Raw genomic sequence first — 144,179 nt, 5'->3', positions numbered from 1 at the left:
AGAGTCAGCCTGACAGGACACCTCAGCAACACATAAAGTCCATACCCAGTAGTTGACACTCCCAGCAGCAAGGGACCCAGTCCCAAGAGATCATGGGCCTAGAAACAAACATAAATTAGTCAACCGGGTGTCGGAAGAGGGCAGAGGGGATATGGATTGAAGCGTTAGACGCGAGAGGCCAAGGGCCTCAACCAAGCATAAACTCAAACTTAGGGTGGACCCTGACTGACTCCTAAAAATCTACAGAAGGGCAAGTGCAAAGGTCAACAGATTTGTACGAGGGTGATGAGACCGTGGGCCAGAGCAAAGTGGCAGTACATGGTGAAAAGGAATCTCCAGGCAGAGATCATTGAGCACCAGAGGGCATTTTGTCCCACTGTCCGATAAATCACAACCTAACCCTAACCCTAACCCTAACCCTAGCATAAACTCAAACTTAGGGTGGAACCTGACTGACTCCTAAAAATCGACAGAAGGGCCAGTGAAAAGGCGAACAGATTTGGACAAGGGTGATGAGACCGTGGGCCAGACTAAAGTGGCAGTATATGGCGAAAAGGAATCTCCAGGGGGAGATCATTAAGCGCCAGAGGGCATTTTGGCCTACTGTCCGACAAATCACAACCTAACGCAACCGAAGCACAAAATTAAAAACTGAGGCACGGCATTTGGAGACGCGAAATTGAAAACCGAGGCATGAAATTGAAAACCGAGACATGAAATTTAAAACTGAGATGCGAAATTGAAAAACGAGGTGCGAAATTTAGAACCGAAACATGAAATTGAAAACTGAGACACGAAAATTAAAACAGAGCCACAACATTTAAAACCGATGCGTGAAAATTAAAACCGAGGCGAGTAATTTAAAACTGAAATGCGAAATTTTGAAGTTGAGACACAAAATTGAAAACCGAGACACAAAATTGAAAAACAAGCTGTAAAATTTAAAAGTGAGGCACGAAATTTAAAACCGAGGTGTGAAATTGAAAACCGAGGCATGACATTTGGAGACACAAAATTAAAAACTGAAACATGACATTTTAAAAAGCGAGACACGAAATTGAAGACCGAGATGCAAAATTGAAAACCGATGCACAAAATTTAAAACCGAGATTCGAAATTTTAAAATTGAGACGCGACATTTAAAACCGAGATGCAACATTTTAAAAAGCGAGACGCGACATTTAAATCCGAGGCATGAAATTTAAAACCGAGATGCAAATTTTTTAAATTGAGACACGAAATAGAAAACCAAGACACGAAATTGAAAACCGAGCTGCGAAATTTAAAATCGAGGTGCGAAATTTAAAACCAAGATGCGAATTGTTAAAATTGAGATGCGACATTTAAAACCGATGCCCGAAATTTAAAACCGAGGCGCGAAATTTAAATCCGAGGCACGACATTTATAACAGAGACGCGACATTTAAAAAAGCGAGGCACGAAATTGAAAACTGAGACACAAAATTTAAAACCGAGGTGCGAAATTTAAAATCCAAAACTCGAAATTGAAAACTGAGACACGAAATTTAAAACCGAGCCACGACATTTAAAACTGAGGCTTGAAATTTCGTCATGAAATTTAAAACCGATGCACGAAATTTAAAACCGAGACACGAAATTGAAAACCGAGCTGCGAAATTTAAAACCGAGGTGCGCAATTTAAAACCGAGACGCGACATTTGGAGACACAAAATTTAAAACCGAGATAACGAAATCTAAATCTGAGACACGACATTTGGAGACACAAAATTTAAAACTGAGACACCAAATTTAAAACAGACGCAAAATTTAAAACCGAGGCGCGAAATTGAAAACCGAGGTGCAAATTTTTTTAAAGCGAGGGCAGAATTTGAAAACTGAGACACAAAATTTAAAACCGAGATGCGAAATTTTAAAATTGAGACGAGACATTTAAAACCAAGGCGCAAAATTTAAAACCGAGGCGCGAAATTTAAAAACGAGGCGCGACATTTGGAGACACAAAATTTAAAACCGAGACAAGACATTTAAAAAAGCGAGAGGTGACATTTAAATCCGAGACACGAAATTGAAAACAGAGCCATGAAATTGAAAACCGAGTCAAGAAATTTAAAACTGAGGCGCAACATTTAAAACCAAGACACGAAATTGAAAACCAAGACATAAAATTGAAAACCGAGAAGTGAAATTGAAAACTGAGACGCGACATTTAAAACCAAGGCGCGACATTGAAAACTGAGACATGACATTAAAAACAGAGATGCAAAATTTAAACATAGACGCGACATTTAAAAATGAGGTGCGACATTTAAAACCGAGGTGCAAATTTTTAAACCGCGGCGCTACATTTAAAACCGAGACACGAAATTGAAAACCGAGACACGAAATTTTAAAATTGAGACACGAAATTGAAAACCGATGCGCGAAATTTAAAACCGAGACACAAAATTTTAATCCGAGATGCGAAATTTTATACCGAGGTGCCACATTTAAAACAGAGATGTGACATTTGGAGACATGAAATTTAAAACTGAAGCACGACATTTAAAAAAGCGAGATGCGAAATTGAAAACTGAGACACGAAATTTAAAACCGGGACACATTTAAAAGCGAGCCACAACATTTAAAAGCAAGACGCAAAATTGAAAACCGAGACACGAAATTGAAAACCGAGACACGACATTTAAAATGGAGCAGCGATATTTAAAAGCAAGGTGCGACATTTAAAAGCGAGATGTGACATTTAGACACAAAATTGAAAACTGAGACACGGCATTTAGAGACACAACATTTAAAAGCGAGACATGCCATTTAGACACGAAATTGAAAACCGAGACATGATAATTAAAATCGATACACGACATTGAAAAAAGCGAGACGCGAAATTGAAAACCGAGACACGAGATTGAAAACAGAAACAGGAAATTTAAAACTGAGACACATTTTAAAGTGAGCCATGACATTTAAAACCGAGACATGAAAGTGAAAAGCGAGACACGACATTTGGAGACACGAAATTTAAAACCCAGACACAACATTTAAAAAAGCAAGACGCAAAATTGAAAACCGAGACACAAAATTTTAAATGGAGACTCATTTAAAAGTGAGCCGCAACATTTAAAACCGATGCACGAAATTTAAAACCTAGCCGCAAAATTGAAAACAAAGACGTGACATTTAGAGACACGAAATTTAAAACCGAGATGCAAAATTTAAAACCGAGGCACGACATTTAAAAAATCGAGATGCAAAATTGAAAACCGAGACATGAGATTGAAAAACGAGACAGGAAATTTAAAACTGAGACACAGTTAAAAGTGAGCCGCGACATTTAAAACTGAGACGACATTTAAAACTGAGACACGAAAGTGAAAAGCGAGACACGACATTTATAACCGAAATGCGAAATTTAAAACCGTGAAAAGAATTTTAAAACCAAGACATGAAATTGGAAACAGAGACATGAAAATGAAAAGTGAGACAGGAAATTGAAAACCGAGACATAAAAATCGAAAAGTGAGACGCGACATTTAAAACAGAGACACAAAATTGAAAATCGAGACACAACATTGAAAAACGTGACGCGACATTTGGAGACATGAAATTTAAAACTGAGACACAAAATTTAAAACAGAGACGCGTCATTTTAAAAAGCGAGACGCGAAATTGAAAACCGAGACACGAAATTTAAAACCGAGACACCTTTAAAACCGAGACGAAATTTAAAACAAAGACACGAAATTGAAAACCGAGACGCAAAATTTAAAATAGAGAAGCAAAATTTAAAACAGACACAAAATTTAAAACCGAGATGCAAAATTTAAAACCGAGATGCAAAATTTTAAAATTAAGACGCAACATTTAAAACCGAGGCACGTAATTTAAAAACGAGGCATGAAATTTAAAACCGAGGCGCGACATTTAAAACAGAGACGTGACATTTGGAGACACGAAATTTAAAACTGAAACACGACATTTAAAAAAGCGAGATGCGAAATTGAAAACCGAGACACGAAATTGAAAACTGGGACACATTTAAAAGCGAGTCACGACATTTAAAAGTGAAGCATGCGCGAAATTTAAAAGCGAGGCGCGAAATTTAAAACCCAGATGTGCGAAATTTTAAAATTGAGATGCGACATTTAAAGCCAAGGCGCGAAATTTAAAACCAAGGCGCAAAATTTAAAAACGAAGCGTGAAATTTAAAACCGATGCGCGACATTTGGAAACACAAAATTTAAAACTGAGACGCGACATTTAAAAAAGCGAGACACAAAATTGAAAACTGAGACACGAAATTGAAAACCGAGGTGCCACATCTGGAGACACAAAATTTAAAACCCAGACATGGCATTTTAAAACTGAGACACATTTAAAAGCAAGCCACGACATTTAAAACAGAGGTGCGAAATTGAAAACAGAGATGCGACATTTAAAACCGAGATGCGAAATTTAAAACCGAGGCGCAACATTTAAAACCGAGACACGAAATTTAAAACCGAGATGCGACTTGTGGAGGCGCAGAAATTTTAAAACGAGACAAGATATTTTAAAAAGCGAGACGCGAAATTGAAAACCGAGACACAAAATTGAAAACCGAGACGTAAAATTGAAAACCGAGTCGCAACATTTAAAAACGAGGCGCGACATTTAAAACCGAGGCGTGAAATTAAAAACCGAGACACGAAAGTGAAAAGCGAGATGCGACATTTGGAGACATGAAATTTAAAACCGAGACACAAAATTTAAAACTGGGACACATTTAAAAGCGAGCCGCAACATTTAAAACCGAGGCACGAAATTTAAAACCGAGAACCGACATTTAGAGACATGAAATTTAAAACTGAGACGCAAAATTTAAAACCAAGGCGCGACATATCGACATTTAAAACCGAGACACAAAATTGAAAACCGAGACAAGAGATTGAAAACCGAGACCGGCAATTTAAAACTGAGACACATTTAAAAGCGAGCCGCGACATTTAAAACTGAGACGCAACATTTAAAACCATGACGACATTTAAAACCGAGACATTTAAAACCAAGACGCGACATTTAAAACCGAGACGCGACATTTAAAACCGAGACGCGACATTTAAAACCGAGACGCGACATTTAAAACCGAGATGCGACATTTAAAACCGAGGCCCGACATTTAAAACCGAGGCACGACATTTAAAATCGAGGCACAACATTTAAAACCGAGGCACGACATTTAAAACGGAGCAGCGACATTTAAAACGGAGCAGCGACATTTGAAAGCGAGACTCGACATTTAAAAGCCAGACGCGGCATTTAGAGACTCGACATTTAAAACCAAGACACGATATTTAAAACCGAGACACGACATTGAAAACCAAGGCGCAATATTTAAAACCAAGACACGTCATTTAAAACCGAGGCACAACATTTAAAACCGAGATGCGATATTTAAAACCGATACACGACATTTGAAGATACGATATTTAAAACCAAGACACGATATTTAAAACCGAGGGACGACATTTGGAGATACAACATTTGGTACGTCAAATCACTAATAATTTAAAACATCCCAACATTCTTTATCCACAAACCAACATACTTGGATAACCAAGTTGACAGCCCATCTATCAGTCAATGGAGGAGATTGGTGATATTTTGGATGGGCACCACAGGTTCTTGATAATCGACCACATTTAGAGACCCATACTAGGGTAATGAGAAAATTATACCTTCTCCAAAATGAACACCCAGAAACGTGGACAGTGCCTGGAGAAATTTCTCCGGGAAGGCCCATTCATAGAAACATAGAAAAAGGTGCAGGAGGAGGCCATTCAGCCCTTCGAGCCAGCACAGGCATTCATATAACAATATAACATATAACAACTACAGCATGGAAACAGGCCTGTCCGGCCCTACCAGTCCACGCCGACCATTCTCCCTGACCTAGTCTCATCTACCTGCACTCAGACCATAACCCTCTAATCCCCTCTTATCCATATACCTATCCAATTTACTCTTAAATAATAAAATCGAGCCAGCCTCCACCACTTCCACCGGAAGCCCATTCCATACAGCCACCACCCTCTGAGTAAAGAAGTTCCCCCTCATGTTACCCCTAAACCTTTGTCCCTCAATTCTGAAGCTATGTCCCCTTGTTGGAATCTTCCCCACTCTCAAAGGGAAAAGCCTACCCACGTCAACTCTGTCCGTCCCTCTCAAAATTTTAAAAACCTCTATCAAGTCCCTCCTCAACCTTCGACGCTCCAAAGAATAAAGACCCCATGGCTGATCGTCCCCAATCAGTAACCCGTGCCTGCCTTCTCCCCATATCCCTTGATTCCACTAGCCCCCTACAGCTCTATCTAACTCTCTCTTAAATCCATCCAGTGATTTGGCTTCCACTGCCCTCTGTGGCAGAGAATTCCACAAATTCACAACTCTCTGGGTGAAAAAGTTTTTTTTCACCTCAGTTTTAAATGGCCTCCCATTTATTCTAAGACTGTGGCCCTTGGTTCTGGACTCACCCAACATTGGGAACATTTTTCCTGCATCGAACTTGTCCAGTTCTTTTATAATTTTATGTTTCTATAAGATCCCCTCTCATCCTTCTAAACTCCAGTGAATACAAGCCTCGTCTTTTCAATCTTTCCTCATATGACAGTCCCGCCATCCCAGGAATCAATCTTGTGAACATACGCTGCACTGCCTCAATCACAAGGATGTCCTTCCTGAAATTAGGAGACCAAAACTGTACACAATACTCCAGATGTGGTCTTACCAGGGCCCTATACAACTGCAGAGGAACCTCTTTACTCCTCTACTGAAATCCTCTTGTTATGAAGGCCAACATTCCATTAGCCTTCTTAAATTCGGTGTGACTACAGCAGTGAATCCTACAGGTTAGCAGAATACATTGACATGATCAACTGGCACAGCAACACCCCAGCTAAACCAAACACTTCACACAAACGTTGTCCTGTGACTGTGCCACCTGCTGGTGTATACCGTGGGCATCAAAGCCTGTACACCAACAGGAGCATCCATGGTGTTCAGAATATCTGGTGAAAACACACCCATGACACAGACACTACTTTAAACGAATTGAATTAAACCATCCACAAACCATAACAACAATGATAGGGAAGAAGTTTGCACCAGCACATGCCGACATTGGCAAACTGGGAAGAGACTGTCTAATCTTAGCAGATATTTCTAGCAGCACCTCACCCAGTCTTTGGAGACACTGGATGGAAACTAACCGGAATTGGTCAATCCTTCAGAGGAAAAGGGGTTAGGAAATTGTGGCAATGCAGATATATCCAAATCTGAGATTTAAACCAACTGCAAAAACTACAGTACTTGGAAGGGCAGGATTTATAACGTAGTGAGACTTAGCCACAATATTAAACTCTACTTTCCCCGTAACTGGGGCCAACTACAATTACTTTAACCAGGGAACATGGCTATGTCTAAAGACAAAGTGCTGGAGGTATTCAGCAGTTCAGGCACAACCTGCCTGACCGCAAGTGGAATGGACAGATGACATCTCAGATCAGGAACTTCCCTCAGACTGATCAAAGAGAGTGAAAAGAGGCAGAGGCACGCAGGACAAAGCCAGCAAGTAAATGGGTGGATAGGTGTGAGGGGTGATGAGCATACGGATGGAGTGAGTGCCAAAGGCTCAAGGTGAAAGGGACAAAATGCCAAATAAGGAGAGCACTGAGCATACATCAGAAAGGAAAGGACCAGGGTTAATGAGGTTAGCCTGGTTAGTGGGGTGGTGGAGAATGTGCACACCAGGGTGGGGAGTGAAGGGGAAGAGGGGCTTTCCCCCATCAGTACGCTCACCGCCCACCTCCTTGTCCCATATTTCCCCTTTACCTTCCCACCCCACCTCCCTCTGGCTTTACTTTTCACAGCTCTAGTAATTATCGGACATGTTTTATCACTTTCACCTTCAGTCTTTATCACTTACTCCACCCATCTGCCCATCACCCATTCACCTGTATCCACCCATCACCTGTCAGGCAGTGCCCCACCCCCACCTAATTTCCAGCTTTCTCCCGTATTCCAGTCTGAAGGCTCCTGACCCGTTAAGTCACCTGTCCATTTCTTCAGAGGTTGCCGAACCCCCCCAAGTTCCTCCAGCACTTATTTACTCATCTACTAGTTTACTTGAATCGTGAGTTACTTACTCACGATTCAGGCATGGGGTGGCATGGTGGCGCAGCTGTAGAGTTGCTGCCTTCCATCATAATCATATTTTATTAGCCAAGTATGTTTTGCAACATACAAGGAATTTCATTTGTCTTACAGTCACACCAATAAAAAGCAACAGAACACACAAAATACATTTTAACATGAACATCCACCCAGTGACTCCTCCACATTCATCATTGTGATGGAAGTGGGAAAAAAACGTCACTTCCCTTCTTTATCCTCCCACGGTCGGGGGCCGCGAGCCTCCCGTTGACGGGGCGATCTTGGCTGCCATAGCTGGCAGTCGGGCCCTCCGCATCGGGGCGATCAAGCTCCCCGCGCCGTGCTATCGGACCCCGGGTCGGGGCTAGTCGTTCTTTGGAGCTTCCCGACATCGGTCTCTACCCGACACTGCGAGCTCCTGGATGTTAAAGTCCGCTGGCCAAGGTTGGAGCGTCGATCCCCGGCGAGGGATCGCAGACTGCGATGGTCAGTCCATGTCCCAGCTGTGGGTCTCAAAGTCAGTCTCCAGCAAGGCCGCCAGCTCCATGATGTTAGACCGCAGAGCGACTGGAGATACGATCTGGAAAACAAGGTAAGATATTGATAAAAGTTCCCCCACATAAAACAAACCAGAGAACATGAAAACATACTTTTAAAACACGAGGCACAACATTTGGCACATTCGGTGTGACTGCGGCAGTGAATCCCACAGGTTAGCAGAATACATTGACTTGATCAACTGGCACAGCAACACCCCAGCTAAACCAAACACTTCACACAAACAGTGTTCTGTGACTGTGCCACCTGCCGGTGTATACCGTGGGCATCAAAGCCTGTACACCAACAGGAGCATCCAGGGTGTTCAGAATATCTGGTGAAAACACACTTATGACACAGACAATACTTTAAATGAAAACATCCTTTGAATTAAACCATCCACAAACCATAATAACAATGAAGGGGAAGAGGTCTGCCTCAGCACATGCTGACATTGGCAAACTGGGAAGAGACTGTCTAACCCTAGCAGATATTTCTAGCAGCACCTGACCTAGTCTTTGGAGACACTGGGTGGAAAATAACAGGAATTGGTCAATCCTTCAGAGGAAGAGGGGCGAGGAAATTGTGGCAATGCAGATGTATCCAAATCTGAGATTTAACCAAACTGCAAAAACTACAGTACTTGGAAGGGCAGGATTAATGACCTAGTGAGACTTAGCAACAATATTAAACTCTACTTTCTCAGTAACAGGGGCCAACTACAATTACTTTAACCGGGAAACATGGCTATGTCTAAAGACAAAGTGCTGGAGGCATTCAGCAGTTCAGGCACAATCTGCCTGACCGCAAGTGGAATGGACAGATGACATGTCAGATCAGGAACTTCCCTCAGACTGATGAAAGAGAGTGAAAAGAGGCAGAGGCACGCAGGACAAAGCCAGCAAGTAAATGGGTGGATAGGTGCGAGGGGTGATGAGCATACGGATGGAGTCAGTGCCAAAGGCTCAAGGTGAAAGGGACAAAATGCCAAATAAAGAGAGCACTGAGCGTACATCAGAAAGGAAAGGACCAAGGTTAATGTGGTTAGCCTGGTTAGTGGGGTGGTGGAGAATGTGCACACCAGGGTGGGGAGTGAAGGGGAAGAGGGGCTTTCCCCCATCAGTACGCTCACCGCCCATCTCCTTGTCCCATATTTCCCTTCCCACCCCACCTCCCTCTGGCTTTACATTTCACACCTCTAGTAATTATTGGTCATGTTTTATCACATTCACCTTCAGCCTTTGTCACTTACTCCACCCATCTGCCTATCATCCACTCTCCGGTATCCACCCATCACCTGTCAGGCAGTGCCCCACCCCCACCTCATTTCCAGCTTTCTCCCGTATTCCAGTCTGAAAGCTCCTGACCCAATAAGTCATCTGTCCATTTCTTCAGAGGTTGCCGAACCCCCCCAAGTTCCTCCAGCACTTATTTACTCATCTACTTGAATCGTGAGTTATTTACTCACGATTCAGGCATGGGGTGGCATGGTGGCGCAGCTGTAGAGTTGCTGCCTTCCATCATAATCATATTTTATTAGCCAAATATGTTTTGCAACATACAAGGAATTTCATTTGTCTTACAGTCACACCAATAAAAAGCAACAGAACTCACAAAATACATTTTAACATGAACATCCACCCAGTGACTCCTCCACATTCCTCACTGTGATGGAAGTGAAAAATAAACGTCACTCTTCCCTTCTTTATCCTCCCACGGTCGGGGGCCTTGAGCCTCCCGTTGACGGGGAGATCTTGGCTCCCATAGCCGACGATCGGGCCTTCCGCATCGGGGCGATCAAGCTCCCCGCGCCGAGCGATCGGACCCCGGGTCGGGGCTAGTCGAACCTTTGTCGTTCTTTGGAGCTTCCCAACATCGGTCTCTACCCGAGACTGCGAGCTCCTGGATGTTAAAGTCCGCTGGCCAAGGTTGGAGCGTCGATTGCCGGCGAGGGATCGCAGACTGCGATGGTCAGTCCATGTCCCAGCTGTGGGTCTCAAAGTCAGTCTCGAGCAAGGCCGCCAGCTCCATGATGTTAGGCCGCAGAGCGACTGGAGATACGATCTGGAAAACAAGGTAAGATATTGATAAAAGTTTCCCCACATAAAACAAACCAGAGAACATGAAAACATACTTTTAAAACACGAGGCACAACATTTGGTACATTCGGTGTGACTACGGCAGTGAATCCTACAGGTTAGCAGAATACATTGACTTGATCAACTGGCACAGCAACACCCCAGCTAAACCAAACACTTCACACAAACGTTGTCCTGTGACTGTGCCACCTGCTGGTGTATACCGTGGGCATCAAAGCCTGTACACCAACAGGAGCATCCATGGTGTTCAGAATATCTGGTGAAAACACACCCATGACACAGACACTACTTTAAATGAATTGAATTAAACCATCCACAAACCATAACAACAATGATGGGGAAGAAGTTTGCACCAGCACATGCCGACATTGGCAAACTGGGAAGAGACTGTCTAACCTTAGCAGATATTTCTAGCAGCACCTGACCCAGTCTTTGGAGACACTGGATGGAAACTAACCGGAATTGGTCAATCCTTCAGAGGAAAAGGGGTTAGGAAATTGTGGCAATGCAGATATATCCAAATCTGAGATTTAAACCAACTGCAAAAACTACAGTACTTGGAAGGGCAGGATTAATGACCTAGTGAGACCTAGCCACAATATTAAACTCTACTTCCCCGTAACTGGGGCCAACTACAATTACTTTAACCAGGGAACATGGCTATGTCTAAAGACAAAGTGCTGGAGGTATTCAGCAGTTCAGGCACAACCTGCCTGACTGCAAGTGGAATGGACAGATGACATCTCAGATCAGGAACTTCCCTCAGACTGATCAAAGAGAGTGAAAAGAGGCAGAGGCACGCAGGACAAAGCCAGCAAGTAAATGGGTGGATATGTGTGAGGGGTGATGAGCATACGGATGGAGTCAGTGCCAAAGGCTCAAGGTGAAAGGGACAAAATGCCAAATAAGGAGAGCACTGAGCGTACATCAGAAAGGAAATGACCAGGGTTAATGAGGTTAGCCTGGTTAGTGGGGTGATGGAGAATGTGCACACCAGGGTGGGGAGTGAAGGGGAAGAGGGGCTTTCCCCCATCAGTACGCTCACCGCCCACCTCCTTGTCCCATATTTCCCCTTTACCTTCCCACCCCACCTCCCTCTGGCTTTACTTTTCACAGCTCTAGTAATTATCGGACATGTTTTATCACTTTCACCTTCAGTCTTTATCACTTACTCCACCCATCTGCCCATCACCCATTCACCTGTATCCACCCATCACCTGCCAGGCAGTGCCCCACCCCCACCTAATTTCCAGCTTTCTCCCGTATTCCAGTCTGAAGGCTCCTGACCCGTTAAGTCATCTGTCCATTTCTTCAGAGGTTGCCGAACCCCCCAAGTTCCTCCAGCACTTATTTACTCATCTACTAGTTTACTTGAATCGTGAGTTACTTACTCACGATTCAGGCATGGGGTGGCATGGTGGCGCAGCTGTAGAGTTGCTGCCTTCCATCATAATCATATTTTATTAGCCAAGTATGTTTTGCAACATACAAGGAATTTCATTTGTCTTACAGTCACACCAATAAAAAGCAACAGAACACACAAAATACATTTTAACATGAACATCCACCCAGTGACTCCTCCACATTCATCATTGTGATGGAAGTGGGGAAAAAACGTCACTCTTCCCTTCTTTATCCTCCCACGGTCGGGGGCCTCGAGCCTCCCGTTGACGGGGCGATCTTGGCTCCCAAAGCCGGCAGTCGGGCCATCCGCATCGGGGCGATCAAGCTCCCCGCGCCGTGCTATCGTACCCCGGGTCGGGGCTAGTCGTTCTTTGGAGCTTCCCAACATCGGTCTCTACCCGACACTGCGAGCTCCTGGATGTTAAAGTCCGCTGGCCAAGGTTGGAGCGTCGATCCCCGGCGAGGGATCGCAGACTGCGATGGTCAGTCCATGTCCCAGCTGTGGGTCTCAAAGTCAGTCTCGAGCAAGGCCGCCAGCTCCATGATGTTAGGCCGCAGAGCGACTGGAGATACGATCTGGAAAACAAGGTAAGATATTGATAAAAGTTCCCCCACATAAAACAAACCAGAGAACATGAAAACATACTTTTAAAACACGAGGCACAACATTTGGTACATTCGGTGTGACTGCGGCAGTGAATCCCACAGGTTAGCAGAATACATTGACTTGATCAACTGGCACAGCAACACCCCAGCTAAACCAAACACTTCACACAAACAGTGTTCTGTGACTGTGCCACCTGCCGGTGTATACCGTGGGCATCAAAGCCTGTACACCAACAGGAGCATCCAGGGTGTTCAGAATATCTGGTGAAAACACACTCATGACACAGACAATACTTTAAATGAAAACATCCTTTGAATTAAACCATCCACAAACCATAATAACAATGAAGGGGAAGAAGTCTGCCTCAGCACATGCTGACATTGGCAAACTGGGAAGAGACTGTCTAACCCTAGCAGATATTTCTAGCAGCACCTGACCTAGTCTTTGGAGACACTGGGTGGAAAATAACAGGAATTGGTCAATCCTTCAGAGGAAGAGGGGCGAGGAAATTGTGGCAATGCACTCCAGTCTGAAGGATTCCAACCAGATACATCTATCCATTTGCTCCACAGATGCTGCCTGACCCACCAAGTTCCTCCAGCACTGTTGTTTTTGTTCAAGATTCCAGCGCCCTGAATTGAAAGAACCTTGAATAAAAAAATTATTCATTTAGTTTAGAGACAGTGTGGAAACAGGCCCTCTGGCCCACTGAGTCCACACAATCCAGCGATCACCCCATACACTAGCACTACCTACACACGAAGGACAGTTTACTAAAACCAAGTAACCTACCAATCTGAATATCTTTGGCGTGTTGAAAAAACCAGAACACCTGGAGAAAACCCACGTGGTCACAGGGAGAACGTACAAACTGTGCAGACAACACATGTCGTCAGGATTGAACCCAGTTCTCTGGCGCTGTGAAGCAGCAACTCTATCACTGTGCTGCCCAATCTTTCCCCAAACACTGAAACCCAAGTGATGGTTTGAAACAGGGGCCTTACCTTAATGCCATCTCCATAAAGACCAGGTCCACATAGAGTTGACAAAGATGTACAAAACAGTCAAATTAATACACCACAAATATTAAACTCTACTTTCCCTGTAACAGGAGCCAACTACAATTACTTTAACCAGGGAACATGGCTGGAGGTATTCAGCAGTTCAGGCACCAACTACCCGGCTGCAAGGTGAATGGACAGATGACATTGAGATGGGACCTTTCAGACTGTTGGGTTTGGATGAAGTAGAAGAGGTGGGAGTGAGTCAAAGTCTTGTACCTGATCGGTAGATATGGTGGAGGGAGGTTATTGGGAGAGGGGTGCAGTCGGTGACAAAGGCTCGATGGGGGTGGAGGGGTGGGGGTGGAGGGGTGTGGGTGGGGGTGGAGCGGTATTGGAGATTATCGGGAGAGGGGTGCAGTCCGTGACAAAGGCTGGATGTGAAAAGTAGACAAAAAGGGGTCGGATAAGGGGAGGAGGATTGAAATGTGAAGCCGGAGGGGTAGGGGTGGAAGGGGAAAGAGGGAAGTATGGGACTTGGGGATGGGAGATGTGTGGGTGGAGGGGTGGGGGTGGAAGGGGAACGAGGGAAGTGTGGGACTTGGGGATGGGAGAGGAGCAGAGTGACTGGGGTGGTGGGAGAGGAGGGCACCCCAGGGTGGGGATGCAGGGAAAGAGGGAGGTTTCCCTTCCTCAGTACGCTCATCTCCCATCTGTGTGTCACATGTCTTTCATCCCTCTTTCCCCTCCCCTGGACCATTACACCCACACACCTCCCTCTGGACTACATTTCACTCCTCTACTTATCCAACACATTGTCACCTTTTCATCTCTAGTCTTCACGTACTCCACCCATCTACCACTCACCCCCTCACCTGTATCTGCCCATCACTTGCCAGGCTTTGCCCGCCCCACCTTACATTTCCAGCTTTCTTCCCCCACTCCAGTCTGAAGGCACCTGACCCAACACATCTGTCTATTTCCTACAGATGTTGCCTGACCCATTGAGTTCCTCCAGCACTGCTTTTATTGCTAAAGATCCAGCATCCTGAATTGTAAAAACCTTGACCAAACGTAGGGAACCCATTGTTCATCTTTCAAAGACTTATCCCACTGAAACCAAAAGAGGGGTTGAAATAGGAGCCTTACCTTCACATCATCTCCATGAAGATCAAATTCAGATAGACGGGATAAGGTTGCAGGAACATTACAGGGCGTGCAACAGTTCACAATATCAGAAGAAACCCGACCGCAACAGACCAGACACTTTAACCGACAAAAACACTGAATTAAATGAGCCTTGGGTATCAGGAGAACAGCAATGGGGAAGACATTTATTCCATCTTACGCCAGCATTTGGCAGAATGGGAAAAACAGTCTAACCCCTGCAGACACTTCCAGCAGCACAGGTCCAGTCCTTGGAGATCCTGGGTGAAAATAAACACAAATTATTCAGAGGATGAAAGCAGAAAGTAAACAGATTGTAGCAACGCAGATTCACCCAAACCAAATATACATTTTCTCCACAGATGCTGCCTGACCCTCAGAGTTCCTCCAGCACTTCTGCTCAACTGCACAAATTCTTCACCAAGATTTTCTCCCAGATCTTCCGGATATGATTTGATAAGATTTGATGACCTCTTTACAATCTCTTCAGGTTTAAACGACTGTAACTGATGAAGGAATCCAAATACACCATGCACCTTTTGATAAGCTTTCTGGTGTTTTGACAGGGCAGAAAGCAAGCTATCGATAATGGCAAGAAATGTTCGGCTTTTAAACTTCTGAGAAGGAGTTTGAGATTCAACAAGTGGATCAAGAGTGCTGGAACCACTGAAATCATCATACGCGGGATTTCGCTTGTGTTCTCTTCGAGTTTGTTGTTCATAATCTTCACACTCAGTCAGATCCTTGGCTTTTTGCTCAATATCTGAAAAAGTAGACTGCATAGCTTGAATATACCCATGCAAGGATTCATAGAGTGCACAAGCTGTGTTCAAGTCTTGGCCAGAAGATTGCAAAGAAGCACTGGTCATTTGAAAACGCTGTAATACTTGATCCCACAATATGACCATTATTCCTGTTTCCAACTTCATCATGGTTGAAAGTAGTCCACTAGCCTGTTGTTGACACTCTGCCTTCTGATCATTGTTATTTGAAATGTTATCCAAGACTTGTTTTATTGCAGAAAAGCTGTGTAAAAATGCTTTTGTTGTATCTGCACGAGCTGACCACCTGGTATCTGACATTCTTTCCACAATGGGTGAATGAGCACCACCCTCAGATAATGCAGCAGAAAGGAGATCCCACCGATAAGTAGTAGCAGAAAAAAATGTTTACAGGCTTTCTACAAAGTCAAAATTAATACTTCTTGAAACATTCAGCAGCACATTTTCCAACCAAATTTAGTGAATGTGCAAAACATGGAATGTAATCCGCAAACTCATTCAGCTCTTTAATTCGTGCTTGTAAGCCACTGTACCTGCCACTCATGTCGCTGGCATTGTCATAACTTTGACCACGGCAGTCTTTTATATCAATGTCATTTTCCTTTAAAAAACCAAGTAAACTTTGAGTGAACTGTTCAGCACTATGACCTTCCATATCCAAAAACTACAAACTTTTCAACTGGTCCTGACGGCAAAACATAGCGCACAGTCAAAGTCAGCTGGTCCACATTAGATATATCTGGAGTAGAATCCAATGAAACAGAATAATACTTGTATTTCTTCACTTCACCGATAATGTGATCTAGTATGCTGGATCCAATCAGATTGATGAATTCCTCACATGTTAGCTCACACCCTCTAATCCTGGCAACATCCTCGTAAATCTTTTCTGAATTCTTTCAAGCTTGACAATATCTTTCCTACAACATGGTGCCCAGAACTGAACACAATATTCCAAATGCGGCCTCACCAACATCTTATACAACTGCAACATGACCTCCCAACTTCAATACTCAATTCTCTGACTGATGAAGGCCAAAGTGCCTAAAGCTTTTTTGACCACCTTATCTACCTGTGACTCGACATTCAAGGAACCATGCACCTGTACTCCTAGATTCCTCTGCTCTACAACACTACCCAGAGGCCTAACATTTACTGTGTGGGTCCTGCCCTTCTTAGACATCCCAAAATGCAACGCCTTACACTTCTCTGTATTAAATTTCATCGACTATTCCTCCGCCCACCTGGCCAATCGATCCAGGTCCTGCTGCAATCTTTCATGACCATCGTCACTATCTGCAAAACCACTAACTTTTGTGTCATCTGCAAACTTGCTAATCTTGCCGTGTATTTTTTCATCCAAATCATTGATGTAGTTGACAAACAGTAACGGGCTCAGCACCGAACTCGAGGCACACCACTAGTCACAGGCCTCCAGTATGAGAAGCAACCTTCCACCATCACCCTCTGCTTCCTTCCATGGAGCCAATTTGCTATCCATTCAGTTATCTCTCCTTGGATCCCATGCGATCTAACCTTCCAGAGCAGCTTACCATGTGGAACCTTGTCGAACGCCTTGCCGAAGTCCATGTACACAAGATCTACAGCTCTGCCCTCATTAACCTTTTTGGTCACATTTTCAAAAAAATCAGATTTGTGCGACACGACTCCCCACGTACAAAACCATGCTGTCTAACCCTTGGCCCTTGCCCATCCAAGTGCCTGTATATCCTATTCCTCAGAATACTCTCCAGTAACTTACCAACTACAGGTGTACTGGGCTCACTGGACTATAGTTCCCAGCATTTTCCCTGCAGCCCTTCTTGAAAAGAGGCACAACATACAAGAGAAACAGTGGTGAAGTTTGGCCCAGTTTATGCAACATTTGGCAGAATGGAAAGAGAGTATAACCCTGGCAGACTCTTCCAGCATCAGAGAGCCAGTCTTTGGAGATCCTGGGTGGAAACTAACACTACTTGGTCACACCTTCAGAAAGGAGCAGAGAGGGGAGAAAATGGATTCTGGCAAATGGATCCGACACAAACATACTAAATATAGATTTAGGCCAATTCCAAAACTACAGTAGGGTGAATGGAATTAAACTACTTTCCCTACAACAGGAGGCAACTAGGATTACTTCCTAATTTCTTGATGCAACTGCATGTTGGCTTTTAGCAATTTGTCTACAAAAACAGCACTTGTCCCTTTTAACGTTAACACTGTCATAACTCTCACAATTTAATAAAATGGTCTGTATTACCGTAACTTGAACCAAATCACCCCCGAGCTACATTGTATTGCATCTGAAAGGTCCAAGCGCACTCTCTCAGCTTGACCAAATATCAATCAATCAATCAATCAAGTTTATTTATAAAGCACATTTAAAAACAACCCACTTGACCAAAGTGCTGCACATCACATCAGAGCAGATACTAAAAACACAACAGAAACAGACATCACAGCACACAGGCACAAAAAAAACAGTTCAGCACAAAACAAAAATCAGCCCCATCAGAAGGCTTCAAAATGCTAAAGAATAGAAGTATGTTTTGAGCCTGGACTTAAAAGAGCCGATGGAGGGGGGAGATCTGATAGGGAGGGGGATGCTGTTCCACAGTCTAGGAGCTGCAACTGCAAAAGCGCGGTCACCCCTGAGCTTAAGCCTAGACCGCGGGACAGCCAGTGGCCCCAGGTCATCTGACCTGAGGGAGCTTGAGGTAGAGTAAGGGGTGAGAAGGTTTTTGATATAGGGGGGGCAAGCCCATTTAGGGCTTATAGACAAACAAGAGAATCTTGAAATCGATTCTGAACCGTAGTGGCAGCCAGTGGAGAGAGGCCAGAATCGGGATAATATGGTCCCTCTTTGGGGTACCTGTAAGGAGCCTTGCTGTGGCATTGCTGTGGACAGGGATAACTGACTGATCCCAGTATACAGAAGTTGCAGTAGTCCAAGCGAGAGGATATAAAGGCGTGGATGACTTTCTCCAGATCTTTGAATGAGAGGAACGGCTTGATTTTAGATATGGTGCGAAGCTGGAAGAAACTGGCTTTTACCACTGAATTTACTTGCTTGTCAAACTTAAAGGCGGAATCAAATATCATACCAAGGTTTTTGACATGAGGTTTAACGAGGGTGGATAGGTTACCAAGGTTGTTGGTTATCACTTTGATGGAGTCAGGGAGGCCAAATAGGATGACTTCAGACTTGCTCTCATTCAGCTGTAGGAAGTTCTGTGCCATTCAACATTTTAAGTCCTCAAGGCAGTTCATGAGACTGATTAGATTGGACCGGTTGTTTGGTTTCAGGGGGAGATAAAGCTGTGTGTCATCAGCATAGCAGTGGAAGGAAATGCCATGCCTTTGAATGATTTGGCCGAGGGGAAGCATGTACATCGAGAAGAGAATGGGGCCTAGGATGGAGCCTTGTGGAACCCCACAGGAGAGGCTAGCTGGGGAAGAGGACAAGTTGCCTATGTTGATGGAGCAGCTCCTATTTTTTAGTTTGGATGTGAACTAGTTCAAGGCAATGCCATCTACACCAACCCCGTACCAGACACGGTCAATTAAGATGTTATGATCCACTGTATCGAACGCCGTGCTGAGGTCAAGATGAAGCCGGATGGCACAGACACCGGATAGATTCGATAGAGAGGAGCAGGTGATTGTGCACTTTCAACAAGGCAGACTCTGCTATGGTGAGCCTAAAACCTGACTGGAAACTTTCCAAGATGTTATTTTGGTGTAGGTAGGGCAGTAATTGAATGAGAATTACCTTTTTGAGAACCTTTGACAGGAATGGAAGTTTAGAAATTGGTCTGTAGTTGCTAGGCAAGGTGGGGTCTAAGTTAGGTTTTTTCAGGAGGGGCTGGACCACCGCGTGCTTGAAGCAGGTTGGAACAGTGCCAGTGGCCAGAGAACTGTTGATGATAGAGAGGATGCTGGGACCGGCTATGTCAAAGACATCCTTCAGAAGGGCAGTGGGGACAATGTCAAGGGGGCAGGTTGCAGGTTTCATGATGGAAACAAGCTTTGCAAGGGAGGATAGCGTGATGGGTTGGAAACAATCTAATTTAGATGAACAGACCAGTGAGACAACTAGGTCAGGGGTGGGAGGGGAAATGTTCATTCTAATGTCCTCGACTTTGCTAGTGAAAAATCGTAAGAATTCTTCGCACTTAGCAGGGGACCCAACTAAGCTGGTACTGGGGGCGGAACAGAAGTAATGGTACTGAATAAGACCTTGGGATTATGAGAGTTTGGGGAAATAAGGTCAGAGAAGTATTGTGCTCTCGCAGACTTTACTGCTTCCTGGTATTTGTGAAGATTGTTTCTCAAAATTTCAAGGGAAATTTTGAAGCTTATCACATTTCCACCTCCGTTCTGATTTTCTGCACTCCCTCCTTAGGACTCTCGTGGTGTCATTAAGCCAAGGCAAACCTTTAGGCTTAGGCTTTTTCACTTTAAGGGGAGCAACAGAATTCAGAATGGAAGAGCAAGTGGTGTTAAATAAAGAAGTAAGATCCTCAGTGCAGGGGGTCTTCTGGTGGCGAGGCGAGCAGATGGCTACTTAATCTCCAGCTCCCGATAGCACGTTAAAACTAGCCTCCATTAATTCACTAATTGCCACATAAATCGCAGTATTCTGTATTGGAATGAGGCAATGAGTGGGGGAACGACAACAAGAAGTCAAAAGAAACATGACGGACGAGAAAGAAAGAATTCACCGGAGATGGACAAAGCTCAAAGTTCAGACGATGACTCGGCAGAAGCCATGCGCTCAATGCTCCACAATATCGATCAGGGCTGAATATAAAGTGGACTTACATAAACTTAAAGAAGGACGAAGGACTCAAAGAAGACATGAAAACCGAGCTCAAAGATCTGAAGCAGGAAATTTACCAAAAACTTTCTGCTAACTCCACATAAATCCACACCCATGAAATTAGACTAAACGAAGCAGAAGCACGAATCGATGAGGTTGAGACAATTGACATGGCTATGAAAGATGTGCTGATTAAATCTATGAAAAGTCATGCAAGAAAAACTGACTGATTTGGAAGGACGGTCTAGACGAAATAGCATTTGCATCTACGGCGTACCTGAAGAGAAAGAAGGCAACGCCATGTCTGAATTTGTGGAACAACTTTTGAAAACTGAACTTGCAATAACAACGGACACCAACATGCGGATCCAGCTTTGGCTCGCAAACTGGAACGCAGGTCCATAGTGGTAAATGTCCTGGAGTTTAATACCAAAGAAATGGTGGTGAAAAAAGCCTGGGGAAAGAAGATAACGATTGACGGGCGACGTCTATCATTCGACCACGACTACGCAACGGAGGTGTCCAGAAGCGCAAGGCATACAAGGGAATAAAGGGGGCCCTGAAGGAGAGAGGTGTGGGACTCAGGAACACGCACATCCGACAGTGGACAAGACGCAGCGCATGGAGGGGGCGCTAGTGTGCATATGATGTAATATGATGTATATGGTGCATATGATGTAATAGACGTGTTTTGCTAGAGCTCCCCTCCGATAAATCGAGATTAAGGAATAAAAGACTATTTATAGTACAACTCCCACTTTAAGTTGTGTCTACTGCTGTAATAACAGACCGACATAAAATGACAACGCAGAAGTCGTCCAGAAAGCAGCCAGCCGTCAGGAAATTTAATGAAAACCCAGCATCGTCACTGGATGAGGAGCGGCCTAGTGGTGGAGAGCCGGAGCTAATCACACTATCGGCAGAAGGAACTCCTGAAACAGCCATCATTCTTACAGCTATAAATGAAATGAGCAAGAAGATGGATGACCGATTTAATACCCTGGAGGTGTCCCTCCAAGTTACCCAAGCCACTCTGACTGAACATGGAGCACGGATATCTATGGTAGAAGATGCGAGCAGTGACCATGACACTCGACTAATTCAGTTGGAGCAGCAGTGGCTAAGGCTAGAATATGCTAACAAGGCCCTCCAGGATAAAGTTATTGATCTGGAGGCGCGCTCCAGACGCCAGAACATAAAAGTGGTCGGACTACCAGAAAAGATTGAAGGCGGCCGCCCCATGGAGTTCATTGGTAACTTTATTCGGGACTTGTTGGGGGCAGAACATTTCTCGATGCCCATAGAAGTTGATAGGGCGTATAGGCTGGGAGGACAACCGGCTAACGATCTCGCGCGCCCCAGAGTCATGATAGTTAAGATCCACAGCAGCCATCAGAAAGAGCGGATAATGCGACTGTCACAACAACAATACCCGCTGAACTACAATCGGAAGCAAATTCACATTTTTCCTGATCTCCCGGCAGAGATAATGAAACAACGTCGTCTTTTCGAGGTCACGAGGAAGAAGCTCAAAGAGGCAGGCCTGCGAACCGGATATATCTACCCTGCTCGCCTCCGGGTTACCCAGGGTATCGACACGTCGATATTTAGCACCCCGGAGGAGGCCAAACTATTCGCGGATAACCTGCCGCCCAGCCCGGTGACAACGGTGGGCTAATGTCGGCTAACAGACTAACACTGACTAGCTGGTCTCCAGACCAGCTGTTTCAGCCAATCTCAACGTGGGGGCATGGTCACCCTCTTGTCGAGTAAGCTTAAATCCTGAGGATACAAGCTTTTGTCCAAGTGCACTGACTCTCCCATGTCTATCCATGTTTAAGCCGCTGGCCCGGAGTGGACGGCGGGCGTCGGCTAACATGCGAACGAGTTAACTCTGAGCCATGGACATGGTCATTCACACGAAAGGTAGACGTTGGACTCAATAGATTTAACTTTAACTTTGTTTAATGTGCTTAATTCGTTTCAGGAATAGGATGATTTTACAGGATGGGTTCCTGCTAATTTATTAAAGGGAAACGTTATTTTTGTTGAACAGATCCGTAATTTTGTTTGTTCATCGGAGGGGATGCCGACTGAATTTGTAGTTAACTAGCTAGCGGTTTCACAATTTAGCCTTTAGCTAGCCTTTGGGCTTAACAGGCTAGATAGTTGAAGTAACCCCCGTTTACAGTATGTTAGGATATTTTCTCTCACTTTGTTTGGGAGAGTGGGGATGGGGGGAGGGAAAGTCCGAGTTTTGTGTGTGTTTTTGTGTTGGTGGTCTTCCTGTTTTTTTGTTTGAGGCAAATTATTATGTCGCTGCTTATGTAATACAATTTACACCTTCTGATGGTACCTGGGGATGATGATGTGCATGGGAGGGTTACCATGGTGAGCTGGAATGTCCGCGGCATGGGCCACCCAATTAAACGAGCTAAGGTGTTTTCACATCTTAGGTCTTTATCTGCCGACCTTGTGTTCCTCCAAGAAACTCACATTAGAACATTGGGGCAGAGACAGTTGCGCTGCAGATGGGCAGATCAGATATTTCAATCCACATTTTCTAGCAAAGCCCGCGGGGTGGCAATTATGGTTAAGAAAAACATAGATTTCAGACATATTTCTACAGTAAGTGACCCGAATGGTCGATTTCTCATAGTAACTGGGTACCTTTACTCTGTTCATGTAACACTGCTTAACATTTATGGTCCGAATATTGATGATGCAGCTTTCTTTCGCAAAATCTTTGATAAGCTACCTGACCTTTCTAATACGAATGTGATTGTTGCAGGGGACCATAACACAATCCTTGACTGGCACCTGGATAGGTCATCAAATAAAATGTGTAGCCCTTCGAATGCATCCACGGTTTTGAAAAATCTCATCTCCTCCACCAATTTAGTTGACATTTGGAGGATACAGCATCCCACAGACAGAGAATACTCTTTTTTTTCTAAAATGCACAATTCATACTCTCGTATCGATTATTTTTTATTAGACTCGAAACTCATACCTAATGTAATAAATACCAAATATCATAACATTTTGATCTCAGATCACGCTCCAACCTCAATTATCTTTGACTTTAAGCTGTCTAAACGATGTGCTAAATGGCGACTACGCCTTTCCTTGCTTAATGATGGAACTTTCTGTAAATACATGTCTGAAAAAATTACAGAATATTTGGAGACCAATGACACTTCTGATGTCTCGGACTCCACCTTGTGGGAAGCTTTCAAGGCAGTTATGAGGGGTCATATTATTTCGTATGAAGCGTCTTTAAAGAAATCCAGAGAGAGACGTCTACAAGAAATTGATTCGGAGCTTTCTCCAATGGAGACGTTGTATCGGAGCACAAACAACCCCCAAACGCTGCAAAATATGCTCAGTCTTAAATATGAGTATAACACGATTCTAACAAATCAAGTCAGTGACCAGCTACTGCGACTGAAACAGCGATATTTTGAATTAGGGGACAAACCGCATACATTGTTAGCCCGTCAGCTTAGAGGGCAACAAGCAAGTAGGGCCATACATATAATAAAATCAGGCAAGGGTGTTGCTTTAACCGATCCAAAATTAATAAATGAACGCTTTGAGGAGTATTATCAAGAGCTGTATAAATCCAAAGCTAACGGTGATATCAATGCATGGTTAAAAAAGTTGGACATACCAAAATTAGATAGTTCCTCTTGTGAGGCCTTAAACTCAGAACCCTCCTCTGTAGAAATCAAGGATGCAATTAGGTTGTTGCAAAACGGCAAGAGCCCTGGGCCAGACGGTTTTGGAGTCGAATTTTATAAGAAGTTTGCTGACCAGGTAACTCCGATTCTGCACAGGATGCTCTCTCACTCAATCGAGTTGAAAAAGCTCCCACCGTCATTGTACAATGCTAATATTTCTCTCTTATTGAAACAAGACAGGGATGAAACCAATCCCTCCTCATACCGACCAATTTCTATGCTTAATTTGGATTTCAAGATTTTTACTAAAATAATGGCGACTAGACTAAATAAGTGTATAGAATCCATTATCCATACGGATCAGACCGGGTTCATCCCCAATAGGTTCTCTTTCTTTAATGTTAGAAGAGTAATGAACATTATGTATCACAAATTCGATAGTTCTTCCAAACAAGCCATTCTGTGTTTAGACGCAGAAAAAGCTTTCGATCAGGTTGAGTGGGGATATTTACTCAGAGTGCTGGAAGAGTTTGGTCTTGGAGCCTCTTTTATTTCCTGGGTACGTCTTATATATGCTCATCCCACCGCTTCCATACTCACAAACCAGGATAGGTCACCCCCTTTTGCCCTTCAGAGGGGTACGCGACAGGGCTGCCCCCTCTCGCCGCTCCTCTTTGCGTTAGCCATTGAGCCGCTGGCAATCGGCATAAGAGGGCATGCGCTTATAAAACCGATAATACTGGGTGGGGTGGAACATAAGATTTCGCTTTATGCGGATGATATTGCCATCTTTGTATCTGACCCTGAACATTCTGTTCCTTACCTATTCCAGCTTATTAATTCCTTTGGCGAGGTCTCAGGTTACACTATAAACTGGCAGAAGAGTGAACTTATATCGATAACAGCAGAATTAGACCCTGTATTCTTAGCCAACATGCAGTTTAAAACAAATCCGGATAGTATAAAATATCTGGGCATTAAAATATCTAAAAACCCCAAGACCCTTTTTTAAATTAACTTTACCGAAAGGTTGAACAAGCTAAAGGAGAACATAGAGAAATGGAGAACGTTGCCTATTTCCTTGATTGGCCGCGTGAACGCAGTAAAGATGGTCTCCCTGCCGAGATTTCTGTATTTATTTCAGAATGTTCCTGTTTTTATCCCCAAATCCTACTTTAAGTTAATCGATTCTATCATTATGCCATTTATTTGGGGATATAAAGCACACAGGATCTCAAAAGCTTATCTTCAAAAAACGAGGGAACATGGGGGACTGGGGTTACCGTGCTTTTTATATTACTATTGGGCGGCCAATGTTAGAGTCATGGTATACTGGCAGTATGCATATGAACGGGGAGTTGGATATGACCTGCCACCTTGGCTGGCGATTGAAAAAAGCTTAACCCCAAAAACTTCTCTCCCTGCTCTCCTTTTTTCATTACCCAGATCTCTCACCTCTCTTAGAGAGGATCACTTCACTCGGTCCAATGCTCAGAGAATATGGCACCAAATTAGGAAAGCTTGTGAGCTTCCGAATACGTCAATGCACGCCCCAATCTGGCATAACCACGCTTTCCCCCCATCATTTACAGACACAGCATTCAAAGAATGGAGCTGTAAAGGGATAGTTACAATAAAAGATCTTTACATAAATAGACACTTTGCATCATTTGATCAGCTACAATCCAAGTTCTCATTGCCCAAAACTCAATTCTTCAGGTACTTACAGCTGAGAAATTATGTTCGACAAAACAATTCGCTTTTTGAGTCCCTGCCCGAAGACGACTTGTTGTCCAAAATTTTGCTGGGTCCCCCGGAAGCAAAGAACCTAATCTCATCGTTTGTAGGTATCTTTTTAAACAAACTAGATAAATCTACTTTAAAAATAAAACAAACCTGGGAAGAAGACCTTAACATTGAAATTGATGACGATGTCTGGAAGGAAGTACTGAAAAGTATAAAATCCTGTTCTATTAATTCTAGGCTACAACTGATTCAATTCAAGGTTATACACAGATTACACTACTCTAAGGTTAAGCTGCATAAAATCTTTCCTGATCTCTCACCTTTGTGTAATAGATGCAAGACCGCTGAGGGTACACTCGCTCACCACTTTTGGACTTGTCCAAAACTTCACAACTTTTGGTGTCTTTTATTTCAATGGTACTCCACTGTTTTAAACGTCACTTTAACTCCGGACCCTGAAACTGCTCTATTCGGGTATTCCACAACGCTTGAGAAGCTAGACCATAATGCTCGCACAATCTTGGTTTATGGTATGGTAATTGCCAACAGATGTATTTTGAAACTATGGAAATCAGACTCTGCTCCTCAGTTTGAGACTTGGTTAAGAGAATTAATGGGCATATTACACGTAGAGAGGTTGAGATATGAATTGTCTGGCAACCCTCAAAAGTTCTTCAACATATGGAACCCAGTGCTGCAGCATATTAAGGACAAGTAAAACTATCCCCTCAATGCCACAGGCTTTTGTACCTTCTTTGAATCCAGCAGTGAAAATACTGAAATATTTGACTTGTGAAAATTATCTTGCCTCATGTTTTTGTGCTTTTGTCTTTTTTTTGTTACATTGTAGTCATGTTTTTTTTAAATGTATTTTTATTTATTTATTTGTTTGTTTTTGTTTGTTTGTTTTCATGATTATGTAGGGAAGGGGAGGGATGGGGTTTACTGTTGTTGTTATATGCATTGTAATCAATTATAAAATTTAAAAAAATTAAGAAAGAAGCGCAAGGCATACAAGGGAATAAAGGGGGCCCTGAAGGAGAGAGGTGTGGGACTCAGGAACACGCACATCCGACAGTGGACAAGACGCAGCGCAGGAGCTGAGATGGAGCGGCACCTCCGTGGAGATACCAGACCACAGCGCCGAGGAGCCGGCGGACCCAGAGATGGAGCGTCTACTCCAGGCAATGACATGGCAGAGCGTTGGGAAGAGGAGCGAAGATGGGAGTGAGACTGCGCGTCGAGCAAGAGATCGACTACAGGAGTCTGTGCGGACCCCATCCAACTAGCTTTTATTGTGTCACGACTTCATTTGGACGACAAAATAAGTGCTATCGGATGACGTTGGACGATACTAGGATGCGTGAAATGGCGTGTTTCACCTCTAGGTTTCCCCCTCCACCTGCCAGCGGGGACTCGGGGTGGCAAGGGTTGAACCCAACTGTTGTCCAGATGTTCAGGCCTGCACAGTTCCAAGTTGTCTGGAGATTTATGAATGCAATACAGGATTAGGTCAATTAAATGCCACATAATACTATAAAATTGGTGTCACTCAATGTAAATGGGATGAATAATCCAGTTAAAAGGAGCAAGGTCCTGGCTAAACTGAAAAAAGAAAAGGCTCAAGTACTATTTTTACAAGAAACCCACCTGCCTCAACAAGAACATGAGAAATTAAAATGCTTTGGCTTTAGAAACACATTTTATAGTTCCTACAAAACTAGCCAAAAGAGGGAAATGGCTATCCTTATATATATAATATATATTCCTTTATTTGTCCCACTCCGGGGAAATTTACAGTGTTACAGCAGCAAAGTGGAGAGCAAGAGATCATTCATTATAAATCAAAGTAAAGACAAGGATAAATTGTCATCAGTTTTCTGTGTGTTCTTAGATGTTATTGTTGACTCGTCTGCTGGGAGCAGTGCTGGTTGTGCAGTCTCACAGCAGCGGGAAGGAAGGACCTCCTATATCTCTCCTTCACGTACTTGGGGTGAAGGAGTCTGTCACTGAAGGAGCTACTCAGTGCAGTGACAGTGTCCTGCATGGCGTGGGAGTCGTTGTCCAGCAGCGATGTTAGGTTTGCCATCATCCTCCTCTCTCCCACCACCTGCACTGAGTCGAGGGGGCAACCCAGGACAGAGCTGGCCTTCCTGACCAGCTTGTCGAGTCTTTTCCCTTCCGCCGCTGAGATGCTGCTGCTCCAGCAGACCACTCCATAGAAAATGGCCGATGCAACCACCGTGTTGTAGAAGGTCCTTAGGGGTGCCCCCTGAACTCCAAAGGACCTGAGTCTCCTCAGCAGATAAAGTCTGCTCTGGCCCTTTCTGTATAGCACATCGGTGTTTTCGGTCCAGTCCAATTTATTGTTGAGGTAGACACCCAGGTACTTATAAGAGTCCACCCTCCCTTATCACAAATGCAGTCCAATTTGAATGCCATAAAGAAGTCAGGGACAAAGAGGGAAGGTATGTATTTGTTAAAGGAAAGCTGGAAAACAAAGTGGTGACACTGATCAATGTATATGTCCCCACCAGAGAGTACCAAGTGTTTTTTCAAAACTCTGTTTGACATTATTGCCGAAGAGACTGAAGGTATTTTGATTTGTGGAGGGGGCTTTAATGTGGTTATGAATCATAATTTGGATAAACCAAGCCTAAAAACCCCCCAAGATGCATCTGACCAAGTTTATTAACACATTAGTGCAGGAAATGGGCCTAATTGATGTTTGGAGAGAACTTCACCCTTTAGAAAGGGACTATACACACTATTCCGTACCTCATTCAGTCCACTCCAGGATTGACTACTTTTTAATGAATATGGATGAAAGCCACAGGATCATAGAGTGTAAAATCGGGGTGGCAGATGTATCTGATCACAGTGAATAGTAGAAAAAGAAATACTGTTTCGAGGATCAATGTGGGTATTTTGAATAATAAGGCAAATGTGGAACAGATAAGGGAAGAGATTAAAAAGGTACATAGAAGAGAATGATAATGGGGATGTGGACCCTGTAATACTGTGGGATGCTATGAAGGCAGTTATACGTGGAAAACTGATCGCCCTGACATCATCACAATAAAAGGCCCGGCTAGCTACATATGAACATAAAATAGAAAAATTGAAAGAACTGGAGAAAAAACATAAAAACACACAGGAGCAGTTGGTACTAAAAATGATTAAGGAAATAAGGGGGGAGATAGATGAGATCCTCAGGGGAGATATGGGAAAAAGGGCAAGATTTGTAAAGCAGACCTATTATGAAGCAGGTCCAAAAGCAACTAGACTCCTGGCCAGATGCCTGCGGAAACAGCAGGCCTCGAATACAATTCATAAAATAAGAGATCCTCAAACCAATCAATTATCACATGAGCCAGTTGAGATAGAAAGAATATTTGAAGAGTACTATAAGAAACTCAATTCCAACCACCATCAGCTGACGAAAGGACAATGAGAAGTTTTCTTAACTCACTCGACTTGCCATCTATTGGTGAGATACAAAATAATACCATTACGTCACAATTTACTGTTAAGGAGCTGGAAGCTGCAATCAGTAGACATAAGGCTAGTAAATCACCAGGCAGCGATGGGTTTCCACCAGAATGGTGCAAGGCCTTTAAGAAGGAGCTAACACCTCTGCTCCTGTCTTGCTTTAACTGGACCCTTAAAGAGGGCAGGGCTCCCCCATCATGGAAGGGAGCAATTACTGCCGTTTTACCTAAGGAAGGCAAAGACACAGAGCAAAGTAAACATTTCAGGCCAATCTCAATTTCAAATGTAGACTATAAACTATTTACCTCAATCATTTGCAAAAGACTAGAGACTTTTGTACCAGATCTGATTAATGAAAACCAAACTGGATTTATTAGAGGGCGCCAAACAGAACACAATATTAGAAGAACCCTCCACATTCTGGATAATGCTCAAAAACAGGATACGAATATGGTCCTGGTTACTTTAGATGCAGAAAAAGCGTTTGATAGTGTTAGTTGGGTATTTTTATATGAAGTACTAAGGAGATTTGGTTTAAATGAAAATGTAATTTGGTGTATTAAAACAGTATATCAGGAGCCTTCAGCTAGGATTAAGGTAAATGGAAACCTGTCAAAAGGATCCAGTTAGAGAGGGGCACAAGACAAGGATGCTGTCTTTCTCATACTCTCTTTGTTTTCCATGTTGAACCCTTTAGCGCAAGTAATAAGGCAGAGAGAAGACCTGCAGGGGTCAAAATAAGGGGGAAAGAACATATCATTGGACTTTTCGCTGATGATGTCATTATTTTTCTTGAACGACCAAATATATGTTTCCCAAATCTAATGAACCTACTTGAAATATATGGATACTACTCAGGGTATAAACTGAATATGGGGGGCACGCAATGGAGTAGACGCAACATCAGACATCTCCGCATGTAAGCGATTTATAACACAGTTTTGTTTTCACTTTCCGACCTAAATTTGTTACACAATGCCTCCTAAATCTACAACCAAAAAGACTGAGAAAACTGCACCGAAAGGGACAACAGCAGACTCCTGTTTGAACGAAGAAAGGTTTGGTGAGCTAGCTACAACCTCCGCTTTGAAATCCGCTCCGAAATATTCCTTTCCCAAAACAGTGGGTATCAGCTCCGTGATGAACTCGGTAGGTCATCCTCTCTCGTGCCGAGAGCTGGTGCCCCTCGGTAATCCCGACGATTCTGATGTTTTGACGTCTGGACCTGGATTCCAGGTCTTCCAGCTTTGCTTTCATATAAAAACATAGCACAAAAAGTAAGGAAATTTGTGTTTGGTAGATTATTTCTTTGTTGTAACAATGCTTCTTGGCAATAAATCTTATACCGTTGGAAAGCCTGTTTATTTCCCTTTTAAATGGTGCCACATTTGTAAGGAACATGCATTTGTGGGATGAGCAGCAGAGCTGAGTATGTGGGTTGCGCCCATGAAAAATCTGCCAAATCTTCTCTGCCAATGCCAAACAGCTTATTTTGCTGTTGCTATTGACTCTTGTTTTGAGCTTCTGGTACCCCCAGGTGCTGACAATCAGGTGCCTGATTGGCACCTGATTGGCAGCATCTGTGAGCATGGGCCCTGCTACAGTGGTCAGTAGGTGTCTGCTCCAAGAATCGGCATGCCACGTTTGACTGATCTGGATAGGGCCCGTGCGATAGGGCAACTTCAAGCTGGTGTTCCGCAAAACCAAGTTGCGGCATTATTTGGAGTGAGCCCTGGTACCATCTCCAAAGTGATGGCCAAGTTCCATATAACGGGGGATGTCAGAGACAGGCCGCGAAGTGGGGGTCCCAAGAAGACGACACCCGAAGAAGACCGTTTCCTCACCCTGTCAGCACTTAGGAACCGCAGGCTGTCTTCTACAGATTTGCAGTCAAGGTTTGCAGGATGATATGGCCGATGGCTCTCTGCCCAGACAATTCGGAACAGACTGCACGCAGCCAATCTCCGGTCTCATAGGGCTGCCAGGAGGCCTGGCATGACTGCCCTTCACCGTCAGGCCCGTTTGCGCTGGTGTCGGCAACACGTGCACTGGAACCTGAACATGTGGAGGAACGTTATGTTCAGCGATGAGTCCAGATTCTGCCTACGGCAGTTGGATCATAGGGTGAAAGTGTGGAGAAGTCGCGGAGAACGCTATGCTGATTGCTGCACCGATAGAGTAACATCTTTTGGTGGAGGCAGTGTGATGGTGTGGGGCGGCATCTCCCTCACTGGAAAAACGAGGCTTGTCATCATTGGAGGCAATCTCAATGCAGAGAGATATTGAGATGAGATTCTGCAACCAGTGGCAATCCCATATCTCCACAGTCTGGGACCGAACTCTATCCTCCAAGATGACAATGCTCGCCCCCACAGAGCAGGGTTTCTCAGAGACTACCTCCAGAATTTGGGAGTGGAGAGGATGGAATGGCCTGCCAGCAGTCCTGACCTCAACCCCATTGAACACTTGTGGGATCAGCTTGGGCGTGCTGTTCGTGCCAGAGTGACCAACACAACCACGTTGGCTGACTTGCGACAAATGCTGGTTGAAGAATGGGATGCCATCCCACAACAGTGTGTGACCAGGCTGGTGACCAGCATGAGGAGGAGGTGCCAGGCTGTTGTGGCTGTGTAAGGTTCTTCCACACGCTACTGAGGCACCTGTTTATTAAATGAATAAATTGTTAAATTGCCAATATGTCTTGTTTCTTCAGACTTCAATCATCCAATCCACCAAACAACACCGAACAAGAGTCAATGGCACAATAAGCTGTTTGGCATTGGCAGAGAAGATTTGGCAGATTTTTCATGGGCGCAACCCACATACTCAGCTCTGCTGCTCATCCCACAAATGCATGTTCCTTACAAATGTGGCACCATTTAAAAGGGAAATAAACAGGCTTTCCAACGGTATAAGATTTTTTGCCAAGAAGCATTGTTACAACAAAGAAATAATCTACCAAACACAAATTTCCTTACTTTTTGTGCTATGTTTTTATATGAAAGCAAAGCTGGAAGACCTGGAATCCAGGTCCAGACGTCAAAACATCAGAATCGTCGGGATTACCGAGGGGCACCAGCTCTCGGCACGAGAGAGGATGACCTACCGAGTTCATCACGGAGCTGATACCCACTGTTTTGGGAAAGGAATATTTCGGAGCGGATTTCAAAGTCGACCAGCTTCACCGTTCCCTCGCTGCCAGGCCCGGTGAGGGTGCTCCCCCGAGACCATTCATCACCAGACTACATTATCCACAATCCAGGGACCTCATCTTGAGACTGGCCAGAGAGAACCACCATCTATCATGACATCAAACGGATCTCCTTATTTCCAGACCTGACTCAAGAGACTAGGCGCCTACGTAAACTATTCGACTTCTTTCGAGAGAAATGTAAAGCTGCTAATATCCGCTACGGATTTTTTCCTTCCAGCTCGCTTCAGGATGACGGTGGACAGCTTGACCCGCACATTCACCGACCCTACTGAGGCCGATCGTTTCCTTGCCTCCCAGCATGAGTTTCCACACCAGTAATAGACTGCGCCTATTTGCTTTCCGTCAGATAGAACGATTTACATTCTATGTCCTTCCCATGTGAGGGAAGTCTAAGTATTAATAAGTTAGCGGTCGTGAAAGTTAGAAATACAATCAATTATCATTTCCTGGGAACAATATAACACATATTTGGCTATATTTAAGAGGGAGTTAGATGTGGCCCTCGTGGCTAAAGGGATCAGGGGGTATGGAGAGAAGGCAGGTACGGGATACTGAGTTGGATGATCAGCCATGATCATATTGAATGGCGGTGCAGGCTCGAAGGGCCGAATGGCCTACTCCTGCACCTATTTTCTATGTTTCTATATTTGTTGTTATACCTACCAAAATACTTACTGGGACTGAAAATTAAGTGTGTAGCCACCTAATGTTATACTGTTATGCGGAGCTGACTAACAGAGCTGGTCTCTCTAGATTACCAGTGTATTAGTCACCCTAAGATTGTTAGTGTGGTAATGTACTACTTCTGGGGTAGTTACTTAGTCATGTTGGGGCTGTTATGTTTTGTTCGTTTTTTGCTTGGTTTCTTTTTCGTTTTCTTTGGCGACCTGTTTTTTTCTATACAACATGCTTTGTGATGTCACATAAGATACCAGTAAGTCAAACACATTGGGAGGGGTATAAAGTGGTGAGCTGGAACGTGAGAGGTCTAGGCCATATAATGAAAGTGCCAAAGTTTTTTCACATTTAAAAATATTGTCAGCAGACATACTGTTTCTACAAGAAACACATGTGAAACATAAATTTAAGGATAAATTAAAGGTCAGCTGGATAGAGCAGATTTCCCTCTCTGAAATAATGTCCACCTCTCCCTTCGTTGACCTCCACAGCCCCTCTGACCTCACTGACTACTACAACCGCACTCTCTCCTCCTGCCTCGACCAGCTTGCACCTATAAAAACCAAAACAGTTTCCTTCACCCACTCTGCTCCCTGGTTTACCCCTGAACTCCGCGTGATGAAAACTCATGCCCGCCAACTTGAAAGACTCCGCAACAAAACAGGTCTCACAATTCACTCCCAAGCCTACAAAGACCACCTGCAGCACTACAAAGATGCCCTCTCCCGCGCCCACTCCACCTACTACTCTCAAATAATTCACTCTGGCTCCGGAAACCCAAAAACACTCTTCTCTACAATAAACAAACTCCTCAGCCCCCTGGACACCATCTCCCAATCATTCACAGTTGACAAATGCACCACTTTCCTTTCATTCTTCCAAAGCAAAATAGACAACATCTACAGCACCTTAACCACCAACGCACCTGCTCCCCCTCAAACCACCTGCCCCCCCTTATCCTGTCAGCCCCTGCCTCAATTCTCCCCAATCTCCACCACCGACCTCTCTGACCTCTTCACAGGAATAAAAACTGCCACCTGCTCCCTGGACCCCATCCCCTCCAGCTTTGTCAAGGCCTGCCTTCCTGCTCTCTCTCCACTTATCACTGCAACAATAAACTCCTCCCTGTCCACTGGCATCGTCCCGCCATCCCTCAAAATCGCTGCTGTCACCCCCATTCTGAAAAAACCTGGTCTAAACCCTGACACCCCAAACAACTTCAGACCAATCTCCAACCTACCCTTTCTGTCCAAAGTTTTGGAACGTGCTGTAGCTTCCCAACTCAAATACCACCTCTCTACCAATAACCTGTATGAAACTTTCCAATCCGGATTCCGCTCAAACCACTGTACTGAAACTGCGCTCCTCAAAATCACAAACGACATTCTCCTCTCCTCCGACGCTGGAAACCTCAACATCCTCATCCTACTTGACCTCAGCGCCGCCTTTGACACCATAAATCACTCCATTCTCCTCACCCGACTTGAAACCTCCCTTAACATCACCGGCACAGCCCTATCCTGGTTCAAATCTTACCTCTCTGACAGACACCAGTTCATCTCCATTAACAACTGTAAATCCCCCACCGCTCCCCTCCCCCAAGGTGTCCCCCAAGACTCAGTCCTTGGCCCCCTCCTCTTCATCCCTCTACCTGTTCCCCCTTGGTCAATTAATCCGCCGTCATGGTCTCAACTTCCACTGCTTCGCCGATGATATCCAGCTCCTCATCTCCACCAAGTCAATCTCCCCCACCACACACTCTACACTGACAAACTGCATCACTGAAATAAAATCTTGGCTTCAATCAAATTTCCTCAAACTCAATTGCAACAAATCTGAAATCATCATCATTGGTCCAAAAACGCTCACCAAATCGACCCAAAACTTCATCCTCAACATTGATGGTCTCCCAGTATCCACCTCACCTCACATCCGGAATCTTGGAATCATCTTTGATCAAGCCCTCTCCTTCGACAAACACATCAAACACATCACAAAGACAGCCTTCTTCCACCTCAAAAACATTGCCCGTCTCCGTCCATCCCTCTCCTCCACAGCTGCAGAAACCCTCATCCACGCCTTCATCACCTCCCGTCTGGACTACTGCAACAGCCTCCTCTATGGCGCACCCTCAAAAATCATCAGTAAACTTCAATACATTCAAAACTCCGCTGCCCGTCTACTCACCCACACCCCGATCCGTGACCATATCACCCCCGTCCTTTATAAACTCCACTGGCTCCCCATCCCCCAGGGAATCCAGTACAAAATCCTCCTCATAACCTACAAAGCCCTCCATAACCTGGCCCCATCCTACCTGACCGACCTCCTCCACAGGCACACTCCCACCTGCACCCTCCGCTCTGCTGCTGCCAATCTCCTATCCCCCCACATCCGGACCAAACTCAGATCCTGGGGGGACAGGGCTTTCTCCATCGCTGCTCCCACCCTATGGAACTCACTACCCCAAAACGTTAGAGACTCCTCCACACTCACCACATTCAAAACATCGCTGAAGTCTCACCTGTTCAGTACTGCCTTCAACCACTGAAGGTCACCTCACCTTCTGTCTCCTTTCTCTGTTCGTTTATTTATTTACTTATTTATCTATTTATTAATTTCCCTATGTTCTCTAAATCTCTGTAAAGCGTCTTTGAGTATATGAAAAGCGCTATATAAATAAAATACATTATTATTATTATTATTATTATTATTATATCAGTCTAACTTTAGTGCCAAGGCAAGGGTGGCAATATTGTTTTGGAAAAATATCCCTTTTGTTCATTCGTCCATGATTTCTGACCCTGAAGGGAGGTTTCGTATTGTATCTGGCTCTTTAAACTCTGTACCAATTACACTTTTGAATATATATGGCCCAAACTTTGACAGCCCAATCTTTTTTCAAAAGGTTTTCAATGCCATACCAAACTTTTCTGATAATATTGTGATTGGTGGAGATTTTAATTGTACAATGGATCCTCTCTTGGATAAACAATTTTCAAAAACGCTTCAACAATCAAATGCCAGCATTCGTCTAAATACACTGATGGAAAGTTTAAACATAGTAGACATATGGAGGCTCTCACATCCGACTGACAGAGATTATTCATTTTTCTCTCCAGTCCACAAAACATATTCCCGTATAGATTACTTTCTGCTAGATTCCAAGCTGATTTCAATAGTTGATAAAATAGTGTACCACCCAATTCTAAAATCAGACCATGCCCCATTATCCATGATGCTAAAGTTAGGTGAACAGAGACGTAAGAATAGTCAATGGCGGTTTGATGCAATGCTGTTAAAATATATGGAGTTTAAAATTTTCCTAGACAAACACATTTCCCATTTCTTTTCTGAGAATGACACTGGAGATGTTAATGATTCAATCCTATGGGAATCACTGAAGGTTGTTACGAGAAGTCATATAATATCATACACAGCTAATAAAAAGAAAGAAGAGAATAATCACCTTAAAGAAATAAACCTAGATCTAACAAATCTCGAAAACTCATATAAAGCAAACCCTGCTAATACAACTTTAGAGGCAATTACCAAATTGAAATTTGAATACAATACCATCTCGACAAAACATGTTGGCTCTATACTTCACAAGACACAACAAAAGTATTTTGAGTTTGGAGATAAGCCACACAATCTGTTAGCAAGACAAATAAGACACATACACAAGCCTCTCATGCCATCCACACAATTAGAGATAAGAATGGCAAGTCTACAATGTCCCCAGCTGAGATTAATGAATGCTTTGCTAAATTCTATCATTGAATTTCTAGCGAACAGTAAGCTTCCTACGCTGGATGCTGAGGCAGCACAGGCTCTAGATGCCGATAACCCTAGAAGAGATCAAGACTGCTGTGGTGTATTATGATAAGAATCGACGAGTGAGACAGGTTAGCATACAACATATGGCTGCTTTACTTCAACACCACCAGAGAGTGTTATCAGGTATCCCACAATGCTTTATACCCGGAACTACGGCAAGGCTCAGCTGCCAAAACACAAATACTCAAAATGGTAAATACACCACATTACCCCCTTTTTAAAATGAAGGTAATCTTAAATAACTGAAATTAGCAAGTGCCTTATTACTAACAATAACCATTCCCAAAATTACTACTATGCAAAGTTACTTGTTATCACTAGAGACCCTCTTGTAGTTTTAACAAGTCTCAGTCCATCTGTGTGTTCATATTAATGAAAACAACTTAAACAACTAAACAGTCCTTCATGCCGAACATTTCCCCTTTTAAAAAAAAAAAAAGAAGCTTAAGGGACATAGCGGTCTGGAGGCTTCCTGACCCTTGATGATCGGCGTGGACTCAGCGGCGCAGCAGCTGCAGCTGTACGGTCCACAGTCCCTGGCTCGCTGCATGATGACATGTCCTCCGGCTGTGCGGGTTGGCTCGGTGCAGAAGTGTCAGTGGTTGAGTTTTCAGTGTCCTGATCCAGTCCATCTCCCATGACTCTGAATCTCAGCTGATCTCCATGTCTCCTGTAGGTGATGTCGGTGTCTCCTCCTTGTACTTTGTAAGGCACCGGTCCTGTTTGATCCACTATGACTCCAGGAATCCATTTGCGTCCTCCCCCAGCCGTATTGTATAAATACACTGGGTCATCCACTGAGAAACACCTGTCTGCTGCACGGAGGTCATGGTGAAACTTCTGCTTGTACTGTTTTTTACGAACAGCGGCTGCTGTGTCCGGACGGATGAAATCCAGACGGGTGCGCACGTGTCTGTTCAGAAACAGGTCAGCAGGTGACTGACCAGTAGTGCAGTTTGGTGTGGTGCGATACTGCATCAAAAAGATGGAGACCCTGTCCTCCACATCCATTGCGGTGTGTGTCAGCTTTTTCATTCCACCCTTGAATGACTGAACGTACCGTTCTGCCAGGCCATTCGAGGCAGGGTGACCAGGAGCACTTGTAGAATGAAGGATTCCATTCTGCTGCATGAAGTTTTTAAACTCCTCTGACGTGAACTGCGTTCCATTATCCGTGACAATGTGCTCCGGCAATCCATAAGCTGCGAACAGTCTTCTCAGTCGTGTGATAGTGGCTTGTGATGTGATGCTAGACATTTTAAACACCTCCAACCACTTGGAGTAAGCATCCACCACCAACATGAAAGTGTGTCCCAAAAATGGACCAGCAAAGTCTATGTGTAGTCTTTTCCAGCTCTGGCCAGGAAATTCCCATGGATGCAAAGGCACCTGACGAGGCATCCTTTGCTCCAATTGACATGACTCACATGCTCTGCAAACTTGCTCCACCTCTGCATCAACTTTAGGCCACCATACGTACTTGCGTGTTAGTGCTTTCATTTTCACAATTCCTGGATGGCCAGAATGCAGCTCCTTTAAAACAGTTTTTCTCAACTTTTCAGGAATCACCACTCTGGTGCCCCACAGGACACATCCTCGCTCTATTGAAAGTTCACATCTACGCGTGTGGAAAGCTTTCAGAGTCTCATCCACTTCAGCAGGCCAGCCATCCATGACAAATTTCAGCACCTTTGACAACACGTTGTCTGTGTGTGTTGCACGTGCCACTTGGTCTGCGTTCAGTGGAGCCTGCTCAAGATGTTCAGTTAACAGTGTGTATACGCTGTCAGTGATGGCTGTGGTCCCTGCGTCGTTTGTGTCAGGCAGCGGAACTCTTGAGAGGCCATCTGCATTACCATGTTTCCCTGAGGCACAGTACTCAATGTGATAATCATAGGCAGAGAGAATTATTGCCCATCTTTGGATTCGAGCTGCAGCCATGGTGGGCAGGCTTTTGTGTTCTCCAAACAGTGTTAGCAGGGGTTTGTGATCAGTCACAAGTTTGAATTTCCTCCCCCACAGGTATTGGTGAAACTTCTTTACACCAAAAATGAGCGCCAGTCCCTCTTTCTCAATCTGAGAATATTTCTTCTCAGCAGGGGATAATGTGCGTGATGAGAAGGCGATGGGGCGCTCCTCCCCTGTAGGCATTTTGTGTTGTATGACAGCTCCAATGCCATACGCTGAGGAGTCACAGGCCAGAGTGAGAGGAAGCTTTTGGTCATAGTGCACCAGGATCTTGTCACTTGTGAGCAGCGATTTGCACTTGTCAAAAGCTTTCTGCTCTCGACTTTTCCACTCCCACGACACCTGGTCTTTCAGCAACCTGTACAGGGAAGCAAGCACGGTGCTTTGGTTGGGCATGAACCGTCCATAATAATTCACTAGTCCCAAGAAAGCTCTCAGCTCTTTCACACAGGTGGGGGCTGGTGCATCCTTTATTGCTCTGACTTTCTCCGGTGACGGCTGAATGCCCTGGCTGTTTAACACATGACCCAAGTATTCGATTTGTTTCTTTCCAAACTCACACTTTGAGTCCCTGACTCTCAGTCCGCTCTCCTGCAGTCTCTGTAGCACTTTATGCAGGTTTTGCAGATGCTCTCGTTCAGTTTTTCCTGTGATGAGGAGATCATCCAGATACACCACTACATTCAGATCTTTCATGAGGTTCTCCATGATTCTTTGGAAGATGGAGGGTGCTGCGCTCACACCAAAAGCCAGTCTGTTATAGACAAATAAGCCTCGGTGTGTGTTAATGGTCAACAGTTTTTTTGATTCATCCTCCAGAAGTACCTGCTGGTACGCTGAGGCGAGGTCAATCTTTGAAAACACCTTTCCTCCACTGAGGGTTGCCATCAACTCCTCTATCCGTGGCAATGGATAAGTCTCTGTAGTGGCAGCTTGGTTTACAGTGAGTTTGTAATCTCCACACAGACGAATGGTATGGTCCTTTTTTTCAACCGGAACAACGGGTGCTGCCCATTCACTATGTTTGACTGGAGTAATTATGTTGGCCTTTTCCAGTCGGTCCAATTCAGCCTCCACTCGTGCTTTCATGGCAAATGGCAGTGGGCGGCTTTTGCAAAACTTTGGGCGGGCCCCTGGTTCCACCAAAATTGTTGCTTTGACATCACGCAGAGTGCCAAGTTCATCTTTAAACACTTCAGCGTGTAACTCCAGTACATCCTGTATTGATGTCAGGTGAGGCATCTCCTTAATATGCTTTATGTCTTCCTGATGAGACTTGTCACTGGCATGTTTAATTTCTTTCCAGTTTAAGGTGAGCTTTTTTAACCAGTTCCTTCCACACAAAGCTGGTCCTGCTCCCTTTACCACAATCATTGGTAGCTGCTCACTCTGACTCTCATATTTGACAGTGGCTTCAAACTGTCCCAACACAGGAATAACCTCCCCTGTGTATGTCTTCAGTGTGACTTCAGCAAGCCCTAGTGGTTGCTTTAAAAAGGTGGTCTGAAACAACTCCTCTGAGATAATGCTCACGGCAGCTCCGGTGTCAATTTCTAGTTTGACTTCTTTGCCATTAACCACAAAACATGCCCGGTATGCTTGTTTACAGTTGTTGCCATTTACTAATGAAAACATTGGCAACACTATTTCCTCTGCCTCCACATACTTTGTGTTTTTATCAGTCTGTCGTTTATATCTGCTCTGTGTCGGTGCCGCCGCCACTTTTCCTCTGCATGCCCTTTTAATATGCCCGGTTTTACCACAGTTGTAACACTTTGCATCTTTAAAGCGACACACCTGTGGGCTGTGATTTTTGCCGTTACATCTATGGCAGTTCCTCCCCGTTTGCTTAACCGTGTGCGCATCCACTTTATGCACTTGGTTCGGACGTACCTCGTGTCCCCGCAGCTGCTGCGTGTCTCTCTCCGCAGTCTCCATGCTGAGGGCGATTTCAAATGCCCGTGCAAAAGTCAGGTTGGACTCCGACAACAGCCGTCGCTGGCTTGCCTCATTACAAATCCCACTGACAAAACGGTCCCGAAGCGTCTCGTTCAACATCGCTCCAAACTCACAGTTAACTGCACACTGTTTCAGCTCCGCAACGTAACTGGTCACAGATTCATCCGCCCGCTGGTTGCATCGGTTAAAGCGGAATCTCTCCGCAATAAGCAAAGGCTTGGGTTCAAAATGAGTCTTTAAAATGTTCACAATGTCATCGTAGGACTTATCTTTTGGCTTCAGCGGCTGCACCAGGTTCCTTAACAGACCATATGTAGATGCTCCCATCACACTTAACAGAGTAGCTACTTGCTTCTCCACTGCAATGTCGTTAGCCTCAAAAAACTGCTCTAAACGTTCCACATACGCCGACCAAGACTCTGTCTTCGGGGCGAACTCCCCTATGGAACCTATGATAGGCATTTTCTGCTTGTTTTATCCTCGTCGCCAACTTTAACTGTGGTGTATTATGATAAGAATCGACGAGTGAGACAGGTTAGCATACAACATATGGCTGCTTTACTTCAACACCACCAGAGAGTGTTATCAGGTATCCCACAATGCTTTATACCCGGAACTACGGCAAGGCTCAGCTGCCAAAACACAAATACTCAAAATGGTAAATACACCACAACTGCAATTATGCAATTCCCAAATAATAAAGCCCCAGGCCCAGACGGGTTTTGCATTGAAATTTATAAATCACTTGACCAAGTGGACCCGTTGGGCCCAAACCTCTCCTGCATTGGTGCAGCACCCTTGTCCTCCCCCCTCCCCTCTCTCCTCAACCCCCCTCCCCTCTCCCTTCTCCCCCATTCCCACCTTTCCCCCTCCCTCCCTCCTCTCCTCCGCCTACCCTCCTTTTAAACTTAAAAATGTGAATAACTTTAAATATATAACACCGATTTCAATAAAACCACTTGCATTATCACTAAAGCGACAATGGTGAGTAAGGTGGGCCTAAAATTGTCGCGCTATCTTCCAACAACTGTAACAATCCTATAGCCTACCATCAACACATTTTTCTAGATACCTCCAAATAAGGAATTATGTTAAGAATCACTTCCCACATTATGAAAATATGCCTGAACGCACCATACTTGACAGCCTTATTCGCCCTGATCCTAACAGTAAGGGGTCAATCTCTTTTCTCTATTCATTCTTGCAAGCCCATGTTGTACTGTCTGACGCCAAATTAAGGAACACGTGGGTAGAAGAGCTGGATACTGAAATCACTGACAATACATGGAAGGCAATTCTTATTAAGATATACAACAGTTCCATAAACATTAGACATAGACTTATACAATTCAAGATTGTACACAATACTATATATGTATAGTATGTATATACTATACATATATAGTATTGAGCCTCGACACAAAATCGAGGCTCAATACTATATGTCCTAATGTCTCTCCCCTCTGCGATAAGTGTAAACAGGACACGGGTATGCTCACCCATCAGCTGTGGCTTTGCCCCATGCTCCACTCCTTCTGGTCTCTTATATTTGATTATATATAAAAGGCCTATAGTACAACAATAACACCAGACCCCTTTCTCACGATATTTGGGTTACCTGTGAACTATCATATCATATCATATCATATATCTACAGCCGGAAACAGGCCTTTTCGGCCCTCCAAGTCCGTGCCGCCCAGTGATCCCCGTACATTAACACTATCCTACACCCACTAGGGACAATTTTTACATTTACCCAGCCAATTAACCTACATACCCGTACGTCTTTGGAGTGTGGGAGGAAACCGAAGATCTCGGAGAAAACCCACGCAGGTCACGGGGAGAACGTACAAACTCCTTACAGTGCAGCACCCGTAGTCAGGATCGAACCTGTGTCTCCGGCGCTGCATTCGCTGTAAAGCAGCAACTCTACCGCTGCGCTACCGTGCCGCCCGTCCTAGATAACCTTACTACTCAGGCCATGTTACCTGTGAACTGTGTCCTAGATAACCTTACTACTCAGGCCATGTTACCTGTGAACTGTGTCCTAGATAACCTTACTACTCAGGCCATCTCACTCTGCACTCTGCTCGACAAAAAGGCTCGTTTTACAACAATGGAAATCTGAGTCTAGCCCCACATTCCACCAGTGGCTGAGGGAGCGGGGAAATGTGATTCATATGGAAGGCCTCCGATATAAACTTGCCAACAGGGAGAATTACTTCCTGAAAATCTGGAAACCGTTTCTTGACAAATGGTCAATAACCCAGCAGAAATGAACTGACTCATACACCTCATGTGTTTGACAGGATGAGATAAGGTCCTATTCATGGTGTATCACATCCAGATATCTTTGGGCCCACACTTGTTGCCAATGTTAGTTTTTGTTTTGTTTTGTCTTTTGCTTATTTCCTTCATTTCCTGAATAATATTTAGTATTTTCTTTAAAAGGTAAATGGTTTTTTTTCTCTTCTTTATTTGCTGTTTGTTCTGCTATACGCTGTTTCAATCCTTATGCCTTACTTTAACCAGACATTACTTTATCTTGCCTCTATGTTTAACATCGAGTGCTGCCTGTCCTTACAAAATTCAATAAAAATCAGAGATGCATATAATCGGAAATGAAATTCTAAAACGGTGCAGTATCTTGATGTAACTATAACCAAAACACTTTCCAACATGTTTGAAACTAATTATAACAAAATTGAAGAAAACATCAAAAAGGATGTTGAAAGGTGGTCTACTCTTCCTCTAGACTTGAGTGCTAGAATACAAATGGTTAAAATGAATACCCTGCCTAGACTACTATATTTATTCCAATCTCTCTCAATTAATGTTCTCTGAGACAAATTCATAGCCTGGGATAAGATGATCTCTAGGTTCATTTGGAATTACACAAAAACAAAAATAAAACTAACAACACTTCAACTGCTGAAAAGCAAGGGGGGATGGCTTTTACAAATCTGAGGGAATATTTTGATGCAGCTCAACTCAGACCTCTGGCTTGTTGGTGTAGACCGGATTATGAGTCTCGATGGAAAGAAATGGAAAGGGAGATACAGGGTTACCAGACCCAGATTTTGGTGGGAGACAAATATCTGAGAGGGACTTTGAGACATGCTATGGATCCAATAGTAGCATTTACGTTAGAAATATGGAATGTTATAGTGGAAAAATACAAATTAAAAAGAGGGGTTCACGCATTGAAGTAGTTTGCATATGACTCAAAGTTTAAGCTATGGATGCATGATTCAAGATTCAAAGAATGGGCACAAAAAGGCATAACGACAATGTATACGGTTTCAGAAAATGGCAAGTTTATGAGCTTCCAAGATTTAAAGGCAAAGTATGGTCTCGAAAACATTTTTTTTAGATATTTGCAATTAAGAGGTTACTTTACAAAAGATATAAGGCCGGAACTAGATGAAACTTCAAAGAATGTGATTGAGGTGATTGTGGATGCATACAAGCAGAAGGGGCCTTGGGTAATCGCTGCTTTCTACCAAGCTCTGGTGGGCAGCAGGGGGGAATCAACGCTCTACATAAAAATAAAATGGGAAGCAGAGTTAAAGATTCAAATAACAGAAGAAGAATGGTATCAAATGTGTGAGACACAATGTACATCCACAAACCCACTAGTATGGAGAGAATTTTGCTGGAAGAATTTAACTCGCTTTTTTATAACACCCAAAATAAAAAGCAGGCAACTTACTGCACAACAACACTGTTAGAGGCTGTGCGGGAGTGTGGTGGCTAACAGCATATGGAACTGTGCAAAGATAAGGCCATACTGGGAAAATGTTAACGCAGTTGTTAAAAATATTTTGGGTTATAAAATCCCAAATACCTGTCCTGTGATATACCTGGGGGGCATTAAAGATATTATGAAGATAGAAGATACCTACTTGATTAAAGTTTTACTTGCAGCAAGTAAGAAGGCCATTACCAGGCAGTGGCTTAATGAAAAAAGTCCAAAACAGGAACAGTGGCTAGAAATTGTGCAAGACATCTTTACTGTGGAGAAACTGACATATCTCTTGAGAGTCAAGGAGAATTCATTTGAGAAGATCAGGGAAAAATGGATTGTTTATTTGAGCCATGACACCAAGTAGATAAATGCCCAGCTAGATTTTGGAAGATTGTGTTATATAGAACTAGATGGTATGTTTGTGCGAATATCGAAATATCTTCAGATAACCAATCATTGTTACTTTTTATTTTTTATTTGGTAAGTGTACCACACTGTCTTATTCTATATTTTATTTGTTTTTTTAGTTATTTTTATTTTGTTGTTGTTTTCCTTATTTTATTTTATTTATGTTGATGGTGTTGTACTGTTTTGTATATATATATCCCTGTGAAAAATCAATAAAAACAAGTGTAAAAAACAGTGCTGAGAGCTGAGGATATCCCTGGAGCCACGTTAATGTTCTTCCCTACAATTTTACCATGATAGCATGACAATGACATTACGTCCCCTCAGACAAATCGTGTTGGGGCCCAAACACTGAGGGCCATGGAAGCATGTAGTATAGGAAAATACATGCAGATGCTGGTACAAATCGAAGGTATCACAAAATGTTGGAGTCACTCAGCGGGTCAGGCAGCATCTCTGGAGAGAAGGAATGGGTGACGTTTCGGGTCGAGACCCTTCTTCAGACTGATGTCAGGGGGTCGGGACAAAGTAAGGATATAGGTGGGGACAGAAAGACTGTGGGACAACTGGGAAGGGGGAGGAGAAGGGAGGGACAGAGGAGTTATCCAAAGTTAGAGAAGTCAATGTTCATACTGCTGGGGAAGCATCGGCGACATGACAGATCCAGGTGTATAACAGTATAACAGGTATAACAGAGCTTTATTTGTCGTTCGGCACCGAAGTACCGAACGAAACTACATAGCAGTCATAGAAAAAAAAGAACACAAGACACATAACCCCAACACAAACTTCCATCACAGTGACTCCAAACACCCCCTCACTGTGATGGAGGCAACAAAACTTCTACTCTCTTCCCCACGCCCACGGACAGACAGCTCGTCCCCGACCGACCCGCACAGTCCCCGCACCGGGCGCTGAAACGTCCCGCGGCCGAACCGGGCGATGAAAGGCCCGCGACCAAGCCTTGCGCAGCTAAGTCCAGTGGCCGAGCCGCACCGGGCGATGTAAAGTCCCGTGGTCGAGCCGCACCAGCGATGTAAAGTCCCGTGGCCGAGCCGCACCGGGCGATGTTAAGTCCCGCAGTCGAGCCGCACCAACGATGAAAAGACCCGCAGCCGAGCCGCACCGGGCGATGTTAAGTCCCGCAGCCGAGCTGCACCGGGCGATGTTAAGTCCCGCAGTCGAGCCGCACCAGCGATGTAGAGTCCCGCGGCCGAGCTGCACCGGGCACTGTTAAGTCCAGCGGCCAAGCCGCACCGGGCGATGTAAAGTCCAGCGGCCAAGCCGCACCAGGCGATGTTAGGCCCCGCAGCCGAGCCGCACCCCGCGCCGTGAGGAAGAGAAAAGTCCCCCCCCCCCCACACCACCACCCCCTCCCACACATACACAACCAAAAAAATATATAAAAACCATCCCAACACCGACACACAACAAAAAAAAAAAGGAAAAAAGACGAACAGACTGCTAGTCAGCCGCTGCCGTTAGGCGCCGCCACTTCCGGGGCCCAAGCACTGAGGGGGCGAGGGAGGGGTGGTTGGCGGGGCTGGAGGGGGTGAGTGAGGGGGTGAGTGAGGGGGAGGAGTGAGGGGGAGGAGTGGTGGTGAGGGAGGGGGGTTTGGCGGGGAGGGAGGCGGTAAGAGAGGGGGGAGTGAGGGAGGTGTAAGGGAGGAGTGAGGGGGTAGGTGAGGGGGAGGAGTGAGGGGGTGAGTGAGGGGGAGGAGTGAGGGAGTGAGTGGGGGTTTGGTGGGGAGGGATGGGGTGAGTGAGGGTGGAGTGAGGGAGGTGTAAAGGAGGAGTGAGGGGGTAGGTGAGGGGGAGGAGTGAGGGGGTGAGTGAGGGGGGGAGTGAGGGAGGTGTAAGGGAGGAGTGAGGGGGTAAGTGGGGGGGTAAGTGAGGGGGAGGAGTGAGGGGGTGAGGGAGAGGGGTTGGCAGGGAGGGAGGGGGTGAGTGAGGGGTGAGTGAGGGAGGTGTTAGGGAGGAGTGAGGGGGAGTGAGGGGGGAGTGGGGGATGGTTGGCGGGTGAGGGGGTGAGGGAGGGGGAGTTGGCGGGGAGTGAGAGCAGGTGAGTGAGGGGGTGAGGGAGGGGGGAATTGGCGGGGAGTAAGTGGGTGAGGGAGGGGGGAGTTGGCGGGGAGTGAGTGGGGAGGTGTTAGGGAGGAGTGAGGGGGAGTGAGGGGGGAGTGGGGGGTGGTTGGCGGGTGAGGGGGTGAGGGAGGGGCAGTTGGTGGGGTGTGAGGGGGTGAGGGAGGGGGAGTGAGGGAGGTGTTAGGGAGGAGTGAGGGGCTGTGGTGACAAATGGGCGGGGCTGTAAGTGAGTGACGGTGGGGGCGGGGCTGTGATGGGTGGGGGCGGGACTGTGCCGAGTGGGGGCGGGGCTGTGCCAGTGGGGGCGGTGCTGTGATGGGTGGGGACAGGGCAGAGTGAGTGACGGGTGGCGTTGGGGGCGGGGCTATGTGGCGGCGGTGCACTGTGACGGTGGGGGCGGGGCTATGGCGGGTGAGGGTGGGGCTGTGCCGTGTGGGGGCGGGGCTGTGACGGTGGGGGCGGGGCTGTGACTGTGGGGGCAGGACTGTGACCGTGGGGCTGTGAAGGTGGGGGCGGGGTTGCGCCGGTGGGGAGCGGGGCTGTGACGGTGAGGGCGGGGTTGTGACGGTAGGGGCGGGACTGTGACGGTATAGGGCGGGGCTGTGATGGTGGGGGCGGGGTTGTGACGGTGGGGGCTGTTATGGTGGGGGCGGGGCAGCGACGGTGTGGGCGAGGCTGTGACGGTGGGGCGGGGTTGTGATCGTGGGGGTGGGGCTGTGCCGGTGGGGGCGGGACTGTGACGGTAGAGGCTGGGCTGAGAGTAAGTGACGGTGGGGTCGGGGCTGCGCCGGTAGGGGGCGGTGCTGTGCCTGTGGGGGCGGGGTTGTGACGGTCAAGTCAAGTCAAGTCAAATTTATTTGTCACATACACATACTCGATGTGCAGTGAAATGAAAGTGGCAATGCCTGCGGGTTGTGCACAAAAAGAATTACAGTTACAGCATATAAATAAAGTTAATAAGTTACTAAACATAGCACAAAAAGTGTCGACAAAAATTTAGTCTCTGGGGTTATCAAAGTTGACAGTCCTGATGGCCTGTGGGAAGAAGCTCCGTCTCATCCTCTCCGTTTTCACAGCGTGACAGCGGAGGCGTTTGCCTGATCGTAGCATCTGGAACAGTCCGTTACTGGGGTGGCAGGGGTCCCTCATGATCTTGCTTGCTCTGGATCTGCACCTCCTGATGTATAGGTCCTGCAGGGGGACGAGTGTAGTTCCCATGGTGCGTTCTGCCGAACGCACTACTCTCTGCAGGGCCATCCTGTCCTGGGCAGAGCTGTTCCCAAACCAGACTGTAATGTTGCCGGACAGGATGCTCTCTACAGCCCCAGAGTAGAAGCAATGAAGGATCCTCAGCGACACTCTGAATTTCCTCAGTTGTCTAAGGTGGTAAAGGCGCTGCTTAGCCTTACCCACCAGTGCGGCAATGTGCGTTGCCCACGTCAGATCCTCTGCAATGCGGACTCCCAAGTATTTGAAACTGCTCACCCTATCCACAATAGACCCAGTGGCGTGTATGTCCTTGGATGTTTAGCCCTTCTGAAGTCCACAATCAGCTCCTTTGTTTTAGTGACATTCAAGAGGAGGCTATTGTCCTGACACCAGAGTGCCAGATCAGCCACCTCCTCCCAGTAGGCCTTCTCATCGTTGTTGGAGATCCGGCCCACCACCACAGTGTCATCAGCAAACTTGATGATGGAGTTTGAGCTGAACCTGGCCCTACAGTCATGTGTATACAGGGAGTACAGTAGGGGGCTAAGGACGCAGCCCTGGGGGGATCCTATGTTCAGGGTGAGGGAGCTAGATGTGTGTTCCCCCATCCTGACCACTTGGGGTCTGGCAGTGAGAAAGTCCAGGACCCAGGCACACAGAGGGGTGCTAAGCCCCAGTTCCAGCAGCTTCTCAACCAGTCTGCTGGGGACTATTGTGTTGAATGCTGAACTAAAGTCAATAATAATACATTTTATTTATATAGCGCTTTTCATATACTCAAAGACGCTTTACAGAGATTTTGAGAACATAGGGGAAATGAATAAATAGATAAATAAGTAAATAAATAAATGAACAGAGAAAGGAGACAGAAGGTGAGGTGACCTTCAGTGGTTGAAGGCAGTACTGAACAGGTGAGACTTCAGCGATGTTTTGAATGTGGTGAGTGTGGGGGAGTCTCTAACGGTTTGGGGTATCAATGAACAGCATCCTCACATAGCCCCCCTGGCTGTCCAGATGAGAGAGAGCGGTGTGTAGAACCTGGGAGACCGCATCATCCGTGGACCTGTTCGGATGGTATGCGAACTGTAGTGGGTCCATGTTGCGAGGAAGGAGGGCGCAGATGTGCTTCTTGACTAGCCTCTCAAAACATTTCATGACAACCGAGGTGAGGGCCACCGGTCGGTAGTCATTTAAACACGCTGGAGAGGCATTCTTTGGCACCGGTACAATGATGGATCTTTTGAAGCATGCAGGGACCACGGACTTTGCCAAGGAGAGGTTGAATATTGTGGTGAGCACTGGAGCAAGCTGAGTAGCACAAGACTTTAGTACTCGCCCAGATATACCATCTGGGCCTCCAGCTTTCCTCGTGTTCATACGCGTCAGAGCCCACCTCACCTCATGCTCGGACACCGAGAATGTGTGCAGCGGGACTGTGACGGTGGGGGCAGGGCTATGATGGTGAGGGCGGGGCTGTGGCGGTGTGGGCAGGACTGTGACGGTAGGGGCGGGGCTTTGACCGCGAGGGCGGGGCTGTGACTGTGGGGGCGGAACTGTGACGGTAAAGGCGGGACTGTGACGGTGGGGGCGGGGCTGAGTGTAAGTGACGGTGGGGGCGGGTTTGCGCCGGTGGGGGGTGGGGCTGTGACGGTGGGGGCGGGGTTGTGACGGTGGGGGCGGGGTTGTGACGGTGGGGGCGGGACTGTGACGGTATAGGGCGGGGCTGTGATGGTGGGGGCGGGGTTGTGACGGTGGGGGCGGGTGTGATTGTGGGGGCGGGGCTGTTACCGTGGGGCGGGGCTGCGACCGTGGGGGCGGGACTGTGCCGGCGGGGGCGGGGTTGTGACGGTAGGGGCGGAGCTGTGACGGTAGGGGCGGGGCTGTGACCGTGGGGGCGGGGCTGTGACGGTAGGGGCGGGGTGGGACTGTGTGGGCGGGACTGTGAGTGAGTGAGTGACGGGCTGAGAGTGACGGTTAATGGCGGCTCCATCTTGTCGGAATGGTGTTTTCCTGTCGCCGGCTGGTAATGGCAGTGCGTCCGGGCCCGGGGGCTCGGTGTTGATGGCGATGTGTTGAGCCGTTCTCGGGGGCTCGGTGTTGATGGCGATGTGTTGAGCCGTTCCCGGGGGGGCGCCATGACCAGAAGGATGAAGACGGAGTACATGAGGATGTTTACGGGGCCGCGCTGGGACACGTACGGCAGCTGTTACCGCGACCTGGTGCAGTACCGCGGCCTGCGGCGGCTGCTGGAGCAGGCCCACCGGCCCTGGGTGTGGACGGGCTGGGACAGCGGCTCCGCCAGCGGCTCCGGCGCCTCCACCCCCCCGCCGGACCAGTGCTGCTCTGCGACCCGCCTGCTGGCGCCCGGGGCCCAGCCCGAGACCGCGGCCGAGCCGTGCCGGGCCCAGCCGCAGCCGCAGCCCCCGGACAGGCCCAGGACCCAGCCCGAGGTCCAGCCCGGGGCCCATCCCCAGCCGCAGCCCCTGGACAGGCCCAGGACTCAGGCCGGGGCCCAGCCCGAGGCCCAGGCCGGGTTCGGACAGCGGTCCGGTGCCGCGCGGTGTCCGGCCGCAGAATTTCATTGCTCGGGTAAATTTCAAAAGCGGCGCCGGGCGCTACTGAACAGCGATTGTCTCTGTTTTATGTTACTCATGTTTACACTTTTACGTTTGTTTACAGTCATGTTTACGTTTGTTTACAGTCATGTTTACGTTTGTTTACAGTCATGTTTACGTTTGTTTACAGTCATGTTTACGTTTGTTTACAGTCATGTTTACAGTAATGTTTACATTTGTTCTGGGCGATGCCGTGAGGTTGGTCGGATGGCAGAAGGCAGTGTGCCAATAAAAAAGAGAGTGACTAGCGGAGTTTTGCAGGGCTCGTCTATACATATTAATAATTTAGATGAGGGAATTGAAGGCTTTGTGGCCAAGTTTGCAAATGATAGATGGTGGGACAAGTAGTATAGAGAAAGCAAGGAATCCGCAGAAGGATATGGACAGGTTGCCTGGGAGAGTGAGCAGAGAAGTGGCAGTTGGATTATAGCGTAGCAAAGTGTGGAGTCATGCATTTTGGTAAAAGGGATAAAGGCGTAGACTATTTTCTAAATGGGGAGAGAATTTAGAAGTTGGAGGTACAAAGGGACTTGGGAGTGCTGGTGCAGGATTCCCAAAAAGTTATTTGTAAGTCGAATTGGTAGTAAGGAAGGCGAATGCATGTTAGCATTTATTTCTTGATGGCAAGAATACCAAAAGTGGGATGTAATGCCGGGGATTTATGAGTCATTGGTCAGACTGCATTTGGAATATTGTGAGCAATTTTGGGCCTCGTATCCATGGAAGGATGTGCAGGTGCATATTTCCTTGAAAGTGAGTAGGGTGGTCAAGAAGACGTCTTGTCCTTCATCAGTCAGAGTTGTGAGTATAGAAGGTAAACACAAAATACTGGAGTAGCTCAGTGGGTCAGGCAGAATCTCTGGAAAGAAGGAATAGGTGACTTTTCGGGTCGAGACCCTTCTTCAAACTGATGACACGGGAGTGGGCGGGACAGAGATAGAATGTAGTCGGAGACAGTAAGAGTGGTGGGAGAACTGGGAAGGGAAGGGGAGAGGTTGGAGAGAGAGGGAAAGCAAGGGCTATTTAAAGTTAGAGAAGTCAATGTTCATACTGCTGGGGTGTAAGCTATCCAAGCGAAATAAGAGGTGCTGTTCTTCCAATTTGTGCTGGGCCTCACTCTGACAATTGAGGCGGCCCAGGACAGAAAGTTCAAATAGGGAATGGAAGGGGGAGCTAAAGTGCTGAGCAACCGTATCAGATTGTGAATGGGAGGGGGACACCAACAGTATGAACATTGACTTCTCTAACTTCAAAAATAGCCCATTGCTTTTGCTCTCTCTCCATCCCCTCCCCCTTCCCAGTTCTCCCACCAGTCTTACTTTCTCCGACTACATTCTGTCTCTATGACGCCCACTCCTCTGACGTCAGTCTGAAAAAGGGTCTCGACCCGAAACGTCACCCATTCCTTTTCTCCAGAGATGCTGCCTGACCCACTGAGTTACTCCAGCATTTTGTGTCTACCTTCAATTTGAACCAGCATCTGCAGTTTTTTTTCCTACAGTTATGTAAGATATTGGTGAGGCCACATTTAGAGTGCTGTGTTTAGTTTTGGTCACCATGTTATAGGAACGATGTTGTCAAGCTCAAAAGTGTTTAGAGAAGATTTACCAGGATGTTGCCAGGACTGGAGGGACTAAGCTATAGGGAGCAGTTGAGCAAGCTAGGTCTGAACAGAGAGGTCTTGTAACAGATTAAATATATTGTGGGAAAAATTAGGTCAACATATTTGTTTAAAAAAGCAAAGATGAATCACTGAAGGTTAATGTGGGTACAGCAAGCAATCAAATGCTGGGTATGTTGGCCCTTTGTTGCAACAGGATTCAAGTATAAGAGTGCTCATTACATAGTTTCTGGAGAGACTACATCAAGATTATTGTGTACGGGTCTAGCCTCCCAAAATGAAGAAGATATCTATTAAGGGAGTGCAGTAATGAATCATTAAATTTAGTTTTGGGGTGGGGAGTTCTGAAGAGACTCAGTTGACTGGGCCCATACTTGGAAGAATGAGGACTTTAAACCTGCCTGCCTTGCTGGGTTTGATGTGGAATTCATTGCTGAACTAGAGTCTCAATATCAAAATAAGGGTCCAGGTATTCTTGAGCGATGTAATTTCTTCAAATGTTGCAAATCTTTATAATTCTCCATCCGCAGGGCCTGTGGAGGCGTAACTGCTATGTATTTAAAATGGAGATAATCTGTAGCTAATAGGGGAATTTGGGGATATAGATTGCAAGAAGGTACACTGAGCTAAAGGATTAACCATAATCTGAATTAATGGTAGAACTGGCACAAGAATGGCTTGTCCCTGTTGTTCGTTGATGAATATTTAGTTTAGTTTAGAGATACAGTGTGGAAACGTGCTCTTTGGCCCACCGAATCCGCACCAACCAGGGATCCCCACACAATAACACAATCCAACACACACTAGGGACAATTAATAATTAATCCAAGCCAATTAACCTACAAACCTGTAAGTCTTTGGAGTGTGGGAGGAAACCGGATATCCTGCAGAAAACCCATGCGATCACAGAAAGAACGTACACACTCCAAAGAGACAGTCCCCATAATCAGGATCAAACCCGGGTCTCTGGCGCTGTTAGGCAGCAACTCTACTGCTCAAGCTCAATGCTACTAACAATAAGGTGCAAACTTCATACATTAACTTGTTGCAACGATAATGTGCATCTAAATCCAAAACAAAGTGCTGGAGGAACTCAGCGGGTCAGGCAGCACCTAGGGAAGTAATGGTCAGATGACATCTCTGAGAGAAGAAGATACAAGAAACTACAGATGTTTATTACAAAAAAAAGACACATAGAGTGGAGTAACTTAATGAGTCAGGCAGCATCTCTGGAGAACGTTGAGAGGCACATTTTAGGTCAGGATCCTCATTCAATTGGGTATGGGGGGGTGGGGGAGAAATCTAGAAGAGATGAATAGGACAAAACCTGGCAAGTTATAGGCTGAGACAGGTGAAGGGGGAGGGAGTGGTCTGTACGGAAAGAAGAAAAGGGGTGGGGACGAGAGGATGCAACGTGGTAGGATCACGGAAATGTTGGATGCTGGTGGGGTGAAAGGTGAGAACCAGGGGAACTCTTATCCTTGTTCTGTTTTGGAGAGAGCAGAACTGTGGGACAGGAGACATGGATGAGTGCTCCATCCATAACAGCAGACAGGAAACTATGATTATTAATGAATTAATGAAAGAGGACATCTTGGATATCCTAGAATGGAAAGCTTTATCTTGGGAGCAGATACAGTGGAGATGGTGAAATTGAAAGTGTGTGGCATCCTTGCAAGAGGGAGGTTTGGAATCGGTGGGTTTGTAGTGGGCATCGGTACCTAGCCTGTCTCTTTTGATGAAGACAGACATATTGAGAAAGGGAAGATGTGTCAGGTGGTCCAAGTGAATTTGTGGGTTGGGTGGAGGTTAATTATAAAGTTGATGAAATCAACAAGTTCTGCATGATTGCAGGAGGCAGCCCTGTTGCAGTTGTCAATTTACTTGAGGAAGACTAGGGAATGATGCCAGCATACTTCTGGAACAAGGATTGTTCAATATAACCAACAAAAAGATAGGCATAGCAGGGGCCCGTTGTGTGTCCTTGGTCATACCTTTGACTTGAACTCAAGGAGAAAGTGGAGAGCCTTCTTCCTGGTGAAGAAGGACCCTGATCCAAAACATGTTTAATCTAGTCTAGTTTCGAGATACGGTGCGAAAACAAGCCCTTCGGCCCTTCGAGTCCGCACCGACCAGCAATCCCCGCACACTATCATTGCACACACTAGGGACAATTTTACATTTATTTCAACCCAATTAATCTACAAACCTGTACATCTTTGGAGTGAGGGAGGAAACTGAAGATCTTGGAGAAAGCCCACGCAGTTCATGAGGAGAACGTACAAACTGTACAGACAAACACCCATAGTCAGGATTGAACCCGGGTCTCTGGTGCTTTAAGGCAGTAGCTCGACTGCTTTGCCACCGTGCTGCCCATCATGTTTAATAATGAGGGTATTGCAAAAAGAGACTTTCTCCATCAGGCACATTTGCTGAAGATATCCAGTGTTTTAATTCAAATGAACGTAATTTCAGATTTGATGCTGTAAACAAAACTTTTAAAGTAAAAATGGGAATATTTAAAGAAATAGTCCTTGAACAGTAAGATAAAGAACGATATCGCTCAATATCAAGGCAAATAATGAAGTTGGGCACAAATGTATTGGGAGACGTTAAGTAGATTCTTTGCAAACGTAAAACTTTAGAAAGATCTCTAAATGGAATCGTTGGGAGTTTGCTGAATAAATTGGTTTCTCGGTTGAATTGAACCAGAGATCTCATCACACGGGGTCAATCCTCTTCTATTACTGATGGTGCAAGCACTCAACTGAAGGTGTTAACTCAATTTCAGACACCTATCATCTGTCCATTCCCTCTCCCGATGCTGTCTGATTTGCTGAGTTCCTCCAGGCCTTTGTGTTTTGCTGAAGCTTTCAGAATCTGTAGTTCCTTGTGTCTACAATGTGTATTTATATAATACGTTTAACGTGTAAAACAGTTTGTTCTTCAAAACACTATCGACTGATGGATCATTCATTTGTTCCTTGCTTCAACCAGCCAAGGAAATAATTGTTCAGGGGAATCAAAGGGATAAAAGGCATGACCAGGCCAAGGGTGACTTGTGCGGCTCTCGTCGTGTGAAAAGTGCAAGTCTGGAAAAATCTCTCAAACCGTCTCAAGCTTCACCAGCAGCTGTTGTCACAAAAGAAACCAAGGCTCCATTTGCAATGTATGGCTGGGCGGAGAAGGAAGTGGAAGTGGGCTGTAAAAAAACATACAATGTTGGTGCTTCTGCTTTGCGAGGACAAGTGAGTATTTGGAGAATCCTGACTTTTTCCTCACTTCCTGCCTGTTCTGAACAAGAGTGTTAATTTCTGGAGGGCCAAAATTTGAAAAGCAGATGTTAGCATGCTCTTGAAAATAATTTTGGTTATTTTACACATTAAGTACTGTTCATACTTCTGGATGCCATTTTATGAATTGAATAGTTTGATTATACAAATCATGTTCAAAAATGTATGTTCTCCAGTGATGCCAAGACAGTTTATCTATCAAATTTTAAGGTCTGGGGCTCTGTCTCATAAAGAAGGCCAAGCATAGCTGTGTTAAAGATTTTCATTTCAATGCTAGAATGTAAGGTGGTTGAGCTCGGGGTGTGTGTGAATGAATGAATGATACTTTGTTGTCATAATTGTGGATAGGTATGTGCCACTGGGATGTTATAGCCAATACTGAAACCTGTCTAAGGGAGTGACAAGGACTGGCAGCATTAGGGTACTCTGCAAGGGTGCAGGTACTACAGGCAAGATAGAGGTGGGGTAAAAGAGGAGGGTGTTGCTTTCTTGGTCAAGGATAATATCACGGTAGGAGTCCGAGATACTGAAGGATCGTCCAGTGAGGCCATATGGGTGGAGCTAACAATATAGATAGTGATAAAGAATATGATATGCTTGCCGTTGTTAGAACATTAAGTATAAGAGTCGGGAAATCATGATGCAGCTTTATCGGACTTTGGTAAGGCTATATTTGGAGAATTGCATGCATTCTGGTCTCCCTACAGGAAGGATTTGGAGGCTTTAGAAAGGGTGCCTAAGAAGTTTACCAGAATATTGCCGAGATTAGCGGGTATTAGCTACAGGGAGAGCTTGGATAGACTTGGATTATTTTCTCTGGAACATGGGAGGTTGTGGGGAGACCTGATAGAAATGTGTAAAATTAGGAGAGGCATAGATAGGGTAGACAGTCAGAACCTATTTCCAAGGATGGAAATATCAAATACTAGAATGCATAGAATGGTGAAAGGGCAAAGTTTAGGGATGCGTGGCTCCAACCTTTTTTAGACGGGGATGAAATACCTGAAACACGCTGCTGGGGATGGTGATGGGGGCAGATACAATAATGGAATTTAACACTCTTGGATAGGCGTTGGATTATGTGCAAGCAGATAAGGGTGGTCTTGGCATCATGTTCAGCAGAGACATGTTGGGCCAAAGAGTATGTTCCTGTGCTGTACTGTTCAATGTTTCATGAGATTTCCGGCAGCTGTAAGAATAATAGGGCTAACATTGGGGTGGCACGATGGTGCAGCGGTAGAGTTGTTGCCAAATAGTGCCAGAGATCCGGGTTCTGTCCTAACTACGGGTGCTGTCTGTACAGTGTTTGTACGTTCTCCCTCTGACCGTGTGGGTTTCCTCCCACGTGCCAAAGTTTTGTGGGTCAATTAGCATCTGTAAATTGTCCTAGGTGTGTAGGATAGAACTAGTATATGAGGTGATCGCTGACTGTCAGCTGAAGGTCCTGTTTCCACGATGTATATCTATAGTCTAATTGTTTGCAGCCTAAGAGATGTTTGTAAAAGTGTGATAGTGAGAGTTCAAGGCATGCGTGTTCCTGTTAGAGTGAAGGGCAAGGCAGATGGGAGTATAGAATCCTAATTTGAGAGAAATTAAGGTTCTCAGAATAAAGGAGGCGGCTTGGTCCAGGTGGAGGGAACTCTGATCAAGTACATCCCTGGAGGAGTGCGGAGGATCGTACTCGGTGGTCATGAAATGCTTAGAGGCTGATGAAGAACCACATCTGTGCCTCGAAATATGGACCCGCTGCAGTTCGCATACCGTCCGAACAGATCCATGGATGATGCGGTCTCCCAGGTTCTGCACACCGCTCTCTCGCATCTTGACAGCCAGAGGGAGGGGGGCTATGTGAGGATGCTGTTCATTGATTTTAGTTCAGCTTTCAATACAATAGTCCCCACCAGACTTGCTGAGAAGCTGCTGAAACCGGGGCTTAACACTCCCCTGTGTGCCTGGGTCCTGGACTTTCTCACTGCCAGGCCCCAAGTGGTCAAGATCGGGAGACATACATCTAACCCCCTCGCCCTGATCACAGGATCCCCCAGGGTTGTGTCCTTAGCCCCCTACTGTACTCCCTGTACACACATGACTGTGTGGCCAAGTTCAGCTCCCAACTCCATCATCAACTGTGGTGGTGGGCCGGATCTCCGATAACGATGAGAAGGCCTACCGGGAGGAAGTGGCTGATCTGGCACTCTGGTGTCAGGACAACAGCCTCCTCTTGAATGTCACAAAAACTAAGGAGCTGATTGTAGACTTTAGAAGGACTCAACATCTGAGGACATACACGCCACTGGAGATAAATGGGATTACTGTGGATAGGGTGAGCAGCTTTAAATACCTGGGAGTCCACATCACAGAGGAACTGACATGGATAACACACATTGCCGCACTGATGAGTAAGGCAAGGCAGCGCCTTTACCACCTCAGACAGCTGAGGAAATTCAGGGTCTCTCTGAGGATCCTTCAGTGCTTCTACTCTGGGGCTGTAGAAAGCATCTTTTCCGGGAACATCTCATGACATCCAAGGGCGGCACGGTAGCGCAGCGGTAGAGTTGCTGCTTTACAGCGAATGCAGCGCCGGAGACTCAGGTTCGATCCTGACTACGGGTGCTGTACTGTACGGAGTTTGTACGTACTCCCCGTGACCTGCGTGGGTTTTCTCCGGGATCTTCGGTTTCCTCCCACACTCCAAAGACGTATAGGTATGTAGGTTAATTGACTGGGTAAAATGTAAAAATTGTCCCTAGTGTGTGTAGGATAGTGTTAGTGTGCGGGGATCGCTGGGCAGGACTTGGTGGGCCGAAAAGGCCTGTTTCCGCGCTGTATCTGAAATATGAAAAAAATATTTAAAAATATAAGGAGAGATAGTTCTGCCCAGGACAGGAAGGCTCTGCGGAGAGTAGTGCGTTCGGCTGAACGCACTATGGGAACTACACTCGCCCCCCCTGCAGGACCTATACATCAGGAGGTGCAGATCCAGAGCCAGCAACATTATGGGGGACCCCCACCACCCCAGCAACGGACTGTTCCAGCTGCTACGGTCAGGCAAACACCTCCGCTGTCACGCTGTGAAAACAGAGAGGATGAGACGGAGTTTCTTCCCACAGGCCATCAGGACTGTTAACTCTTATATCACCAGGGACTAATTTACTGTATTAATCATTTTTTTTTGTGTTGTGTCTTTTAAAAAAACAAAACTATTCTGTTTTGTAGTTTTAGCACAATCCGCAGGTATTGCCACTTTCATTTCACTGCACATCTTGTATGTGTATGTGACAAATAAAGTAGACTTGACTTGACTACTTGATAAATAAATCTAAAGGGCAAAAAGTGGACGTAATATCTCTCGCAGATACTGTTCAGGAGAATCCAAATATATTTTATTATTAAAGAGAGGGTAACTGGAGGGAAAATAGACACTCTCAGTAATCAAAGTGATCATCTGGTGGAGAAACAGGAGAAGGACAAGTCCTCGATGAATATTGCTCCTCAGTTTTTACTGTGGAGAAAGATGTGAAGACTAGGGAACTTTTACAGTTAATATTGTGCCTCCATTTAAGAATGGGTGCAAAGAAAAATCTGGGAACTAAAGACCAATAATAATAATAATAATAATGCATTACATTTATATAGCGCTTTTCAAACACTCAAAGACGCTTTACAGGGATTACTAGAACATAGAGAAGAAAGTAAATAGATAAATAAGTAAACGAACAGAAAAAGGAGACAGAAGGTAAGGTGACGGTCAGTGGTTGAAGGCAGTGCTGAACAGGTGAGACTTGAATGTGGTGAGTGAGGAGGAGTCTCTGACGGTTTGGGGCAGTGAGTTCCAGAGGGTGGGAGCAGCGATGGAGAAAGCCCTGTCCCCCCAGGATCTGAGTTTGGTCCGGATGGGGGGGGACAGGAGGTTGGCAGCAGCAGAGCGGAGGGTGCAGGTGGGAGTGTGCCTGTGGAGGAGGTCAGTCAGGTAGGATGGGGCCATCTTATGGAGGGCTTTGTAGGTCATGAGGAGGATTTTGTACTGGATTCTCTGGGGGATGGGGAGCCAGTGGAGCTTGTAAAGGACGGGGGTGATATGGTCACGGATCGGGGAGTGGGTGAGTAGACGGGCAGCGGAGTTTTGAATGTATTGAAGTTTACTGATGATTTTTGAGGGTGAGCCATAGAGGAGGCTGTTGCAGTAGTCCAGACGGGAGGTGATGAAGGCGTGGATGAGGGTTTCTGCAGCTGTGGAGGAGAGGGATGGACGGAGACGGGCGATGTTTTTGAGGTGGAAGAAGGCTGTCTTTGTGATGTGTTTGTCGAAGGAGAGGGTTTGATCAAAGATGATTCCGGATGTGAGGGGAGGTGGATACTGGGAGACCATCAATATTGAGGATGATGTTTTGGGTAGATTTGGTGAGTGTTTTTGGACCAATGATGATGATTTCAGATTTGTTGCAGTTGAGTTTGAGGAAATTTGATTGAAGCCAATATTTTATTTCAGTGATGCAGTTTGTCAGTGTAGAGTGTGTGGTGGTGGAGATTGACTTGGTGGAGATGAGGAGCTGGATATCATCGGCGAAGCAGTGGAAGTTGAGACCATGACGGCGGATTAATTGACCAAGGGGGAACAGGTAGAGGATGAAGAGGAGGGGGCCAAGGACTGAGCCTTGGGGGACACCTAACTTCCAATAAGCTTAACTTCTGTGGTAGAAGGGTTACTGGATAGAATTCTGAGGCATAAGATATGTGCATTTGTGTAGACGGGTTGAATAGGGATATTCGGCAAGTTTGTTCATGGGACGTGATGCCTCACAAATTTGATAGCATGTTTTTGAGGAAGTAACCTAGAAGGTTGATGAGCTACCCTAGAAGGCTGTACATGAAGTAACCTAAAAAGCTGTACAAGTAGTCTTTCTGAACTTCAAGTCCTTTGATAAGATTCTGCATGGTAGGTTTCTCTGGAAGATTGGATCACATAGGATCCAGGAAGAATGAGGTAACTGGCTACAGAATTGGCTTCAGTTCAGTTTAGTTTATTGTCATGTGTTCCGAAGTGAACCATTCCTCAGCCCACCTGGCCAATCGATCCTACTGCAATCTTTCACAACCATCTTCACTATCTGCAAAACCACCCACTTTTGCATCATCAGCAAACTTGCTAATCTTGCCCTGTATGTTCTCATCCAAATCATTGATGTAGGTGACAAACGGTAACGTGCACAGCACCGAATCCTGAGGCACACCACTAGTCACAGGCCTCCAGTCCAAGAAACAACCTTCCACCATCACCCTCTGCTTCCTTCCAAGAAGCCAATTTGCTATCCATTCAGCTATCTCTCCTTGGATGTCATGCGATGTAACCTTCAGAGCAGCCTACCATGCGGAACCTTTTCGAATGCCATGCTGGAATCCATGTACACAGCATCTACAGCTCTACCCTCATCGACCTTTTTGTCATGTCTTCAAAAAACTCAATCAGATTTGTGAGGCACGACCTCCCACGTACAAAACCATGCTGACTATCCCTAATCAGCTCTTGCCCTTCCAAATGCCTGTACAACCTATTCATCAGATTACTCTCTAGTAACTTTCCAACTACAGATGTTAAGCTCACTGGCCTATAGTTCCCAGCATTTTCCCTGCAGCCCTTCTTGAAAAGAGGCACAATATTTCGGCACCTCTCCTGTATTTAAGGATGGCTCGTAGATTTCAATTAGGGCTCCCGAAATTTCCTCTCCAGTTTCCCACAATGTTCTCGGATATATCTGATCAGGCCCTGGAGATTTGTCTACCTTCATGCACGATGGTACCTTCAGCAACTCTTTGACGGTAACATTGACTGCCCCAAGTTTCTCTGTCCTACTGTCTTTCTCCTCGGTAAATACAGAGGAGAAATACTCATTGAGGACCTTGCCCATCTCCTGTGGCTCCACACAGAAGTAAGTGCTTTGATTCCTGAGAGGTCCCACGCTCTAGTTACCCATTTCCCCCTTATGTTGCTTTCCCCTCAAATAACCTGCTCCAGTCAACTTGAGCGAGACCTTCTCTCATACCTTCAAAGTTGGCCTTACCCCAGTTTTAACATGTGGGCCCTCTCTATCCCTATCCAATCAACAACGCAACACCCTCCCCCCCCCCCCCTTTTCCCTCACCCGTCTCTCCTGAAGCTTACCGTAATCCTGCCCCTCTCTTAAACATTTTTCAGTAATGGCTACAACTTCCCAGTTGCTCGTACCTTTCCATGCCCGAAGCTCATCTGCCTTACCCATCAGGCCCCTTGCATTAAAATACGTGCAGTTTCAATCAACTTCAATCTCCGCCTTTCACCTGCCTATTCTGTCCATTAACCTTTCCCACCAACCTCTCGCCTATCGCATGCCTCTGTCCTGTATGAGATCCCACCCCCCCTGCCAATCTAGTTTAAACCCACCCGTGTAGCATTAGCAAACCTGCCCATCAGGATGTTGGTACCCCTCCAGTTACGGTGCAACTCATTTGTACAGGTCACCCCTGCCCCAGAAGAGATCCCAATGGTCCAGGTATCTAAATCCCTGCCCCCTGCGCCAACTGCTCAGCCACACATTCATTTCCCCTGTCTTCCTGTTCTTACCTTCACAAGCACGAGGTACTGGAAGCAAACCAGAGATAACTATCCTAGAAATCCTGCTTTTCAGCCTTTTACTTAATTTCCTTAATCTGGCCGATGTATAAGAGTCCACATCTTGAGCGGATACAGTAGCCCCGGCATTTCTTTTCTCTTTATCCCTCCCCCACCCAAGTCGCACTATCTTCTCGTTTTCACCCTACAAACAGCTAACATGGCCTGTTTCCTTTATCATTGTTACTTTTTTGCATATCTTATATTCATTATTCTTTATCTCTCTACATCATTGTCTATATCTCTTGTTTCCCTTATCCCTAACCAGTCTGAAGAAGGGTCTCAATCCGAAACATTACCCATTCCTTCTCTCCAGAGATGTTGCCTGTCCCACTGTTACTCCAGCTTTTTGTGTTTATCTTTGGTTTAAACCAGCATCTGCAGTTCCTCCTACACAGGAGTTAATGGGATGTGTGACCAAAAGCAGTCACAGGGAGGTTTTGAAGAAAAAAAGAAATGGTAAAGTTTAAGGGAACTTCAAAAAGGCTGAAGGCATGGCTGTGAGCAGTGAAGTGATTTTAAATTTGAGGATAAGCAAGAGGTTAGAATTTGAATTGTGTGAATATCTAAGTACATGGTAGTACTGGGGGAAAAAAAATAGAGGTGGGGAAGAATGGCCCATGGATTGACTTGAAGGTCTGCCAAGGCCTACCAGAGCTCCTGGTTGCTAACCATTTTAACTCTCCTTCCCATTCCCATATCGACCTTTCTGCCCCAGACCTCTTCCATTGCCAGAGTGAAAATAGAGGAATTGCACCTTGCATTCCTCTTGGGTACCAAAGCTACATTGTATTCTCACGTTTTAGGTAACCTCTTGAACTCAATACAATACAACATATCTTTATTGTCATTGTACAGGGGTACAACGAGATTGGGAATGCGCCTCCCATACGATGCAATAAATTAATTAGCTAGTCAGTATTAATTTAAACAACCCAATGAAACAAATTAGAACAGTTTTAAAACAGAATAAAGTGCAAGTAGATCTGTGCCGGTTCACTGTGCGATGTGACCATCCGGCTCAGCAGGACAGGAACTCTTGAACTCTACCCCTCCATTCTTTCCCTTCAAGTCTCGTCAAAGGCATGGGTAGTTCCAGCACTGGGCAGAAAGTCAGACGTGCTGCGGAATGTGCTTTTGAGATAGTGAATGGATTTAATAATAATAAATTTTATTTGTCATATGTAGGTTGGCACAGGGTCAACAGTACAATGAAATGTATTTGACAAGACAACGGGTCACATCGGCAGTAATATTCTAAGGATAAATAAGATTTTTTAAAAAAACATTAGTAAGGTAAAAAGATTTGTTGGGGTAGGTGCAGAAAAGATTTGATTTTCTGTTAGGATGTTGCTTAAGCTAACCATATGTAGTCAGAAGGAAGAAGAGACACCCTTTCTATGGAACAACTTCTCTTTCTCTCAGATTTATGAATCTGCAGTCCGGGCACAGGATAGACGTCAAGTGCAGAGAGCGATGCGTGTATCTCGGACACGGGGCACAGAGCCACGCACCAATTGTGCAGCCGATCACCAGACTTTCCAAAATCATGAAACTACTTCTGAGCATTCGCCAGTTGGAGCGTTGCCATCTGTTGGAGTGGTGCCATCTGCTGGAGACGACGATCCCTGGCTTTCGGAGTATATGAGGTGTTTTTCAACACGGTCCCTCTGAGTCCCAGCAACATTCTGCAAATGGAGCTTGGGGAAATTATTTTGTTTAATTATTAGGGCCCGTGTTGATCGTAATCACTGTTTCAGTGCAGGACTTGATTGCAGTCTGTATTACTGGAGGTAATTTATATGTAAAACTCACAATCAGCAAAGTATTATTGACTTACAGGTTTGACCTTGGTGACTTTGGTCTTCTGTCTACCACTGACACATTGACAGAAAGACTTGATGTGTCCTTTAAGAAAAGCATTTTTTGTGGTGTATGAAATAGAATCTACTACTGTAACCTTTCTAACATCAAGTCCTGTGGGTAGAGATCAACTACAGTTGAATTTTACAAAACTCAACTTTATTTTGCACAGTGTATCCTTGTACTGGTATATTTTGTATCGCGTTGACACTTTCAAATCACACTGCACCTGCGAATATCACTGAACCCTTTTCTCTCATGGGGTTAGGTTTTTATCATGTCCTTGGGTGCTTGTCTTTTGTAATATTTGTAGAGTATTTGCCATTGCCAGATCACACTCTCATGGTGCACACATTAGCAGCTACAACGGTGACCACTTTGAAAATACTTTGTAAAGTGTTTGTGGATGTCCTTCTGTGGTCAAAGGCATGATTTAAATGTGAAATTTGTGCCTGATATAGACCTAGCTGTTTTAACTTTTTCTCCGTACATGTGGAGTGCAATAGAAAATTACTATTTTCTTCTGTTACCTTGGAATCTTGATGCAATACAATTTATTTTGAACAAAATCAGTGTTTGGAAAATATGGGCTTGATTTTTTTTTAGATTTAGAGATACAGTGCCCTTCGGCCCACCGAATCCGCACCGCCCAGCGATCCCCGCACATTAACACTATCCTACACCCACTAGGGACAATTTTTTACATTTACCCAGTCAATTAACCTACATACCTGTACGTCTTTGGAGTGTGGGAGGAATCCGAAGATCTCGGTGAAAACCCACGCAGGTCACGGGGAGAACGTACAAACTCCACGGCGCCCGTAGTCAGGATCAAACCTGAGTCTCTGGCGCTGCATTAGCTGTAAGGCAGCAACTCTACCGCTGCGCCACCGTGCCACCTGATGTTTGGTGACGGGGAAATGTTCTTGAGGGCATAGGGAAACAGTCACATTCTCGGCTTTCAACCTACATGAAGTTCAGTTCACCAAATAACAGCAGCATGAAATTATTAAAACAATTGATATCAATTCATTAAAACTTCCAGGTGCTGAAGAGTTTCTCATCCACTCCCTCCAGGTCAAAGCGTTATACAGCACGGAAACAGTTTGAGAGAGAATTACATTTAGCTCTTAGGGCTAAAGGAATCAAGGGATTATGGGGGAAAAACCAGGAACAGGGTACTGATTTTAGATGATCAGCCATGATCATACTGAACGGCGGTGCGGACTTGAAGGGCCAAATGAACTACTTACTGCACCTGTTTTTATGTTTCTAACAAGCCCTTCAGCCCAACCTGCCCTCGCCAACCAACATGTCCCATCTATACTGGTCCCACCTCCCTGTGTTTGGCCCATATCTCTCTAAATTCCCACTGGACGCCTGTCAAAGTGTCTTTTAAATGTTATGGTCCCTGCCTCAACTACTTTTTACAGCAGCTTGTTTTCCACACCCACCCCCCTCAGGTACCCCTCAGGTTCCTGTTAAATTTACCTCATACCCATGAACTCGGTTTCTTGATCCCCCTACTCTGGGTAAAAGGTTGTGTGGACTTACTCTTGCTATTCCCCTTATGTAGGAAAATAACTGCAGATGCTGGTACAAATCGAAGGTATCACAAAATGCTGGAGTAACTCAGCAGGTCAGGCAGCGTCTGTGGAGAACATGGATAGGTGACGTTTCACAGAGTGCTGGAGTAACTCAGCGGGTCAGGCAGCATCTGTGGAGAGGGAATGGGTGACGTTTCAGGTGGAGACCCTTCTTCAGACTGGTCCCCTTGGTCATCCCTCATCCTCCGTCGCTGGGCCAGCAGTGCCACCCGCCGCCCGCCCGCGGTACTGCAGCAACACGTGACTGCCGCGCGCGCGCGCCCCGATCACCACATTTTATGCGACGCCTCGAAGTGAGGCCGGAATGGCGGCGCCGGACCCGGACCCTCTGTCCTCGGGCCCCCTCTCCCTGGACCCGCTCTCCATGGACGACCCGGACCCTCTGTCCTCGGGCTCCCTCTCCCCGGAGATGTCCCCGGACTGCGGCGCGGTGGAGCTGGGCTTCGTGGAGCGGGCGGCGGCGGCGGCGGCGCGGCTGTTGGGCGCGCAGTTCCCCAGCAAAGTGGGCGGGCGGCCGGCGTGGCTCAGCCTGGAGCTCCCGGGCCCGGAGCGGCTGCGATGTGACGGGTGCGCGCGGCCGCTGATCTTTTTGCTGCAGGTTTACGCGCCGCTGGAGCGCGCCTTCCACCGCGCGCTGCTGCTCTTCTGCTGCGCGGCCCCGCGATGTGCGCGCCGCCGCTTCGTCGCCCTGCGGAACCAACTGGGCCGCGTGAACGACTTCTACCCGGCGGAGCCGCAGCCCGAGGCCCAGGCCTCGCTCGGGCCTCCCCCGGGGCTCCGGCTCTGCCGCGTGTGCGGCGCCTTGGGCCCCAACACCTGCTCCCGCTGCCGCCGCGCCCATTACTGCGGGGAGGAGCATCAGAGGGCCGACTGGAAGGCGGGACACCGAGCCCAGTGCGGCACAGCCGGTGAGTGAAGGGCCGAGCGGCCTCCCGCCCATTGCCCGACCCACCCTGACCATCTCACCTTGACCATCTCCCGGTGTCGGCTTTAGGTGCAGCGGGCGACGACGGCGCTTCCACCCTGAACGTGCTGTTTCCCGAGTTGGAGCTGGTGATGGAGCGGGAGGACGAGCAGGACGAGTGCGGGGAGACACTGGCGGCGGCGGGACAAGGTCAGTGACGGCCAGTAACGGTCAGTGACGGTCAGTAACGGGACGGTCAGTGACGGCCAGTGACGGTCAGTAACGGTCAGTGACGGCCAGTGACGGTCAGTGACGGTCAGTGACGGCCGGTGACGGTCGGTAACGGTCGGTGACGGCCGGTAACGGCCAGTGACGGTCGGTGACGGCCGGTAACGGCCAGGGACGGTCAGTAACGGGACGGTCAGTGACGGCCAGTAACGGGACGGTCAGTGACGGCCAGTGACGGCCAGTAACGGGACGGTCAGTGACGGCCAGTAACGGGACGGTCAGTGACGGCCAGTGACGGCCAGTAACGGCCAGTGACGGCCAGTAACGGGACGGTCAGTGACGGCCAGTGACGGTCAGTGACGGCCAGTGACGGCCAGTAACACACAACCTTCCCCCAGTCGCACATCGTCAACGTTCATTTAAGAATTCCTGATAAAACATGGCTCTTAAAGTTTGAAGCAGTTATAGAAATGCAGCAGTAAAGTTGGTGTCGTTGACTTCTGCTCCCGATAAATGCCGAATTATGTAAAACACTCGAGTTTACAATTTATTATCCGTGATGTGTTTCTATGATTGCAGCGTGAAACATTGGTTTAGGTTGGTTCCCTTTGCACATAAATCCTTGTTTGTTCTCCCGCCCGCGATGAGCTGGATCGCACCTGTGCTGCCCGTGGCACCTTGTTTGGGTGTTGGACGTTCGTCCTGAATGTAACTGGGCTGAAACACTGAGCCTCGGACGAGATTGGGTTGGGGGGGTGGGGGGGCTGCTGTTTTAGGTTTTGGTAACAGCTATTGTGTTCAGTTTGCATGTCCGAAGTGATGGAGGAGAAGGTGCTGGAAGCCATGGCAAAACATACAACAAATGAAGTTCAGATTTTTGCTAAATTTCAGAAGAGGATCGCGCTGGCTCCTGATCAGGTCAGTGCCCAACAAGTGCCCCTTGCAGGGAGATCGGGCTAGATTTCTATGAAATCAGATTTCACTGTTTTCTGTCTTTCTTAAGAGCACAAATGAAATGTATTGAAATTATTTACTACTCTAGTATCACTCTGAAACACTGAACAGTGGGATAGGATGTATTCCTATTTCAAAAAGAATGCATTAATTAAATGGCAGATCATGTCTTACTAACTTGACCAAGTTTTGTGATGAGATAAAGTAGAGCAGTGGATGTTGTTCACATAGATTATAGTAAGGCATTCATTTAGGTCAAAGCAAATCCTGTTAAAGGTACTTGCTACATCTGATTAATTCACAAAATGCTGGAGTAACTCAGCAGGTCAGGCAGCATCTCGGGAGAGAAGGAATGGGTGACGTTTCGGGTCGAGACCCTTCTTCAGACTGATGTTGGGGGTGGGACAAAGGAAGGATATAGGTGGAGACAGGAAGATAGAGGGAGCTCTGGGAAGGAGGAGGGGAAGGGAGGGACAGAGGAGCTATCTGAAGTTGGAGAAGTCGACGTTCATACCACCGGGCTGCAAACTGCCCAGGCGAAATATGAGGTGCTGCTCCTCCAATTTCCGGCGGGCCTCACTATGGCACTGGAGGAGGCCCATGACAGAGAGGTCAGACTGGGAATGGGAGGGGGAGTTAAAGTGCGGGGCCACCGGGAGATCAGTTGCGTTAATGCGGACCGAGCGCAGGTGTTCAGCGAAGCGATCGCCGAGCCTGCACTTGGTTTCGCCGATATAGATCAGTTAACATCTAGAGCAGCGGATGCAATAGATGAGGTTGGAGGAGGTGCAGGTGAACCTCTGTCTCACCTGGAAAGAATGTTTGGGTCCTTTGATGGAGTTGAGGGGGGAGGTAAAGGGACAGGTGTTGCATCTCGTGCGGTTGCAAGGGAAAGTGCCCGGGGTTAGGGTGGTTTGGGTAGGAAGGGACGAGTGGACCAGAGAGTTGCGGAGGGAACGGTCTCTGCGGAACGCAGAGAGGGGAGGGGATGGGAAGATATGGCCAGTGGTGGGGTCCTGTTGTAGGTGACGGAAATGTTGGTGGATGATATGTTGGATCCGCTGGCTGGTGGGGTGGAAGGTGAGAACGAGGGGGATCCTGTCCTTGTTGCGAGTGGGGGGATGGGGAGCGGAGCTGCGGGATGTAGAAGAGACCCTAGTGAGAGCCTCATCTATAATGGAGGAGGGGAAGCCCCGTTTTCTGAAAAACAAGGACATCTCGGAAGCCCTAGTCTGAAACACCTCATCCCGGGCGCAGATGCGGCGTAGACGGAGGAATTGGGAGTAGGGGATAGACTTTTTGCAGGGGACCGGGTGGGAAGAAGTGTAGTCCAGATAGCTGTGCGAGTCGGTGGGCTTGTAATAAATGTCCGTCACTAGTTTTTCTCCTGTGATGGAGATGGTGAGGTCCAGAAACGGGAGGGAGATGTCAGAGATAGTCCAGGTATATTTAAGGGCAGGATGGAAATTGGAGGTGAAGTGTATAAAGTCAGTGAGTTCTGCATGGTGCAGGGGACCGGGTGGGAAGAAGTGTAGTCCAGATAGCTTGCAGGGGACCGAGGACTAGGGCTTCCGAGATGTCCTCGTTTTTCAGAAAACGGGGCTTCCCCTCCTCCATTATAGATGAGGCTCTCACTAGGGTCTCTTCTACATCCCGCAGCTCCGCTCTTGCTCCCCATCCCCCCACTCGCAACAAGGACAGGATCCCCCTCGTTCTCACCTTCCACCCCACCAGCCAGCGGATCCAACATATCATCCACCAACATTTCCGTCACCTACAACAGGACCCCACCACTGGCCATATCTTCCCATCCCCTCCCCTCTCTGCGTTCCGCAGAGACCGTTCCCTCCGCAACTCCCTGGTCCACTCGTCCCTTCCTACCCAAACCACCCTAACCCCGGGCACTTTCCCTTGCAACCGCACGAGATGCAACACCTGTCCCTTTACCTCCCCCCTCAACTCCATCAAAGGACCCAAACATTCTTTCCAGGTGAGACAGAGGTTCACCTGCACCTCCTCCAACCTCATCTATTGCATCCGCTGCTCTAGATGTCAACTGATCTATATTGGCGAAACCAAGCGCAGGCTCGGCGATCGCTTCGCTGAACACCTGCGCTCGGTCCACATTAACACAACTGATCTCCCGGTGGCCCAGCACTTTAACTCCCATTCCCAGTCTGACCTCTCTGTCATGGGCCTCCTCCAGTGCCATAGTGAGGCCCGCCGGAAATTGGAGGAACAGCACCTCATATTTCGCCTGGGCAGTTTGCAGCCCGGTGGTATGAACGTCGACTTCCCCAACTTCAGATAGCTCCTCTGTCCCTCCCTTCCCCTCCTCCTTCCCAGAGCTCCCTCTATCCTCCTGTCTCCACCTATATCCTTCCTTTGTCCCACCCCCGACATCAGTCTGAAGAAGGGTCTCGACCCGAAACGTCACCCATTCCTTCTCTCCCGAGATGCTGCCTGACCTGCTGAGTTACTCCAGCATTTGCAGTTATTTTCTTATGCTACATCTGATTGCTGGCTTTCAATGATCTGTCTACGACAAAATAAGAAACAATGGGCAAGTGGAGCGGGCAAATCTTCACTCTGCTCTGCCACCTTTGAACATCAACATTTTCCAATTTGACACCATGTAAAGATACTCTGCGCTCTGTTTTGTGTACCAAAGGGAACAAGCTAGTACCGTACATTAGAGTCAGGGTTAACCCTAACCCACTCACTCAGCCAAAATGTAGCTTTAGATTGGGAATCATTAGAGCCTAAATACCAATCCTTGTGGTGACTCACCGATCCCAGAGTACCTGCAAGAGGGATATTTTATACTTAAGGATAAGTGGGGAGTCCAACCACACATCTACAGTACTCATTTTCCATTTGTTCAATGCTGCTTTTTCTATGGGCTCCATTGCCTCAAGACCTTCACATAGACCTTGCAGCACAAGAGGCTGTAGTCTGGTTCATCGCATACATTCTCTTTCAGCTAACATGACTAGAGTCATACAGCATAGAAACAGCGCCTTGGGCCCAACTTGCCCACACTGAACAAGATGCCCCATCTACACGGTCCTACCTGCCTGCATTTAGCCCATATCCTTCTAAACCTGTCCTGTCCATGTACATCCAAATGTCTTTTAAACATTGTGATAGTACCTGCCTCAACTACCTCCTCTGGCAGCTCATTCCTTATGCCCACCACCACCCTTAGTGTAAAAAAGAGTTGTCCCTCAGTTTTCTGTTAAATCTTTCCCCTCTCACCTTAAACCTATGTCTACTGTTTTTGATTCCCTGACTCTGGGTAAAAAACTAGCCCTGACCCTCTGATGAACTTATGCACCTCGATAAGATCATGAAATTTTATGGACCTTTGTTCCAGTGCCTAAATATTTCAGGAATACTGATTAAATCTGAAACTACACCAAGCTGAAGGGAGATTGTGTCTAAGCTTCATTTTAATGCGTTGTAGGTGCTGCGTTACTGTAGAGGAGGTAGTCCATTGTGGATATCTGGCGATAACATTCCCACAGACAGCGACATCCCAAATTGTGCATGTGGGGCAAAGCGTGAATTTGAATTTCAGGTAATAATTGTATAAGAAAACTCTAATGTGCTATCAGAAATTCGGATGGTTTGGTATCTGATTTACCAGATAATTAGCGTTTGCCATGCTGGTTCCCTTTAAACACACTATGTTTCCCATTTGTGCACACCTTCCCACCTTCCTGTACTCCCTTCTCTGGCTCCCAGATCATTATAATGATATTGTCTTGACGTGTTAAAAAATTAAATTAAGAGTGTTGCATTGTTAATAAAAAATAAGATCTAATAGTCCAGGAAGTTAACTATCAAATACCTGAACATGCTGGATTAATGTGAGCTTGATCTATCTGTTTAATTATTGCTCCATAACAGATTGTAAATTGATGATTAAATTAATGGAGCCAATTATTGGAGAGGCAGCTTCTTGGAATGCAAAAATTAAATATATCAACCCTTCATTGGAACTGAGAAAGTGAAAATATGTTTTTCTCACTTCCTCAGTTCAGATGCAAGATCATCAACTGAAAACTGTTTCTTTTCCAGACATGCAGCCTCATCTAAGTGTTTCCAGCATTTCCAGCAGCTGCAATTCTTTCTCAGGCAGAATGAGAAATGTACTCCAAAGAAGGGTTTACATGTTAGAACTGCTCTTGTGCTGAAGAGATTTGGATTAACATTGCCATCACTTGTACCAATTGGATAATGTGAAATAACCAGGCCAAAAAATGACAAACACAAACACACTGATTGAATTAAAAGAACATATAAATCAGCTGAAATAAACCATAGCCTCTACAAGCCAATTTGTCATTCAGTCCAATCATGGATGATCTAATTGAACTTTAACTCTGCTCCCACTGACTGAATAGCCTTTCACCCCTTCCTTAAAAAACATGGCCTTTGCTTGTTCCACCCTTTGAGAAACTAAGTTTCAAATACATTACCTCAGGAAAAATGTTATCTCATGGTATATGCACCATCCTCCACTTTTAAACAATGACCCCATGGTCTAGATTCTTCCAAGAGGAAATATGCAGTTGACATCCATCCTGTCACGACCATTCAGAGATTATATTTTTTTGTTGTCTTGAACATTGAAGAGTGTTTAACTACCACAATACAAATTAACAACTCATTTATCAGTATAACTAAATAGTTTGGGGGGGAACTGCAGATGCTGGTTTGAACCGAAGATAGAGTCATACAGCATAGAAACAGCGCCTTGGGCCCAACTTGCCCACACTGAACAAGATGCCCCATCTACACGGTCCTACCTGCCTGCATTTAACCCATAAAATAAAGAAGCGTGAGTTTTATAAATTTAATGAACTCAAAAAAGTTTAGACTAGCTTACGTTAGATTAGATTAGGAAAGGTTAAACTAGATTAGGTTAGTTTACATTAGGTTTATATGGCAACAAATAAATAATATTCAATTTTTAAAAAGAGCTTGAAATATTGAAATATATAACGTAGGTATACAATTATTTATAACAGAAAAAATACAGTGACCACCACTGGGGGAGAGAGAGAGAGGGGTGGGGGGGGGGAGAGAGTTGGGGAAAACGTGGGGGGGGGGTGGAGGCTGAGAGTCGGGGTGGAGGGAGCAGTAGGTGAGAGCGGGAGCACGCGGAGGGGAACGGTGTCAGATAAGAACAAACACAAGTGTAGTTGTTGTTCAGAAGCCCCGCATCCCCAGGGTGAGCGGCGGCGAGGAGGGAAGTTTCACTCGTGTTTGTTCTTATTTCGCTGCGTTAGAGGGAGACGGGGCCGGGGCCGGGGCCGGGGAAGAGAGTGGAGGAGTGGCGCAGATCTCGCTGGCGCTGGGAGAGAGAGAGGGAGCAGCACCCGCAAGTGGCGACGCTCCTTCACCGGACCCTCTGACACCCTCCCGCTCTCACCCGCTGCTCCCTCTACCCAGATTCTCTCTTTCCCCCCCCCCCCCCCCCCCTCTCCCCGGGGTGAGCGGCGGCGAGGAGGGAAGTTTCTTTGGGTTTGATGTTTGCAAGGGGGCGCTGCGATCTCTCGCCTTGTCCCGTCTCTGGGTCTGTGGCGAACCTTCGCCGGCAGCTTCTGCCTCCAGTTCCTGCCGCCTAAGAGCTTGCTGCGGGCCATAGTTTGGAGATCCCTGCTCTAAACCCTTCCTATTCATGAACCTGTCCAAATGTCTTTTAATTGTTGTACCTGCCTCTCTGGCAGCATATTCCATTTAGCTATCACCTGTGTGGAAAAAGTTGCCCCTTAAATTTCCTATTAAATCTTTCGCCTCTCCCCTTAAATCTATGTCTGCTGGCTCTTGATTCCCCCTACTGTGGGTAAAAGATCCTGAGTATCCCCCTCATCTTAAATACCTCTATAAGATCACCCCCTGATTCTCCTGCACTCCAAGGAATAAAGTCCTAGTCTGCTCAACCTATCCCTGTAGCTCGGGCCCTCGCATCCTGGCAACATCCTCGTAAAGTTTCTCTGCACCCTTTCCAGCTTAACAACATCTTTCCTAAAGAAAATAGTAATCTGCAATCCAGCAGAAAAGAAAATGAGATCAGAGCGTGTTGCTTTGTTTTGGATAGATTGTTAAACAAAATCCACCTTGTGCAAAGTTCCCAACTTAGGGTGCAAGGTTTATTTCACCAAGTGTGAACAAATGAGGCTTTCATTCCAAAAAACAATGGATAATTTACAAGTGCTTGTCATGGTGGACAGGGAATGAATTATTTGCATTGATCTTTCTCATAGGTAATGCCGCAATTACTGAACCATCTGAAAGTGGATCGCCTTGGAGAAAGTTTGGACTGGGGAACTCTTGTTGTTTACACGTGTGCACAAAGCTGTGACCCTGGAAATGCGTACATTCTCGAATTTATCTGGAAACAGGATTTCTCTGCAGAATAGGTCTAATCATTTATTGCACAAGGACAGAACCATCATTTCAGTTTAAGTATTTTCAAATGGAATATAATTTATTGCTTTTCCTCCACTAATTCCTCACCACCTCCCTCCTCCCAACCTTTTGTAGACAGTTACTTTAATGGGAAATGTCTGTTTAATCTTACTTCCAAAAATGTATGGAGAACATTTAGCAGAGAATTAGCTGACATTGCACCGTTTGTTTATTTAAAATTACTGAATAAACTGACAGTCCCATTTTGTAAAGGGTAGTTTTATGAACTGAGAAATATTGTTAAGAATGCAGAGAAATGCTGCAGTTGTCGTGATTTGATCATTTAAAATGGAGAGAACAATCCCATGCGTTTATAATGATTCACCTTTTGAATTAGAATATCTAATCGAGTGGCAGGGAAAACCTATTACAAAACTGGCAGAGGCCACCATGCTCCTCAAACTACTACTCTGAACCTGTTCTCTGCTCTACAGCACTCCCCAGGCACTGCCATTTACTATGAAGGACCTGCCTTCGTTTGACTTACCAAAACGCAACACTTTGAACATATCTACATTAAACTCCATTAACCATTCCATCGCCCACTTGTCGAACTGAACTTTAGTGTCATCAAAGATAGACACAAAAAGTTGGAGTAACTCAGTGGGTTAGACAGCATCTCTGGAGAAAAGGAACAGTAACGTTTTGGGTCGAGACCCTTCTTCAGACTGAGAGTCTGGGGAAAGGGAAACTAGAGATATACACAGTGATATAGAACAAATGAATGAAAGATAAGCAAAACAGTGACGATGATAACGGGAACATGCCATTGTTCGCTGTGGCCTAGGTGAAAGACGAGTTACAATGACAATAGACAATAGGTGCACGAGGAGGCCATTCGGCCCTTCGAGCCAGCACCGCCATTCAATGTGATCATGGCTGATCATTCTCAATCAGTACCCCGTTCCTGCCTTCTCCCCATACCCCCTGACTCCGCTATCCTTAAGAGCTCTATCTAGCTCTCTTGAATGTATTCAGAGACTTGGCCTCCACTGCTTTCTGAGACAGAGAATTCCACAGATTCACAACTCTGACTGAAAAAGTTTTTCCTCATCTCACTTCTAAATGGCCGACCCCTTATTCTTAAACTGTGACCCCTGGTTCTGGACTCCCCCAACATTGGGAACATGTTTCCTGCCTCTAACATGTCCAACCCCTTAATAATCTTATACGTTTCGATAAGATCCCCTCTCATCCTCCTAAATTCCAGTGTATACAAGCCTAGTCGCTCCAGTCTTTCAACATATGACAGTCCCGCCATTCCGGGAATTAACCTAGTAAACCCTACACTGCACGCCCTCAATAGCAAGAATGAGACACAACAAGACTGCTTTGAAGCTAGTACAATGACTTGGGTGGAAGAGGGACGGAGACAGGGGACACGAGAGAAATCAGTATCACTGGGAGATAAGGACATTGTTGCATCTCCTGTGGTTGCAGGGGAAGGTACCTGGGGAGGCGGTGGTTTGGGTGGAAAGGTACGAGCTAATCAGGGAGCTGCGGAGGGAACGTCCCTGTGGAAGATCCCTGAGGCAAACCACTAGTCACAGGTCTCCAGTCCAAAGATCGCCCGACAATACCAAATTGTTGATAAACCACCAACAGCAATGGGCTCAGCACTGAAACCCGAGGCACACCATTAGTCACAGGCCAATGGGCCCAGCACCAAACCCTGAGGCACACCACTAGTCAGAAAATACCTGGTTCTCAAGAAGATGAGAACCAAAGTTCAGAGAGGGCAGTTCACTAATCTTTGTGAAATTAAATGACTTTATTAGAAATGTAATAATTTGAGACATTTATTTTTACAATTGCAATGTGGCAGGCAGTTTATTCAAATTACCTGCTGAGTGAAACATGTTCAACAGTAGAGGTCAATTAAGATTGTGCTTTTATGTAATGTTCATAGTTTGCTTGCAAGAGGAATTCAAAATACGAGTTGGATCTCAGTGTCACAAGATGATCTGACAACAGCAAGTCCTTTATTTCTGGCAAGTAGTGTTTCAGCTCAACGTCTAAAATGAAACAAATGGTGAAAAATAATTAGTGGACAAGTCACATAGTAATGAGATCAAGTGCAGCAGATAGAGCAAGGAATAATCGTACGGACACAGAGTGCTGGTAGCATCCCTGGAGAACATGGATAGGTGACGTTTCACAGAGTGCTGGAGTAACTCAGCGGGTCAGGCAGCATCTGTGGAGAACATGAATAGGTGACGTTTCAGATTGAGACCCTCCTACAGTCTGATAAAGGTTCCTGGCCCGAAACGCTATCTGTCCATGTTCTCTGAGGATGCTATCTGATCCGCTAAATTACCCCAACGTTTTGTGTATTAACCAGCATCTACAGTTCTTTCTTTCTACATAAGGAATAACCCTTCCAGTGACCTGTCATTAAAGTACAATTATTTCCTTGTTTCACAAACTAGGTTACTTCCATCAGTATTCATGTAGACAATTGTCATGGTTCAAGCTTCATTCCAGACCTTTGCGGTTGACCAAGCTGATAATCCTCAGTAGAATGTGCCCAGAGTTTACAAAACTAGGTTGTAGATAGACTCTTTCGTGGAGCAGGGTGTCCAGATCGAGGGAGCACAGGTTTATGATGATCTGAGTGTTAAGTTCTTCAATGTTGTGAATATTTGGAATTATTCTGTTCAAAGGCATTTGGACAAGTATCTGAATAGGAAAGGCCTAATGTGGGCCAATAGGATAATGTTGGTTGATACGGACAAGATGGACTTCACAAGCCAGTTTCTGTGGTGTATCTATAATTTTAGGTCGATTCATTTAAATTAGAAATTAAATAATTGTACAGGATCACAAATAAACCAACTTGTTACTGCAAAGTGTAAGGTAGAAAAAGGGTGCAAGACCAGCATTTCACTGCAGATTGATTTAACGAAGGCAACACTCACCTTCATCCATGAGCTTTTCAATTACTTTTATCAGCATTGTCTCCTTGGCAGCTTCAACAGGATCATCCTTTGGACTGAAAGACCAACTGAAAAAGCAAAATGTCATTTGGTTACTTGTGGGAGTCTTCAGCCAATAGACAATAGGTGCAGGAGGAGACCATTTCGCCCTTCGAGCCAGCACCGCCATTCAATGTGATCATAGCTGATCATTCTCAATCAGTACCCCATTCCTGCCTTCTCCCCATACCCCCTGACTCCGCTAACCTTAAGAGCTCTATCTAGCTCTCTCTTGAATGCATTCAGAGAATTGGCCTCCACTGCGTTCTGAGGCAGAGAATTCCAGATTCACAACTCTCTGACTGAAAAGGTTTTTCCTCGTCTCAGTCTAAATGGCCTACCCCTTATTCTTAAACTGGCCCCTTGTTCTGGACTCCCCCAACATTGGGAACATGTTTCCTGCCTCTAACGTGTCCAACCCCTTAATAATCTTATATGTTTCAATAAGATCCCCTCTCATCCTTCTAAATTCCAGCGTATACAAGCCCAGTCGCTCCAGTCTTTCAACACATGACAGTCCCGCCATTCCGGGAATTAACCTAGTAAACCTACGCTGCACGCCCTTAATAGCAAGAATATCCTTCCTCAAATTTGGAGACCAAAACTGCACACAGTACTCCAGGTGCGGTCTCACTAGGGCCCTGTACAATTGCAGAAGGACCTCTTTGCTCCTATACTTGTTATGAAGGCCAACATTCCATTGGCTTTCTTCGCTGCCTGCTGTACCTGCATGCTTCCTTTCAGTGACTGATGCACAAGGACACCCAGATCTCGTTGTACGTCCCCTTTTCCTAACTTGACACTATTTAGATAATACTCTGCCTTCCTATTCTTACCACCAAAGTGGATAACCTCACACTTATCCACATTAAACTGCATCTGCCACGCATTCGCCCACTCACACAACCTGTCCATGTCACCCTGCAACCTCATAGCATCTACCTCACAGTTCACACTACGACCCAGCTTTGTATCATCTGCAAATTTGCTAATGGTACTTTTAGTCCCTTCATCCAAGTCATTAATATATATTGAAAATAGCTGCGGTCCCAGCACCGAGCCTTGCGGTACCCCACTAGTTACTGCCTGCCATTCTGGAAAGGGACCCATTCATCCCCACTCTCTGCTTTCTGTCTGTCAACCAATTTTCTATCCATGTCAGTACCCTACCTCCAATATCATGTGCTCCAATTTTGCCCACTAATCTCCTATGTGGAACCTTGTCGAAGGCTTTCTGAAAGTCAAGGTACACCACATCCACCGACTCCCCCCGTCAATTTTCCTCGTTACATCCTCAAAGAATTCCAGAAGATTAGTCAAGCATGATTTCCCCATCGTAAATCCATGCTGACTCGGAACGATCCTGATACTACTATCCAATTTTGTCTTTTATATTTGACTCCAGCATCTTACCCACCAGTGATGTAAGACTAACTGGTCTATAATTTCCCGTTTTCTCTCCCTCCTTTCTTAAATAGTGGGCCAACATTAGCTACCCTCCAATCCACAGGAACTGATCCTGAATCCATAGAACATTGGAAAATGATCACCAATGCGTCCACAATTTCTAGCGCCACCTCCTTAAGTACTCCAGGATGCAGACCATCAGGCCCTGGGGATTTATCAGTCTACCCAACACCATTTCCTGCCTAATGTGGATTTCCTTCAGTTCCTCCGCACCCTAGGATCTCTTGCCAATTGAATATCTGGGAGATTGCTTGTATCTTCCTTAGTGAAGACAGATCCAAAGTACCGGTTCAACTCGTCTGCCATTTCCTTGTTCCCCATAATAAATTCCCCTGCTTCTGTCTTCAAGGGACCCACATTTGCCGTGACTATTTTTTTCCTCTTTACATACCTAAAAAAGCTTTTACTATCCTCCTTTGTGTTATTGGCTAGTTTACCCTCGTACCTCATCTTTTCTCCCCGTATTGCCTTCTTAGTCATCTTCTGTTGCTCTTTAAAAGAGTCCCAATCCTCTGGCTTCCCACTCTTCTTTACTTTGTTGTACTTCTCTTTTATTTTTATGCTGTCCTTGACTTCCCTTGTCAGCCACGGGTGCCTCTTACTCCCCTTAGAACCTTTCTTCCTCTTTGGGATAAATTGATCCTGCAACTTCTGCATTATTCCCAGGAATACCTGCCATTGCTGTTCCACCGTCTTCCCTCCTAGGGCCTCCTTCCAGTCAATTCTGGCCAGCTCCTGCCTCATGCCTTTGTAATATAAGAAAATAACTGCAGATGCTGGTACAAATCGATTTATTCACAAAATGCTGGAGTAACTCAGCAGGTCAGGCAGCATCTCGGGAGAGAAGGAATGGGTGACGTTTCGGGTCAAGACCCTTCTTCAGACTGATGTCGGGGGTGGGACAAAGGAAGGATATAGGTGGAGACAGGAAGATAGAGGGAGATCTGGGAAGGAGGAGGGGAAGGGAGGGACAGAGGAGCTATCTGAAGTTGGAGAAGTCGACGTTCATACCACCGGGCTACAAACTGCCCAAGCGAAATATGAGGTGCTGCTCCTCCAATTTCCGGCGGGCCTCACTATGGCACTGGAGGAGGCCCATGACAGAGAGGCCAGACTGGGAATGGGAGGGGGAGTTAAAGTGCTGGGCCACCGGGAGATCAGTTGCGTTAATGCTGACCGAGCGCAGGTGTTCAGCGAAGCAATTGCCGAGCCTGCGCTTGGTTTCGCCGATATAAATAAGTTGACATCTAGAGCAGCGGATGCAATAGATGAGGTTGGAGGAGGTGCAGGTGAACCTCTGTCTCACCTGGAAAGACTGTTTGGGTCCTTTGATGGAGTTGAGGGGGGAGGTAAAGGGACAGGTGTTGCATCTCGTGCGGTTGCAAGGGAAAGTGCCCGGGGTTGGGGTGGTTTGGGTAGGAAGGGACTAGTGGACCAGGGAGTTACAGAGGGAATGGTCTCTGCAGAACGCAGAGAGGGGAGGGGATGGGAAGATATGGCCAATGGTGGGGTCACGTTGTAGGTGACGGAAATGTTGGATCCGCTGGCTGGTGGGGTGGAAGGTGAGAACGAGGGGGATTCTGTCCTTGTTGCGAGTGGGGGGAGGGGGAGCAAGAGCAGAGCTGCGGGATGTAGAAGAGACCCTAGTGAGAGCCTCATCTATAATGGAGGAGGGGAAGCCCCGTTTTCTGAAGAACGAGGACATCTTGGAAGCCCTAGTCTGAAACACCTCATCCCGGGCACAGATGCGGCATAGACGGAGGAATTGGGAGTAGGGGATAGACTTTTTGCAGGGGACCGGGTGGGAAGAAGTGTAGTCCAGATAGCTGTGCGAGTCGGTGGGCTTGTAGTAAATGTCCGTCACTAGTCTGTCTCCTGTGATGGAGATGGTGAGGTCCAGAAACGGGAGGGAGATGTCAGAGATAGTCCAGGTATATTTAAGGGCAAGATGGAAATTGGAGGTGAAGTGTATGAAGTCAGTGAGTTCTGCATGGGTGCAAGAGGTAGCACCAATGCAGTCGTCGATGTAGCGAAGGTAGAGTTCGGGGATGGGGCCAGTGTATGTCTGGAACAGGGATTGTTCGACGTACCCGACAAAGAGGCAGGCGTAGCTAGGGCCCATGCGAGTGCCCATAGCTACGCCTCTGGTTTGCGATCCCACTCGCAACAAGGACAGGATCCCCCTCGTTCTCACCTTCCACCCCACCAGCCAGCAGATCCAACATATCATCCACCAACATTTCCGTCACCTACAACGGGACCCCACCACTGGCCATATCTTCCCATCCCCTCCCCTCTCTGCGTTCCGCAGAGACCGTTCCCTCCGCAACTCCCTGGTCCACTCGTCCCTTCCTACCCAAACCACCCCAACCCCGGGCACTTTCCCTTGCAACCGCACGAGATGCAACACCTGTCCCTTTACCTCCCCCCTCAACTCCATCAAAGGACCCAAACAGTCTTTCCAGGTGAGACAGAGGTTCATCTGCACCTCCTCCAACCTCATCTATTGCATCCGCTGCTCTAGATGTCAACTTATTTATATCGGCGAAACCAAGCGCAGGCTCGGCGATCGCTTCGCTGAACACCTGCGCTCGGTCCGCATTAACGCAACTGATCTCCCGGTGGCCCAGCACTTTAACTCCCCCTCCCATTCCCAGTCTGACCTCTCTGTCATGGGCCTCCTCCAGTGCCATAGTGAGGCCCGCCGGAAATTGGAGGAGCAGCACCTCATATTTCGCCTGGGCAGTTTGCAGCCCGGTGGTATGAACGTCGACTTCTCCAACTTCAGATAGCTCCTCTGTCCCTCCCTTCCCCTCCTCCTTCCCATATCTTCCTGTCTCCACCTATATCCTTCCTTTGTCCCACCCCCGACATCAGTCTGAAGAAGGGTCTCGACCCGAAACGTCACCCATTCCTTCTCTCCCGAGATGCTGCCTGACCTGCTGGGTTACTCCAGCATTTTGTGAATAAATCATGCCTTTGTAATTCCCTTTGCTATACTGTAATACTGACACTTCCGATTTTCCCTTCTCCCTCTCAATTTGTAGAGTAAAACTTATCATATTGTGATCACTGCCTCCTAATGGCTCTTTTACCTCGAGTCCCCTTATCAGATCAGGTTCATTACACAACACTAAATCCAGAATTGCCTTCTCCCTAGTAGGCTCCAGTACAAGCTGTTCTAAGAATCCATCTCGGAGACACTCCACAAACTCTTTCCTGGGGTCCATTACCAACCTGATTTTCCCAGTCTACCTGCATGTTGAAATCTCCCATAACCACCGTAGCATTACATTTGCGACATGCCAATTTTAGCTCTTGATTCAACTTGCACCCTACGTCGAGACTACTGTTTGGGGGCCTGTAGATAACTCCCATTAGAGTCTTTTTACCCTTACAATTCCTCATTTCTACCCATACTGATTCTACATCTCCTGATTCTATGTCACCCCTTGCAAGGGAGTGAATATCATTCCTCACCAACAGAGCGACCCCACCCCCTCTGCCCACATGTCTGTCTTTTCTATATGTTGTGTACCCCTGAATAATCAGTTCCCAGCCCTGGTCCTCTTGTAGCCATGTCTCAGTGATTCCCACAACATCATACTTGCCAATGTCTAACTGAGCCTCAAGCTCATCCACTTTATTATTTATACTTCGCGCATTTAAATACAACACTTTAACTTCGGTATTCACCTCCCCTCTCACACCGGTCACAATTGGCCCTGACATTACTCTCTTATCCCTTCTAGAACTTCCCTTCCCATTCATTCGAGCGTCCTTTGCAATTTCTCCTCTATTTGCTTCCCCTTTAACTCCATCTTCATATTCCCAGTTTGTCAATCCCTCCCCCCCACTACTTAGTTTAAAGCCACACTTGTACCACTAGCAAACCTGCCTGCCAGAATGTTGGTCCCCCTGCTGTTAAGGTGTAACCCGTCCCTTTTGTACAGGTCATCCCTACCCCAGAAGATATCCCAGTGGTCTAGAAATCTAAATCCCTGCACCAGCCCCACAGCCATACACTCATATCCCTGATCTCGCTATTCCTGCCCTCACCAGCACGAGGTACAGGTAGCAGTCCAGAGATAACCACCTTCAACGTCCTACTTCGCAGTCTTCTTCCTAACTCTCTAAACTCACGTTGCAGTATCTCCTTCCTCTTCCTCCCGACGTCGTTCGTGCCCATGTGCACAACTACTTCTGGTTGATCGCCTTCCCTCGCTAGGATGTTCTGAAGCTGCTCCGTGATGTCTTGAACTCTGGCACCAGGGAGGCAACAGACCATCCTCGAGTCCCGCCTACCGCCACAGAATCTACTGTCCGTACCTCGGACAATGGAGTCACCCACTACTATGGCTCTTCTGACTTCGGTCTCCCCGGTCGAGCTTCCTTGCCTGGGTTAGATCTGCCAACATGTCTGCATTGCCCTTGCGTATTCACCGACTGTCAGAACAAGCAACCTCTTCATTGCAAGTGATCCCATTCAGCCCCTCAGATACAGTTGGAGTGGATACACTGTAGAACGCTTACAAAATTAAATATCTAAACTTGGGTTTGAAAATTTACGCTTGCACCGTCTTTCCCATCTCCCAAACATAGGTCCCAGGGCTGAGAAATAATCATGTTATTGGCCATTCAGTTTCATTGGGTGTTGACTTAGTCAAATCATTAGTTTGGAAATGAGCAAAAGAAACAACAGAATTGAAAATTGAGAAACTGACACAAAATGCTGGAGTGACTCAGCTGGTCAGGCAGCATCTCTGGAGAACATACATAGGTGATGTTTCTTGTTGGGACCCTTCTTCAGTCTGACCAACATCTACAGTTCCTTGTGTCTCAATTGGAAAAAGACGGACAATAATACAAGCAGAGAAGAAACTGATTCCAAGCCGCACATACTCATCTTTCTGGATAGCTCGACTGAAGATCTCCAGTTTCAGTGCATCAACACCAACATCAGCAGTAAGGTTGTCCTCCTTTACAAAGAAAAACATTGGCTCACTAATTTAATTGCATATTGTTACCCTTCCCAAAGAAACAACTTGTGGTTGCAACCTTTTTTTTGGATGTCCTGAGATGGTAGAAAAAAACATAAATATATCTCGCTTTTGAGGCTGCAATTAGAAAGCCAAATATCACTTAGAAAAATGATGTTGGCACTTAACGAATCTAAAAGTATAGCACAGAAAGGAATACATAAAGCAGCACTACTGCAGTGGCTGGGCAGTGTAGCACGTCCTGTAATGGCAGCGCACACTATGAGGCCATATTATCTTATCCTCTGAAATAGAAAACATGAAGCATAATTAGGAACAGAGGTACTGATTGCTTAAGACAATATTAAAGCTGCATGCACAAGTTTATAGCACTTCTGATTAGAAATTATCAGCAGCAACCTGTTTACACCAATCAAGATCCATTTCATCATTAATGCAATTTTAAATTCCCATCTCCTTTTTCCCCTCTGAAAGATTCATTTGTGCAAGTGTCAGTGCATGGATTGTCTCACCAGTCCCTCACGGAGCCCATCTCGAAGCATCTGCAGCCTGTTTTATAAGGAGCACCACAAATCGTTCTCTAACCCACACAATACAATTTGCAACATTGAGACCGAACTTTCTCAAAAATCAAGAATAGTTGTCACATGCTCCAGATTTGAACTAAAGGAGAACAATCTCTATTTACCAGAAGGTTAAAAAAAATTGGCATGTAATTGGTAATAATTCTGACTAATTTCTACCATGGACTTATTTTCTAATTGAGTTTTGCACTAATGCTTTTGTTTTTGCAGTCTTTGCTTCGTAGAACGTGCAATACATGTCTAATTTCCATTTGTGTGTGTGTTGGATTCTATGTGCCTGATGCTGCTGTGCTATTACATGTACCTTTACTGTGTCGTTGTACCTGTACCTCACCGTATTGTGCAAATGACAACAACCATGACTAGTCTTGAAAGCATCATATCCGGATGTATCACAGCTTGGTTTGGCTATTGTTCTGCCCAAGACTTCAAGACATTGCAGTCGTCAACACAGCCCAGTACATCAGACAGACCAATCATCCCCATGCTCCCATTGACTCCATCTGCACTTCACTCTGCATCAGGAAAGCAACTAACACAAACTAGGACCACCTTCTTCCATCTTCGTCATTCCATCTTCTCCCCACTCTCGTCAGGCAGAAGACATAAAAGCTTGAAAGCAGATTCCAATCTGACTGTCACCTTCACCTCTTCTAGTTTCCTTGAGCTACCCCTTTGATGTCTCATTTTCACACCTTGTACTTCCTTATCTCTTTCCCTCTCCCCTGACTCTGTGAAGGAGGGTCTGGACCCAAAACATCACCCATTCCTTCTATCCAGAGCTGCTGCCTGTTACTCCAGTATTTGTGACTTAGATTCAAGAACAGCTTTTTCCCCAGTTACTCTTGAAAGGATCTCTCACATGCTAGGGATAATCTTCCTAATCTTCTAATCTACCTCATTACAGCCCTTGCACTTTTTAAAATCGGTGTATCTTGGTACATCTGACAATAATAGCAAACCAAAAATAAACCAAATCAAATTCTTATTGTTACTCGCTGTGGGAATAGCACAGGAACAGGCCCTTTGATCCACAATGACCATGCTGAACATGACGCTATGCTAAACATATCCCATCAGCCTGCATGTGATCCATATCCGTCTGCTTATCTAGAAGTTTCCAAAACACTATCGTAGGTGCCTCCACTGGCAATATGTTCCAGATACCCACCACCCTCTGTATAAATAAAACTTGCCCTGCACATTCCCTTTACATTTTGCCCCTTTTACTTTTAAGCTATGCTTTTAACCATTGGCATTTCTACCCTTGGGAAAAAGTTCTGACTGTCTATCCGACCTATGCCACTCAAATTTATATACTTCGACAAGGTCTTCCCCCAACCTGTCGTTCGAATGTAAACAATCCACATCTGAGAACACGCTCCATATTTTTGAAAGTGTGTTTCATTTTCAGTTTCAATAAACTAAGAAGCAGATTTGGAAAACCAGACAATTGCAATAGGTGAGGTTGATTCTTGATAATGATCAGAAATCTAGGCTCTTGGAGCTAATTCAATCAACTCAGGGGAAGTTTAAATGGATGTTTCTTCATTGGACCAAACTTGTCTGTCCCTCTTCTGGGGGGCTGATGAAAGGGGTTTGAAGACATGTCGATTAAAGAGGGGTTTCATGTCCTGTCCTCGATGAATTACAAACTGGCTTGCACAAACTAGAAAGTGAAACAGTGGCAAGGAAGTAGAGAATGTTTTCAAAATCCATTCAATTAGGTTTTAATCAGCACAAAAGTAACAACTAACCATGTTAGGGAATTGACACGTTTTGAGATCAAGAAATTATTGAATTTTAACTACCTTCTCAACAAACTCCAATAGATCGAGTGCCTTCTTGAAATCATAGTCATTCGCTCTTACGTTGTCATCACTGATGTAAAGCTGGAAGAATTGAACATTAATCAGAATTAATGTTGAACAGAACAACAAGTACCTCCCATGGAAAATACAAGCGGGTGATTACGAGTGTAAAATATTTGGAGCAAGCATTTTTTGCTCAAACAAGTTCACACTTCATAACAACATGGGAGAAGTTGAAAGAGAAATAAAATCTGCACACAACTAGAATTAGTCATCTAATTAATAGCACATTCTATGTGGATTATTTTGTCAGCTCTGTGCCAAAGCTTTCCATGCAAGGCAGCATGATGTCTTGAAGTCGTTATTTCTGACCAGAGGAAATCAATCTTTTCCTATTTATGCAAGCAAACCTTCATATTTCTAAAATAAATCAGCTGACTTCTCTTTGGTGGGAATAGTCACGGTATAACCATCTCCCATAATGAGTTCGATGTCCCCAATCCTGCATGGCCACTGATTTTAAAGCCCTTTCTGTGGTGTTATCCAGTGCACTTACATGAATCAGTTGTGAAGCAGACAACACAGGCATGGTGTCCGTGTTGAGCTGTTTCCTTTCCATCAGCTCCATTGGGAGAGTATCCTGATGAAGCAGATACCGTTCTTGTGCATTCAAGTCTGTAACAAAATGAATGCAAATAACTCACTGCTGCAGATGGAAGAAGAACAAGGCTCATTGCTATAATCCATTCTTGCAACAAAAAAAAGCCCTCACTTTATTTTTGATTAAAATGTTTGTGTTGTGGAGAGGCATGTACTCAGATTTGGAGAATAAACCACTATATTCTTTGACTGCTATTATTGAACATACCCAAATCAGATGTAGCAGTAAATATAAACCTGAATTCAGTGCAGTCTCGTTAACTCATGTCCTCATATTGCTCAAATGAATCATTCTTTGACACATCCAGCAACTTCAACATGACCCTATCAAAGATACCTTTGCCGACAGGATCAGAAGGTGCCATGCTTGTTCTATTGCCTCACTATACATAGAAACATAGAAAATAGGTGCAGGAGTAGGCCATTCGGCCCTTCGAGCCTGCACCGCCATTCAATATGATCATGGCTGATCATCCAGCTCAGTAACCTGTACCTGCCTTCTCTCCATACCCCCTGATCCCTTTAGCAAAAAAGGGCCAAATCTAACTCCCTCTTAAATATAGCCAATGAACTGGCCTCAACTACCTTCTGTGGCAGAGAATTCCACAGACTCACCACTCTCTGTGAAGAAATGTTTTCTCATCTCGGTCCTAAAAGACTTCCCCCTTATCCTTAAGCTGTGACCCCTGGTTCTGGACTCCCCCAACATCGGGAACAATCTTCCCGCATCTAGCCTCTCCAACCCCTTAAACATCAGATTAAATATCACAAAGGAAATATTTTGAACTGCAGAGAGGCACAAAAAGCTGGAATAGTGGGACAGGCAGCACCTCTGGAAAGGAATGGATGACGTTTCAGGTTGAGACACTTCAGTCTTTCAAACTGTAAGCAGAGTGGTCAGCTCTACACTGGAGGCCAAACGCTAATTGGATGATTCCTTCAGAGAAAACCTGCTGCTGAATGGAGGCATTATTTACATATGTCATTTTGTGTATTTCCCCCCACACCATTATCCTCACTTTGCTGCACCATTCACATCATTCCAATGAAACCCCTCGCGGACTCAACATACAACCCTCATCAGCAAGGTACATTATACCGATGAACTCGTGTAATTCAATAATTTCAGGCAAGTATTGATCTCATTCACTTGCAACCTTTGTCACTTGTCCCTTAAACGTGTCTTTTGCCATTTAAGCTTCCCTGCCTGTCCAATGAGACTAAATTTTATTTTTTCACCTCCATGCAATCTATTTTTGCATCTTCATTTGTTTTATCTATAACTTTTGTCCATTTTACTGCACGGTAGCGCAGCGGTAGAGTTGCTGCTTTACAGCGAATGCAGCGCCGGAGACTCAGGTTCGATCCTGACTACGGGTGCTGCACTGTAAGGAGTTTGTACGTTCTCCCCGTGACCTGTGTGGGTTTTCTCCGAGATCTTCGGTTTCCTCCCACACTCCAAAGACGTACAGGTATGTAGGTTAATTGGCTGGGTAAATGTAAAAATTGTCCCTAGTGGGTGTAGGATAGTGTTAATGTACGGGGATCGCTGGGCGGCACGGACTTGGTGGGCTGAAAAAGGCCTGTTTCCGGCTGTATATATATGATATGATATGATATCATAAGTGATGAGCAGAATTAGGTCATTCGCTCCATCAAGTCTGCTCCGCCATTCAATCATGGCTGATCTATCTCTCCCTCCTAACCCCATTCTCCTGCCTTCTCCCCATAACCCCTGACACCCGTACTAATCAAGAATCTGTTGGGAGTAAATTTCGGAACCAGAGAGGATGTCTGGATACTTGACTATGTGGACACTGCTAAATGCTAACTGAACTTTAACTTTGCTGGCTAAATGCCCCAGTGGAGAATTAGATACAAGACAATAGACAATAGGTGCAGGAGTAGGCCATTCGGCCCTTCGAGCCAGCACCGCCATTCACCGTGATCATGGCTGATCATCCACAATCAGCACCCCAAATCCCTTGACTCCGCTATCATTAAGAGCTCTATCTAACCCTCTCTTGAAAGCATCCAGGGAATTGGCCTCCACTGCCTTCCGAGGCAGAGTGTTCCACAGCTTAACAACTCTGAGTGAAAAAGTTTTTCCTCATCTCCGTTCTAAAAGGCCTACCCCTTATTCTTAAACTGTGGCCCCTGGTTCGGGACTCCCCCAACATCGGGAACATGTTTCCTATCTCTAGCGGGTCCAATCCCTTAATAATCTTATATGTTTCAATAAGCTCCCCTCTCATCCTTCTAAACTACTGGGAATTAACCTCGTGAACCTATGCTGCACTCCCTCAATAGTAAGAATGTCCTTCCTCAAATTTGGAGACCAAAACTGCACGCAAATACTGCAGGTGCGGTCTCACTAGGGCCCTGTACAACTGCAGAAGGACCTCTTTGCTCCGATACTCAACTTCTCTTGTTATGAAGGCCAACATTCCATTAGCTTTCCTCACTGCCTGCTGTACCTGCATGCTTCCTTTCAGTGACTAATGAACTAGGACACCCAGATCTCGTTGTACTTCCCCTTTTCCTAACTTGACACCATTCAGATAATAATCTGCCTTCCTGTTCTTACCACCAAAGTGGATAGCCTCACATTTAACCACATTAAACTGCATCTGCCCACTCACACAACCTATCCAAGTCACCCTGCAACCTCATAGCACCTCCCATGCGATCTAACCTTCCAGAGCAGCCTACCATGCGGAACCCTGAGCTGGTATTTTCAGCATTTTCTGTATTTCATATTTCCAGCATCGGCAGCATCATGCTTTAATAGCAACGTTTAAGAGATTACTCAGAAATTACCCTCCATCTTCTCACGCAGACGGTCCTCAGGGAGATCAGAAGCAAATGCAGAGAGTTTACTGAGGCTCAAGAGAGTTTTCTTCTTTGCAAAGTATCGTAACTCCATGTTAGCAAGATTCAGTAATGTTTGATGAGCCTGTAACAATTGAAAATTAATTGCATGGGTATATAAATAAGCCCCTGCCCAATAACCTGGTATTGTTTTCTTCCCAGTTCCCCGTGGTTTCACTAACACAGTGCAAAACCTGGGGTTAAAGGTGAGTCCCAACAACTCAGTATACAGTGCCCTCCATGATGTTTGGGACAAAGACCCATCATTTATTTATTTGCCTCTGTACTCCACAAGTTGAGATTTGTAATAGAAAAAAATCACATGTGGTTAAAGTGCACATTGTCGGATTTTTTTAAAGGCCATTTTTAAACATTTTGGTTTCACCATGTAGAAATTATAGCAATGTTTATACATAGTCTCCCCATTTCAGGGCACCATAATGTTTGGGACACATGGCTTCACAGGCGTATCTGGATAGCGGTAAAAGGATTGGTCCAAGTCAGTATGGATTTATGACGGGGAAATCATGCTTAACTAATCTTTGGGATTTTTTTTGAGGATGAGACAAGTAAAATGAATGAAGGAGAGCCAGTGGATGTAGTGTATCTAGACTTTCAGAAAGCCTTTGGTAAGGTACCACACGGGAGGTTGGTGAGCAAAATTAGAGCAAATGGTATTGGGGGGAGGGTTTTGACATGGATAGAGAATTGATTGGCAGACAGGAAGCAAAGAGTAGGAATAAACGGGTCCTTTTCAGAATGGCAGGCAGTGGAGAGTGGAGTGCCGCAAGGCTCGGTGCTGGGGCCGCAACTATTTACAATATATATTAATGATTTGGATGATGGAATTAGAAGTTGTGCCAATGAAAGTCAAAGAAGCCATTATGAGACTGATAAACAAGAATAAAACTGTTGGAGACATCAGCCAAACCTTATGCTGACCAAAATCAACTGTTTGGAACATCATTAAGAAGAAAGAGAGCACTGTCCAACAGATCAGAAACACTCTTCAGGAGTCAGATGTGGATTTGTCAATGAACACTGCAGAAGACTTCATGAACAGAAATACAGAGGCTGCACTGCAACATGCAAACCACTGCTTAGCTGCAAAAATAGGATGGCCAGGTTAGTTTGCCAAGAAGTACTTAAAAGAGCAACCACAGTTTTGGAAAAAGGTCTTGTGGACAGATGAGACGAAGATAAACTTATATCAGAGTGATGGCAAGAGCAAAGTATGGAGGAGAGGTGGAACTGCCCAAGATCCAAAGCATACCACCTCATCTGTGAAACATGGTGGTGGGGGTGTTATGGCCTGGGCATGTATGGCTGCTGAAGGTACTGGCTCACTTATCTTCATTGATGATACAAATGCTGATGGTAGTAGCATCAAATGTAAATTTCCCCGGTGTGCGACGAATAAAGGAATATATTATTATTATTATTTATAATGAATTCTGAAGTGAATAGACACATCCTATCTGCTCAAGTTCAAACAAATGCCTCAAAACTCATTGGCCGGCGGTTCATTCTACAGCAAGACAATGATCCCAAACACTGCTAAAGCAACAAAGGAGTTTTTCAAAGCTAAAAAATGGTCAATTCTTGAGTGGCCAAGTCAATCACCTGATCTGAACCCAATTGAGCATGCCTTTTATATGCTGAAGAGAAAACTGAAGGGGACTAGCCCCCAAGACAAACATAAGCTAAAGATGGCTGCAATACAGGCCTGGCAGAGCATCACCAGAGAAGACACCCAGCAACTGGGGATGTCCATGAATCGCAGACTTCAAGCAGTCATTGCATGGAAATGATGTGCAGCAAAACACTAAACATGGCTACTTTCATTTACATGTCATTGCTGTGTCGCTAACATTATGGAGGGCACTGTACATGCTTGGCAGTGGACACGGGATTTTACACCTGTTACACCTTGGATGTGAACCTCAACACTAGTAGTATCCGCCCCCATACTCCCCCAGTGGGTCTGTATGGTCCTCAAGGGCAAATTCTCCACTTGTCACAGGGCCCCTAAGGACCGTCTCAAGGCAAACTACACAGGTATTGAACGCTGACTTCCCCTACAACACATGGCTAAACATTAACCAGGTTAAAGACGAGGGCTTACAACTCAACATTAACGTTTCCATTCAGACTTTGATCTCCTTCCTCTCTGACCTTTTCTATTGCTTCAAGTCTACTCATCGAGCAGTGGGCAAGTCCAGAATCAGGGAGTTACCTTTTCAAAGTTGTGGATGTTGATCTCATGCAGCCAGCTGAGGTGTTGGTGGGACTGCAGGAAATGGGCCAGCTGGGCATGTTGGGCCGCAGGTGGACACAGCAGCTTCCCTCTCTTCCCCTTCTCCATGTACCAGCGGAACAGGAAGTCAGAAAAGTTCTATTCAATTAAAAGACCTTCATCAGCTACTCTCCTTCAAGTACTTGAAACAAAGTATTGTACTTGCTTGTGTCAAGACATAAACCATGAAGAACACGAAGTTGGCAGCCCAGGTGTCAGTGGCCTCACCTTGAAGCTCCAACACCGTCCAGCTGCTCTGCTGGTTGTTTTTTCAGAAAGTACCTTAAGCCAAAGGCGAGAGCATCCTCCCAAACACATTTAAAGATCTCATTTTTGTAATTTGGTATTTTTAAAGCGGAGATTGATAGGCTCTTAATTAGTAAGGGTGTCAAATGTGATGGGGATAAGTCAGGAGAATGGGGTTGAGAGGGAAATATAGGTGAGCCATGATCAAAGAGCAGAGCAAACATCGATGGGCTGAATGGCCTTATTATGCTCTTATGTCTTCTCATTTCATTTTCTAAAAATGTTCAATTTAAAGCAATAGATATATGGATTTGAAATCTATAGCAGAACAGGAAATTAGAAAGGTCTCACCTGGTCTGCAAACTGGTTCAGGTAGCGCTGTAGTCTTGCCTGGTTGTCAGTTTGTTCACAAAGTTGAATCAGAATGTCAAAGTCACAATATTTCTCTGCCAGAGAAGCGGTCAGCTGGTGTTGCCCAAGAGAAACTAAAAGCATAAACAATGAGTCTTTTCTCAGGCAAAAATTTCCCATCCACAATGATTTCAAAACTTTTACTGCAGGAAAGCAGTTACACATTAGGGGGAAGCACAGCAACCTGGCTTGCCAAGCACTGAGCGATCTGCTCTAGTTGGGGGGATGGGACTTGGCATCCTTCTATATCTGGGGCTGAAATAACAAGCACAGAGCCCCAATTTTTCATTTTGTCGGGAGAATATAAACAATTACAACTTTTAAAATATTTAGTGACTAGCATTCTCTCTTATGGAGGGTTATGGGCCAATTGCGGGCAGATGGGACTAGTGTAGATGGGGCATGTTGGTCGGTGTGGGCAGGTGGGACTAGTGTAGATGGGGCATGTTGGTTGGTGTGGGCAGGTGGGACTAATGTAGATGGGGCATGTTGGTCGGTGTGGGCAGGTGGGACTAGTGTAGATGGGGCATGTTGGTCGGTGTGGGAAGGTGGGACTAATGTAGATGGGGCATGTTGGTCGGTGTGGGCAGGTGGGACTAGTGTAGATGGGGCATGTTGGTCGGCATGGGCAAGTTGGGCCAAAGGGCACACTGTAGAGTGGATGTGGAGGGGATGTTTCCATTAGTGGGAAGAGTCTAGGACCAGAGGTCACAGCCTCAGAATTAAAGGATGTTCCTTTAGGAAGATGAGGGGAATATCTCTAGTCAGAATTGACCATGGAATTCATTGCCACAAAAGCCTGTGCAGGCTTCGTCAATGGATATTTTTCAGGCAGAGATAGATAAGATTCTTGATTAGTACAGGTGTCATCGGTTATGGGGGGAAGGTAGGAGAATTGGGTTGAAAGGGAAAGATAGATCAGTCATGATTGAATGGCAGAGTGGGCATGATGGGCCGAATGGCCTAATTCTTTTCCTATCACATAAACTATGACTGTGCTAATTTTTAACAGTAAGTATTCCTGAAAGGTTAAGGGAGTAAACCATTGATTTTTAAGCAAGAAAAACTAATGCCTATTTATCTTTCTACTAGCCAAGGAAATAATTTTAAGATAATAAAATGTTCTCTAACGGCAGCTTAAATACCAATTTCCAAGAGTTGAAGAATGTAGAGGAGTTTGCTGAAATCTCTTCTGTAAACTTTGATAGATAAAATTGTAAAATTGGATTGGTGTACATACGTAATTGTGCTAGAAGTTGTGAACGTTTCTGGGTGTATTCCAAGTCCAGGGTATTGTATCGTTCCTGCTGAGATGGTCTGTCCACTGACTTGAGTTGACAAACATAGCCATCCAGATAGAAGTCGAGCAGCGCCACCACTTGATCCAGGAGGGTGTTACGTAAGGAGCTGTCAACTTGTGGATATACATTATTCAGCACGATATCTGTCTGCCTTACAATCACATCCCTCACACCAGATGGACCACTAGAAGCTTTAAATAACAAATTGTGAACATTACAATGAGTGACAAGATGAAGCTCATTATTTCAATTGTTTCTGTCAATCTCTAAACATTAAAAAAATATTTACCCTTTGCAATGGCAGTGGAACCATGTCTGGAGGTGATTTATTCCCCGTGTCTGTGTTAGTTGGTCTCTGTGGAACCATGTCTGGGGTGATTTACTCCATCCCCATGCCTGTGCTAGTTGGGCACAGTGGAGCTTCATGTCTGGGGGTGATTTACCCCATCCCCGTGACTGTGTTAGTTTTTTGAGACACTTCCCTGCTCTTTCCACAAAAAACGGCAATTTTCTCCTCAATTCAAGACACGGCCAATTTCCTTTAGAAAGTTGTCATTATTGTTTCCACTATGTATTGCACAAAACAATTTGCTGAATAAATCCATTAACCTCAACTCTAATTAAGTTGGATTCTTCTAGCTAACAATCCTCCTGCCAATGCATCATTACCTCATCCTGAACAAGGACAGACGTACTCTGAATTTATCCTTGATGATCACAGTACGATGCTTACCCTAGACGCAAATAGAGGGAGGCCAATGTCACTGCACACTGACGGCACTTTTCCTGCAAGCCCTTTAAAAATGGATGCCCCTGGGAACTGAGTCAGGAGCTGCAAATGGACACCTTTCCCACAGGTGTGGTCCTCAGGAAAGGAATCGTGGTAACAGTAATAACATCCTAGTGTATTTGACTTTGTCCCTATGTGTTTTCATTCCACGTGCTTCATTTCACAGCCTATACATTCCTTTGTTCAGTCTTTCTATCTAACTGCTCCCATTAGCTTAATGACCTCATTAATCCATAAAGCAAATCTTTTCACCCGTCATTCCCTCTTATCCCCTCTTCCATCGGGCAGATTATACAAATGCTTGACAACACATACCACCAGATTCAGGAACAGCTTCTTCCCCACTGTTAGGCGAGTGAACCGTCCTCCCATAAATTAGGCTGTAGTCCCGATCTTCCAACCTACCTTATGGCGAATCTTGCACTTTTCCTCTGCAACTCTAACATTAAAATGCTGCAATACTACATTCAAGTCAAGTCAAGTCAATTTTATTTGTATAGCACATTTAAAAACAACCCACGTTGACCAAAGTGCTGTACATTTGATTAGGTTCCAATAGAAAAAAAAAAATGAAAACATACAGTAGCACGCAAACAGTTCACAGCGCCTCCTCAATGAGCCTCAAACGCTAGGGAGTAGAAATATGTTTTGAGCCTGGACTTAAAGGAGTCGATGGAGGGGGCAGTTCTGATCGGGAGAGGGATGCTGTTCCACAGTCTAGGAGCTGCAACCGCAAAAGCGCGGTCACCCCTGAGTTTAAGCCTAGACCGCGGGATAGTGAATAGCCCCAAGTCGGCCGATCTGAGGGACCTGGAGTTAGAGAGGGGGGTTAGAAGATTTTTGATGTAGGGGGGGGGGGGGAAGTGTCCATTTAGGGCTTTATACGTGAATAGGAGGAGCTTGAAGTTGATTCTGTACCGTACAGGGAGCCAGTGGAGAGAGGCCAGAATCGGGGTGATGTGGTCCCTTTTACGGGTACCCGTCAGGAGTCTCGCTGCGGCGTTTTGGACCAGTTGCAGGCAGGACAGGGAAGATTGGCTGATCCCAGTGTATAGGGAGTTGCAGTAGTCTAGGCGGGAGGAAATGAAAGCGTGAATGATTTTTTCTGTGTCGTCGAATTTGAGGAAAGGTTTGATTTTAGCTATGGTTCGAAGTTGGAAGAAGCTGGCTTTTACCACAGCGTTGACTTGCTTATCAAATTTTAATGCAGAGTCAAATATCATGCCGAGGTTTTTGACATGCGGTTTGACTAGGCAGGATAGGCTTCCAAGACTGCCTGTTATCAATTTGATGGAGTCGGGGGGGCCGAATAGGATGACCTCAGACTTGCTCTCATTTAATTGGAGGAAGTTCTGTGCCATCCAACATTTTATGTCCTCAAGGCAGTGTGAGAGGCTGTTTAAATTTGACTGGTTGTTGGGTTTCAGGGGGAGGTAAAGCTGAGTGTCATCGGCATAGCAGTGGAAAGAAATGCCGTGCCTTTGAATGATTTGGCCAAGGGGGAGCATGTATAGAGAGAAGAGAATGGGGCCTAGGATGGAGCCTTGTGGAACTCCGCAGGAGAGGCTAGCTGGAGCAGAGGAATAACTGCCTATGTTGATGGCGAAACTCCTATCTTTGAGGTACGAAGCGAACCAGCTCAGGGCAGTGCCATCAATGCCAACCGCGTACCGGAGACGGTCAATAAGGATGGTGTGGTCCACTGTATCGAATGCTGCGCTGAGGTCGAGAAGGAGCAGGATTGCACAGTCGCCGGTGTCGATGGCGAGAAGCAGGTCGTTGTGTACCTTCAACAAGGCAGACTCTGTGCTGTGGTGGGCTCTGAAACCTGACTGGAAACATTCCAGGATGGTGTTTTGGTGCAGGTAGGGCACTAATTGGTTAAGGATAGCCTTTTCAAGGACTTTTGACAGGAATGGCAGTTTGGAAATGGGTCTGTAGTTGCTAGGCAAGGTGGGGTCTAGGTTAGGTTTTTTCAGTAGGGGCTGGACCACCGCGTGCTTGAAACTGGTTGGAACAGTGCCAGTGGCCAGAGAACTGTTGATAATAGAGAGGATGCTGGGACCAGCTATTGCAATGACATCCTTCAGAAGGGCAGTGGGGGCAGGATCAAGGGGGCAGGTTGCAGGTTTCATAGTGGAGACAAGCTTTGCAAGGGAGGATAGAGTGACGGGTTGGAAGCAGTCCAAGGCACAGGTGCTCCGCGGCTTGCGATGGCGCAAACAGTAGCGACCCGTGGCGAGCCTCCACTCACTTCCGGCCACGTGATCACGTGTATCAAATGCATTTCGACATACAATATTTTCGGTTTGCGATGGGTTTCTCGGAACCGAACCCCATAAACAAAGCTTTTCACTTTATCTCAGTACACATGATAATAATAATCCAATACCAAACCTAGTTTCATCTTAACAGCAACATTCCTTTGTCTGATGTCCTTCAACAACTTGAAACCAGTTGACATTTTGTATTCCAGTTCTGACAGTCTTTAACTTGAAGCATTCGGATTCTCTTTCCACAGATGCTACCTGACCCAGTGAATGTTTCCAGCATTTCCTGTTTTTTTTTACATCAGAACATGGTATGTTCTGAACCCACTCGATCTTAAGCCTGCTCAATTATTCATTCAACAATACATTCCATCTCACCTGTCCAAGGAATGTACTCGGGCTGCCGTTCAGCATCCTCTTCCGACTTGTACAATGAACTCTTGTTGTGTCGATGCTGCACTGCTGCATGCAACATATCCTGCACATCAGATGAAGTTGTGTTACTCAAGTGCCCACCCAGGCTCAGTACGTCTCAGACATGAGGCAGCAGGAAGGATGCAATATATTTCCATTTTATTCATCTAGCACTTTTCCAATTTATTTAGTTGCTTCAATATAATATCCTAAACATTGGATGATCAGGGCCATTCCAGGGCACCGTACATAACAGCAAGAGGAGAGTTAGAGTGTGCATAGGGTTTTGCCCATTGATTCATGTCTCCAACTATGTTACGATTAGCATTCCATACACTGTCATCACAGTCTAGACTTACAGCTGACAAGCAGTGTGACAAATTCTTACACAGGTCACATATTAAATTTGTAGGAAGGAACTGCAGATGCTGATTTAAACTAAAGAGACACAAAAGGTTGAAGTAACTCAGCGAGTCTGGCAGCTTCTCTGGAGAAAAGGAATTTGTGACGTTTCGGGTCGAGACCTTCTTCAGAAGAAGGATCTTGACCCGAAACGTCACCTATTCCTTCTCTCCACAGATGCTGCCTGACCTGCTGAGTTACTCCAGCATTATGTGTTTATCTTTAAATATTAAATAGCTTGCTTAGGCAGATTATTTTCCTTGATTGCTTTTAGGTTATCTTGAATTAGTCCAACTAAAAGTTCCAGGCTATAAACGGAACTTTAAATATTTGTCCATCTTTTCTGGCTGGAGGCAGTAGCACAGCCATTCAATAAGCACACAGCTAATGCTGTGGTTACCTCTTAACAAGGTATAAACCACACCAAAAGCACGCTTCAGCTTTAGAAGGCTACGAAATAGGCACAGATCTGAACAAGCTGATGTGGAAATAAGACTATTTACAAGTGTACAGTGAGATAATCTAAACCGAAATGGGGTATTTAAGTTCTTGCTTCCCAATATAATTAATAACTTATAACTGCAAAATAAGCCATTTCAGTTGAAGCCTTCCCAGACAGGTCCTAACTTATGCTGGCACACCCACTGTGTACCAGATTGATAATACACCAGCGTACTGACCCCAATGTGCAGGCCTACCGATCATCTAAAACAAAAACATGTCAGTAGGGGAGAGGGAGGCACAGTGCCATGGGAAGAACGTTCAAGCAGAATTATATTATGTTCTTCTGCTGAACAGTTCATTGTCCAGCACAGATAACCTCCCCCAGTGGCACGAGTCGCCACAATAAATAGCGCGGTACCTGAGCAATCTCATACACATCCAATGCCCAGCTCCACACAAACCTGGGGTCGATTCTTGGCTGAAGATAGTATCTTTAAAACCAAGTATTCCTTCACAACCTTGTCTCCAATTACATCAGAAAACTGAATATCTTCCAACACAATATTGTTTAGGAAACTGGCTGTTTAAAACATTCAAGTTGTGAGAATGCTGTACCTTCAGGATATTGTTAACATTGACAGCCACTTGTGCCCAATCCAGGGAGACGGGGGTGTTCTCCTCCAAAAAGTTTTCTTCTTCCTCTAACAAAGATACAAATGCTGTATCGATCTGGGAGACCTGTGGAACAAAAGTACATTGTAGGACGTTTTGGTGCTGATTTGGAAAAGAACTATCAAAAGGCGAACCTGATGCATCCCGAATATCACACATCAGCCACACTACCTTCTGAGTTGCTAGTCATAGAGAGCTACAGTGTGGAAACAGGCCCTTCAGCCCAACTTCCCCACTCTGGCCAACTTGTTCCAGCTACACTAGTCCCACCTGCCTGCATTTGGTCTATATCCCTCCAAACCTGTCCTATCCATGTACCTGTCTAACTGTTTCTTAAACGTTGGAATAGTCCCAGCCTCAACTACCTCCTCTGGAAGCTTGCTCCATACACCCACCACCCTTTGTGTGAAAAAGTTACCCCTCAGATTCCTATTAAATCTTTTCCCCTTCACCTTGAACCTATATCCTCGATTCCCCTACTCTGGGCAAGAGATTCTGTGCATCTACCCGATCTATTCCACTCATGATCTTATACACCTCTATAAGATATGTAAATTTCCCCAGTGTGGGACGAATAAAGGAATATATTATCACCCCTCATCCTGCTGTGCTCCAAGGAACAGAGTCCCAGCCTACTCAACCTCTACCTACAGCTCAGACCCTCTAGTCCTGGCAACATCCTCGTAAATATTCTGTGAACCCATTCAAGCTTGATAATATCTTTCCTATAACATGATGCCCAGAATTGAACATAATACTCTAAATGCGGTCTTACAAAAGTCTTTTCCAAATATAACATGACCTCCCAACTTCTATACTCAATACTCTGACTGATGAAGGCCAATGTGCCAAGTCTTTATGACCACCTTATCTACCCGTGACTCGACCTTCAAGGAACCATGCACCTTTACTCCTAGATCCCTCTGCTCTACAACACTTCCCAGAGGCCTACCATTCAGTGTAGGTCCTGCCCTTGTTAGACATCCCAAAATGCAACACCTTATACTTCTCTGTATTAAATTCCATCAACCATTCCTCAGCCCACCTGGCCAGTCAATCAAGATCCTGCTGCAATCTTTCACTATCTGCAAAACCACCCACCTTTGTATCATCAGCAAACATGCTCATCTTGCCCTGTATGTTCTCACCAAAATGACAAACAGTAACAGGCCGTCACAGGCATCCAGTCCGAGAAGCAAGCTTCCACCATCAACCTCTGCTTCCTTCCATGAAGCCAATTTGCTTTCCATTCAGCTATTTCTCCTTGAATCCCATACGATCTAATCTTCCAGAGCCGCCAGCCTTGCCAAACCTTGTCGAATGCCTTACTGAAATCCATGTACACAACATCTACAGCTTTGCCCTCATCTACCTTTTTGGTCACGTCTTCAAAAAACTCAGATTTGTGAGACACGACCTCCAACATACAAAACCATGTTGCGGTGTTGGCTCGAAGGGTCGAATGGCCTACTCCTGCACCTATTGTCTATCCCTAATCAGCCCTTGGCCATCCAAATGCCTCTGTAACTGATCCCTCAGAATACTCTCTAGTAACTTTCCAACTACAGATGTTGAGCTCACCGGCCTATAGTTCCCAGCATTTTCCCTGCAGCCATTTTTGAAAAGAGGCACAATATTTGCCACCCTCCAGTCTTCAGGTGCCTCTCCTGTATTTAAGGACGGCTCGTAAACTTCAACTAGAGCTCCTGCAATTTCCTCTCTGGTTTCCCGCAATGTCCTCGGATATATCTGATCAGGCCCTGGAGATTTGTCTACCTTCATACACAATAGTACCTTCAGTACTTCTTTGACGATAACATTGACTGCTCTCAAGACACTTCCATTGAATGCCCCAAGTTCCGCCAGTCCCTGCCATTCAGTTGCTGTTTATGATTCATATTGGCTCAGCTTCAGTGGTGGCTGAGTAAAAAGGTCTGAATTTTTCAAGCCCAGTACAAGGCGGTCATTATTCTGGCAAGATCAATCTCAAGTTATAAAATAGAAATATTTAGAAATGCAAACCTGGGAGCAGAAAAGAGGAAATAAGCAATGGGCGCTGACTGGGTAAAATAGAGCCAAATCAAAATCTGAAAATGCCGGCATGAACCAAGTTATTAGCCTGAAGCCATGTTGCACTCCTTTCCATTTTTGCAGCATTTATAGAAATGAATGGTTGGACAAGTCTGTGCGGTGTCCCAGCAGTTGCAGCAATGCTGCCTTTTGCACTACATCCTCCTTCAGCTCAGCCTTTCCATTCAATATTAGAAATAAAACTGCATGATCTCAAAGTCAATTAGTACTTCTTGCACAGAAAATGAAGCTTGTACCTCTCTGAAGAAAACATCGGCTGCTGTCAGGTTCAGTGGAACACTCTTTTTCTGCCTACCCAGAGCAGAATTAATCGCTGCATTTACGATGGCAGGAAGCTTGGTGTGGTAGTTTTTTAGAACAAGGGCACCAGAGAGTTTCTCAGCATGTTCACAAAGTAAAAGGCGAGTTGTCGTGGGGAATCCTCGCACCAAAACAGTCTCAAGCCGATTCAGTAACTCCATCTATTATAAGAATGAAAATTATCAAAAGGGACGCAAGGTTTCCAAGTTCCAGTCATATCAAAGATTCAGTGGGGGGCATTCATGAGGCATTTGCTTCATTAGGTCTGTGACCCAGTGTCACTGCAATCACGTGAGGGATTTGAGTCCCTTTCCATGACACAAGCATGACAGTGTCTAGTATTGATATTGTCAATCGGTCAAAGTCAGCATGGATTTATGAATGGTCAATGTCAGCATGGATTTACGAATGGTCAATGTCAGTATAGATTAATAAAGGGGAAACCATATTGACTAATCTTCTGGAAATATTTGAAGATGCAACAAGTAGAATGGATAAGGGAGAGCCAGTGATGTGGTGTATCAAGACTTTCAAAAAACCTTTGACGGTCCCACACAAGAGATTAGTGTGCAAAATTAGAGCACATGGTACTAGGACAGGCAGCATCTCTGGAGAGAATGGGCGACGCTTCGGATCGAAACCCTTCTTCAGACGGATGTTAGGGGAGTGGGCAGGACAGAGATAGAATGCAGTCGGAGACAGTAAGACTGGTGGGAGAACTGGGAAGGGACGGAAAGAGAGGGAAAGCAAGGGCTATTTGAAGTTAGCGAAGTCAATGTTCATACTGCTGGGGTGTAAGCCACCCAAGCGAAATATGAGGTGCTGTTCCTCCAATTTGCGCTGAGCCCCACTCTGACAATGGAGGAGGCCCCGGACAGAAAGGTCAGATTGGGAATGGGAGGGGGAGTTAATGTGCTGAGCCACCGGGAGGTCAGGTTGGTTAAGACGGACTGAGCGGAGGTGTTCAGCGAAACGATCGCCGAGCCTGCGCTTGATCTCACCGATGTAGAGAAGTTCACACCTGGAACAGCGGATACAGTAGATGAGGTTGGAGGTGCAAGTGAACCTCTTCCTCACCTGAAAAGACTGTCAGAGTCAAGGGGGGAGGTAAAGGAACAGGTGTTGCATCTCTTGTGGTTGCAGGGGAAAGTACCTGAGGAGGGGGTGGTTTGGGAGGGAAGGGACGAGTTGACCAGGGAGTTGAGGAGGGTCTCTGCGGAAAGCAGAAAGGGGTGGAGATGGGAAGATGTGGCCAGTAGTGGGATCCCATTGGAGGTGGCGAAAATGCTGGAGGATTTAAGCTGTATGCGACAGCTGATGGGGTGGAAGGTGAGGACAAGAGGAACTCTATCCTTGTTGCGAATGGGGGGAGAGGGAGCAAAAGCGGAGCTGCGGGATATAGAGGAGACCCTAGTGAGAGCCTCATCTATAATGGAAGAGTGGAACCCCCATTTCCTAAAGAATGACGACATCTCCGCTGACCTGGTATGGAAAACCTCATCCGGGACGCAGTTGTGGGGGGAGACAGAGGAATTGGGAGTAGGGAATAGTCTTTACAGGAAGCAGGGTGGGAAGAAATATAGTCTAGATAGCTATGGGAATCAGTGGGTTTGTAGTAGATGTCGGAGATGGTCTTTGAGTGCTGGATGAAAATTAGTTGTGAAGTTGATGAAGTCAGTGAGTTCTGCATGGGTGCAGGAGGTAGCACTGATGTAGTCAATGTAGCGGAGTTCGGGTTTAGGGCCAGTGTACGCCTGGAACAGGGATTGTTCGACATGGATAGAGATCTGATTGGCAGACAGGAAGTAAAGAGTAGGAATTGATGGGTCTTTTTCAGAATGGCAGGCAGTGACTAGTGGGGTGCCGCAAGGCTCGGTGCTGGGACCCGTTATATACAATATATATTAACGATTCATATGAGGGAATTAAATGTGACTTCTCCAAGTTTGTGGATGACACAAAGCTGGGTGGCAGTGTGAGCTGCGATGAGGAGGCTATGAGGCTGCAAGGTGACTTGGATAGGTTGTGTGAGTTGGCAGATGCAGTATGTGGATAAATGCAAGGTTATTCACTTTGGTGGCAAGAACAGGAAGGCAGATTATCTGAATGGTGTCAGATTAGGAAAAGGGGAGGTGCAACGAGACCTGGGTGTGCTTGTACATCAGTCACTGAAAGTAAGCATGCAGGTACAGCAGGCAGTGAAGAAAGCTAATGGCATGCATGTTGGCCTTCATTGCAAGAGGATTTGAGTATAGGAGCAAGGAGATCCTACTGCAGTTGTAATTCCCGGGATGGTTGGACTGACATATAATGAAAGAATGGGTCGACTGAGCTTGTTTTCACTGGAATTTAGAAGGATGAGAGGGGATCTTATAGAAACATGTTAAATTCTTAAAGGATTGGACAGGCTAGATGCAGGGAAAATGTTCCCGATGTTGGGGGCGTCCAGAACTAGGGGTCACAGTTTAAGAATAAGGGGTAGGCCATTTAGGACTGAGATGAGGAAACCCTTTTCATCCAGAGAGTTGTGAATCTGTGGAATTCTCTGCCACAGAAGGCAGTGGAGGCCAATTCACTGGATGTTTTCAAGAGAGTTAGATTTAGCTCTTAGGGCTAACGGAATCAAGGGATATGGGGAAAAAACAGGAATGGGGTACTGATCTTAGATGATCAGGCATGATCATATTGAATGGCGGTGCTGGCTCGAAGGGCCTACACCTGCACCTTTTTTTCTATATCTAATGTCAGGTTTTATACTGCATTCGGGTTAATGTATTATTTGAAGAAGAAGGAGAGATTGCTGGTGTGAATTCCAAACCGTCAACAAAATTAGAACATTTGGCCATTTATCATTTATCTTTAGAGTCTCAACAGCATTGCACGGTATTAGCTTCAATATGCGATTTCAACAATAGAAGCACAGAGTGCTGGAGTAACTCAGCGGGTCAGGCAGCATCTGTGGAGAACATGGATAGGTGACGTTTCACAGAGTGCTGGAGTAACTCAGTGGGTCAGGCAGCATCTCACGAGAACATGGATAGGTGACGTTTCACAGAGTGCTGGAGCAACTCAGCGGGTCAGGCAGCATCTCAGGAGAACATGAATAGATGATGTTTCGGGTCAGGATCATACATAGACTGATTGAAGGGGCGGGGGAAAGAAAGCTGACAGGAGTATTCAACACCTGTGACATGACACCAAGGACATGAAAGGCACTGTATATCTAAGCAAAAACTTACATCTCGAAGAAATTCCATCAAACAGTAATGAGCCTTCATTTTATCTTCCAGCTGATGAAGCAATAGCAAAGAGGTGTTGCTGAATCTATGCCCATCTGTGAAGAGATGAGGGTGGCATTAATCTAATAAAATACACTCACTCAAATTAGGCACGCTGCAATCTTTAAAGCACATGATTTCAAAGTGCCATCTTATTAATTAATAGAGCAGTATTTCTCACCAGGTGCATGAACATGAGAAAAGTTAAGTGCCATTTCAAAAAACAGTAATTGCAACAAGTACCAAAGCCACAGGCAGAGGTTGTGCCGGGAAGCCAGCCTGGCCCAATGACTGGTGTTTCACTGGAAGAATATTTGGGGGATAGTGATCACAACTCCAAAAGTGTTTGAACAGTGTTGGGGCCTCTGTTGTTTTTTCTATGTATAAATGACTTGGACATTAACTTGGTTGGTAAGTTTGCGAATGACACCAAAATTGCTGCGGTCACAGACTGTGAGGAAGGCTTTCAAAGTACACAGTGGGATATGGATCAGCTACCAAAATGGCAGATGGAGTTTAATCCAAGCACGTTGCAGTTTGGGAGATCAGATGTAAAGGGAAAGTGTACCATTAACATCAAGTCCTTTAGCAGCATTGGAGCAGAGGGATCTTGGAGTCCGTTTCCATAATTCCCTGAAATCAGCATAAAACTATAAAGTCATAAAGGCATATGGTATGTTTGTTTTCTTTGGTCGGGACATTGACTATGAGAGTCAGAAAATCATTGTGCAGCGTTATAGGACTTCGGTTAGGCCACATTTCGAGTATTATGTGCAGTTCTGGTCGCCCCATTATAGGAAGGATAAAGAGGCTTTGGAAAGAGTGCAGAAGAGGTTTACCAGAACGCTGCCTGGATTAGAGGGGTTCAGATACAGGGAGAGGTTGGACAGACTCGGATTGTTTTCTTTGAAACGTCAGAGGCTGAGCAGAGACCTGATATAATTATATAAAACAGGACGTCCCGTGCACCTGTTGGGTTCTCGTTATTACTAAAGGTTCTTCAGGACTTGTCAGTTTCTTTAATTAAAGCGGATGTTCCAATCAAAAACGCTAGAACAATTGGTTGGGCAGAAAGCAGCCAAAACGGTACATGACAGCAACAATTGGGACAAAACACAACCCGTGGACCCATTGGGTTCCCGTTGTGACAGCGGTTAATGGGAAAAAATACACCATTTTAATACGGAAGTATTAGAACAAATTGGCGATGTTTATTTCTCATCCCCCAGAGTCAGTGAGACCCCCACATCCCCCTCCCCTGCAATGCACAGCAAGATCCCACTCAGATTATACTCGTATAACCCTTGCATTTGAACCTCAACCCCAATCGGCTCCAAACCTCTCCTGCATTGGTCTAGCACCATCCCCACCCCCACTCCAAAAGCACACAGCAAGATTGCAGGGTATATCTGAGGCTGTGATGGCCGGGGAATCTCCCCCCGGACCCGGGACGGGCGAGGGGGGAGAGGGAGCCACTCACCCATGGCCCGGGACGGGCGAGGGGGGAGAGGGAGCAACTCACCCATGGCCCGGGACGGGCGAGGGGGGAGAGGGAGCCACTCACCCATGGCCTGGGCGGCCAGCAGCAGGAGAGCGGCCTCAAGGCGCTGGCCCATGTCCGTCCTGCCGGCAGCTATCTTCTTTGACCTTCTCTCCGCCGCCGCGCTGCCGCACGGGAGGAAAGTCCAGCGCGGGTCTCGCCGGAACGGGAGTCGGTCCACCCGGCGCAGACGTGCCACCGCTGGGCCCGCCAACCCTCCCCCAACTACGCAGGCTCGGCCGCCACGTTGAAACGTGTCCCAGTCACAGTATAACATTTATAAAGTGAACTACTTTTAAAATATAACAAATCTTGATACTGCACACCGCAGGTGAATGGTGAGTAATGTGCCCCTAAAATTGTTGCACTCTCGTGTACCGGTTTGGCTGTATTTCTGGAACATGCATACATACACATGCTCGGGAAACGGAAAGGTCTGAAGGTGGATAAGTCACCTGGACCAGATCCACTACACCCCAGGGTTCTGAAAGTGGTGGCTTTAGAGATTTGTGGAGGCATTAGTGGTGATCTTTCAAGAATCACTGGAGTCAGGAATGGTTCCAGAGAATTGGGAAAATGTAAATGTTACTCCGCTGTTCAAGAAGCAAAAGGGGGGAGATTCTAGGCCAGTTAGTCTGACTTCAATTGTTGCTAAGATTTTAGAATCCATTATAAAGGATGAGGTATCCGAGCATTTAGAAGCACATTATCAAATAGGCCAAAGTCAGCATGGTATTATTAAAGGGGAGATCTTGCCTGATAAATCTGTTGGAATTCTTTTGAGGAAGTTAATAGCAGCATAAGCAAAGGAGAGTTAGTGGATGTTTTTTTTCTTGGATTTTCAAGCCTCTGATGAGGTGTCACGCGTGAGGCTGCTAAAGAAAATTAGAGCCCACAACCGCCAGTGACTAGCGATGTTCTGCAGGGGTCGGTGCTGGGGTCGCTACTCTTCACGTTGTATATCAATTATTTGGATGAAGGAATCATGCCAAGTTTGCAGATGATACGAAGATAGGTGGAATGGTAGGTCGTGTAGAGAGAGAAGGGACTCTGCAGAAGGACTTGGACAGGTTGAGAGAGTGGGCAGAGAAGTGGCAGATGGAATACAGTGTAGCAAAGTGTGGAGTCAAGCATTTTGGTAGTAGGAATAAAGCATAAAGTACTAAATGTGGAGAGGATACAGAAATCAGAGGTGCCAAGGGACTTGGGAGTGCTGGTGCAGGATTCCCAAAAGGTTAATCTGCAAGTTGAATCGGTAGTAAGGTAAATGCAATGTGAGCATTTATTTCAGGAGGATTAGAATATAAAAACAGGTGTAGTGGCCTGGCGGAGGCCAGAGAAAAGGCAAGACGCCAGGCAGTGTTTAGTTAGATTCTTTATTAGGCTGTGAGCTGGTGCCCACAGCGTAGTTCTCCAAGGGATGATCCACGCCTTCCCTTGGTCTGGCTTTTAACCCCTTTCACCTGTCCGTCACGTAACGTGGGGGCTGACCCGAGGAGTGGCCTGATCCGCCACAGGACCCCCCCCAAGAACCGGAGGTACAAAACGGACAGGAGGGCGCACGAGGCGACCAGCCCGGGTGCGCACCATGACCGGCGCAGGGACCGGCGACTGACCGACAGGTGGAGGGGTCGTAGCAGACACTGGAGGGGGTAGCTTGGACGGGGGGCGACCGCGCGGGCGGGGCTGTGCAACTGGCACCGGCCGATCAATGTCCACGTGTGCCGGCTTCAGCCGTGCGATCGAAACAGTCTCTCTGCGACCCCCCATGTCCAGAACGAATGTGGCCGAGCCGTGTTGTAGGACCCGGAAGGGGCCCTCGTACGGCCGCTGGAGAAGTGATCGGTGTGCGTCCCTGCGCAGGAACACAAACTGGCAGTCCTCCAGAGCGGCAGGGACGTGTGGCTGGAATGTCCCATGACGTGATGTGGGCACAGGTGCCAGCCTGCCCACCGTCTGCCGAAGACGTTGCAGGGCGTCAGAAGGCTGCTCCACTCGACCGTGCGCTGGTGGGATGAACTCCCCGGGAACCGTCAAGGGGGCCCCGTACACCAACTCGGCGGAGGAGGCCAAGTCCTCCTTGGGTGCGGTGCGGATCCCCAGCAAAACCCACGGCAGGGCGTCCACCCAGTCTGGGCCCGTGAGCCGAGCCTTCAGGGCAGCTTTCAGCTGGCGGTGAAAGCGTTCCACCAACCCGTTCGACTGTGGATGGTACGCCGTAGTGTGGTGTAGGCTGACACCCAAGAGTCTTGCCATGGCCGACCACAGTTCCGAAGTGAACTGTGGCCCCCGGTCGGATGTAATGTCCAGTGGCACCCCGAACCGGGCGATCCAGTGCGCCGCCAAGGCCCGCGCGCAGGTGGCCGTCGAGGTGTCTGCCAGCGGAATGGCCTCCGGCCACCGCGTGAAGCGATCTACCACAGTGAAGAGGTGGGTCATGCCCCGGGACGGCGGCAGCGGCCCCACGATGTCTACATGAATGTGGTCGAAGCGCTGCCGAGGGACACGAAACTCTTGCAGAGGCGCACGCACGTGTCGCTGGATTTTTGAAGTTTGGCACGGGATGCAGGTACGTGCCCAGTGTGCGACCTGCTTACGCAGCCCGTGCCACATGAAACGGGAGGATACAAGGGCCACCGTCGCCCGAATGGAGGGGTGAGACAGCTCGTGGAGCACCTCGAATACCCTGCGACGCCAGACGACAGGGACGATGGGCCGCGGCAGGCCAGTGGAGGTGTCGCACAACAGTGTTTTATCCCCGGGGCCACAGACAATGTCCTCCAGCTGCAGGCCGGACACGGCTGTACGATAGGCGGCCATCTCCTCGTCCCCCAGCTGTGCGGCTGCTAGGGCGGAATAGTCGATCCCCCCGGCCATTTGTAGGACGGCGTGGATCGCGGGTCTAGACAGGGCGTCGGCCACCCTGTTGTTTTTTCCCTCCACGAACCGAATTGAGGTGGTATATTCCGACACATAAGCCAATTGTCTCTGTTGCCGCGCAGACCACGGATCCGAAACCTTGGCGAACGCAAATGTGAGTGGCTTGTGGTCTGTGAACGCGGTAAAGGGTCTCCCTTCTAGGAAGTACCGAAAGTGGCGTACCGCGAGGTAGAGGGCGAGGAGCTCCCGGTCGAACGCGCTGTAATGCCTTTGGGCCCCGCTGAGGTGCCTGCTAAAGAAGGCGAGTGGCCGCCAACACCCGTCGATGTGCTGCTCTAGCACCGCGCCGACCGCCACCTCCGAAGCGTCCACGGTCAGGGCGGTTGGGGCATCCTCCTTAGGATGGACGAGCATCGTGGCCCTGGCCAGGGCCTCCTTAGCCTGCTCAAAGGCCGCTCCTGCTTCGTCGTCCCACTCGACCTCCTTGCGGCGACCAGCCATGAGGTGGAAGAGTGGGCGCATAGTTCGGGCTACCGACGGCAGGAAGCGGTGATAGAACGAGACCATCCCAGCGAATTCCTGCAGGCCCTTGACAGTGGTCGGTCGGAGGAAACGGCGGACAGCTTCGACCCTGTCCGGAAGAGGTACCACCCCTTGTGGGGTCACCCGATGGCCGAGGAAATCGATGGCCGTCACCCCAAAACGGCACTTGGAAGTGTTGATGGACAAACCGTACTCGCTGAGGCGTTTACACAGCTGGCGGAGGTGGGTGCAGTGCTCCTGCTTCGAGCGGCTGGCCACGAGTACGTCGTCCAAGTAGACAAAGACGAATTCTAGGCCACGGCACACACAGTCCATAAGCCGTTGGAAGGCCTGTGCGGCGTTCTTCAACCCGAACGGCATCCGTAGGAACTCGAATAGTCCGAACGGGGTGATGATGGCAGTCTTGGGGATGTCATCGGGGTGGACCGGGATTTGATTATATCCGCGCACAAGGTCCACCTTGGAGAACACGGATGCTCCGGCCAGGTGGGCATTAAAGTCCTGGATGTGCGGAACCGGGTACCTGTCGGGAACGGTCGCGTCATTTAAGCGCCGATAGTCCCCGCACGGTCGCCAACCCCCGTCCGCCTTGGGGACCAAGTGGAGTGGTGACGCCCACGGGCTATCGGAAGGGCGCACGATGCCCATTGACTCCATCTGATGAAACTCCTCTTGAGCTAGACGGAGCTTGTCTGGAGCGAGACGCCGCGCTCGGGCGTGCACGGGTGGCCCGGTGGTGGGGATGTGATGTTGCACCCCGTGCTTGGGAGTGGAGGAGGCGAAGTGGGTTTCCACAATGTCCGGGAAGTCCGCCAGGATGCGCGCGTACGTCGCATCCACGGACGACAGGTGTCCGACGTTGGGGGAGACCGGCCTCAGCGTGCTGGAGTGCACCAGGCGCTGCCGCCCGACATCCACGAGCATGGAATGCGCCCGCAGGAAGTCGGCGCCCAGCAGCGGCTGGGAAACATCGGCAATGATGAACTGCCACGTGAACCAGCTGTCGCCGAAGTTAAGGGCGAGCTGGCAGACCCCGTAAGTGTTGATGGGGCTACCGTTCGCCGCAGTGAGGAGGGGGCCGTGTTTGCCCGTATGGATATCGGCGGTGGAAGGAGGTAGGACGCTCACCTCTGCTCCAGTGTCGACGAGGAACCGACCCCCGGTGCGGCGATCCCGAGCGAACACGCGATGGATCTGGCCGGCCGCCGAAGGGATCACTGACGGCCGGCCCTCGCGTTTCCCGGAAAGGCACAGGGTAGGCGACATTGCTTGGCGTTCGGTCCCCAACGACGGTGATAATAGCACCAGCTTTTGCTGGTGTCCGGTGGTGGTGCAGACTGGGATGCCCACCAGCGACCTCCGGTGGTCTCCAGCGGTATTGGAGGTGGTGCTGCTTGGGCCGACCACCAGCGACCTCTGGTGGCGTCTGGCTGAATTGTCGGCGGGCCGTGCGAGAAGGACGTGCCGGCACCGGGGTTCCCGATGGCGGCCGGATTTCGCCGCGGGGGTCGTCCTGAAACGGGGTCGACGGCGGCCCCAGCTTGCTGTTGGCCTTCCGACGCCGCGGAAAAGACGGCTAGGGCTGCCAGGTCCTCCCGACGGGACATCCAAATTTGGTCAGCGCGCTCGCCCAGCCGCTGCGTGTCGGTGAAGGGGTCCTCTGCGAGCTGAGAACGGAGGTCGACGGGGAGCTGCCGCAGGTAGGCCTGCTTGAATAAAAAACAGGGCGGGTGGTTGCCCATAAGGGCGAGCATGTCCTCCAGAAGGGCCGACGGCCGTCGGTCCCCGAGCCCCCCCTGGCTCATAACGCGAGTTGCCCTCTCGGCGTCGCTGAGGCCGAACCTCCTGATAAGGAGTTCTTTCAGGCCCTTATATTTGTCATCCGCGGGGGGGTCATTAAGGTAGGGCTTTACTCGCCTTGCTGTCGCCTGGTCCAGGGCGCCGACGACGTAAAAGTACTTCGTCAAGTCGACGGTTACCCCTCGCACAGCAAACTGTGCCTCTGCCTGCTGAAACCAGACCTCAGGCTCTTCGGTCCACAGGGTCGGGAGTTTGAGGGAGACGGCCTCGAGGTCGGCAGGACCGGGTTGCGCGAGGGCGGCAGGACCGGGTTGCCCATTGTTCGACATCACTACGTGTGATGTCCGTCGAGGTCACCAATGTAGTGGCCTGGCGGAGGCCAGAGAAAAGGCAAGACGCCAGGCAGTGTTTAGTTAGATTCTTTATTAGGCTGTGAGCTGGTGCCCACAGCGTAGTTCTCCAAGGGATGATCCACGCCTTCCCTTGGTCTGGCTTTTAACCCCTTTCACCTGTCCGTCACGTAACGAGGGGGCTGACCCGAGGAGTGGCCTGATCCGCCACACAGGGATGTAATTCCAAGGCTTTATATGGCCCTGGTCAGACCACATTTGGAGTATTGTGATTAGTTTTGGTCCCCATATCTGAGGAAGGATGTGCTGGCCCTGGAGAGGATTCAGAGGTTTACAAGAATGATCCCAGGGTGACTGGGTTAACATATATTGAATGTTTGACGGCACTGGGGGAATCTCATTGAAACGTACCGAATAGTGAAAGGCTTGGATAGAGTGGATGTGGACAGGATGTTTCCACAAGTGGGAGAGTCTAGAACCAGAGGGCACAGCCTCAGAATAAAAAGACATCCCTTTAGAAAGGAGATGAGGACAAATTTCTTTAGTCTGAGGTTGGTGAATCTGTGGAATTCATTTCATTAGGTATTTCTAAGGTAGAGATTGATAGGTACGAGATTAGTATGGGTAAGCATGGGTTTTGGGGAGAAGGCAGGAGAATTGGGTTGGGGGGAAAGATAGATCAGCCATGATTGATTGGCAGAGTAGACGGTGGGCCAAAGGCCTACTTCTCTCCTATGCCAAATTAACTTATGAAAAGGGGAAAGTTTAAAGATGTGCAGGGAAAGATTTATTTGAACACAGCATTCAAGAAGCCTTACCGTTTGGTACTGACTCAGCCCAGCGGGGATCACACGCTGGATAGTCATTGATCAGATCTAAACTGATTTGTGCCACGGCACCATCAAGCTCAGAGTTTGACCCCAGATCTGCGTGGTCTGGGAAGCTGTCTGCCAACATCGCCTGGGCACCAACCATATCCTTTCTGGAAGTTTAAATCATCGAAATAAGAGATTAGTATGCAAACTTAAAGCACACTGTATTGTGGGTTCAGTATTGATGTGGATAGAGAACTGGCTGGCAGACAGGAAGCAAAGAGTAGGAATAAACGGGTCCTTTTCAGAATGGCAGGCAGTGACTAGTGGGGTACCGCAAGGCTCAGTGCTGGGACCCCAGCTATTTACAATATTTATTAATGATTTGGACGAGGGAATTGAATGCAACATCTCCAAGTTTGCGGATGACACGAAGCTGGGGGGCAGTGTTAGCTGTGAGGAGGATGCTAGGAGGCTGCAACGTGACTTGGATAGGTTAGGTGAGTGGGCAAAGGCATGGCAGATGCAGTATAATGTGGATAAATGTGAGGTTATCCACTTTGGTGGCAAAAACAAGAAAGCAGACTATTATCTGAATGGTGGCCGATTAGGAAAAGGGGAGATGCAACGAGACCTGGGTGTCGTGGTACACCAGTCATTGAAAGTAGGCATGCAGGTGCAGCAGGCAGTGAAGAAAGCGAATGGTATGTTTGGCATTCATAGCTAGGGGATTTGAGTATAGGAGCAGGGAGGTTCTGCTGCAGTTGTACATGGCATTGGTGAGACCACACCTGGAGTATTGCGTACAGTTTTGATCTCCTAATCTGAAGAAAGACATTCTTGCCATAGAGGGAGTACAGAGAAGGTTCACCAGATTGATTCCTGGCATGGCAGGACTTTCATATGAAGAAAGACTGGATAGACTCGGCTTGTACTCGTTGGAATTTTGAAGATTGAGGGGGGATCTTATAGAAACTTACAAAATTCTTAAGGGGTTGGACAGGTTAGATGCAGGAAGATTGTTCCCGATGTTGGGAAAGTCCAGAACAAGGGGTCACAGTTTAAGGATAAGGGGAAGTCTTTTAGGACTGAGATGAGAACGTTTTTTTTTCACACAGAGAGTGGTGAATCTGTGGAATTCTCTGCCACAGAAGGTAGTTGAGGCCAGTTCTTTGGCTATATTTAAGAGGGAGTTAGATGTGGCCCTTGTGGCTAAAGGGATCAGGGGGTATGGAGAGAAGGCACGTACAGGATACTGAGTTGGATGATCAGCCATGATCATATTGAATGGCGGTGCAGGCTCGAAGGGCCGAATGGCCTACTCCTGCACCTATTTTCTATGTTTCTGTGAAACATAACACAGATTGACCCAACAACTAAATAAAGTCATCTTGTGCCTTTGATTAACTCGTTGATTTAAAAATTAAAAATAACTTGTATTTTTACAAATCTGCTCCAGGTGAATTCACATTCTATTAAATATTTTCTTGAAGCAGACCAAACCAGCTTTGCATCAAGTTTCTGACTATTTTCTCCCTCAAATTCCTGACTGTGTGTACCTGACATCTATTGCTTAGAACTGAAAGCTCTTACTGTCCTGTAACATCCACACCTGCAGAGACAGCAGGTGGAAGAAGAGCTTCAACAATTCACTATGGACTGTGGTAAGAGCCTTAGCTCCAGGCTCAGAAATGACCTCAGGTTTGTCTCATTTCTGGATTTTCCAACTTGGGGACATAGTTTCCTCAAAACTTCCCTTTTTAAATAGGAAAAACTGCTCAGATCAGCTTCAAATAGAACACTTCACTGTCTCCATTTCCTCATCGGCTGATGTAGACGACACTGGTTAATATAACCGTCAAACCTAGACATCTACATTCCAGCTTCAACAACTGTTGTGCATAAAGAAACTCATGAAAGATTTAAATTAATTAAAACTAAGTTTATGCAAGCTGGCACAATTTAAACCTCTTAACCATGGTTTAATTCCAGTGAATCTTCGCTGTAACTACAATCTCTGTAACAATTATGCATTTCACACTCAGTCCTACCTGCAATACATCACAAAGGCAGTTTTCAGCATCTTAATTTTATCCTCTTGTGGTTCTGCGGCTGTTCTTTCAAATGGTTGCCCGACATCACCCTGGGGAAGAAATCTAAATTTGATTCGATACACGTGAAATCACAAAAAAATTAATTCACGCACAATTAAACATCAATTAAAACCAGAGAGATCAATGTGACCAGTACACAAGGAAAACAGCGGACAAGTAAGAATAGAAACATATGGAAACATAGAAAATAGGTGCAGGAGGCCATTTGGGTGACGTTTCAGATTGGAACCCTTCTTCAAACAAGTCCATCTGTATTTTGTGCATTTTTAAACTTTATAATCCACTATTTGAATCAGTTCAATGTTATGTCATCCACAAATTTGCTAATGTTACTTTTAATTTAGATGATGGAATTAAAAGTAACACTAGCAAATTTGCAGATGACACAAAGCTGGGTGGCAGTGTGAACTGCAAAAAGGATGCTCGTAGGTTGCAGAGTGACTTGGATAGTGAGTCAGGTTGAGTGAGTGGGCAGATGCATGGCAGATGAGTATAATGTAGCTAAATATGAGGTTATCCACTTTGGCGACAAGAACAAGGAGGCAGAGTATTATCTCAATGGTGTCGGATTAGGAAAAAGCGAAGTGCAACAAGACCCGGGCGTCCTTGTATGCCAGTCACTGAAAGTACACATGCAGGTACAGCAGGCAGTGAAGAAAGCTAATGGTATGTTGGCCTTCAAAACGAGAGGAGTTAAGTATTGGAGTAAAGAGGTCCTTCTGCAGTTGCAAATTCACAACTCTCTGGGTGAAAAAGTTGTGAAGTACCTGAAGTACTGTGTGCAGTTTTGGTCTCCTAATTTGAAGAAGGACATCCTTGCTATTGAGGGAGTGCAGCGTAGGTTCATGAGATTAATCCCCAGGATGGCAGGACTGTCATATGAGGAAAGATTGGAAAGACTGGGCTTGTATTCACTGGAATTTAGAAGGATGAGAGGGGATCTTATAGAAACATATAAAATTATAAAAGGACTGGACAAGCTCGATGCCAGGAAAAATGTTCCCAATGTTGGGAGAGTCCAGAACTAGGGGTCACAGTCTAAGAATATATAGGAGGCCATTTAAAACTGAGGTGAGAAAAAACTTTTTCACCCAGAGAGTTGTGAATTTGTGGAATTCTCTGCCACAGACGGCAGTGGAGGCCAATTCACTGGATGAATTTAAGAGGGTTAGATAGAGCTCTAGGGGCTAGTGGAATCAAGGGATATGGGGAGAAGCCAGGCACAGGTTACTGATTGTGGATGATCAGCCATGATCACAATGAATGGCGGTGCTGGCTCGAAGGGCCAAATGGCCTCCTCCTGCACCTATTTTCTATGTTTCTATGACAATGATACCAGAGAAGCAATGATATTGTGTTAAAAGATACACATGCGTACAATTTCCAATAGCTCAATGTAACATCATATGGGGTAAATGGCTACATTAGAAGACATAAAAACATAGAAAAATAGTTGCAGGAGGCCATTCGAGCCAGCACTGCCATTCAATAAGGCTGATCATCTAAAATCTGTACCCCATGCCTGCTTTTTCCCCATATCCCTTGATTCCTTTAGCCTTAAGAGCTAAATCTACCTCCCTCTTGAAAACATCCAGCAAATTGGCCTCCACTGCCTTCTGTGGCAGAGAATTCCACAGTTTCACAACTGTCTGGGTGAAAATGTTTTTCCTCATCTCAGTTCTAAATAGCCTACCCCTTATTCTTAAACTGGGACCCCTGGTTCTGGGCTCCCCCAACATTGGGAACATGTTTCCTGCATTGGAAGCCACACACTGATCATGTATTTTCCCTACAAGGAGTATGTAACCTCACCTGTGCTGCTGCTCCAGAGGTAGATGAGGCCAGAGAATCTTCAATGTTTTCAGGTAACATTGACACGCTTTCCTTTGGGCGAGCAGCAACCAAGCCACTGTTCCTGCAGAATAGGACAGGATACCCAGCAAAGCTTCCCCCACCGAGGATACCATCACCTGCAAATTCACAGATGGAACCCACAATTAAAACACAAGCTCTTGCACAAACCACAAGTTTTCAGTAGCGACTACAGAGTGGTACATTAATCCACTTGGTGCGAGTGCTACACATTGAACCAATACATTTACTCCTGATTCTGGCACAGATCCCTTCTGCGCCAACTCACAGCTCCAGACACAACCTCCGCGGCAGACAAATCTTCAACATCATCTCAGTTGGCATGACCATCATCTTTCAGTATCTTTCAACTCCACACTTAAATCACAGATATTCCCTTTGTTTTCTTGACCTTCCATCTCACTCAATCCATTTTCTACCCTGGAACTTACCACAAAGGGGTAACCCTAACCCTAACCACAAAGGGGTAACCCTAACCACAAAGGGGCAACCCTAACCTTTAATAACAAAGGGGTAACCCTAACCACAAAGGGGTAACCCTAACCACAAAGGGGTAACCCTAACCCTAACCACAAAGGGGTAACCCTAACCACAAAGGGGTAACCCTAACCCTAACCACAAAGGGGTAACCCTAACCCTAAAGGGCTAACCCTAACCCTAACCCAAAGGGTTTGGCTCCCAACTAAACTAAATGAAACTAAACAAGGCAAGTTTAGGGGAGTGGCGTGTGTGAGTACACATCATCTCCAACAGTTAGGCCAGTAGGGTATTTACATATAAGAGTGCTGAAATAACTCAGCAGCTCAATCAGCATCTCTGGAGAATGTGGATAAGTGACGTTTTGGGTCAGGACCTTTTTTCAAACGATTTGGCTATTGACTATTTACTTATTATTGAAATTGGCTGCACATGTGAAGCTTTTCCAGAAGCAGTCCCACAATATCAGACGCTAAACACTCTGAAATCTTACCAAGTACTGAAAGGCCTGGGTGGAGTGGATGCGTAAAGGATGTTTCCACTACTGGGAGAGTCTTGGACCAAAGGGCACAGCCTCAAAATAAAAGGAGGTACCTTTAGAAAGATGAGGAGGAATTTTCTTTGGTCAGAGGGTGGTGAATCTGTGGAATTCATTGCCATGGAAGGCTGTAGAGGCTAAGTCTTTTGGTATGTTTAAAGCAGAGATTTACAGATTCTTGATTAGTAAGTATGTCAAAGGTTATGGAGTTGAGAGGGAGAAAGATAGATCAGCCATGATTGACTGGCAGCGTAGACTCGATGGGGCGAGTGGCCTAATTCCGCTCCTATGACTAAAGAACTTGAAACAAAGATCTTCTCAATCTTCAGCCCACCCTTAAAAGTGAGAAGTTGTGCCTGTGTAAAATTGTGTAGGAAATTAATTGCAGATGCAGATACAAATCGAAGGTGTCACAAAATGCTGGAGTAACTCAGCGGGTCAGGCAGCATCTCTGGACGTTTCAGGTCGAGTCCCTTCCCCATCAGTCTGAAGAAGGGTCTCGACCCAAAACGCCACCCATTCCTTCTCTCCGGAGATGCTGCCTGACCCGCTGAGTTACTCCAGCATTTTGTGATACCTGTGTGAAATTGATCTTCTTTAACATAGAAAATAGGTGCAGGAGGCCATTCAGCCCTTCGAGCCAGCACCGCCATTCATTATGATCATGGCTGATCATCCACAATCAGTACCCCATTCCTGCTTTATTTCCATATCCCATGATTTCCTTAGCCCGAAGACCTAAATCTATCTCTCTCTTGAAATGACCAAATGACCCTATAGTTTAAGAACTTCCCAATTTAGAATTATTGTCTAAACAAACAATTATAGCAAAGAATTACTAAGTAAATGTTTTACAAAATGTACCTGGCATATTCAGGTTAATTTTTTCCTGAGGGAGACCAGCTCGTCCAGTCCCGGTGGAGCCTGCAAAGACCATGTCATATGTGTAGAGGTATGCAGTTTGGTTTGAGTATTCTGGTATCAAAAACCGCTGGCATGGAGGCATCTCCTCATCCGGCTGAAATGAAATTATTCCATGTTAATATGGAGTAGTGGAAGCAATAACCTTCCACTACTTCATCTCACTGCATCAGTAAATTCACTCATTTCTTCTCCCAGCATGCTGATCTAGGTTCTCTTTAAATATATCTGCACTGTTCACCTCGACTGCTCCCCACGAGTTCTAAACTCCACAATAAATGGAGGTAAAGAGCACTTACAACCATTACCTGGTATAAAGGATGATACTCAGTGACCTCCATTCTGATTTCATCAGTTATTCGATATCCATTATCTTGGACAGTGCCTAAAATGTAGTAGATTAAGCATGGAGAGTCTCCCTGGCTCCAAGCTGCCATCAAAACCACCAGACCCTCTCTGGAAAACAAAATTGAAGACTGAAACATTGCTGCCCTTGCATCTTGAAAATAAAAAAAGCTGAAGTCAGATTTCAACAACTTCTAACCAGTCCATCATAGGCAGTTAACATAGAAAATGTTAACTTGTGAGGTTATTCACTTTGGAAGTAAGAATAGAAAGGCAGATTATTATCTGAATGGTGTCAAGTTAGGAAGAGGGGATGTTCAACGAGATCTGGGTGTACTAGTGCATCAGTCACTGAAAGGAAGCATGCAGGTACAGCAGGCAGTGAAGAAAGCCAATGGAATGTTGGCCTTCGTAACAAGAGGAGTTGAGTATAGGAGCAAAGAGGTCCTTCTACAGTTGTACCGGGCCCTGGTGAGACCGCACCTGGAGTACTGTGTGCAGTTTTGGTCTCCAAATTTGAGGAAGGATATTCTTGCTATTGAGGGCGTGCAGCGTAGGTTCACTAGGTTAATTCCCGGAATGGCGGGACTGTCGTATGTTGAAAGGCTGGAGCAATTAGGCTTGTATACACTGGAATTTAGAAGGATGAGAGGGGATCTTATTGAAACATATAAGATAATTAGGAGATTGGACACATTAGAGGCAGGAAACATGTTCCCAATGTTGGGGGAGTCCAGAACAAGGGGCCACAGTTTAAGAATAAGGGGTAGGCCATTTAGAACGGAGATGAGGAAGAACTTTTTCAGTCAGAGTGGTGAAGGTGTGGAATTCTCTGCCTCAGAAGGCAGTGGAGGCCAGTTCGTTGGATGCTTTCAAGAGAGAGCTGGATAGAGCTCTTAAGGATTGCGGAGTGAGGGGGTATGGGGAGAAGGCAGGAACGGGGTACTGATTGAGAGTGATCAGCCATGATCGCATTGAATGGCGGTGCTGGCTCGAAGGGCTGAATGGCCTACTCCTGCACCTATTGTCTATTGTCTAAAATAGGTGCAGGAGGAGGCCATTCAGTCCTTCGAGCCTGCACCACCATTCTTTGTGATCATGGCTGATCGTCCACAATTAATAACCCGTGCCTGCCTTCTCCCCATATCCCTTGATTCCAGGAGCCCAAAGAGCTCTATCTAACTCTCTTTTGAATGCATCCAGTGAATCGGCCTCCTCTGCCTTCTGAGGCAGATAATTCCACAAATTCACAACTCTCCGGGTGAAAATGTTTTTCCTCGTCTCAGTCCGAAATGGCCTACCCATTATTCTTAAACTGTGGCCCCTGGTTCTGGACTCCCCCAACATCGGGAACACGTTTCCTGCATCTAGCCTGTCAAATCCCTTAATAATTCTATCTGTTTCTATAAGATTCCCTCTCATCCGTCAAAATTCCAGCGAATACAAGCCCAGTCGCCTCAGTCTTTCACCATATGACAGTCCTGCCATCCCGGGAATTAACCTGGTGAACCTACGCTGCACACCCTCACTATGATCAGCCCCCCCCCCCCCCCCCCCCCCATAACGATGGGAAACGACTAGATACAAATGGACACTAACAGGAAAAGATCAGAACTGAAATTAGGCCATGAGAAAAAGACGTATTAGGATTGAGCAATAGGAAATCAAATTCTAGAAACATGGGATCCCCTGGACTGACCTTCATCTGACCCTCCAGCCTCTCTGCACACCGCACTCTCCCCATCCAACCCAGCTCCAACTTCCAAACCCACATTCTTACCTCTGGTGAACCCCGCTTCACCCTTTCATTATGAACGACGTTCTTCCCCATCGTGACCTAGAATTAATCCAGAACCTTCGTACAGTAAAGCCATTGGTCAGCTGGTGCAGAAAACAAGGTGGGGCTCTCGGATGGATAAATTAGATTGCATCCAATTTAATATTAATTACCACTATTGGACAGGATGTTGCAAAGATGTCTTCTTTAAACTTCCAATTTGGTATCTATGCCTGTCTCAGTAAATGAACTAATGAGGCTGATTGGGGTTTGCGGAAGGAAGGAGCTTCATGGGCTTAATGGACTTTCCTTACAACGTCTTATGCAAATATAGACACAAAGTGCCAGAGTAACTCTTTAGGTCAGGCAGCATCACTGGAGAACATGGATAGGTGACATTTCAGGTTGGGACCCTTCTTCGAACATTTCATGTGCAAATACTCTCTTCAACATTTGGAACAAAATTAATTGATCAATCTGATTGTGGGGCTTCACATGGAAACATTTGATGCCAATAGCATGAGAAGAACTCAGAACAAATGCAGTAACAAAGACTCCACTTACTTGCTCAGTTGCAAATCTAGATACTGCACACTGATTCCAGACTTATCGGTTTCATAATTTTCATCAGATCCCTAGATTTAGTGAAAGATTTTGTTATTATAGCAATTATTGTAGGGATAAAATATTCTGTTATAGTTCCTTTGTTTAGCTTCTCTTGTTGAGATGTCAACTAAGCGACCAATCCTTTGGTGCTTGAAGTCAATTTACTTCGAAACAATCCTCTGGTTACTTGCTACCCACAGGGTGATTCTTTGAATAAATCTATAACTCTGCCGTTCCACATCACAGCTTCTGCATCTTTTTAAATATTGTTTAGCAAAGTCCAAATATTGTCATGTACTTTCATTGGGTGATGACAATACGAGAACCAAGAAGCAATGCCTGCAAAAGTGTTGAGATTGATAGATTGTCATCTACGGCCATGGATTCAGCTTAGTTTGGACTTTTTACAGCCCAACTTTGTGTGGAGTTTACATTGGTTCATTGGCAAGGGCATCACATTGGTCCACGTTCAAATACACCATCTCACCTCCCCCATTCAAACTGGCACCACGCATCCCACAGGTACACACTTGGATTTGCTGCCGATTATGTTGCTGGTAAGTGCTCAATTGCATTTCTCCTACCTTCTCCCCATAACCCCTGACACCTGTACTAATCAAGAATCTATCTATTTCTGCCTTCAAAATATCCATTGACGGCCTCCACAGCCTTCTGTGGCAAAGAATTCCACAGATTCACTAAAGAAATTCTTCCTCATCTCCTTCCTAAAGAAACTCCAGCGAGTACAGGCCCAGTGCCATCAATGCTCAGCTTGTTAACCCACTCATTCCTGGGGTAATTCTAGTAAACCTCTTCTGGATCTTCTCCAGTGCCAGCACATCCTTCTTCAGATATGGTGCTCAAAATTGCTCACAATTACATCATCCTCCTTCAAATGAAAAACCATAAAGAATGCTTGGATTACACCATGGCTGTTGAGACCATGACAAAATATGGCAGAGTGGTTATGATGCAAAGACTTATTGCTTGGCAAAGATTTGTCAATTCATTTAAAATAAACAAACAATAGCATGCCTTTTAGGATATAAGAAAATAACTGCAGATGCTGGTACAAATCGATTTATTCACAAAATGCCTTTTAGGATCACCTTTGACCAAACCCAAGTCATCACCATCCACCAGGAGAGAATGAAGACGCTGCCTGACCTGCTGAGTTACTCCAGAATTTTGTGATACCTTCAATTTGTACCAGCATCTGCAGTTATTTTCCCACACCATTACGTTAGATGCTTGCTGCTTACCCAAATGTAGTACACCAGGTCTCCTTTCATGGATCGGTTTAAGTCCCAACTGAAAACATGCCGTTCAGATGTCTCATCCACTTCCCATTTGTTCAGGCTAGAATTAGTCAGGGTATAGAGACACTCGTTCTCCTCATCCCACAGTACAGAGCTTAACTGTCATGGGAAAGAAAAGAATGTCACAGCCAAGAACCCACACCTTACTCGCCAAAGTGAATAGCAATGATTGGCATTCACTACTTTTTAAACCTGCATTGGAAAAGTGGCAAATTTCTTTACAGAGTCCAGCAAAATAATTAATGCAACAAATCAGTCTGTGCACATGAATCCATGACGTTGAAAAGTCTTACCACATCACTGGCTGTGGGGGTGAGAATGCCAAAGAGTGAAGAGACCCTGCGACCCAGTCCTGAGAGCATCCCCTGCCCCTGCTGCACGGGACGGAAGCTCACTCTTCCCGAACAATCTGGTGTTAATCGTAGCAACTGGTTTTTTTGTGAAGCAAGAATAAATCCACCTCCCTACAGCAAAAATAGAACCAGCAACAGCTTAACAATTAATTCACCAATAAATGGGAATCAAGCAATACACATGCACGAACCCAACTCTGCTCCAGTTACAATCTACGGCACTAACCTAGAAGTCAAAAAGCTCCAAGAATTAAAACCCTGTCCCAAATCAAAGCTCACTTGATCTAAATCAATCTTAAGAATGGTTTTCTTAAAACGTTGCCTTAAAGTCTCCATTCTCTCTGAAACAAATTGGCAATACATCGGAAACTTGACGTTCCGTCCACCAGGCAAGTCCAACTTGCATATTTCACATTATGATATGGGCTTAGTTCTACATTTCTTATAGACAGACTTTAAGGAAAACTGAAGCATTCGTGTTCCCAACATAACGTGCCGAAATATATATAGAAATATAACATTCTTAAAGGATTGGACAGGCTTGATGCAGGAAAAAATGTTCCCCATGTTGGGAGAGTCCAGAACCAGGGGTCACCGTTTAAGAATAAGGGGTAGGCTATTTAGGACTGAGATGAGGAAAAAAAAAATCACCCAGAATCTGTGGAATTCTCTGCCACAGAAGTCAGTGGAGGCCAATTCACTGGATGTTTTCAAGAGTTAGATTCCGCTCTTCTTCTTCTTCTTCTTCTTGGTTCTTGGTCCTCCAAAATATTCCAAATGGAATTTAAACTGGAGGTGGCGGAGTATTGACTTAAGCAAGAAGGGAGAAGAACTGCCTTAAATTTAGTTGCATCTGGTTGAATAACTATAGTAGGGTGAAGACTATTCCATGCTTTAATTGTGCGATGGAAGAATGAATTGTTATACACATCTGTCTTGATAGCTGGTATCTCAAATTGAATCGAATGCCCTCGTCTACTCCTGATAGGTTTGGGTTTGGTGTAGATGTGGTCATCTATGTCGAGCTGACCATTTAATATTTTGTAAAAACAGGTCAAACGGTGGGTTTTACGTCTGTCTGGGAGAGTGTTCCACCCCAATGAATTTAGAAGTTCGGTAACACTCACTTCTCTCTCATAGGTATTTGTAACAAAACGAGCTGCCTGTCTTTGGACACGTTCGATGGAAGAAATATTTTAAATTGTGTGTGGGTCCCATGCTGCAACTGCGCAGTCCAAATGTGGTCTAACAAGGGTGAAGTATAATTTCTCCTTGATAGAAGTTGAACAGTGATAAAAGTTGCGTCTCAGAAAATTTAGGACACCTGTTGCTTTCACCGTTGCATGATGAGTCTGACCATTCCAACGTAGATCGTTCTGTAGTTTGATGCCAAGATACTTGGTCTGTTTGGATCATCAGCTGACTTAATTGGACGGTACAGCAAACAATCATCAGCAAATAGTCTGGTCGTGCTTGTGACTTTTTCATGGATGTCATTAATGTAAAGAAAAAACAGCTGAGGGCCCAGTACTATGCCCTGAGGTGTACCACTTAACACTGGATGCCAATCAGAGCTTTTTCCATTCACACACACGCGCTGAAGAAGTTTTGTTAGAAAACTGGAAATCCATTGTTTCGTGTTGGAACGAACACCGTAGGAGTCAAGCTTCCGAAGCAGTATCTGGTGTGGGATGACATCAAATGCTTTAGAAAAGTCTAGTACTACTAAATCCGTGACGGCATTGCTGTCAAGGTTCTTGGCCTGGTCATTTGTTGTCAGGATAAGCTGAGACTCGCATGATCTATGCCTCCTAAATGCATGTTGGTTGTCAGCAAGTATGCTATGTTTGCTAAGGTGTCTCATCAGATTACTATCGATTATATGCTCCAGTAGTTTGCAAGTGCTTGTTAATGAAACAAGATGATAATTAGCCGGGTTGGTGGTTGAACCCTTCTTGAAGAGAGGAGTGATGTTAGCCTTCCTCCAATCCAGTGGAACATCACCTGAGTCAAGCGACTGTTGGAAAATGAACTGCAAAACAGGAGCCAGTTCTTCGGCCGCGATCTTAAGGGCTTGATTCTGTATTTGGTCAGGTCCAATAGCTTTTGTTGTATTGATGTTGAGCAGTAACTTCTTTACACCTTCAAGCTCAATTTTAATAGCAGGCATATCAGCATGTGGGCTGGGCGGTAGATCTGGGAATGATGAAGGCTCCGTATCTTCACGGGTGAAAACGTGTTGAAATTGGTTTGCAAGAGCTTCTGCCTTCGCCAGGTCCTCAGTGCTCAGACAGTTGTTCACTTTGAGTATCTGGACACCTGTGTTGTCTGCCCGTCTAGATTTCACATATCTCCAAAACGCCTTGGGTTGCTCCCCCTCAAGAATGGAAGAAACATGTTGTCTATGAGTACTCCTAATAGCGCGATCAACTTGCTTTCGTACGCTAGTAAAATTGTCCCAATCCAGTTTTGTACCCCTTTTTTGGGCATGGATATAAAACTTCTCTTTCTTACTGCAGAGATGTTTCAGTTTCGCCGAAAACCAAGGAGGGCGCATGCGGCCTTTAATGAGTTTTTGAGGAACATGATTTATAACAATGTCATTTAAAGAGTCTCTCAGCCACACCCAGTTGTCCTTTACCGTTCTTTTACCTGGATGCAGGTTAAAGAAATCTTTCCTCAGTTTTTAAGCCAAGTCTTTAAATTCCTCATTGTTCACCTTTCTCCAGAGGGAAATTTTACACGGTGGTTTTAAAGGAACTTTAATCTTTGTGTGTAGTGTTGCTCGAATAATAAAATGATCGCTGATTCCAGCACATGATGAAACCTCCGAAATTAAGTCTGAATGCGAAGTCATAGAATAAATCTAAAGTATTTTCAGCGCCATGTGCATCATCACGTCTGGTAGGGAAAGTGACTTTTTGGGACAGGTGATTTTCCAGAATACGGTCAGCCAGGGCTTCCTGAAGAGTCCCCTTTGGTTCGCTTTGTGTGCCGCCAGACCAATCTACCCCTGGGACATTGAAATCCCCCACCCCCCCAGGATAATAAGGGGAGAGGGTGACGAGGCGCTAAGTTTGGAGATGTTTGATTTAAGATCTAAAAGAGGCAGATTTCATGTCAGGCGGTCGGTAAAAGCTTTAACGACTGACCCTGGAGCGTAGCTTGACACCAGATTTGCTCAGAGTCGCTGTCTAAGTCGGTTCTTTCAAAACAAGGAATGGTATTGTTTACTCCGATGAATACACCACCTCCACGCAAGTTTCTATCCTTTCTAAAAATTTGGAGATGAGGATGGAAAATCTCAGCAGATTTGATTGTTGGATCTAGCCAAGATTCAGACCCGATAAGGATAACAGGTTTTTCAATTTCAATAAATGGATTTATAGCAGCAGATTTTCCTTTTATTCTACGGCAATTTATAACAGCGATTTTGATACCATATTTATTGCTGATGGTTTTGCAACCCATTTCCACGAAACACATTTATGTATATTTTCTGGGCACTGAGTTTTGGGAACATTTAAGGTTAAAAACAGCTAAAGAGCTAAAAAAAAAGTCCCGATAAAAGATAAAACTAAATAAGACTCAGAAGAGAAACAACCGCCGCCACCGGTCCATTTCCTTGCCTTGCCTTGTCTTGAAGACAGCTAAACACAGCTAAAAACAGCAAATATTTTTAAGGAAAGAGAGGGAAGGGGTGGGAAGACCAGGCCAGGCCAGGCTGCTGCCGCGGGCCTTGAAAAAACTCAGCCTCAAAAAAGCCGTGGATCGGTATCCGGAGTCTAACACCCGCTGGTGTCGGGGCCTCGGGCCGAATTGTCCGTTCTCGGGGATCGCCTGGACGTGTTGGCTGGAAGCCTGGGGCTCACAGAGCAGCAAGCAGGGCGGTGTGAGGAAAGACCACCCCAGTGAGAGGCTGTCGGCGCGGCCACTGATCACAGCAGAATGAGGCAGCTCCAGTCCCGACCTGCTGTTCACTGGGAGTGTCCCGATCGCTCATAGAGCTACGGGAATCAAGGGATATGAGGAAAAAGCAGGAATAGGGTACTGATTTTGGATGATCAGCCATGATCCTATCGAAGGGCCTCGAAGACCCTCATGACCTCCTCATGCACCTATTTTCTTTTTCAATGTTTCTATATGATGGTTACAGATCATAAAGCCTCATTCCACTACTGCTACACCACCACCCCAACACAAAGCTTGCCCATAATAATACAAACCGTTACAGAAGTCAGACACTTCCACTCAGCACTGCTAAAATCCACAGTTATTTCTGTGCAAGACTCTTCATGGGTCAAACTGGGCCAATAACATATTGTTCCCCGCCTGGAAGCTGCCATCACAGACACACACTGAAAAACAGGGCATCAGAAGGATTAACATAACAGCAAATTAATATTTTTAATATTTTTAGCATTGAAAGTAGAGAATCCAAAATCACACAAAAAATCTGTGAGTGTTCAAAGAGCAATGTTTAACAGTCCTCATGAACAAAGGTCAAATTACAGATGAGTCTGTTTAAACGACTGCACAATGGTACAGCTGTGCTGGGATGCCGTCTGTGTGGAGTTTGCACGTTCTCTCTGTGACCGAGCAGGTTTCCTCCGGGTGCCTTGGTTTCCTCCCACATCCCAAAGACATGCGGCTTTGTAGCTTAATTAGGTCTTAAGAGCTAGGAACAGAATTAGGCCATCCAGCCCATCAAGTCTACTCTGCCATTCAATCATGGCTGGCATGGCCATTCAATCATGGCTGGCATGGCCATTCAATCATCTCTCCCTCCTAACCCCATTCTCCTGCCTTCTGCCCATAACCCCTGGCACCCGTACTGATCAAGAATCTATCTATCTCTGCCTCACTTTGCCTCCACAGCCGCCTGTGGCAAAGAATTCCACAGATTCACCATCCTCTGATAAAAGGAATTCTTCCTCATCTCCTTCCTAAAGGAACGTCCTTTAATTCTGAGGCTATGAACTCTTGTCCTAGACTCTCCCACTAGTGGAAACATCCTCTCCACATCCACTCTATCCAAGCTTTTCACTATTCGGTAAGTTTCAATGAGGTCTCTCCTCACTCTTCTGAACTCCAGCAAGTACAGGCCCAGTGCTGTCAAACGCTCATCATATGTTAACCTACTCATTCTTGTGGAGCCTCCTCTGGACCCTCTCCAGAGCCAGCACATCCTTCCTCGGATATGGCGCCCAAAATTGCTTACAATCCTTCAAATACGGCCTTACCAGCGCCTTTAGAGCCTCAGCATTACATCCCTGTTTTTGTATTCTAGCCCTCGAGATAAAAGCTAGCTTTGACTTTGCTTTCTTTACCAATTGAACTTGCAGATTAACTTTTTGGGAATCCTGCACCAGCACTCCCAAGTTCTTTTGCACCTCTGATTTCTGGATTCTCTCCCCATTTAGAAAATAGTCTATGTCTTTATTCCTACTACCAAAATGCAGGACTCCACACTTTGCACGCTGTACTTCATCTGCCACTCTCCCAACCTGTCCCAAGTCCTTCTGAAGAGTCCTTGCTTTCTCTATACTACCTGCCCCTCCACCTATTTTTATATCATCCGCAAACTTGGCCATAAAGCCTTGAATCCCCTTATCCAAATCATTAATATACAATGTGAAGAGTAGCGACCCCAGCACTGACCCCTGCGGAACTCCGCTAGTCACTGGCAGCCAGCTAGAGATAGCCCCCTTTATTGCCACTCTGCCATCCAGACAACCTGCTATCCATACCAGTATCTGCCGTTTGATACCATGAGATAAGGATCTCATCTTCCTTAGCAGCCTCACATGTGGTACCTTATCATTGGCTTTTTGAAAATCCAGGCAAACAACATCCACTGACTCTCCTTTGTCTGTCCTGCTATTTACTTCTTCAAAGAATTCCAGCAGATTTGTCAGGCAAGACCTCCGCTTCACAAACCATGCTGACTTCGGCCGATTTTATCATGAACTTTTAAGTACTCCACAACCTGATTTCTTATAACGGACTTATTGGCCCTCTGCAAATTGCCTCCAGTATATAGGGAGTGGATGAGAAAGTGGGATAACATAGAACTAGTGTGGATGGATGATCGATGGCTGGAGTGGACTTGGTGGGATGAAGGGCCTGTTTCCATGCTGCATCTCTGAACTAAACTAAACATGATCAAAAAGACAGCAACTTATCTGAGGAAAGATGTGCTGGCTCTGGAGAGGGTCCAGAGGAGGTTTTCAAGAATGAGTGGGTTAACTTATGATGAGCTTTGATGGCACTGGGCCTGTACTCACTGGAGTTTAGAAGAATGAGGGGGTACCTCATTGAAATTTACTGAACAGTGAAAGGCCTGGATAGTGGATATGGAGAGGATGTTTCCACTAGTGGGAGAGTCTGGCACTAGAGGTCATAGCCTCAGAATTAAAGGACGTTCATTTAGGAAGATGAGAAGGAATTTCTTTAGTCAAAAGATGGTGAATCTGTGGGATTCTTTGCCAGAGAGGGCTGTGAAGGCCGTCAATGGATATTTTTAAGGCAGAGATAGATAGATTCTTGATTAGTACAGGTGTCAAGGTTATGGGGAGAAGGCAGGAGAATGGGGTTAGGAGGGAGAGATAGATCAGCCATGATTGAATGGTGGAGTAGACTTTATGGGCCGAATAACCTAATTCTGCGCCTATTACTTATGACAACCCTACTACTAAAGCAGAACTAGAGAGAGAAGAAAATGGAAACATTCCCTAAGCCCTACCTAATCTTAGACTGTTCATTTATCAAAATAATTCAAGTTTTATTTACTCTGTTCCTGCTTTTCACAGTTTTTCCTAAAGTTGTAGTTGTACAGACCAAATACAGGCCCTTCGGCTCAATTCGGCCATGACGATCTGTTTGTACCATTTGCCTGCGTTTAGCCCACATCCTTCCAAATCATTCCTATCCATGTACCTGTCCAAGTGGCTTTCAAATATTGTTGTACCTGTCTCAACTGCCTCTTCTGGCACCCTCTGTTTGAAAAAAGAGGCTTATAGGAAATGTAGGAAAGCTTGTGTATTAAATAGAACAGAGCTGGGCAGAAATCTATCCCAGAATGTCAAACAAAACCCCTGAATTAACTACACTGTTTTTACAACTCTGCCAATCCCTTCCTTCATGACCCTTAGCTCATTATTCCTTCTATCCAAGGAGATCGTAGGACACTCTGCCATTGGAAGCAAATTGGATACATGGCACTGTTATTTTTGAAAGGAAACTTGGTTAATATGCAAAAAAAGAAATGAATAGTCAGAGCAGCTGGACAGGAGATGGTCTAGAAGGCTGCCCGAGCTCCACATAGTAGCTGAGTGTCCATGTTTTGCACTGTGAACCTGAATTTCATTCTACATAATTTCTCTGTTCACTTTTTAGACTGCGAATGGATCCATTCAAGACACTGCAATACGGCAGACTAGGTATCGGCCCGCGGTGAGAACATGGCGGCCCCGACCCCGACCTCAGGCCGTCTCCGCGCTCCCTCACTCACTCCCCCTCTGTCCCTCCCCTCCCCGCGCTCTCTCTCTCTCGGTCTCTCTCTACCCCGTGGCCGCGCTCTCTCTCTCTCCCCCGCTCTCCCTTCCCCTATGCCCGTCCCTCTCTGTCCCCGCTCTGTCCCTGGTCATCCAAAATTAGTACCCCGTTCCTGCTTTCTCCCCATATCCCTTGATTCCATTAGCCCTCAGAGCTAAATCTAACTCTCACCTAAAGAGATTAACCAAGCCAAGGCACTGGCAAAACCCTTCATGTACTGTGCTGAACTCATCCTGGTTTGAGTAGCTGAATAAAAAGGCATTCCCTGTAGTGGGACAATTTGGTTCTGAGCGGAGGAAAATTGAGAGACATAGCAAAAGGTAGAATATTGTTTTAGAATGCTGACACACAAATGGACTATAAAATTAATTAAGCAGATAATTAGAATGATTTATTGGTATGCTGAATGTTTTAGGCTTTCATCAAGTAGCAGATTATGTGCTCTACTCCTCAAACAATGCCAACTGTTCAGAATCAAGTCTTCAGCTGTTGCTGCCAGAGCACAATGGTACTCACCTGTGAGGAACTGTGTTCATTTGGATGTGATAAAGCCACCAGGTCTGCAACGTAAGGCAGGTCACAAGGTGGCAAGTGGAATTCTTTACATACAGACAGCTGTCAGAGAACCACAAGTCTAGTTAAAATCCAGAAATGTGCAAATTATATCTATTTGGTACACTAAGATTTATTTTAGACATCAGATATTTTTAAAGCAACGCAAGGATTAAGTTGAACTCAAATGTACAGACATTGTCAACTACAATTTAACATTAATTTTAACTTTTCATCTTTTTAGCAATGTATGCTTGGGTTGTCCCACCAATTTTCCTCACCTTCTTTGTACAATAATTTGCTTGAAATAAAAGACAAATTATGTTCAAGCTCGAAAGTGTGCAGAGATGATTTATGAGAATGTTGCCATTCAAGTAATAAAAACTTTATTACTAGGAGCACAGGAGGACAAGGGGTGATTTTATAGAGCTGTATGACCTTGGGTATGCAAGCAAAGAATTTCACTGTGACTTGTCATATATGACAATAAAATATTCAATTCAGTGTTCAATCATGAGAGGAAAAAACAGGTTAAGTTCAGTCTTTTACCCAGAATAGGGCAAGCAAGAACCAGAGGACATAAAATTAATCGTGAATAGCACGTTTAGTGAGTTGGCCACACCATAGGTAAAGGTTAAGCAGACAAAAAGGGAAAGGGTGGCCACTAGCCAGCGTAGTATAAAGAAGGTAGTGTAGGAGTCCCCTGCGGTCACCTCCCTCCTAAACAGATATACCATTTTGGATACTGTTGGGGGAGATGGCTCATCAGGGGAAGGCAGCAGCAGCCAAGTTCATGGCACCGTGGGTGGCTCTGCGGCAAAGGAGGGGAGGAAAAAGAGTGGAAGGGCTATAGTGATAGGGGATTCAATTGTAAGGGGAATAGATAGGCGTTTCTGCGGTCGGAAACGAGACTCCAGGATGGTATGTTGCCTCCCTGGTGCAAGGGTCAGGGATGTCTCAGAGCGGCTGCAGAACATTCTGGAGGGGGAGGGTGAACAGCCAGTTGTCGTGGTGCACATTGGCACCAACGATATAGGTACAAAACGGGATGAGGTCCTACAAGGTGAATTTAGGGAGCTAGGAGATAAACTTAAAAGTAGGACCTCAAAGGTAATAATCTCTGGGTTACTACCAGTGCCACGTGCTAGTCAGAGTAGAAATAGGAGGATATTACAGATGAATACGTGGTTTGAAAAATGGTGCAAGGGGGAGGGATTCAAATTTCTAGGACATTGGAACCAGTTCTGGGGGAGGTGGGACCAGTACAAACAGGACGGTCTGCACCTGGGCTGGAATGGAACCAATGTCCTTGGGGGATTGTTTGCTAGTGCTGTCGGGGAGGATGGGAACAAGAGCAGAGAGACAGAGGGGTATAAAGTGAGGGTAGAAACAATAGGTAGCAAGGTGAAAAGTAAAAGTGGCAGGCAGACAAATCCAGGGCAAAAATCAAAAAGGACCACTTTGCAACATAATTATATAAGGGGCAAGAGTGTTATAAAAACAAGCCTGAAGGCTTTGTGTCTCAATGCAAGGAGCATTCGGAATAAGGTGGATGAATTAAATGTGGAGATAGTTATTAATGATTATGATATAGTTGGGATTACGGAGACATGGCTCCAGGGTGACCAAGGCTGGGAGATCAACATCCAGGGATATTCTATATTCAGGCGGGATAGACAGAAAGGAAAAGGAGGTGGGGTAGCGTTGCTGGTTAGAGAGGAGATTAATGCAATGGAAAGGAAGGACATTAGCTCGGAGCATGTGGAATCGATATGGGTAGAGCTGCGAAACACTAAGGGGCAGAAAACGCTAGTGGGAGTTGTGTACAGGCCACCTAACAGCAGTAGTGAGGTTGGGGATGGCATCAAGCAGGAAATTAGAAATGCATGCACCAAAGGTGCAGCAGTTATAATGGGTGACTTCAATCTACATATAGATTGGGTGAACCAAACTGGCAGGGGTGCTGAGGAAGAGGATTTCTTGGAATGTTTGCGAGATGGTTTTCTAAACCAACATGTCGAGGAACCAACGAGAGAGCAGGCCATTCTAGACTGGGTATTGAGCATTGAGGAAGGGTTAGTTAGCAGTCTTGTTGTGCGAGGCCCCTTGGGCTAGAGTGATCATAATATGGTGGAGTTCTTCATTAGGATGGAGAGTGACAAAGTCAATACAGAAACAAGTGTTCTGAACTTAAAGAAAGGTAACTTTGAGGGTATGAGGCGTGAATTGTCCAAGAAAGGGTTGACGGTGGACATGCAATGGAAGGCATTTAAAGGTCGCATGGATGAACTACAGCAAGTGTTCATCCCAGTTTGGCAAAAGAACAAACCAGGAAAGGTAGTGCATCCGTGGCTAACAAGGGAAATCAAGGATAGTATTAAAACAAAAGATGAAGCATACAGATTAGCCAGAAAAAGTAGCATACCAGAGGACTGGGAGAAATTCAGAGTCCAGCAGAGGAGGACAAAGGGCTTAATTAGGAAAGGGAGAATAGATTATGAGGGAAAACTGGCCAGGAACATAAAAACTGACTGCAAAAGCTTTTATAGATATGTGAAGAGAAAAAGATTAGTTAAGACAAATGTAGGTCCCTTGCATTCGGAAACAGGTGAATTGATCATAGGGAACAAGGAGATGGCAGACCAATTGAACAAATACTTTGGTTCTGTCTTCACTAAGGAAGACATAAATAGTCTGCCGGATATAGCGGGGGACCGGGGGGTCTAATGAGATGGAGGAACTGAGGGAAATCCAGGTTAGTCGGGAAGTGGTGTTAGGTAAATTAAAAGGATTAAAGGCAGATAAATCCCCAGGGCCAGATAGGCTGCATCCCAGAGTGCTTAAGGAAGTAGCCTCAGAAATAGTGGATGCATTAGTGATAATTTTTCAAAACTCTTTAGATTCTGGAGTACAAAAGGCAAATCATGTCTGACGAATCTTATAAATTTTTCGAGGATGTATAGAGTGGATAAGGGAGAACCAGTCGATGTGTTGTATCTGGACTTTCAGAAGGCCTTCGAAAAGGTCCCACATAGGAGATTGGTGTACAAACTTAAAGCACACGGTATTGAGGGTTCAGTGTTGAGGTGGATAGAAAATTGGTTGGCGGACAGGAAGCAAAGAGTAGGAATAAACGGGTCCTTTTCGGAATGGCAGGCAGTGACTAGTGGGGTACCGCAAGGCTCAGTGCTGGGACCCCAGTTATTTACAGTGTATATTAATGATTTGGACGAGGGAATTGAATGCAACATCTCTAAGTTTGCGGATGACACGAAGCTGGGTGGCAGTGTAAGCTGCGAGGAGGATGCTAGGAGGCTGCAGAGTGACTTGGATAGATTAGGCGAGTGGGCAAATGCATGGCAGATGCAATATAATGTGGATAAATGTGAGGTTATCCACTTTGGCGGCAAGAACAGGAAAGCAGAGTATTACCTGAATGGTGACCGATTAGGAGAAGGGGAGATGCAACGTGACCTGGGTGTCATGGTGCACCAGTCATTGAAAGCAAGCGTGCAGGTGCAGCAGGCAGTGAAGAAAGCAAATGGTATGTTGGCATTCATAGCAAGAGGATTTGAGTTTAGGAGCAGGGAGGTTCTACTGCAGTTGTACAGGGCATTGGTGAGACCGCACCTGGAGTATTGTGTGTAGTTTTGGTCTCCTAATCTGAGGAAAGACGTTCTTGCCTTAGAGGGAGTACAGAGAAGGTTCACCAGATTGATCCCTGGGATGGCCGGACTTTCATATGAAGAAAGACTGGATAGACTAGGCTTGTACTCGCTGGAATTTAGAAGACTGAGGGGGGATCTTATAGAAACATATAAAATTCTTAAGGGGTTAGAGAGGCTAGATGCGGGAAGATTGTTCCCGATGTTGGGGGTGTCCAGAACCAGGGGTCACAGTTTAAGGATAAGGGGGAAGTCTTTTAGGACCGAGATGAGAAAACATTTCTTCACACAGAAAGTGGTGAGTCTGTGGAATTCTCTGCCACAGAAGGCAGTTGAGGCCAGTTCATTGGCTATATTTAAGAGGGAGTTAGATGTGGCCCTTGTGGCTAAAGGGATCAGGGGGTATGGAGAGAAGGCAGGTACAGGTTACTGAGCTGGATGATCAGCCATGATCATATTGAATGGCGGTGCAGGCTCGAAGGGCCGAATGGCCTACTCCTGCACCTATTTTCTATGTTTCTAATAGGAGTAGGAAAAAAGCTGCAGATGCTGGTTTAAATCGAAGGTAGACACAATGCTGGAGTAACTCAGCGGGTCAGGCAGCATCTTGGGAGAAAAGGAATGGGTGATGTTCTGGGTCAAGACCCTTCTTCAGTCTTGGACATAGAATTAAGGCGAGGGGGGGGAAATTAAATAGGAACACGAGGGGCAACTTTCATTGTGATCATGGCTGATCATCCACAATCAGTAACCCGTGCCTGCCTTCTCCCCATACTCCTCGATTCCGCTAGCCCCTCGAGCTCTATCTAACTCTCTTTTAAATGTATCCAGTGAATTGGCCTCCACTGCCCTCTGTGGCAGAGAATTCCACAAATTCACAACTCTCCGGGTGAAAAGGTTTTTTCTCGTCTCAGTTTTAAATGGTCTCCCCTTTATTCATAGACTGTGGCCCCTGGTTCTGGACTCCGCCAACATTGGGAACATATTTCCTGTATCTAGCTTGTCCAGTCCATTTATAATTATATACGTTGCCATAACATCCCCTCTCATCATTCTAAATTCCAGTGAATACAAGCCCAATCTTTCCAATCTTTCATCATATGACAGTCCCGCCATACCAGGGATTAACCTCATGAACCTACGTTGCACTCCCTCAATAGCAAGGATGTCCTTCCTCAAATTAGGAGACCAAAACTGCACACAATACTCCAGATGTGGTCTCAGCAAGGCCCTGTACAACTGCAGAAGGACCTCTTTACTCCTAAACACCTGTGTTTCATAAGCTAACACAAGGGTGGTCAGTTTATTCAATTCAAGCAGAAGCTGAGTGAGGTGATGGCATAACATATCACCAGAGCTCACCCGGCTTTGGAGAGCTGCATGAGGCTGGAGATGTGGAATGCAGATGGAGATCCCCGGCCAAAAACCTGCATCCTACATTGCAATGGCCAAGCACAACAGAGTTCTCACACACCAAATCATATCTCAGTTGCAAACTCTCTGTTTTATATTCAAGACAAACTAAATTCTAAACCAGTTGGCAACAGTTAATAGCGTTTGTTACCTTAGCAACAGACATCTGGCCAATCTTCCAGACAATTAGCTTTTCACCACAGACAAGCCATGCCCATCCATTTTCACTAATTTTAACACTTAATGGCTCATCGACTGAAAGGAAAAGTAATCAATTAACAACAGAATTTCAATTCCACTTACAATAGATTATTACAAGCACATTCATTGAAATAATTAAGATTAATATTCCTCTCACATAACCAACATGCCCCATTAAAAATACTCCAGCACTTTAAGCCAGCCATTGCGCACCTCCTCAGCTTTCTATCAGATTTAGCAAGAAATGCCTTGGAATTTTTAAACTTGAGGCAAGATACAGGTAGCTCAGCGATAACACGTGTTTCCACTACACGAGGTGGATACACCGCGAATAATAAATTCAAGAACACTAGTTGTATGTCGCAAGTCAAATCAGTTACAACACGATTTATAGACAATAGGTGCAGGAAGAGGCCATTCAGCCCTTCGAGCCAGCACCACGATTCAATGTGATCATGGCTGATCATTCTCAATCAGTACCCCGTTCCTGCCTTCTCCCCATACCCCCTGACTCCGCTATCCTTAAGAGCTCTATCTAGCTCTCTCTTGAATGCATTCAGAGAATTGGCCTCCACTGCCTTCTGTGTCAGAGAATTCCACAGATTTACAACTCTGACTGAAAAAGTTTTTCCTCATCTCCGTTCTAAATGGCCTACCCCTTATTCTTAAACTGTGCTGATTTCATCAGCAACAAACCATTTAGAAGATACTGTGGAAATTGACAAGCAAAAAAAAAAACTGTCTTGGATTTAAACAGTATAGCGTTCAACAAAACCCATTTCTATGGTTCCATTCCCTGCAGCGAGGAAGCATTGTTGTCTCTTAACTTTAACCACGGGTGGCCCATGAAATGGACAACCAATGCACACGTGCAACAGACTGAGATGCCGCCAGAACCAGGCAATTCTTCGCATGCTGGTCCCAGAAGGAGAACTGCTATCATACATTACAATTGCTCCACTCTTTTAAATCTTTATTTATCTATACACTGTGGATGGCTTGATTGTAATAATGTATAGTTTTTATTTTACTGGAAAGTATGCAACAAAAAGCTTTTCACTGTACACATTACAATAATAAACTAAATTAATACTCTATTAAATAATAACGTACAATCTTTTGTATTTTCAGTTTGCAGTCACAAAAATGAACTTATTGCTATTGAATAGACCTTCATTTTTTGAAAATCTGTGGGAAAAATAACTGTTATTGCAAGTCTAAAACTCTCTAGCCCCGAACCCTCATTGACATAATTGTCATTATAACACAATTTTCTGTAACATGTTTCTTTGGAATGCAATATCTTGTTAAGCAAAAGGCCCCTCCCGGCTAGAGGTTTCCAGACACAACAGCAATATTTTTTCCATGCAGGATTAACAAAAATGAAGGTTTTTTATAGTTACAACTTTATTTGTATGGCAAGATAATCAACTGTTTTCATTTTGCTTTAAGGTTGGGTCAGGAGAACAATGCTTTGACAAAATAATAAGACACTTTGGAAAGAAACTGCTTGACAAAGAAAAAGTTCTAAACCTGTGAATGACAGAGCATAGAGATGATAATTTATACACTATTCAGTTTCTTGGTCATGAAAAAATTTACCTTCAGCTAGAGTTATCGCCTCCATAACCTTCACAGGAAGAGACGATCCAAAGCTTCGTATTTCGTAGTTGAGGGTCTCGGCAACTGTTTGATATTGTGCTCCTCTGATTGGTGTAGAACTACGAGAAAAATAATTACAGTAAAAACTTACAATAATGATTACATTTAAATCTCAAAGCTAACGTGAAAGGTCCTGGGTGGAAAAATACATTCAACTTTACAGGCGTTTAAAGAAAAGATTCCAAGAATTTGTATGCCGATGTAAAATGGAACACAGGACAAAAGATAAAAGTGGGACCCAGTGATTGAGTTACAGAATGGATTACAATGGTGAATGACAAAACAGCAAAGAGTACACAAATACTTATTCTGTTTTTACCATATCTGCAGATTATCAGCAGAGCATAAAAGCAGACAAGCTGTGCTGAATCATTACAAAGCACTGCTGCGGTTCAATCAAAGTAGCTTGTTTTATTACCATTTTATCGGGAGGATGGAAAGGCGTGAGAAAGGGTCCAGATATGATTTACAATAATGGCTGCTGAGATGAGGACTGTAGTTACGTTGGAGATGATAAAGTGTATAAAAATGAGCAATCTGGACAGAGTGGATCGTAGGAGATTGTTCCCTCTAATGGAGAGGTTAAGGACCAACGGTCACAGCAATAATACGAAGGGGAAGAGAACACAAGGAAAAAGGTTTAGGCAACATGTGGCTGGAATCTAAAGCATGCTGCCATAGATGAAATGGAAGTAGGTTTTGTTGCGGCTTTCAAGGGATGATTGGATAAATATATGGAGAAAATCTCGCAAAGTTGCAGAGAAAGGGATGCACGGTGAAACAAGAGAATTACTCCAATGGAGAGTTCTTGCAGATGTAATGTGCCGAATTGCTCCTTTTTGTACTGTGGCAATCTTTCAAAATTCAGCTTGGTCCTGATCCGAGCATACTGCTATGCTTGCCTACCACCCAGATTGGCTTGTGTTCATCAAGCTCACACAATAAGGATAGCGGAGTGAGGGGATATGGGGAGAAGGCAGGAACGGGGTACTGAATGAGAGTGATCAGCCATAATCGCATTGAATGGCGGTGCTGGCTCGAAGGGCTGAATGGCCTACTCCTGCACCTATTGTCTATTGTCTAATGGAGAGGGGCTAACAAGGTGGATGGCACATTAGCTGAAGTTTAGATCAGAGGTTGGTGTTGTCACCCATTTAAGACTGAACTGAGGAAAAGAATCTCTCCAGAGGTTGTAAATCTTTAGATTTCTTTAGTCAGAGGGTAGTGAATCTGTGGAATTATTTGCCATAGAACGCAGTGGAGGCCGTCAGTGGATATTTTTACGGCAGAGATAGATAGAATCTTGAATAGTACGGGTGTCAGAGGTTATGGGTAGAAGGTAGGAGAATGGGGTTAGGAGGGTGAGATAGATCAGCCATAATTGAAAGGTTGAGTAGACCTGATGGGCCGAATGGCCTAATTCTACTCCCATTCCTTATGGCCATCTGACCACTTTAGAGAGTTACGTGTGCACTGCAATGAATGAAATTCAAGGTACTTTTGGAAACGGAATGTGAGGATTGGGCAGGAAAATGGATTTGAGGAAGGAATTGATGTCTAATCCAGTGGTGGAATAGGCGGAAGATTCTTGTGGTCCGCATCAGTGACAGAAACTTTGCCTTCAGTTTCAAAAGGCCAAAGCAGCTTAATTTATTCAACATTAGATAATCAGAACTGCATAGTGCATGTTGAAATATAAATGTACAAGGCACTGAAGCCTCGGCTCATGTAAAGCTGGACGTTGCAGAAAGACACGGCGTGACGCCGCGACTCACCGGCTGCACAACGTGGAGCGCCAGGCCGGGGATAAGATGCCGGCCCCGCCCGCTGACACGCTCCGCCGGCCCGGCACCGTGAAGCCGCCGCCGCCGCCGCCGCCGCCGGGGGTCCGCGGGGATCCGTGGCAACCGCCCGGGGGTCGCCTGCTGCTGCCTACGGGGGCCCGCGGTGAGAACATGGCGGCCCCGACCTCAGGCCGTCTCCGCTCTCTCTCACTCACTCACTCCCCCTCTGTCCCCGCACTCTCGCACTCTCTCTCTCACTCTCCCCCGCTCTCCCTTCCCCTATGCCCGTCCCTCTCTGTACCCGCACCGTCCCCCGCTCTTCCTCTCCCCCACACTGTGTGTGCGCCCCCACACGCGCACACTCCCTGTCTCTCTCTCTCTCTCTCTCTCTCTCCCCGTCCCGCGCTGTTCCCGCGTCACGAGCGGCCGCGCATTGGCCGCTGGTCCACATCAATAAGCTCCCCCTGATTGGCGCAAACTCTGAGGCAGGGAGTGGGCCCGAGGCGTCGCCCGTCCCGCCGACCCACCCCACCCCAGCGCTCCGTGAACCGGCGCCCGACCCACTGCTGCACTGCGTGAAGCGTCGCCCGTCCCCTCTCCCCAGACGGCGCCCGACCCACTGCTGCACTGCGTGAAGCGTCGCCCGTCCCCTCTCCCCAGACGCTAACCGACCCGTTGAGTTACTCCAGCATTTGCAGTTATTTTCCTGCACAGGTACAAACAGATACTAGAGGAGCAAGATAGACCACTCGACCTTAAACACCGGAGTATGTCTTGGCGCCATTTTAGTACAACACTGACGACGCTGTGAGAGGCAGATTGAGAGCGGGGTCTGCTTACTAAAATGGCTCCTTTGGGGACGACACTTCAACACCCGCGATTTCAACGGCGTGGTCCACCTTGTTCCTCTGCTGTCTCTCCATGGGTACATTTCAGCGCCAGTGTGGTAGGCAGATTCTGTGTGCTGGACAGGTCAGTGTTCATAGCTCTGCGATTTCTTCGTGTGTAAATGCAAACAATTATTTTTGTTCAACTTCTTGGATAAGTTGATAGTTGACATTTATGACTATTTCTTGAAGAGTTGCTGCTTCATGATCTTTAAACTTCGTGATCTTTAAAATGTCCATCCTGCTCTTAGATATAATAATAATAATATATTATTATGGATCTCACCATCCCCATCACAGGAGGCAGACTAGTGACTGACATCTACTATAAACCCACTCTGAGGTTACTCCCACAGCTATCTGGACTACACTTTTTCCCACCCTGTCTCCTGCAAAAAAATCTATCCCCTACTCCCAATTCCTCCGTCTACGCCGCATCTGCGCCCAGGATGAGGTGTTTCACGCAAGGGCATCAGAGATGTCTTCATTCTTCAGGAAACGGGGCTTCCCCTCTCCATTATAGATGAGGCACTCACTAGGGCCTCCTCTAGATCCAGCAGCTCTGCTCTTGCTCCCCCTCCCCCCATTCGTAACAAGGACAGAATCCCCCCTTGTCCTCGCCTTCCATCAGCCAGCGTATCCAACAAATCATCCTCCAACATTTCCGTCACCTCCAACGGGATCCCACTACTGGCCACATCTTCCCATCTCCTCCCCGTTCTGCGTTCCGCAGAGACCATTCCCTCCATAACTCCCTGGTCCACTCGTCCCTTCCTACCCAAACCACCCCCTCCCCAGGCACTTTCCCCTGCAACCGCAGGAGATGCAACACCTGTCCCTTTACCTCCCCCCTCAACTCCATCCAAGGACCCAAACAGTCCAGGTGAGACAGAAGTTCACCTGCACCTCCTCCAACCTCATCTATTGTATCCGCTGTTCCAGATGTCAACGTCCCTACATCGACGAGACCAAACGCAGGCTCGGCGATCGTTTCGCTCAACACCTTCGCTCAGTCCGCCTTAACCAACCAGATCTCCTGGTGGCTGAGCACTTCAACTCCCCCTCCCACGCTGACCTTTCTGTCGTGGGCCTCCTCCAGTGCCATAGTGAGACGGACGTTCTGCGCCTTTGCGTGCTACACTTCAGTATACGTGATTTTGAAGGAGTGGTTCATCTTGCTCCGGTCTATTATCTTTGATAGTAACAGAACTGCAATCTCTAGAGACTAGCACAGGCATATGCTCTAGAGAACACAGGCATAAAGCTCTCGAGACTAGCATGGGCAGGAACGGGATACTGATTGATAGTGATCAGCCATGATCGCATTGAATGGCGGTGCTGGCTCGAAGGGCTGAATGGCCTACTCCTGCACCTATTGTCTATTGTCTATTGTAAGAACATGTGCCACAAAAAGCTGGAGTAACTCAGCAGGACAGGTAGTATCTGGAGAGAAGGAATGGGTGGCGTTTCGGGTCGAGCCCCTTCTTCAGAATAATAATAATAATGCATTACATTTGTATAGCGCTTTTCTAAAAACTCAAAGACGCTTTACAGGGTTTACTAAAACATAGGAAATAAATAAGTAAACGAGCAGAAAAGGAAAAATAAGGTGAGGTGACGGTCAATGGTTGAAGGCAGTGTTGAACAGGTGAGACTTCAGTGATGTTTTGAATGTGGTGAGTGAGGAGGAGTCTGACAGTCTGCGTGGTTACGGACAAGGGAAACGAGAGATATAGACAGATGTGGAGAGATAAAGAACACTGAATGAAAGACATGCAAAAAAGTAATGATGATAAAGGAAACAGGTATTTGTAGGTGAAAATGAGAAGCTTGTGCGACTTGGGTGGGGGAGGGATAGAGAGAGAGGGGATGTCAGGGCTAACTGAAGTGAGAGAAAATGGCGGCGCTGCCATAGCAGCTGCGGCTTACCTGCGGTCCATTTGTCTTTGTGTTTTTGTTGTTTTTTTGTCTTAATTGTAGTTGTGATGTCGTGTTTTTGTGTTTGTGTACTATGGGAACTGTAAAATTGTAAATAGATGTCCCTTCCGAACGGAGACCCGACCTTTGTTTTCTGGGTGTTGTCTCTGTTCCTGCTGCGGCCTACCATCGGCCCAACTCCTGGAGCTGGCGGCCCCCAGGGCTCTGGTTCGCTGAGCCCGTGGACCGGACTTACCATCAGCGGAGCCGGCCGTCCTCGGAGGCTGCGGGAGCGGCTGCGACTCGCCTTAGGCTCGGGCCGCGTGGATGCCGACATCGGGAGCTCCGGCAGCGGCAGCGTGTTCGCCCGCCCCGGGGTCGCGGGGCTTGGGTCGCGGACATTTCACCATCCGGCGCGGCCTAAGATATGCCGCGGGATATTTCTCTGCTGGGCGGGGGCTTTAATGTCGGGAGCCACGACCGCCCCGACGTGCAGCAACAACGGCAGCGTGTTCGCCCGCCCCGGATCGGACTTATCATCAGCGGAGCCGGCCATCTTCGGAGGCTGCGGGAGCGGCTGGGACTCGCCTTAGGCTCGGGCCGCTGCGGACCGTCCGGCTCGGCCTGCTGCGGACCGTCTGGCTCGGCCTGCAACCACAACAGCCTGACTGCGGGACAAGACAGCAGGAGAAGGGAAAAGACATTGTTAGCTTCCATCACAGGAGAGGACTGGAGGAGACTCACTGTGATGGATGTTTCTTTTTTTGTGTGTTTTTGGGGTTGTGTAATTTTAATGCCTATTTAATGCTTTTATTGTTGGACTGTGGGTGACTGAATTTCGTCCAATATTGGATGACAAATAAAGCTATCTTGAATCTTGAAATCAATATTCATACCACTGGGCTGTAAGCTGCCCAAGTGAAATATGAGATGTTGTTCCTCCAATTTGTGTTTAGCCTCACTCTGACAATGGAGGAGACTGAGGACAGAAAGGTCTGTGTAGGAATGAGGAGAATTAAAGTGTCCAGCAACCGGGAGATCAGGTTGGTTCACGCGGGCTGAGCGAAGGTGTTCTGTGAAATGATCGCCCAGTCTGCGTTTGGTCTCACAGGTGTATAAGAGTCCACATCTTGAATAACGGATACAGTAGATGAGGTTGGAGGAGATGCAAGTTGCACCTGTCTG

General features: G+C 46.1%; 3 protein-coding genes across 7 annotated transcripts; 2 read left to right on the top strand and 1 right to left on the bottom strand.

Moving 5' to 3' along the window:
• Positions 1-50,575: 50,575 nt before the first annotated feature.
• ccsapb (centriole, cilia and spindle-associated protein b) lies at positions 50,576-66,531 on the top strand. Of its 2 annotated transcripts, none has more exons than XM_078405724.1 (3): positions 50,576-51,204; positions 55,849-56,099; positions 66,230-66,531. In XM_078405724.1, exons 1-3 carry the CDS (start codon positions 50,751-50,753, stop codon positions 66,389-66,391), a joined length of 867 nt encoding a protein of 288 aa, XP_078261850.1. In that variant the 5' UTR covers positions 50,576-50,750; the 3' UTR covers positions 66,392-66,531. The 2 variants fall into 2 exon arrangements, with proteins under 2 accessions (XP_078261850.1, XP_078261849.1); XM_078405723.1 differs by lacking the exon at positions 66,230-66,531 and adding an exon at positions 64,216-65,248.
• Positions 66,532-66,541: 10 nt separating this feature from the next.
• pdcd2 (programmed cell death 2) lies at positions 66,542-75,032 on the top strand. 2 transcript variants are annotated; one of them, XM_078405721.1, is made up of 5 exons: positions 66,542-67,168; positions 67,255-67,374; positions 68,195-68,310; positions 71,813-71,926; positions 74,622-75,032. In XM_078405721.1, exons 1-5 carry the CDS (start codon positions 66,565-66,567, stop codon positions 74,775-74,777), a joined length of 1,110 nt encoding a protein of 369 aa, XP_078261847.1. In that variant the 5' UTR covers positions 66,542-66,564; the 3' UTR covers positions 74,778-75,032. The 2 variants fall into 2 exon arrangements, with proteins under 2 accessions (XP_078261847.1, XP_078261848.1); XM_078405722.1 differs by lacking the exon at positions 71,813-71,926.
• On the bottom strand, positions 72,895-140,452 carry nup133 (nucleoporin 133). Of its 3 annotated transcripts, XM_078405719.1 has the most exons (27): positions 140,182-140,452; positions 138,347-138,465; positions 136,695-136,798; positions 131,430-131,528; positions 127,583-127,714; positions 123,297-123,467; positions 122,947-123,102; positions 121,643-121,713; positions 119,265-119,412; positions 118,900-119,053; positions 116,961-117,118; positions 115,086-115,177; positions 113,041-113,204; positions 105,071-105,165; positions 101,768-101,992; positions 99,384-99,506; positions 97,887-97,986; positions 94,388-94,639; positions 93,088-93,221; positions 92,431-92,589; positions 90,144-90,279; positions 87,220-87,338; positions 86,664-86,744; positions 84,171-84,247; positions 77,745-77,830; positions 76,670-76,841; positions 72,895-72,935 (listed from the first exon to the last, which is right to left on the bottom strand). In XM_078405719.1, the coding sequence occupies exons 1-26, from the start codon at positions 140,361-140,363 to the stop codon at positions 76,705-76,707; spliced, it is 3,474 nt and encodes a 1,157-aa protein (XP_078261845.1). In that variant the 5' UTR covers positions 140,364-140,452; the 3' UTR covers positions 72,895-72,935; positions 76,670-76,704. The 3 variants fall into 3 exon arrangements, with proteins under 3 accessions (XP_078261845.1, XP_078261844.1, XP_078261846.1); XM_078405718.1 differs by lacking the exon at positions 72,895-72,935 and having other exon boundaries at positions 76,610-76,841; XM_078405720.1 differs by lacking the exon at positions 72,895-72,935 and having other exon boundaries at positions 76,610-76,841; positions 77,745-77,832; positions 84,177-84,247.
• Between the last annotated feature and the right edge of the window lie 3,727 nt (positions 140,453-144,179).

The sequence above is a fragment of the Rhinoraja longicauda genome, chromosome 9, assembly GCF_053455715.1.
Source record: "Rhinoraja longicauda isolate Sanriku21f chromosome 9, sRhiLon1.1, whole genome shotgun sequence".
Taxonomy (NCBI): domain Eukaryota; kingdom Metazoa; phylum Chordata; class Chondrichthyes; order Rajiformes; family Arhynchobatidae; genus Rhinoraja; species Rhinoraja longicauda.
The sequence above is the reverse complement of the archived record's forward strand: the minus strand, read 5'-3'. Positions and strand labels throughout refer to the sequence as shown.

Bases quoted from the DNA above. Each gene is read 5' to 3' on its own strand.
- ccsapb (XM_078405723.1), top strand. From the start codon at position 50,751: ATGACCAGAAGGATGAAGACGGAGTACATGAGGATGTTTACGGGGCCG. The intron at 51,205-55,848 runs GTAAATTTCAAA...TGCTTCAACCAG, and splicing joins CGCAGAATTTCATTGCTCGG to CCAAGGAAATAATTGTTCAG. The intron at 56,100-64,215 runs GTGAGTATTTGG...TCTTTCTCTCAG, and splicing joins CTTCTGCTTTGCGAGGACAA to ATTTATGAATCTGCAGTCCG.
- nup133 (XM_078405719.1), bottom strand. From the start codon at position 140,363: ATGTTCTCACCGCGGGCCCCCGTAGGCAGCAGCAGGCGACCCCCGGGC. The intron at 123,468-127,582 runs GTTTGTATTATT...TTTTTGCTGTAG, and splicing joins AGTGTCTGACTTCTGTAACG to GGAGGTGGATTTATTCTTGC. The intron at 86,745-87,219 runs GTAAGTGCACTG...CAATTCTTCCAG, and splicing joins CTGCTTCACAACTGATTCAT to CTTTACATCAGTGATGACAA.
- pdcd2 (XM_078405721.1), top strand. From the start codon at position 66,565: ATGGCGGCGCCGGACCCGGACCCTCTGTCCTCGGGCCCCCTCTCCCTG. The intron at 67,375-68,194 runs GTCAGTGACGGC...TATTGTGTTCAG, and splicing joins ACTGGCGGCGGCGGGACAAG to TTTGCATGTCCGAAGTGATG. The intron at 68,311-71,812 runs GTCAGTGCCCAA...AATGCGTTGTAG, and splicing joins TCGCGCTGGCTCCTGATCAG to GTGCTGCGTTACTGTAGAGG.